The sequence below is a fragment of the Lissotriton vulgaris genome, chromosome 12, assembly GCF_964263255.1.
Source record: "Lissotriton vulgaris chromosome 12, aLisVul1.2, whole genome shotgun sequence".
Classification (NCBI taxonomy): domain Eukaryota; kingdom Metazoa; phylum Chordata; class Amphibia; order Caudata; family Salamandridae; genus Lissotriton; species Lissotriton vulgaris.
The window spans coordinates 357,720,250-357,864,428 of record NC_141700.1 but is presented as its reverse complement, the minus strand read 5'-3'; the positions used below and the strand labels follow the sequence as shown (position 1 = coordinate 357,864,428).

At 45.7% G+C, this 144,179-nt stretch overlaps 1 long non-coding RNA gene across 1 annotated transcript; it reads right to left on the bottom strand.

Moving 5' to 3' along the window:
• Positions 1-63,565: 63,565 nt before the first annotated feature.
• LOC147674056 (uncharacterized) lies at positions 63,566-117,731 on the bottom strand. The gene is made up of 3 exons (XR_015302546.1): positions 117,615-117,731; positions 69,341-69,498; positions 63,566-63,695 (listed from the first exon to the last, which is right to left on the bottom strand). It is a non-coding gene; the product is annotated as an uncharacterized LOC147674056 (long non-coding RNA).
• Between the last annotated feature and the right edge of the window lie 26,448 nt (positions 117,732-144,179).

Here is a 144,179-nt window from a genome sequence, read left to right as displayed (position 1 = left end):
GCCATAAGCTAATATGAGACATGTAGTAATAGTGACATTTTTATCTTAAATTCTAGTAAACCAAAAGAACTTTCCTGGAATGTGCTGTGTTTTGAAACGTCTTGCCCCTTACACCTGGCATGCACACATAACTGTGCCCCGCAGACAGTACGCTGAAGGCACTATTTGTTTAATCCTTTCTAACTAACCCCCTTCCCCCTCCCCACCCCGGGAGAAGGGAACTACAAATATTCTAACTTCTCACCAGCCCTGCCCCCACCCCACCTCAGTGTCCAACACCCTCTCCCGCCCGGAGTGTGCATCTCATGGTGAAATAGCCGCAGGCGTGTCCAGTTGATTGTGTAAAGGTTGCCAGCTACATGCTACGGCTAAGTAAATTACCTATTAAATAAAAGAACTGCTCTTAAACATGTTTATTTTTCTACCACCCTTTCCTCGCCAGGGAGCTGCTTCCAATTCATTTCATCTTCCTGTGCCTTCCCCCACCACCACCTCCCACCCCAGAGTATGCACACATTACTTTTATTTTAGTTGGCAGCATTCCTAACTCCCAATCCTGCACGACACTAATTCTCATCCACCAAGTCTAAAATACATTCTCTATTATAAGCAGCACGTGCTCTCCGTTGCAGTCCTTTCCCCTTGTTGTGCTTTGCGACCTTTTCCGTTTGTCCGGAAATCGCAAATACTGGTTGGTCAAAGATTGTTTACACCATAGGGTCTTTCAAATTATAGACGGCTAGGTCAACTTGGTTAAACATAGTGTACAACACATAGCCTTTCAACTCGATGCCACGCCGCACCTCTGACTGACTCTGCCCCAGCCCCTCCTAACAATGCAAGTGGCATCCACAGTGGCTCATCGCCTACAAAACTCCTCGGGTACCCTCCCAGTGGACAAGAATCGAAGCCAGTACCGCAGGATCCTGGCAGAGAACCCCTCCACTCCTTCCTCTGGCCGGATCCAAGATTTCTAAGATTGAAAAAGGTAAGTATAGAAAAGAAGCTGCCCACGTCCATACCCGCATCTCCCGCCCCCACTCCTCTCTCGCGCTTTCCTTCTTAACCAACCCTCCCTTCACATGCTTGCCTATCCGTGCCCATAACCCCTCCCCCCGACCTAATGTCAATTTTACCATCCAAATTCACCTTCACTTTACCACTATGGCTCTCTTCTCGCTACCCCTCACCCAGCCAATCTCACTGTGTTCACTATGTCTCTCCCCCTCCCCACCCCCCACACACAAACCCTTCCTGCACACATTTAAATCTCCCATTACCCTTGGGAGAAGCCAGCATCCTGCTTGGCTCCGAGCTGGGCAGGCGGCCATAAGCTAATATGAGACATGTAGTAAAAGTGACATTTTTATCTTAAATTCAAGTAAACAAAAAGAACTTTCCTGGAATGTGCTGTGTTTTGAAACCTCTTGCCCCTTACACCTGGCATGCACACATAACTGTGCCCCGCAGACAGTACGCTGAAGGCACTATTTGTTTAATCCTTTCTAACTAACCCCCTTTCCCCTCCCCACCCCGGGAGAAGGGAACTACAAATATTCTAACTTCTCACCAGCCCTGCCCCCATCCCACCACAGTGTCTGCCTGACTAGACATTCTACGAGAAATCTCACCAGCCCCGATGAAAGTCCATCCTAGCCCGACCAATCACCTCAGTTCTGATCGGTAGCATGCAGCAATGCATCACAGGGAACCACAGGCCACCGCCAAGGCCCCACAGCCTTGGACTGCAGTGTTGGCAGACTGATACAATTGAGACCTCACACAGCTCCGTTAATGTATATTTCATAGCGGAAAACAGCAAAACAACAGACATTATACACGGGCTGCACATATGTTCTCAACCTTCAATGGATGCATGGATGGGTAATGGTTGTGTAGGTGGATAATGCAGGTTCAGGGGTGGTTAAATGAATGCACAAATGATTCAATCAGTGATTAACAGGATGGTTTAATGAATACATGGTTGTTGGTGCATGGACGGATACCTGGATTGTTCAAAGGATGTACATGCGTCTACCCAAGTGTCTCAATGCTCAGCTGCAACCCTCCCCCAAGCCCAGATATCTGACTAGACACCGATTCCAAAGCAGCAGTGTAGACAGGTAAGCCTGTAGACAGTGTTGTCTGGAGGGCTGGGCAAGGGGTGGTCCTATGTCGGCCTGCCTTACAGAGGCACCAGCCACTCACCTCTTCAGCTCCTGCCAAACACTTATGCCCTCACTCTACCGCCCTCACTCTACCACTCTACCACCCTCACTCTACCACTCTACCACTCAACCCCCCTCACGCCCTCACTCTACCACCCTCACTCTACCACTCTACCACCCTCACTCTACCACTCTACCGCCCTCACTCTAACAACTTTACCGCCCTCACACCCTCACTCTACCGCACTCACTCTACCACTCTACTGGCTTCACGCCCTCACTCTACCACTTTACCGCCCTATCTCTACCACACTCACTCTACTACTCTACTGGCCTCATGCCCTCACTCTCCCGCCCTCACTCCACCACTCTACCGCCCTAATGCCCTCACTCTACCGCCCTCACTCTACCACCCTCACGCCCTCACTCTACCGCCCTCCCTCTACCACTCTACCGCCCACACTCTCCCACACTACCGCCCTCACTCTACCACTCTACTGCACTCACGCCCTCACTCTACCGCCCTCATTCTACCACTCTACTGCCCTCACTCTACCGCCCTCACTCTACCACTCTACCGCCCTCACTCTACCGCCCTCACTCTACCACTCTTCCGCCCTCACTCTACCGCCCTCACTCTACCACTCTTCCACCCTCACTCTACCACTCTCACTCTACCACTCTACCGCACTCACACCCTCACTCTACTGCCCTCACGCCATCACTCTACTGCCCTCATTCTACCACTTTACCACCCTCACTCTATCGCCCTCTATCTATCTATCTATCGATCTATCTATCTAGTTATCTATCTATCGCCCTCACTCTATCTATCTATCTTGGCGCCTGGAATTGGAGGTTACGCCGGCCTACTTAAGGCGGAACCGAGCCCGGGGTCAGCCTGGTAAAGGTGCCTCGGAGGAGCGGCTGCATAGCGCTGCTAAGGATCGCACGCTCGCGCTCTTGCTGTGAATTTTAATACTCCTGTTTTGTGCTTTTATTTTGCATATAATTTACATTTTACCTTGCTCTTAACTGCGTCGCTTTCTGGCCCCTCACTCCCACGTTAAAAAAACTGACAAAAGCACCGCTACTTTGGCGGGTCCGGTTCTGGGGTGGTGAGGGAGCGCCATATTTGTTCAGGCAGTTGAAGCCAGACGCCGCCATATTGCTGCGGGTCTTGGCGCCTGGAATTGGAGGTTACGCCGGCCTACTTAAGGCGGAACCGAGCCCGGGGTCAGCCTGGTAAAGGTGCCTCGGAGGAGCGGCTGCATAGCGCTGCTAAGGATCGAGCGCTCGCGCTCTTGCTGTGAATTTTAATACTCCTGTTTTGTGCTTTTATTTTGCATATAATTTACATTTTACCTTGCTCTTAACTGCGTCGCTTTCTGGCCCCTCACTCCCACGTTAAAAAAACTGACAAAAGCACCGCTACTTTGGCGGGTCCGGTTCTGGGGTGGTGAGGGAGCGCCATATTTGTTCAGGCAGCTGAAGCCAGACGCCGCCATATTGCTGCGGGTCTTGGCGCCTGGAATTGGAGGTTACGCCGGCCTACTTAAGGCAGAACCGAGCCCGGGGTCAGCCTGGTAAAGGTGCCTCGGAGGAGCGGCTGCATAGCGCTGCTAAGGATCGCGCGCTCGCGCTCTTGCTGTGAATTTTAATACTCCTGTTTTGTGCTTTCATTTTGCATATAATTTCCATTTTACCTTGCTCTTAACTGCGTCGCTTTCTGGCCCCTCACTCCCACGTTAAAAAAACTGACAAAAGCACTGCTACTTTGGCGGGTCCGGTTCTGGGGTGGTGAGGGAGCGCCATATTTGTTCAGGCAGCTGAAGCCAGACGCCGCCATATTGCTGCGGGTCTTGGCGCCTGGAATTGGAGGTTACGCCGGCCTACTTAAAGCAACACCCTTCTCAACGCGCAGCGGTGACGCGCAGGGTGGCGCCTTCACTGCGCCTGAGTCGTGCCAGAGTCCTGCCCGTCTGCGCCCGTCAGCGTTCCGGCAGCGGACGGGTCAGGACGGCTGGCTGGCTCTTATTTCTTTTAGGCACACTATTCTTACTTCCCCAGGTCATGATGCTTTCATACACATCAGAGACTCTTCTAAATGTACGTCCCCCCGTGGGTCGCTGTCACTATGTTTTCCCTGGCAGCCGTGCCTTAACGAAAGGCTGTACAGACTGCGGTTGGCGTCTTTCCAAGCATGAGAAACCGACATTGGTTAGCCAACCTTCTCCAGTCGTCTGTCTTCTTCTTAACACACGTTCTCTGAGTTGTCACGCGCTGGATATCTGGAACCTGCTTTATAACTCTAACGTGTCCTGTCTTTTCCTGACAGAAACCTGACTAAGTGACTCCTCTGCCCCGGATTTGGCCAATGCCATCCCTCCCAACTATTCCATCTTTAGGAGGGATAGATCATCTGGGAGAGGGGGCGGTGTGGCTATTATAGTTAACAAACAGCTGCATTGTTCTGCATTTCCGGTTGACAACATCCAGAACACCGAGGCCCTTGGCTTTACTCTCCACCCTCCCCCTCTCAGGCTTGTACCGGTATTATTATATATAGAGCCCCTGGCCCCTTGGGCTCCTTTTTGGATGAATTACAAGTTGCACTCTCAGTCCCTTGTCTTAAGTCGGAGCACTGCACCCTCCTAGGCGATTTAAATATACACATGGACGATGCCACTAACCCAGACACTATGAAACTAATGGATATAACCACCTCATTAGGACTGCTACCGCTTATTCAAGAACCTACTCATAACAAGGGTCACACTCTGGACCAAGTCTACTCCACCATTCCTATTGGCATCCAAGCACCGCAGCCGGTGTTATGGTCGGATCATTATTTAATTACTTTTTTCCTTTCTAGTGTTCCATCTTCTAGGATTAAACCCACTGCCTCTCCTAAGCGTACTTCTAGACCTTTCCACCTTCTCTCTAATGAGATGCTGCTGCAGGCTATTGACTGTGCACCCTGTACCTTGTCAGGCAACTTAGAAGATGACCTAGCCTATTTTGTCGATTGGCTCACGACGAGACTGTCGATTCTTGCCCCAGAGAAAATAGCTAAGTCCGGAGACAGACGGCCCTCAGCCCCTTGGTTCACTTCTCAGCTCAGGGAAGCTCGCCAAAATTGTAAGAGAGCTGAGAGAGCTTGGAGGAGGGACTATAATCCCTTGGAGAAAGTAAAGTTCAAAAACATGACTAGATCCTACTATAACTTGATGTGGAAAGAGAAAAAATTCTATCTTGAACGTCGCATCGATGAATCCGGAAACACATGTAAGGAAATCTTTCGAATTGTCAAAGACTTTACATCACCGTCCCTAGGCACCCCGACCCAGTCCCATTCAGAATCCTGGCTGTGTGAACTGGCCCTTTACTTTGTTAATAAAATAACGTCCATCCAAGCTTCCCTTGCTGCTTATTCCCAACAAACTGATGTAGACCTACCAGCCGTCCACACCTCCTCAAAACTTGATCTGGCTCCCACTCTCTGGGAATTCCCCCCTTTGAGTCTTGATTCTTCTTTAGACCTCTTGTCTGGGCTGAAGTCGGGCTCACCCCTTGATCCATGTCCAGCCTCATGTCTCAACAAAATAGCTCCAGCTCTAAATGGTCTCATCAATCCTATTCTCAACTCCTCTCTGTCTTCTGGTGTAGTCCCTCGGGCTTGGAAGTGTGCTCTCATTCTTCCACTTCTAAAAAAACCAGCCCTAGATCCTACCGTCCATGCCAACTACAGGCCTATCTCTCCTCCCTGCTCTGGCGAAAGTGGCAGAAAGACACATGCACAGATCTATCTCTAATTTTATCGAGGAGAACCATCTGTTGCACAGTACTCAATCTGGTTTTCATGCTAATTACAGCACGGAGACCGCGTTACTTGAAGTCACAGACGCCATCAGAGAGGTGCTGGATGTTGGAGGAAAGGCCATGTTGGTCACGTTGGACCTGTCGGCGGCGTTCTACACCGTTCCCCATGACACCCTTCTTTTACGACTCTGGGAGTGTGGTCTTCGGGGGACGGTGTGGAACTGGCTCAAATCCGTCCTAGCCGACCGCCGACAAACGATCTGGGCGCCCCCGCACTCCGCCGACATGGCACCTCTGGAGATAGGGGTCCCTCAGGGGTCTATTCTTAGCCCCCTGCTTTTTAACATCTTTTTGGCCCCCCTGGCAGAGGTGGCGGAGTCCCACGATGCTCAGATCGTGTCCTACACCGACGACACCCAACTCTTGTTTACATGTGGCAGGAATGAGGTGTTTAACGGGACTCTTATCAGAAGCTGTCTAGAGGCAGTTTTTGGATGGTTTAGAGGGCAAGGACTGAAATGCAACTCCGATAAGTCGGAGCTGCTTTTCTTTGGCTGTGCCACTGAACCGAATTGGAAATGCTGGTGGCCGCAAGACTTGTTTCCGCCTGTAAATGCGTCCATCAAAGCTAAAAATTTGGGAATCATTGTTGATAGTGACCTAGCTTTTGGACCCCAAATATATTGCCTTTCTGGGAAATGCTTCGGCATCCTTCGGATGCTCAGAAAATTTCTCCCCTTGATATCACTCCATCATAGAAGGGTCATTGTTCAATCACTCATTGGGTCCAGATTAGACTATGCAATGCTCTTTATTTGGGACTCCCAAAATACCTTTTGATGCGTCTTCAAGTAGTTCAAAACTCAGCTGCCCGTGCCATCTACGGGCTCCCTAGACGTACTGGTGCTTCTGATCTGTTAAGAGAATTGCACTGGCTTCCTATAGCTAAGAGAGTCCTTTTCAAAAGTCTGACGCTGACCTTTAAAGCCTTACATGACATTGGCCCCAGTTACACCAGAAAACGCCTTGCTTTTTATAAACCTAATAGAGCTCTAAGGTCTGCCTCCTTGTCCAAAATGGTAGTCCCGACCATCAAACGCGCTAGACTGGGTGGCCGCTCTTTTCGCCACCTGGCTCCTCGCGCTTGGAATGAGCTTCCCCTCTCTCTGAGACAGATCTCTAACCTTATGTCCTTCAGAAAGGCCTTAAAAACCTGGCTATTCACCAACTAGGGCCCCCCGTTTTTCCATATTTTCTGTTATGTTGCTGCCCTCTGCTGACCTCTTCGCCAAAGTGCCGGGACACTCCCTTGGAGTAGCCGTTGCGCTATAGAAGAAATTTTTAACATAACATAACATATCGCCCTCAATCTATCGCCCTCACTCTATCTATCGCCCTCACTCTATCTATCGCCCTCACTCTATCTATCTGTCTATCTATCTCCCTCACTCTGTCTATCTATCTATTGCCCTCACTCTGTCTATCTATCTATCACCCTCACTCTGTCTATCTATCTATCGCTGTCACTCTATTTATCTATCGATCGCCGTCACTCTATTTATCTATCGATCGCTCTCACTCTATCTTTCGCCCTCTATCTATCTATCGCACCACCACAACATCATTCAGGGGCACAACAGCATCACTCAGGGGCACCACAACATCACTATGTGCTACCACAGCATCACTGAACGCCACAGCATCACTCGTCGCCACCACAACATCTCTCCGCGCCACCACAGCATCAATCAGTGCAACCATTCAACAACAACTGGTTCAAATATGTTCTCTAAATGTTTCAAGCTTTATTACAAATGTCACAAAGAGACGTTAATATTTCACTTCTGTTCTTGGATTTTCGTCACAATAAAATACACTGAACATAATCTTCACAAAAGGTATTTACAAAAGTTTAAGCTATTGCCATTGTAAATTACAATAACTTTTATTAAAGTATTAATTATTTAAAAAAATTAAAAGCCATTGTTATTTGCACTATCAATACATCTATGTCACGAAAATACAAAACAGGTTGCATTACAAATGCTATAAGTGTCACATTTGCAAAAGTTAAAAGTATTGGCATTGTAAATGATAAAGCTATTAATTAAGCTATTTTCAAAACCAACACATAAATATAAAATGTGTCATTTCCAAGACCAATAGCTCAAACTTTCCTAATGCGAGACCTATTGCATTGCAAATGCTTGTTTTTTTCTCCCATCACGGTCCATGGGCCCAAAACAATTGCTCAACACATGCTGGCCGTTGCAGGCTGGCTCGTCTGACAGTGCCAGGGTGCCTGCCAGCCTGACAAGCCAGTCCAACACAGACCATGTCCCTTTTCGAGCCTTTATGAAGGTTCATAGTAAACCATCTTTGAATATGTATGGCTAATTGCCATCACTGGCAGGATTGATTTACTCACAGGCACTGCAGAGATCAAAATCCCAATTCCAAAATGGCGTCGAGGCAGGAGGGCTCTCTTTGGGATTACCACCAGCGAAAATCCCTGTCTACCCTGCCATCTCACCCCCATCCTTATCACCCTGCATTACCTCTCTCTTCGGGATCCTTGGCAGGGCTGATAAACATGTTTAACACGTTTTTCTAGAACCAGCTTATTATTGTCCTGGCAAAGCGAGGTGATATCATGAAAAAAGTACTGGCATAATATGGACATACATAATAGATGCACTTTTGAAAGAGGATTTTGATGAATTTATTTATGGAAACAAAGGAGAGAGCGAGAGGCTATTTCAGAACGATTTTGGGGAAGGCATTACATTTTGTCTTTTGTCAATTTAGAGAGTAGTTTGCATAAAAAGCCCAAACTGTTTCATCGTGGCTATAATAGATGTATACATTGTTGCCAGAAGTTATTCACACATTTCAAGCATCTATAAAACTAACATTTAATATTGCAGCAACTTGCTAGCTATAGCAAGCAAAATTATTGTTACCGTTCTACTTTTTTAGATAAATATTTGTCATTTGCAAGATATTTTACAGATAATTTTTAAAGTGCTTGTTAAAGAACTAACAGTGTCTGATTCAGAGATAGAGGCTAACGGAAAATAATTTTGATTCGTGAAGGAAGTGCTGAATATGGAGGCGGTTCCTCCGGTGGAATGTGATCTGTCATGCGATTGATATGGTGGAGGAAATTCCATAGGTGGATTTTGCCCAGATCTAGCACTTTGTTCCAGAGATTGGCACATTACCACCAAACCCAAACTAGGGTCCTAAGTGTTATTAGCAGAGGTGGACTTGTGTGTGGGATTTCAAGAGGTTACTAGAGTTTTTGTGTTATGTGAATTTAATGAGATGTCGTGGATGCCAAATTTCGCCTCATTTTTGCAACAGGTTTGACCAGGAGAGGTATCACCGGTCACATTTTCTCCACTAATCAGCCTCCTGCTAGTATCTTGTGTAATTTTTGAAGGTCTCATGTTCAACTTTAATACGAGATGCTGGCTAGATAATTTTGAGACATTTTGCATCATTGTGCTAAATGTTCAAGAAATGTCCCAATTTTTCTGTAACAAAATTGTGATTTTGCACATACCGCTTGACATGCCTTTGTCTTTGCTAGGCCCAATTAGCTTAGGGAAATAGTTGACAATTCTAACAAGCATGCGCCCCTGAAAGGTTAGTAAGTTTGGAGCACAGTCAGTCACATTGCCTTACATGTATAAGGTACCTTGGGTGTGGTATTGAACATTAACACTCACTTTTTCATATTCAAAATTTAGATCAAAGGCTTTAAATATGACTTTAGCAGTGACATAGCACATTGCTCATGGATGTTCATCAACCACATCCTATTTGTGCCCTATGTGTGTGCCCTTCAACTGGGTATAGTTGACTTGCTTTGAAGGTACGAGGAATGGCTCATACGAAATCATGTCTGCTGCATCAAGGCCTAAATGAAATGCTTGTTTAATGTGTGGGCCTCGCTGCGATGCTTGGCCTACACTGTGGGCCACACTCAGGTGGGTGTTGTAGTCTAGCTCTTGCTGCACATGCCACGTGCTGCTGTTCTGTTTATAGAAAACTCATAAGCAGGATGATACCAACCACTACTACTGGGCCTGTCAACATACCCATTGCTTTAGGGAATGCATGTTTCAACGTGAGACAAACCTGATCAGAGGCGGCTCCTCCGCTATGGCAGAGGAGTGTCGTCCCCTGCCAGCTGCTTTAAAAACGGCAGGAAAGGAAAAATAAAAGGATAATAAGCATGTTTTATTATCACTTAATTTTTCCTTTCCATTTGAGTCTTTGGGGGTGGGGCCAGGAGGTGTGTTGGGCACTGCTATCAGTGCGCATGACGGTTTAGCCGGCCGTTTTAGGCCGGCCAAACCGTCATGTGCACTGAAGCTCTCTCCAATCCCAGCTGTGTTGCTGGATTGGAGAGAGCCGTCTACCTGGGTGCACAAATCTACGGCACTCAGGCCAATCCTCAAGCTGCTCTCATATATGTGAGCAGCTTCAGGATTGGCCACAGGGCAGTCTGGGAACCTGTGTCTGCGGGGAGAGGAGCAGAAGAGTGCAACATGGCTGGCTGCAGGTACGTTTTTTAAAAACATTTTTTTTTATTTTGCTGTCCTGCAACCTACTATGCCCCCCCATTCACCTTACCATTCGTCCACATCACCGGCCACTACTGAAACTGATGTTGTCCTGGTACCAATGGAAACATTATTTGTGACTGCAGTGTTAGGTGTGTAGCACTTACATTCCAAGTTCTATTCATCTATGACAAAGGGCCTGATATAAATCTTGGCAGACAGGGTACTCTGTCACAACGTGGACGGATATCCCTTCTGCCGAATTATAAATCCCATTATATCCTATGGGATTTATATTTAAGGCTGATGGGATATCCATCACCGTTGTGACAGAGTACCCTGTCTGCCAAGATCTAAATTAGCCATTATCAAAAATGGGGTATTCCAATTAGTCGAGGACCTGGGTAATGTGCGTTAGAAGAAACAGTGGTCCTAAACCTCAGTTGATGAACAATGAGAATGAACATATTAGATAAGCAATGAATTAAAATTGCTAGGTAATAATTAAGTCTGTTGCTGTTTGTTGTTTTTTGATTTAATATAGTATTTACTACATTGAGCTGCTGATATACTCTATGCTCTTAGTAATGTTTGGATTGAATAACTAAGTATTGACATAGCAAATTTTCCAACTGAGGTTTAAGATCTAAATTAGGGCCAAATGATGGTTACGTTTAAACAACACTCAAAAGGTTTTGGTCTGCAGATTTAGTAAAGGAGACATGGGGGCATATTAGCAAGAACCTCTTTAAAATTATCGCCATTTTAGCGGCAAGAAACTGCTGCTAAAACGGCGATAATGGGCTTGCTAATATGCGTTATAGAATTCCAATAGAAGTCCAGGTTAGATGTGCAGGACCTATAACCTGAGTTTCTATTGGAATTCTATAACGCATATTAGCAAGCCCATTATCGCCGTTTTAGCGGCAGTTTCCTGCCGCTAAAACAGCAATAATTTTAACAAGGTTCTTGCTAATATGCCCCATGGTTTGGGGAAAGGTCATGTCAATATATTGACACCATGGTCCCTTTTCCAGAGATTGACTTCCATAGTTGTGGCTCTAAATGTGCTGCCAGGATCTCTGTCCCTAAGCAAAACTTGCCCCTTAGTGACATTGTCACTGTAATTGGCGTATCTCGTATAGTTCAGTGGGGTATTTTTGTCAATTTGCTGCATTACAAACTCATCATCATGTGTTGCATTGGGTCCACTCCTCACTTGGAATGGGTGTGGCTTGAATCACATATGTGGAAGCTGAAAAGCATCATTTGTGTATTCTTCTTTATTGCATGTGGAGTACTGCAATGTTCCCATAGCAGTTTCTAAATTGTACATTCAGTGTTGTCTTCTATAGCTCAGAGATAAGCATAACATCATTCAGGGTGCACATTAAATGGCCTATCTCCCTGTTTGCTTGCAGCCACAGAGGGGTGATCTTCCAGTGTTTGAGTTAGATGTTCAGTGAGGAAAGGCTCATGTCCCTAAAACATGGGGGTGGGCTGTGTTCAGTGCTAAGTCCTTGACTGATTCCAAGCGTTGCGATCAGTTTTTGCATTTTTCAAATGACCTCTTGTGCTAAGATTGTCGAGACTATCTCTACTTCTGCGTATTTACTGTAATCATCAGCCACTACCAGGGTGTGTCAGTCATCTCGGAGTCTGGCAAAATAAAATCTGACGTAGGACCACAGCACTTGAGGCATGGCTTTAGAAATGATTGATGCTGGGTGATAAAGAGACCCAGTTCCCTAACATCTTAGGTTGTTTGTGATGGCTTTGTTGACTTGATGATCTAGATTCAGAAATCACACCTTTTTGTCGCAAACACATTTTCATCTTGATGACGCCTGAGGGTCTAGCGCAGAGGTCTTCAATCTGTGGGGCGCGACACCCAGGGGGGTCATGGAGTCCTTGGAAGGGGGTCGCAGATTCTGTCAGGGGCATGCAATTCCTGGCGTTGGGCTGATCGAGGGTGCTCATGGCAGAGGCCCAATTCACACCGTGGTGTGAAAAACATCAAAGGCTCATTAACAAGTAGAAGGTCTTTTAAATATCTGTCAAGTACTCGGGTGTGGCTGTGTGTGTGTCCCTGAAGCGGTTTCAGCTGGGCTCACACACACGAGCTTGGGGAGGGGGGAAAGTGGGTGGGGGTGGGGTCTGGGGGAGCAGGCTGTAGTGTAGCCCTTTGAGTATAATGGATGTTGCGCGCCTGGAGCTGTGGGTCCCGTGACACGTCCCCCCCTACCGCCCCCAGCAGGGAGGCACAGAGATGCCCTCCCATGAGCGGGAAAGAAGGAAGAAGACCAGAGATACAGACCAACCACCCCTCCCCCCATGAGAGAGGCACAGAAAAGGTGGGTGGATGAATGATGGGTGGATGTAAGGATGAAGGATGGATGGATATGTGAAAAGGTGGGTGGATGAATGATGAGTGGATGGATGAAAGGGTGGGTGGATGGATGGATGAAAAGGTGGATGGATTGATGGATGGAAGGATGAAAGGATGGATGGAAGGATGAAAGGGTGGATGGAAGGATGAAAGGGTGGATGGATGGATGGATGAAAGGGTGGATGGATGGAAGGATGGAAGGGTAGATGGATGAAGGATGTATGGATGGATGGATAAAAGGTTGCATGGATGAATGATAGATGGATGGATGTGTAAAAAGATGGGTGGATGAATGGTGGGTGAATGGATGGATGAAAGGGTGGATGGATGAAGGATGAATGTATGGATGGAAGGATGAAATGGTGAATGGGTGAAGGATAGATGGATGAAGGATAGATGTATGGATTTAAGGATGAAAGGGTGGATAGATGAAGGATGGATGGATGAAAGGGTGGATGAATGGATGAAAGGGTGGATGGATGGAAGGATGAAAGGGTGGACGGATGAAGGATGGATAAAGGGTGGATGGATGGATGGATAAAAGGTTGTATGGATAAATGATGCATGGATGGATGTGTGAAAAGGTGGGGGATGAATGATGGGTGGATGGATGATAGGGTGGACGACTAAAGGATGGATGGATGAAAGGATGAAAGGGTGGATGAAGGATGAATGTATGGATGGATAAAAGGTTGCATGGATGAATGATGCATGGATGGATGTGTGAAAAGGTGGGGGGATGAATGATGGGTGGATGGATGGATTAAAGGGTGGATGGATGGATGGATGAAAGGGTGGATTGATGTATGGATGGATAAAAGGTTGCATGGATGAATGATGGATGGATGTGTGAAAAGGTGGGTGGATAAATGATGGGTGGATGGATTGAAGGGTGGATGGGTAAAGGATGGATGGATGAATGGAAGGATGCAAGGGTGGATGGATGAAGGATGGATGTATGGATGGAAGGATGAAAGGGTGAAGGATAGATGGATGAAGGATAGATGTATGGATGTAAGGATAAAAGGGTGGACGGATGAAGGATGGATGGATGGATGAATGGATGAAAAGGTTGATGGATGAAGGATGGATGGATGGGTGGGTGGAAGAAAGGGTGGATGTATGGATGGATGGATAAAAGGTTGCATGGATGAATGATGCATGGATGGATGTGTGAAAAGGTGGGGGGTGAATGATGGGTGGATGGATGAATGAAAGGGTGGGTGGATGGATGTATGGATGAAAGGGTGGATGGATGTATGAATGGGAGGATGAAAGGGTGGATAGATGTATGGATAGATAAAAGGTTGCATGGATGAATGATGGATGGATGTGTGAAAAGGTGGGTCGATGAATGATGGGTGGGTGGGTGGATGGAAGTGTGGATGGATATAGGATGGATGTATGGATGAAAGGATGAAAGGGTGGATGGATGAAGGATGGATGTATGTATGGAAGGATGAAAGGGTGGATGGGTGAAGGATAGATGGATGAAGGATAGATGTATGGATGTAAGGATGAAAGGGTGGATGAATGGATGAAAGGGTGGATGGATGGATGGATGGAAGGATGAAAGGGTGGACGGATGTAGGATGGATGGATGGATGAAAGGGTGGATGGATGTATGGATGGATAAAAGGTTGCATGGATGAATGATGGATGGATGAGTGAAAAGGTGGGTGGATGAATAATGGGTGGATGGATGGAAGGGTGGATGGGTAAAGGATGGATGTAGAAATGGAAGGATAAAAGGGTGGATGGTTGAAGGATGGATGTATGGATGGAAGGATGATGTAAGGATGAAAGGATAGATGGATGTGTGAAAGTGTGGGTGGATTAATGATGGATGGATGTGAGGAGGTCTAACAGGCGCATTTATGGTTGTCAAAAGTTGATGATGAGTTGTACCAGTTTCTAGAAACTTTTCTCGGAAGGGGGTCCTTACGCCTAAAAAGGTTTTAAAAGGGGTCTCGGCATCAAAAAGTTTGAAGACCTCTGGTCTAGCGTGAGCCAGTTTGAGGACCTGTGAAACTAAAATCTGTCAGACAACGAACCAGCTCAACATTAGCAGTTCTTTCTCTGTTACAGATAGATTTTTTTTAATAATTCTTTTTATTGAAACAAGCATCGGTTCATATAGACAATACAGTGGCACCGTAAGTAAATAAACAATGAGCAGGATTACATTACAGCATAAGAAGGGAACATCACGGGGTAGGGGGGCATACGGTTCAAGGCATTCAGGCGGCGTACAGATTTCCCCCGATAGCTATTCCAAGGGCTCCAGATACGTGCCCACTTTTTGGGGACAGATAATTTTTTATGGATGTTGTGGAGTGTCTGTACCAACGTTTTTGCTTCTGGATTTTGAGACTCTTCTAGCATGACAGATTCGCAATTAATTTTCAACTATGGCCTTTTTTTTCAATCACCTGACATTTGTTCACTGATGTACTGCTTGCAGGCTTTTCCAAAGACAGATGACAGGGCTGGAAGTCACTCAAGAGGATGCTGACGTTTTCTGTCTCTGTGGTGTGTGCAGCGTCTTCGTCAGTCACCTGTCAGGGATGGCGCGAGAGGTAATCAACCATGTTTTCTTGCCTTGAATGATAAATGACCTTAACTGTGTGTTCCTGAAATTGCACTGTGCACTTCTCACCGGAGAGGACTTGGATGTTGACTCATGGAACAGAATCCTTAACAGCTTGTGGTCCCTGCACACCTTCCATTTACTTCTGTACAGGTATGTGTGGAAATGACGGCATCCCGACAGAATCACAATTTTTCTTTTTCCGCAAAGCAGTAGTGCTGTTCGGTGGCAGTGGGCTTGCAACTGGCACTTTTAATGCGTGTCCATTGGCCATTGCACTGTTGTTTGATAACTACTGCTGTGTGACCTGTGGGGTGGTGTCAAATTTCAGTGAGCTTAGAAGGGTTGTAGAATTTGATGATAGTGTCCTCAGAGCATCTTTAGTGTTACAAAAACATATTTCTTGTCCCTCCACCCAGAATCGGGTGGCATCAGTCTTCAGGAGATCTCTCACAGTCTTTGTTAGCAAGGGCATGGTAGGTATAAAAAGCATACAGTAAGTCCCCATTCCCAGACAACTGAGGACTGCTGACACATTATGGAGTTTTACGGCTCTTATAATATAGCCTTAGAGCCCCCCGTAGCTGGCTCTAACGGTCATTAAAGGACGGGCCTTTAAAACAGGAGCGGGCTTTAATGACCTGTAGAGCCTGCTACTGAGGGCTCTAAGGCTAATAGAGCTTTCCGCCCCTAGAGGGCAGAATGTTTTAATTTTTCAAAACAAAGGTCTCTTGGAGGCGAGGGTGTATAAATCCCCTCCGACTTCGAGAGGCCTTTGTTCACAGCAACAGCTGTGAAATGAGAAAAGCGTTGGAATGTTGCTCTCCGGGTTTCTACCAGCCACTGGAAGCCTGGATCACTCTATTGTCTTCAATGCAGCGCTCAACCTTCTAATGTTCTAATGTCACTTATGTTCTTGGATGTCCGGTTCTAACTCACTCAATCAGAAACAGACCTCAATCTCTTGTTTCAGGAACTCACTCACTGTGGTGCATGAGTGGCACTTTTCTCAGATCCTGAATAGTAGAGGTTTGAAACAGTCGCAAGGCTGCTCAATGGAGGTAGCATATACCAGTATTCCATCACTCACAATGAGTAAGCCTTGAAGTCCTGGTGGTACCTCACTTATGGAATTCTGAGACACTTCGATGGCATTTGAGATAATGAAAATTAGTTTGTTTGTACCAGTCCATAGTGAAAGTGCTAATGTAGCTGAACTCGGCAGAGGGAATGCAGAACAATGTCATACATTCCTCCCAGTGCAGAGATCTGGGCCTAAATCTATCGGGGCATATTTACGAGTTCTGGCGCATCTCTGCATATCAGCAGAGATACGCCAGAACAAATGCGTCTTGCAAAACTACCCTTACGTCACGGCAGATGCGCCACATTTACAATGCGGTGCGCCGTGGCGCTAGGATAGGCAGATGCGTGACGCATCTCGTGACATAAGGGCGGCGCATCGCTGGAGTCGCGTCGCAAGCGCAACGCAACTCCAGCAATGCTCAGGGCCGCCCAATACTTAACATGCTGCGTCAGTCTTTACGCCTGCTTCAAGCAGGTGTAAGGAATTGACGAAGCAGGGCCGTGGAAGTGCCTGCGTGAAATCTTGTAGATTTCACGCAGGCACGTTTGCGAGGCGCACAGGCACCAGAACTCCCACCCTGCGTGGGAAGGCCCCTATTGTGGCGCTGGGCTTTATAATGTGACGCATCTCCCTAGATGCGTCACGTTGTAAATGCCTTGCAGGGATGCGCCACGTTTACGCCGCTGTTGCGTCACGCAAGGCGGCATAAACGTGGCGCAAGGGGCTTGTAAATCTGCCCGATCATTTTTTTTGCTCCCCAATGCCATTCCAATTTAGACCCAGCCATACGTAAATCAGTCGTGACTGTTGTTCCTATGGGAACAGTCCAGCCCGAACTCCCAGGACAGGTCCCCCCTGGACTGGAAACAAGCATCCTGGGACCGGTTTGGGGGTTTCACCCATGGGAACAGTCCAGCCCGAACATGAATCGGCAACATAACCACCAACTCCCGATTATTAAAAGTGAGACGAGGACACAGTCCTTGTTATGTGTACAAACTGCATATAAATATTACGTGCTCATTCACATGTTGTATAGTTTATAGCAAGTCCTCAAAGGCATGTAAAAGAGTGCCACGGGAGTACTACTTCAGGTACTGCAAAAAGCTTTTGTGAGCAGGACCCAGTGTTTTCCATCCGCAGCCCTTTAATGAATGTCTCTCCGGAGTGCCGCTCTCCTTTCTTCTTTCTCCGACCTTGCGCGCCCTTCTCCCTGCTCCAGTGCCGCGCGCATCGCTCCCCACCTCCGCCGCATCCTGCCCCATCATGAGGAACAACAGTGCGATTAGAAGGCTTTCATCTCCTTTTTATCTGTCGCCATAGCCAAGAGGTAGAACGGAAATCTCGGCTTCCATTCCCTCCAATTTTATGCTCTGCTCCCATCAAAGCTTACTTCTCCGCGACAGCTCCGAATGGACCATTTCTTTTTTCAGTTTTCTTTGCAAAACACTTTTTTACCTCAGTATATAAAACACATAGATTGTACTTTGCAGCACTTAGTCCAGTTGCCGTTTCTTTGCGTCTTGCTCACCAGCACTTTGATCTTCCGCGATCAAAGTCCAATGTGCGCACAGACTCTTTTCTATAAGAATCTGATGGGCTGTGCCACAAAGTCACTGGCTTCCCGACCCTCCCCCCTCATCGGTAATTAATTTCAGGAGTTGCTGCTGGTGCTGCTGGGAAGTTCCAACCTGGCGCACAGCAGTAACCTTTCACAGCGCGGTGGATATGCGCGGAAATAAATGGCCGCCAATAAATAATTCATGCTGTTCACAAATGCTCGTCGCTGGAGTCGGGTTTTGAGAGGCCAGAGGTGTCCTCTTCAGTCTCGCGAATCTCCTGTCTCAATTTGTGTTCAGGAGATTGGAAGGAGAGGTATCTTGGGGCCATTAACAAGCTGAAAATTCACTTAGTGCCTTCTCTCACTCTCTCTCTCTCTCTCTCTCTTTCTATCTGTCTCTCTCTCTTTCTCTAACACTGTTTCTCCACACACACACCATCACACATAAACACACAATTTAAAAAAACAGCTAATGCACTGATATAGTGGGATTAAAACTGAAACATTTCATATCATTAGCACTTTCAGTGGAACAAGTCTAGTTTTATGTAATGATTTATATTAACGTATATTAAGGTATATTCACCCTTCCTAACTATAACTTCCTTCTAACTTTGTGTTTTCTATCATGAATTTTTTGATGATAGGCTACATCCAACTTCTTTGAAAGTATTCCTATCTCTGCAGGACGCGACCTTTGGCTGTGCACAGTGGGGGGTTGGCATTGGGACCTGGTGTTTAGTATAATTTCAATTTTTTTATATGTATGATAATTCAACCAAGCAAAAGCTTTCTAATTTAAGAAGCCGGGCTGCACTCAGGTGAGCTACTCAGGGGTAGCTGGAGAGCTACAGTAGCTCACGAGCTACTGGTTGGAGACCCCGGAGCTCTGTGTCTCACTGCTGCAGGCCGTTTGCGGATGGCCAGGCCCTGCGGACAATCTGCCACAGGCACCTAACTACCACTGTGCATGGCCTTTGAGCGCAGGGGGATCAGTCTAGCGGTTAGCGCTGCACAGCGGGGTTTGGCCACAGGACCTGACCGTAGTTGTTATTACTCAGCATAATGCCAATGTTTGGTGGCACAAATGAGGTGGAATATTGTTAGTAGGACATACTGAGGTTTGGAAAGGATACCAAAGAATGGGACAGGTGCCTGGATGAAATGTTAAAGACTGGAAAAAGAGTGTTGCTCAGCTTCTAGTAAAAAAAAGTCTAACGTCACAGTAGGTACTTGTAGCAATTGAGTATCTAGGCTGTATTTTTTGTACAGCGGTTGTGTAATTCTTAATGAGCCATGGCGCATTAACGAAGAACACTACTGTTCCATATGGGCATGATAAAGTTTTACTCTTAATTGGATTGTATGAATGGGATTAGGAGTGGGTGAGAAAATGAAGGGAAGTCAAGAATAATGTGTGCAATAAACCACCTCTCTGAGCCAGTATGATAAAAGGCTACAGATCTTTATCACAACTGATGCCTATTACTATGGCGTGGGGGCACATTTCCTGCAGCTGAGGGAAACATGAATTCACCCTTGTATTTGGTCCCAGATAATCAAAGGCAACACAATCTCACTGATACAGAAAGGGGGTGTTGGTTGCTCACTGGGCTAAATGGAAGTTCAAGTCGTTTCTGTGGTGAAAATGGTTTAAAGATGTATTGGGCCCCAACATTTTACAATGGCTATACATGAAACAGAGACATAGACATGTTTCTTAGAGAATCTGTTGATTGGTAACCCGGATGGAGAAGCATACTTTTGATGTTGAATCTGATGATGGTAAGAAACATTGCAGATTGCTTACCTTGGTGATCATTCAAAGTCAATGAGGGTTGAATTGCTGTCACAGAGGAGTCTGAACATATGTTTGTGGTGATGAATGCGGCAGTGTCAGAAATAAGGTAGACAAACACTTTCAGAAAGATAGAGGGTTAGATAAGGTCTGTGGGTATATTCCAACAGGTGAGGAGTAAGAAAGAGGTACAGGTAAATACCATAGCGAAGGAAGAACATAGGGTGTAAAATAGAATATTTCTGACAGGAGATGGACTGATCTCTGAAGAAGGAGAAAGTGACACAGTTGTGAAAATTGCAAATGTCAGTCACATGAAAATCATAAAGATCAAACAGTAAAGAGAATTTTAGTATAGACAAGGAGGTGTAGTACATGGTCTGTTTGATTTACAACGGTGACACAGTGTGCAAGGCATCTCAATCTGTGATTGTATCAAATTCATTGTGGTACTTGCAGTATTGTTTCTTACCGGGGCCCTCCTTATGAATGGCAGATTTTGGCTTGAAGCTACTGGAAAGGTGAAATTCCTGATTTCTGACAGTATCCCTGCTTGAAAGTTCAATAATTTTGAGTGTTCTCCTTGGAATGGGGAATAACCACAATGATGCAGGAATACTGAGTCCATTTCATGTGGGTTCCTCGAAGCATTGGATAAAACCAATTTTTTGACAAATTTGGCCTATTCTGAGCATGTGGAAAGTGTCAGTAAAGGGGCCCGTGGGGGTCAGGCAGTTGGGATGTATGGAAGGGGAGTGAGGGTGGAGGTGTACCAGCCTGTAGTAGAATTGATTTCCGATCACCCATTATCACAGGAAGTGTCTTTACTGGATCGCCATCATCTGGATCAATGAATCTTTCATTATCCATCTGCACAGGAAGTGTCATCACTGTTTTCATGCAGTACTGCGTATACAAAGCTCTCATAGAAAACCATTACATCAATATCTCCTCTCACTACACTACAAAAACAAAGCACACAAAACTCAATATATTATATTTGTTTGACTTGGCCCATTTTGCAGGGTCATCCCTAAACTTTTTGCTTTTTTCCCCATCTTATTTCTGACATGGTGTTGGTCGTTTTAGGCCTCTGGTTACTTTAGCACTGCTATCCAGTGTAAAGTGCGTGCGCTCTCTGTGTTATATTTGGTAAGGTTGGCCTGCCCTCCCATAGGAATGCATTGGGGATCCCCTGATCAGTGTGTCAGTGGTAATTCCTTATACCAGAGGAGCAGCGTTGTCGAGTTTAGTATGTTTGGAATTGTAATAATAAATGCTGCGCAATGGGGTGCGCAGATTTATTATGACTATTTTAGAAATACCACTTTCAGAAGTTGGCATTTCTGTGTGCTATGTGTCTGCCTGCCTGATGTGAATTGCATGTCTGGCTTTAGAGTGACAGGGGCTCGGAGGTGTGTGTGGCTCCAGGAGGGGCAGGGTGAGTCAGCACTAGGCTGAATGGAACATCTGCTTTGGGAGTAGTGGGAGGAGTAATCCCCTGACCCTGAATAGATTTGTGCCCAGCCTGTACAAATCTGGCTCCGCCCCCTATGGTGTGTGTTATTACCTAGCCCCCACCTGACAAAGGGGACTTGGAAGAACGTTTTGCCTAGACCTTCTGCTTTTCTTTTTATAGTCCAGAACCTTCAGGACTTTTGCTGCATCTTGCCCCCTGTGAGCGCTTTATTTGAATTTTCCCCAAAGAAGGGGGAGAGTGAGGGATGCGCAGCGCTGAACTGTCATCCTTTTAAGGGAAATCCCGACTTAGGAATTCCCTGTGATGCCTAAGCAGCGGGTGCCCACCCTGCGTTTTCCTTTATTTTCGAGGGTGCCCACCCCTCTTATGCTTTTATTTTAATTGCTTGTGCCCACCCTGCATCTTGGTGAGAATCACTGAAGCGGCCAGAGATCACCGAAACCGGAAGCCAGGCAGCCTTGCCTGACTATGGGTGTGGCAGCTCCCCGTTGAAGTCCCGGTCTCAGAAGGGAGACCGGGCAAAGTGGAGACAAGAGGAGTCCTCGAGGAGTGGGGGCTCTCCTGTTGCCTGCCTCCAGCACCACGAGAAGAGTCTCGGTGCAGATGGGGCCAAGAGCAAAGCAGGCAGAATCATCCTCAGCCCTCCGGTGAGTGGGGGCTCTGTTGTAACCCTGATGGGGGACATGTCGGCGCACATTGTCGGTGTCCACTCTAAGGCGGCTATATTTGTTTTCAGGGCCCCAGTGGGGTCCAAAGGGCACAGTGCCCTTGCCTCCTCCTTGAATTTCTCACAGCTGCCCCGCCCAACAGAGGGCAGCAGCAACAATGGGGGCAGTATTGATTTTAGTTGTGCTAGGCCCTCTTCTGTTTTCACAGCTGCGCAGCACCAGTGCGGGCAGCTGCTACGTTTTGGGCATATTTGTTTTATAGAGTCCCATGTCGGAGTGTCAGGGCACAGTCCGCTGCTGCACGGCAATTAGCGGCAGCTGCAACGTTTAGGCTATTAGTTCTTTGGGGGCATTTTGAGTGAGACAGGAGTGAGACACACTCCTCTGCCCCAGCGCAATTGCACACTTTTGGTTCCTACTGCATTGGACGCCCTGACATTTTGGACATAGGTCATTTGAGCCCTCTGAGGAGGCCAGTGGACCAGGGGGACTGTTAGGTTGATAGGGCACCAGGTCCTAATGTGATTTATGTGGTGCGCAGGAAATGTGATTCATGCACTGTGATTTTTGCACCTTGATTTATGCCTCTAATTTGGTTTATGATTATGAGGTTTTGCATACTGTGGTTATGCTTGTGAGGTTATTTTCTACTGTGATCTATGCCTCTAATGTAATTTCCGATTAGGAGGTTATGGTCAAATATGTTTAGGCTTATGAGGTTGGCGCATAATTTATTTTACACCTAATGTGATGCTAAGTGCATACCATGATTTATGTTGCAGGATATAATGCTGAGTACAGTGTTTGCCAGTAATTACTGGTTGTGTTCTACATTTATTATTTGTTCTACATTTACTATTTTCACTTTGTGATGATTCTGACAGTGGCCCGATTGGCCCTGTCATGAGTATATAATCCCATGTAAATGTCGTCTAGTGCCAGTTGGCACAGTATATTGTGTGATTACTATTCTATTGTGTTTATGATAATAAAAAGGCTATGTTTATATACAACCTTGTTTGGAGTTCCTTTTGTGGTGTGCCTAGTATGTTGCTGCTGTGTGTGTGTTGCACAAACGAGTTACGCATTGCCTCTGAGATAAGCCTGTCTGCTCGTACCAAGCTACCAAGGGGGTTAGCAGGGATTATCTGCAGTGTGTAACTCCCTTGTCCTGACTAGAGGGGTGGTTTCTGCCTGGCTTAGGCGCAAGCCTTACCCAACCAGAAATCCCATTTCTAACAATATTCCGTACACATATATTCCCTTACTATGTATTAATGTTTCTACATATTTATCATTTTAGTCATATTGTACAAGAAAACAAATTCTCTCAAAAGCTTTACTCTCCTACACCTCTATCAATTTATCCACTATCTTCACTCTCTCTCATCCCAAATCCTTTCTACTACTGTGATCTCCATAATAACCCTTTCTAGACTCCTCTTTCCTCTACACCTCCTGGCTCACCCCAAACATCAGCTTACTACTATGATTTCCCAAACCACCCTACTAAATTCTCCCTCATGTTATCTCTCCTTTGACTCATCCCAAACCTAACTTTTCTACTCTGATTCTCTTTCTCCCTAATCCCTTTCTACGGGCTTTTCCCTCCTCTATCTCACCTTTCCTTATCTCAGACCTCAACTTATTACTATGATCTCCCAATGAACACTTCTGATTTTCATCCCTATTCTACCCTCATATGTCCTTCGCTCAAATTAACTTGTACTTCCATATACTAATACTGTACTCGTATGTCCCTATACTAATCTACCACTAATCCTCTTGCGTTTCAGGGAAGGGCGCCACTCATTGAAAAGTGCTTCAATGCCTCATCAGTAGTAGTTAGCGCTATATAAATACAATTACAATTACAACCATTCTCGTCGTTACAAGATTTCCAGGCAAGACCGTCAGCACAAGCCCAGAGGTGGAGCCAACATCCTATTCAAATATACCCTTAGTTGAACTACCTACACAGACACCCTCACCAGCAACATAGAACAATTCATGTTCAAAGGCATGCATCACAGCCAACTCCTCCCTGTGCAAAATCCTTATGTACTGATCACCATATCTCTGCACCAATTTTGCCAGTCACATCATGGTTTTTATCGCTCCCATCATCATCGCCAGTACCTTCTTCCTCTTCAGAGACCTTAACTATCACCTAGAAGATCGAACCAATTCAAACTCCACGACCCTTCTAGAAAACCTTACAACGCTTGGCCTTTCCTAGCACATTACCAAACCCACCTATACCCCTAGATATCTACTGGACCCAATTTTCTTTTACATCAGCAACATCACAGTCAAAAAATCAACTACAATGACCTGGACAGACCATGAACTCATCAGTTTCAGCATACCCGTCAAACACCACCACTGAAACCTACAGACGCAGCTAGTAAAACATCACAGCAGAGGAGTGGGCTTCCACCCTCTCTGCTCATCAGCCAAAGCACACCAGAAACTAGATGAAAACCATCAAGAACTGCAGCAGCTGGATCACTGCTTGTGCTGGCATCCTGGCACCCCTCAAGCACAACCTAATGGCAAGATCCCGACCACAGGCCAGTTGGTACACAGAGGAACTCAGGCTGATAAAACTCCACTGCAAGCAACAGCAGTGCAATGGAGAATAAGAGAAGACACCACAGATAACGCCATCTTCAAATCAGCCCTAAGATGCTACCACTAGCAGATACAGAACACCAAGCACACAGATCTTGCATATTGCTCCATAACTAGCAGAAGTAAGGCAATCTTAACCATCATTAAAGATTTCATGGTGCCTCCTACTGCCTCTAGCAACACCGCCCCCTCAAAAAACCTTTTCAACAAGCTCTTGGAATTCTTCTGCAACAAATCACCTCCATATACAGCATTTTTTACCCTCAACCTGACCCCATCACAGTCACAAATCACTTTCCCATCACAGCTGAAGAATTAAGTATGATCTTGTGGTCTGGCGTCACCACTGTTAAAATTGCTGCACCCATGAAGAACATCCACTGCGGGCCCCATCCCACCCTTGCCTCCACCACACTTTCTCCAAAGGACTCATACCAATCAGTGAAAGACTAACACCCATCCTCGATGCCTCCATTGGCTCATCCACACTCCTGGACACTTGGAAACATGCCCCTGTCATGTCCCTGCTCAAGTACAGATCCATATCCCTCCTATCATACACAGCAAAGGTCTTACAGAAACTTGTCAACTAACGCCTCACCGACCACCTCAACAACCACCAGCACCTTGACACCATGTAGTCAGGATTCTGGCCCAACAATAGTACAAAAACAGCACTCATTGCCACCACAGATGACATCTGCATGATCCTTGACAGAGGAGACAAGGTAGCCCTCATTCTCCTGGACTTCTCTGCAGGATTTGATATGGTTTCACAACTATCCTCATCAGGTGCCTGCACAATATTGGCATCCAAGGTCCTGCTCTCTAGTGGATCTGCTCATTCTTAACTGATAGAACACAAGCTGCCAGCCTTGCACCTTACTCCTCACAATCCCGTAAACTCAACTGTGGAGTGCCTCAAAGTTCATTGCTCAGCCTATCTGCTTCTATGCATACATGATCCATCGGTCCAACGTCATCTGTGCATACGTCGATAGCTTATCCTACTTATAGAACATGCAACTCATACTCTCCCTCTTGAATAACACCCCAACACAAGAAACAAGTTCAACGCCTACATTACCGGAGTCGCTTCCTAGATGAAAGCCAACGGTCTCAAGCACAACGCCAACAAGTCAGAAGTAGTGATCTTTGGCAAAAAAACACATCACCAACTGAGGGCCAGCCAGATTTGTACCTACACCGAGCACCCACAACAGGAACTTCGGAGTAATCATCAACAGCAAATTGGACATAACTGCTCAAGTCAACACTATCACTGCATTCTGCTTACACACTCTGGAGATGCTGAGGAAAATCTTTAAATGGCTCCCAAACAACACTAGAAAACTGACATTTGCACCCTACTCACCAGCAAGTTGGACTACTGGAAAACCCTCTACACCGGGATCACCAAAAAACTCACTAGAAGGCTACAAACCATACAGAACAAAGCAGACAAGCTCATCCTCAACCTCCCATGCAGAACACACATCACATCACACCTCAGGGAGCACCACTGGCTTACTATACACAAACATGCTAATTTCATACCCCTCACAAAAATATTGAATGAACTAGACAGCTTAGGCCAAACCTACCTGAACATTTGCAACTCCTTCGACCAACCACCTGGACATTTTCTGCTCCCCCTGTGGTGCTGCAGGGGTGGGAGGAGCCAAACTGTGCTCCTGTCTACAGCCCCTGTCCCTGCAATTCATTCACTAGGCACAGATCCTCACCTACTGAAACCTTGCCAAGTGCCTCGAGGCCCTGAATTACTGGGCTACTGCGTGGGGACCTTGGAATGAGCAAGTGCAGAATGTGACTTGAATTTAATTGAGTTATAATTAATTTACAACGTTAACTGTTAGTCTTCTTCCTAGGAGATGCCTTTCCATTCTAAATGGGAATGGAGATGTTGCACTGCATGCTTAAGAGCTGTCACAAACATCTGAGCCAAGGTTTACCAGAATCAGGAAAATCTGAGGTTAATCAAGGGATTTAGGGGAAGTGAAAAAGCTCTGGGCAAAAGACAACAGGCCCTATTCCTAAAGGTAAGTTTGCATGTGTAATTGCCTTCAAATGTAGATCTGAACCTGCACATAGGTGTAAATTTCCTCGTGGATGGAGATCACCATTTTCATGTATAGGTTTACATTGAGATGTAGACTTACAAGTCTCCACCCCATCAAACAATGGGTTAGGTTTTTACTACTGAATTTACAATAAAGTTACTAGTAGTAGCTTAGGACCTGTATCTTTTGTTCCACCAGTTTGAGGAGATCTCCTCCACTGGGGTGGACGTGTCTACAAACAGACATACATCATTGTCACCGGGTGGACATCTCCAAATTGAAGTATTGTGGTGGTATACTTATATAGCGCAACCTGTCACCACCAAGGGCATCCTGGCGCTTTGAACACTGATCCAGCAGATTCAGCAACTAGCCTGTCCTAGGGAAGAGGTAGGTTTTCAACGTCTTTCTGAAGGCTAAGAGATCCTCAAGACTCCTTAGGGATATTGGCAAGGAGTTCCAGAGTTTGGCCGCCGCTACTCTGAACGATCGGCCACCCATCCTCACTCTCTGGAAGCGCGGAACTACTAGTAGCCTGGATGAAGAGGAACGTAAAGCTCGGGATGGAAGGTACCAGGCAAACATTCTCCGCAAAGGGATCGGGCCCAGGCCATGGATAGCTCTGAACACAATGCACGCTGCTTTGTAGCGAACGCGTAGATGGACCGGCAGCCAATGGAGTTCCTGTAACGCTGCCGTGGACGAACTGTGGTAGGGGCGGGATAGGGCGAGTTTGGCAGCCAAGTTTTGTACCCTTTGGAGCTTGCCCAGAAGTGTTACCGGGGCTTCCAGAAGTAGTGCGTTACAGTAGTCGAGTCGACTTAGGATGGTGCTCCGCACTACTTCGGGTCTGGCTTGCTCAGGGAGGAGGGGTAAAACCTTGCGCAACATGCGGATAAGCATCATGCACGTTGAGGTGGTCTTATTTACGTGCAGATCCAGCTGCAAGTTGGGCCCAAAAATGACCCCCAGATTACGCGCCGATTGTGTGGCTGACACCGTCTCTGAAAATGACGGGGGCCAAAAATCGTTTGGGAGATCTCTGGGAACTCGGTCGTTGGAGCAATGCAGGACCTCTGTCTTAGTTCCATTGAACTGTAACGAGTTCAAACGGAGCCATTCCGCTGTAGCCTGCATACACCGGTGGAAGGTCTCCAATGGGACTGCATCCTGTCCCTCCAGTGAAAAGACCAGCTGGGTATCATCCGCATAATTAAATGCGGAGATCCCAAATGATTTAATGAGCTGGACTAGAGGGCGGAGGTAAATATTAAAGAGTATAGGGCTGATGGCTGAGCCCTGAGGTACTCCTTGTCCTACTCTCCGCTCCTCTGAGCTGAAGGGAGGGAGCGAAACCCGTTGCTGACGGTTGTCCAGATAGGAGATTAGCCAGTCCCTGGCCTTATCTTTGACCCCGCACTCTTCCAGCCTCGATATCAAGGTAGGATGGCTGACCGTGTCGAACGCGGCCGACATGTCGAGCAGCACCAGAAAGGCTGCCCGACCACTGTCGACTCGCGCCCGCAGGTTGTCTAACACGGTCACTAACGTGGATTCCGTCCCATGAGCTGGGCGAAAACCGAATTGCGTCTCATCCAACCAGGTGTTCCCTTGTGAACAGGGTAGGCTCTGCCCTCCTACCCTTTGACTGCTTTTATATAAGGGAACACATTTCATGATGCAGACTGCCCCACTCAAGAAAAAGAGGACCTTCACTGAAGAGAAGACAGGCATTTAAGTTAATTTTGTGGTTAATCAATACAAAGCAACTACTTTGTCTGTCTTCATACAACCTCACTGGACTAGAGAAGGCAGCCTTGTGGCAGAAAAGGACTTACTCAGTTAATGCTTTGGGGAGGAAGCTGGGAGAGTGTCAGGTTGGGAGGAGGAGCATAAAACGGTTCTCTAGGACTTAGGTGGCAAAGCCTATTCTTGGAGGTATACCTGGACCCCGTCTCTGTCTTACCATCTTCGGCAAATGTGTTCTCTCCACCATACATCTTGGCCTGCTATCTGGCTGTGTATTTCTGAGAAGCCCAATATTGTTATACGGAAGAAATGTATAAACATGTATCCCAACTAGTTGTCACTTAACCGCTTATGTTACTTTTTCCTATCTCCATCCTTCACAAATAGACACGTATAACACACATATCTCTTATACAAAGTTAAACCTGCACTCTTCAAATAGTACACTTTTTCAATTAATCTTCACACATTCTTTCTTTTATGTAGTCCACAGTTACAAGTGCTTTGGTTTCTACAGCTGTGGCAGGAGTAGTTCCATCTACGTCCGAGCAACACACAGGGCCTCTTTCAAAACACATCCATACAACACATACAGGTATGTTATCACATAATATTTCAGGAGAAATCTATGTTTTATTGGTAAGTTTTAGTTACTTGTGAAATATAATGTCTGATAATCACTTCAATGTTTTTGAATTTTGACAAGTAATACAACTGTAATTTACATTGTTAAGCAATGGACATGTGAAAAATATTCTTAAATAGTTCCTTACTCTAGTTTCAAGGTCTAGTGTTGTCCTCCTATCTATCATTTTAGACCACATATAAGCACTGTATCAATATGTGGGCTGGCCACAGACAGCCGACAGATGGTAGAGACTGGTAAGTATACTGCCTGCACTTTTGTGTTTGGTGTAACCATATTTCTCTATATATGTGTAATGATATGTATTTTTGAAACGCATAATGGTCCATCCACTAAGCAAGCTCCATGGCAGTAGCCGGTAAGATACCATTCCAAACAATTAATAAATCCATACATGGATCAACTACTAACTTCATATGATTCATTAAACTATTGCGTGACTAAGTTAAATTGTGCTTTTTTTTTAGAAATCTGTTGTGAAACTAGCCTGGTGGATCATTTAGTATGCATTTTATTGTTTGCATATATAATTTTTCATATTCTTCTTGTTGGTCCTGGAGAAACTGAGCCTGACAGTGATGCTGCACCATTCACAAATTGAAGGATGTTACATCTGGGGGTCTCTAGTAGGCAATGGTATTGACCTTTGTCCAAATAGGGACCCTTACTTCTAAGTCAGGATAAGGGGATTACACTCCTTAATAACCCCTGCTCACCCCCTTGGTAGCTTGGCACGAGCAGACAGGCTTATCTCAGAGGCAGTGTGTTAAGCATTTGTGAATATACACAGTAATATAGTGAAAACACTACAGATGGACACAACACAGGTTTTTATAAAAATAAGTATTCTTTATATAGACTTAAACACAAGACCACAAACGACAGAAATCCACAATACTACACTTAAGATTACTTAAAAGATTATTAAAGTTGCTTAGTACAAGTTGATGATAAATGCGACAAAGTTCTCAACAAAGTACCTGGATGCATAACGCAAAGTAAACAAAAGACTCACAAAAGGGGAGATGCATTGGTTCCGTGATTCGGGGGAGATGATGTGCCGTGCCTCAATGCTTGTGCAGAGTGGGGGAAGCGTTCTGATCCTTACCAGTGCGGAGGTGATGCGTAGATTCTCGGCCTGCGGGCCCACTGCGGTGCGCAAGATGGCACCTTGATGAGATGAGATGCTCCGGTTGCGATGCGAGAAGATGGCGCCCTTGATGTGACAATGCGATGACGATGCGATGACGCCCTGGCAGCCGTGCGACGACTCTGTACTTTGGAGCTGCGACAGGCCCTGCGACACTATTCTCCGGTGATTCGATGGCAAATCTCACTATGGCGTCACGCTTCTCCGGTGATGCGACAGCAGGCAGCTTTGATGAACACACGTTTCCAGGGAGACGCGGCAAAGGCTCGCTTCTTCGGCGATGCAACGATATCAGCTGCAGCTGCGACACGTTTCTTCTCGATGCGTCGCGCTTCTGGCTCCCAGCGGCACGCAAGTGTCTGGAGTTAGAATTCCCAGCAAGAAAATTCAGTGGGGAGCTGGAGGTGAAGTCTTTTGTCTCTGACACTTCAGCAGGAGGCAAGCACAGTTCAAGCCCTTGGAGAATATTCTGTAGATGAAAGTCCTTACAAAGTTCCTTCTCCTTTCCCTTGGCAATGAATCAACCACTGCAGGCCAACCCAGCAAACAGCACACTGGCAGAGGGGCAGTACAACTCCTGCAGCTTCATTGGTTCTTCTCCTTGGCAGAAAGGTTTCTTGTCCAGAAGTGATCTAATTTCTTGTATCAGGTTCCCAATATTTGTACCACAAAATCCTTTGTTCTCTGAAGGCAGATAGGCCTCTGACTAGTCCAGACCAGTTCCTGAGCTCTTTGTTTACATGACTCTCTTCTTCCTTTCACTGTGCAGGGCAGAGACATCGGCCACCCCACAGGAGGTGGAGCCAGCACAGGGGAGGGAAGATGCAGCTCTGGAGCACTCTTTTGACATGATTCCTTCTCTCCTTTCACAGTGCAGGGCAGAGACATCAGACAAGCCACAGGAGGTGGAGCCAGCATTGTAGAGGGAAGGTCCAGATCTATTCAGGTCCCGGGTGCAACTTCTCCCTCCCATCTAGATGCAGATCTCTCTATTCACCACCGGGCTGCCCCAGTCTGTCTCCTGGTTTTCCCCAGCCCTGTCACTCACAAACCCAGACAAGGAATGCACACCCATCAGAGGCAGGCCTGGATAATTAGGCAAGAAAATACTTACTTTCTAAAAGTGGTATTTACAAACACAGAATATTAAAACCAACTTTACTCAAAGATGTATTTCATTATTCTGAGTTCAGGCATATTACATTCGAATTTCTACCATGTTTACTGAGTCAGTTAGGATTAGAAAAATGTAATAATCTAACTGCCCATTCTGGCCTATAGAGAAGAGGTAGCCTTCAATAGTGAAAAACGAAAATGGTTGTACTTAACTATTAGAACATGCTACACACATCAGAGCGTGTCCTACCTAATACTTACAATGCACCTTGCCCTTGGGCGTACCATAGGGGTGTCTAACATGAAGCAAAGGTAAGGTTTAGGGACTGGCAAGTGGGTGCACTTGGCCAAGTCGACATGGCAGTGCTAGACTGCACACAGGCCTTGCAATGGCAGGCCTGAGACACGCTTTACAAGATGTTTCTGTGGGTGATACAACCAGTGCTGTAAGCCCACCAGCAGCATTTGATTTACAAGCCCTGGGCACCCATGGTGCACTGTACTAGGGGCTGACAGATAAGTCAAATAACCCAACCATGGAATAACTAATTAATACATCAATCTAACATAGGGAGTACCTGCACCGTGGCACTGATTAGCAGTGGCACAGTGCCCAAAGCATAAAACCAGCAAAACATATCAAAACAGAGGAGGCAATCCGTCAAAATGGGAGGGAGACTCACGCCAATGATGCCAGGTCTAACAAAGGATGGTAGGCAATACCAGGAGAAAATCCTATACTCCTTTGAGCAGCTATCTTGGCGGCCACCACTGCACAAAAAGAGGAGGACATTGCTGGAGCCACATAAAATCCATAATCAAAAAACACTTCATGGCTGGCCAGCAATCTTCCGCTGAGATCTCTACTGAGGATTGCTAGTGCCCAGTGACCAACTATGTAGCACAGATGCGTGTCCCAGCTACACTGGACTCACCTTCACAGAGCCCTCATCCTATAGACACCTCAGTTGAGTCACTTACATACTCCTTCCATGCAAGTATAAGTATAGCTTTTTCTCAATTATTAAATATTGGGGACAAACCTTGTGAGTACCAGCTCACCTCATTCATCATTCTCCCCACCTCACAACCTCTCTTAAAGGAATTCTTCCTCAGATGTTTGACAAGTAGACCCATTGGAAATCATTGTGAAATGTTACCAAGACATTTTGAAGTCTAGAACCACTCATCTGAAATCCAGGTCTTCAGCAGAAGAGCAGAATTTCAGCCAGTCCCCCAGAGGTTAAGCCTTAGCACAAGTAAGAATAACTGGTGCAAGAGCCAGACCATTAAGGGAAGGAGGGTGTGAGCGAGAGAGAGACGTAGCTCGTTATCAGCTGACGTCGGACTCTTGAAGGTTGAAGGAATAACTGTGTCTGACTCTTCGGGACGTAAGTTCCAGCTTTCATAAGGAAGTGTTCAATCTATGGGTATTTTTCCTAAACGTTAAACAAAATGCAATAAACTATATGCACATAAAGCTTTCACCTCAAATTAAATACAAATAATGGCCTCTTGTTAAAACAACTCTCATGCTTACCTTCTCCTTATGTCTTTTCATTTTTTACTCACTAGTTTCCTTTTTAAATCTCTGAGTCCCTTCTAGTTGCTGCACAGAAGATTGTGTACTCGTTCAAAGGATGATGGAACGTCTCTTTTTATTAGTCTTTAAAATGTTCTGTAAACAGGGAACGTTGCACACAATGGTTTGCAGGGCTGCAAATTCAAATATTGCCTTTGCTTGCTTTGAGATCATTTTGTTTAAAAAGGAGTCACAAAGTGCATGATTGTCAAATTTGTAATGTTGTAGTGCAGTCTAGTAGCTGGGTGTGGGCGGAACTAGGGGGCTAGAGGAAGAGGAGGAGTGGACACAGGAAGAGGGCAGTTAGAGTAGGGACAAGAGACAGGCTGGATGCAACAAAATAAAGCTCCAGTATTCATAAGTAATGGTGTCTGTGGTTATTTGTAGCAGGATGCTACAACTGGCGACGAGGGTGGGATGACCAAGCCCACTGTGTGCAGAGCCCCACAAGAACACCCTGTCCCAAACAGCTTCGAAGAAAACGCTGCCGAGTGGAGCCAGGCTGCCGCCTGAAGGACGAGGCCAGCAGCTGTTGAAACTGCCCCTCCAGAGTCTGCGAGGGAGCCGAGAGGGACCGCAGAAACGAGCGCTGAATCGCTCGACAACCAAGCAGTCAATCGCGTTAAAACGCGTCTCACGCTGGAAGCGTGTGCCCTGGGTGAGTGGCCCGTGTACAGAGATCGGGAGCCCACTCCGACCCTGTGTTGCGCCCAGGAAGGAAGAAGAAGTGCCCCCAGAGCAGCGGACATCGTCCGTGACGTGCTGCCAGCAAGCGCTGTTGAGCGCGCTACAATTTGAGCCCGGGTGCCGTCGGAGGTCGGAAAACCTCAAGCCTGATGCGTGAGGTTTGGCACGCTGCCGGCGAAGAAAAGCGGGAACTTAAAAGTAAGGAGAAATCGGGAGCTCACCCCGATCCTGCCTAATACCCTGGTTACAAGAAGGCGCCTGGGGCACTGCGGAAGCCCCGTGGGTGTGCCCAGAAGCAAGAGCGCTGTTCACGCCAAACGGAAGAAAAGCCCACCCCCGATGCGTGAGACATCGCATGCGCGCCACGAAGTGAAATCGGGAGCTCACCCTGATCGTGTCTGGCTGCTCCGGTGCCCGAGGAGCGTCTGGGGAGGTGCTGAGGGTGAGCTGCATGAAGAAATCGGCTGCCGGTGAGTGCCGAGGGAACGTGTGAGCCTGGAGAGAGCCTGGAGAGTGAATGGCATCAAATCTCGTGGAGGGCGAGATTTCCAAAATGGGGGCCATCTTAGAGTCAGGCTGTTAGAGACATCCCCTTGTGAGGTGGGAAGGTGGCCATCTTGAGGTAAGGCAATGTCAAGAGATCATCAAGGATTGGCAAAAGTGAACAAACAAGCACTGGCAAGAACAAAGAAACAAGCATTGGCAAAAGAAAGTCAACAAGCACTGATACCTGTAAGGTATATGCAAATAAACAAGCATTGGCGAAGACCAAACAAACATTGGCAAAGACAAGCAAGCAAGCATTGGTACATGCAATTAAACAAGCATTGGTGCATGCAAATAAACAAGCATTGGTACATGCAAGTCAAAAAGCCTTGGTATGTGCAAATACACAAGCACTGGTAAATGCAAAGAAATAGGAATGGGTAAGGCAAATAAATAAGCGTGGATAACGGCGCGTGAACAACAATGAACAAGTCTTGGCAACCAAAACAGAATAAGCACATGCAAACACGAGAGTGAATCAACTAACAAGCATGAGCAACCACAAGAGTGACTTAACAAACAAGCATTAACAAAAACAAATGTCAGCACGGGTGGAAACGCGAACATTGCGAACAGTGAGAAACGCAAGCGAATGCGCAGTGGCGAATGTAATGAAGTAACACGTGTTTGTAAAATAAAAGAAGCACAAGCGAACACAAGGACCAAGCAAAGACAACAGCACAATGGAACAAGCATAAGCAAATTCAAGAGACAGACAAAGACGACGCTGAGCACAAACCGAAGAGCACAGAAGGGAGAAGAGCTGCTAGGCAGAACCGCAGAAGACCCAGAGGAGGGCAGTCCTACAGAGGACCCCGGTAAGAGTAGAACCATCCAAGTTCATTCACCGGCGCATACTGTGATGGTTACAAAGACTATCAATTTCTAAGCAAACGACCAGACCAAAGATCTTGACCAGAATCTCCCTTTCTCATGGCGGGAGGAAACGTAGCACAGCGGTTCACTCCATACATTGAAGTAACGCCCCCAGTGGTGCAGACTGATGATTGGATCTCAGATCTCAAACGACAATGGTGGCTGGAAGCATTGGAGGATTTCCTAAAAGCCAATGGTGAGCAAAGAGAAAGAAAATGTCTGGTGCTACTCCTCCGTCTGGTGGGTCCTGGGGGCCGATGCCAAATCAGAACATTTTCCAAAGAAGACTCGGAAATCTATGAACAAGTCCAAGAGGAGCTCTGTGCCCACCTCAATGCACAGGCAGATGTGGATCATGATCACATGGTTTTTAACACAGCACAGCAGGAACCAGGCGAACCGTTGCCAAATTTCATCACTCGGTTGCAAAGCCTGGTACGAGGCTGCCATTTCAACACTTTTACAAATGAGGATGCGGTTCGACTCCGGATAATTGAAGGCTGCGCAAACCCTGACACAAAGCGTAAGATCCTGCAAGGGCATTGGTCGTTAAAGGAGATCATCAAGAAGGCTGAAATTGGAATGCAAATCAAAGCAAGAGACAGATCGAAGGACGTGCACCTGATAGCAAACCATCAAGACACCTGGGAAGCTAGAACTCTGAAAACAAACATAACTGAATGGAGAGAGAGGGAAGACAGACCAGCAAAAAGGCAATGGGAAAGACACAGTGACAAGGAAAGTGACAAGGAGTACTCCGAGTCAGATTACTCAGCGTCCGACTACTCAGAATCAACCAAAGATCACTCAGAGTCAACCATCCAAAAAACAACTCCCAGGAGTTATTCATCCCACAGGAGTCCCTCAAGGAGTCATTCAAAGTATGACACACGCTACTCTGACGAGGAGGGAGCGTCCAGTGGGACAGATTGCACTCCTGGACAAGATGACATTCTGCACAACAAGTGGGGGAGAAAGACAAACCATAGAAGAAGGGGTCGCAACGGTCAACACCGGAAATCGACGCTGGAACATCAGTCGCCAAGGAGTGAAGATGAGTCCGAGGAAACATCTGGCAGGAGAACACACCACCCTCGGATCAGAGATATTAGAGCACCAAACAATCGGGAAGGAGAACCAGATCGCTCAAGACGGACTGGTCCTCCACAACAACAACAAGCAAGAAAAGATCCATGCATCCATGGGCCCCGCGACAACGAAGAAACAGAGCGTAGATGGTTAACCTCAGGCGAGAAGGACGAAGAGGCAAAAGCTTGGGATCAAGCACAAGGAACAAGCACGGAACCATCAAACAACCTCCCAAATGAGACAACATTGAAGATGTTCCAACAAAGACACACGGAGAAGCATTTCAAAGACAATTCCGAGGTGAAAAGCAGCTCGTCACGGACTACCCGGTTCCGAAGACCACCTGTTAAGACATTCTCAAAGGAACACTCACAGAGGGAACTGACGGAGAACACCTCTGATTCAGAAAGCACGTCGGTCCGATCCTTTGAGTTGGCAGAGTCGTGGTCCCGACAACGGCCACTCGCAACATTCTCAAAGGAACATTCTCAGAGGGAAGTGACAGAGAACCCCTCTGATTCAGATAGCATTTCGGTCCGATCCTTTGAGTCGACGGAGTCGTGGTCCCGACAATGGCCATGGCGCCAAGCACCCGAACACATCAGAGAATCAAGGGACACTCTTCCTGTCAAGAGCGACACGTCTCACACCAACGTCAATGCACACTCGATCACTCCACCAGACAACCTGTCATATCAATCACAGGTGCATCATGACACAAATACTACACCGTCACCCCGGATAGGGGCAGCGAGGTTGACTCGAAGGTCCTGGTCCTATAAAAGGAAAACAGACATCGTGGCCATTAGCACCCAAATAAAAATGGACCAACCAGTCGATCTGCAAAGTAAGCCGGACATGTCAGGAGAGACAAGTCATCATCGGATGAGAACGAAACACACAAATACCCAGCCGGTTCCAGGGTTTACCTGTTCTAGGCACGAGAAGGAGTGGGAGAGACAACCCGAGACAGCAAATCAATCTCCAAGCCATACCAAGATGATCTCCACAGTTCATACCCCACCGGCTGGCATCCCAGACTCGAAACAGGAAGACAGTGTTGTTCTTGACCTGACAAGGCAAAAGGAAGTAAAAATACATGCAGACACTCGGAAGGGAACCAGAACAACATCCCCTCGGAAAAGAGGCCGAGCGTCACGTGAGCAAGAGTCACAAAGGAGGACAGACTGCCGATATCAAACTGAGCTCTCCATAGGCGCCTCAGACACTGAAGGTGAGTGGGTCACTCAGAAGTTGAGAAACAAACATCATGAATCTGAACACATGCACATCACACGAGAAGTCGCGCAAGTGCAAAGATGTACTCTCGTAATAAAAGATGCTCTCGTCGAGGAGGCAGAAGGCCACACAACGCAAACTGAGATACGTCCATATATCTCAAGCGAACAGCCCGCGGACTTGTATGGCTGACCCAGGAACTCTAAATATGTTAGACGCTAAGTTCATTTTGTTAACAAGGGGGGAGATGTAATTTTGTAGTGCAGTCTAGTAGCTGGGTGTGGGCGGAGCTAGGGGGCTAGAGGAAGAGGAGGAGTGGACACAGGAAGAGGGCAGTTAGAGTAGGGACAAGAGACAGGCTGGATGCAACAGAATAAAGCTCCAGTATTCATAAGTAATGGTGTCTGTGGTTATTTGTAGCAGGATGCTACAAAATTGTCCTTTGAAAGATCGATTTACTAAATAGTAACTGTTTGCCGCAAAAGGATTTGGAGTTCCATGGAAAGTTCAGCTTGTGCGCCCAGTAAGCAATTTTACAATTGCCCAAAAGTTTTGCATTAGTGCACTAACCTTTTCTTTTTTCTTTGCAGATTTTTCCTTCAGTTCTTTTTTCTCACCGTCTTTTTTTAAGCTTCTGTTTTGTCTTTCTTTTGACTTAGGGATCAGGTTCCAGAATGAGGGAACAAGAAATCTCGCACTGACTGGAAGGAAGAAGCTGCCATTTGGATTCAGGGCGCTGGTTAGACAGGATCAAACAAGAGTTTGCTGGGGATTCTCTGCTTTCTCAAGAAGTCTTGAATCTAAGCAAGACTTGTTAGCTTGGGCGTGGTGTTTATAAGACCACTTTCAAGATGGCTGCTGGTCACATGCTGCATCGAGATTTTGGATGCAGTTTATCTTTGTAAAAGCTATCTCCTATAGGCAGAATGGAGGCCTCTGTTTTAAAGCACCAAACGATATATATGCCTCTTTTTAACAAGGATATATTCGTAATTATGGGCCATATCAATCACAGTAAAATTGTGGGTAGCATGCAGGGCCCTGAATTAGTGGTAGGCATGGTGGGAATGTTCTCCAGGAACCGAGGATTTGGGGTACAAATGTAACAGGCAAAGCGCGTTATGACAGACATGGCAAAGTTGCCCTGTGAATATCATTTGCGAAGGGGTAGAGTGAAGGGCAATATGAATAGACTGAGAGCATGGTGTCAGCGGTTCCCATGTGGGTGAGTCTCCATCGTCATTCCAGGTGTTTGTAGTAGCGTTTGGTGAACAGCAGGTCGTGGATGTGCCAACTTGCTTAAGATCTGGTCCAATAGGTGGTGGTGGTTTTGAGAGGGGCCAAAGTGTCTGTGACATGGGTGATCCAGTAGATGAAGTTGCTGATGGTTCCGGAAAGGTATCCTGGATGCTTCAGGCACTGGGTTTGAAGTTCAGTGGTCCAAGCTTCCTCAGATATTGTGTTTCAGTTGAATTGGGTGACTTTGGTTGGAGCAGTTCTTTGTTGCTGGGTTCAGTGTAGGTGAAATTGGATGAAGGCAGTGGGCTTATCTACTATGATGTCAGAGAAGTTGGTAACATATGGTCTAGGAGATGTCTGTCGGTGGTGTGGCTGTGATCCTTCACTCGTTCGGTCCAAGTGATTTCAGGCTTTATAGGAGGTTACTGGTGTGCGTGTCAATGTGGTCCTTTCAGTGGAAAATGTGGTCACAAAAGAGGAAGAGCTTGGTTTTAGCATGGTGGTAATGATGTCTGCAATGGTGTTTACAAAGTCAGACAGCATATGGCAGTGTTGTGTGCAGCGGGTGTGTGTGTGTGATGAAGGGTTGGGGGATGGGGATAGGAGAGAGTGCTGCGGGTTGCAGGTGAAGTTTCATGCATCATAGGAGTACACCCCATCACTGTTGGTCTGGGAAGCCAGGCTGCTGCTCAGGGAGAGGCGTCCAACATTTCTGTAGCATGTATTTAACCTGCTTATTCTGCAAGGCTTTTATGGGTGTTGTTTAGAAATTCCACATTTGAATCTTGTAAATATTTGCCCGTTTAATTACAGTATTTAGTTGTGTGCATGTTATTTTCCTTTGTACAGAAAACACACTGGCTGGACATTGATTTATTGAGTGTTAATATTATGCATTATTGTGTACTGAGTTTCTAGACCACTGCCAGTGTCCGAGTCAGCCTTGGACTGCTCTGTCTAATTACCATTAGAAACAAGTGCTGAAAGGGGCACTTGGTGCCCAGTTTGAGGGTTTGAGCTTTGGAGGCTGAAGGGCATCGTAGGTGAAAGACCGCACCCCCCTCTCACAGACACAGTTAAGGCTAATAACATCCCTTTGACGTCTACAACCAGATTTCTCAAATACAGTATGGAGAGGTTTTACATTGTGGACTTTTTCACAAATGAAATAGGAAAGGGCTCTACACTAGAAACTCCTTGCCAGACATCCGTCAATTTCACCACGCATCATGGGCCACCGATACTCTTCTCTAACACATTTCTTAGTAACGGTTCTACCCAAATGTCCATTTTGCACAATTCCAACAATATTTTGAAGTAGTTCTAATGGGGGAACCAACCTTTCACCGGACAGTGCTTAATTTGAGCCTGAGGTTTCCGGTGGTATTCAACAGAACTTGATTGTCAACACCGACACTTATCTAATTAAGAGATGAGGACTACCATAGTTTATTCATTCAATATACATTGAAAATGGCTAATTCCTGCCGCTCAAGCTATTCTTATAGCTTTTGAGGCCTGGAATAGTCAGAAATGTCGCACTTGTAGGAGTGTGATATCAGTTCTGTTGGTACTTTCATTGGCAGCACTCAAAGGGGCAATGTGTGGCACAAGCGGCAATGGCCTGCTGATGAGGGCCCTGGCACTTATTTTTTTACAACTTAAGCATTGATCCATGAAACAACAAACCATTGATCTCAGTTAGTTCATTGGTGACCTTCCAACAGGGGTGCATTTCCTCACTCACTGAGCTTTCTCTAAGCTCATTTTGACTAAGTAGTCAAGCACTTTGTATAACACAAGGTCACAAGACAATGCAGACTTCCATTAAACTTAATTTATACACACTGATTTATTAAAAGTCCAAACCAACAATGATACATTTCTCCATGTCATCTGTGAACCCATCACCCTCCTCCTCAACAGGCAACCCGTAAAGGCATTCAACATGTGCATTCTTACCACCAGGGATGTACTCAGTTTTTAGTATTAAATCTTTTTATTGAAAGGTGACAGCACATAACAAAAACCATACTCAGTTTTTAAACTATGTTCAAGCAGTTCTGTAGCCAATCAACCCAGTCTGGATGTTGTCTTCTTCAATTAGGTTCCCTGCAAAATGTCAACAAGAGGTCTGTGGTCAGTTTTGATTACAAAATGCCCTCCTCAAACATAAGCTATAAACCTCTTGGTACTTCACACGTATGCCAACAAGTCTTTCTCAAAAACGGAATATGGATGTTCTGCAGGTCCCAATGTTCATGGTGTAAACATGGGGTCAAAATATATTATAGGCCTTTGCGATGGAGTAACCTCTGCACCACAGTGTAAATCAGGCTGTATGTTCTGCTACCTATTGGGGTAATATACATACACACACACACACACACACACACGCACACACATATATATATTAAACAAATCAAAGGTTAGACAGAAGTTATAGTTAGGTGTTTAAATAAGATAACAACATGTTTAAATAAAGAAAAACACATATTCACCAGTTATTGCTTACTGAGCTAATTATACCTACCACCCCCATCATGCACTGTTTACGACCTCACATATTCCATTGCTCAATACATGTTAAATGACATCACAAATTACATCATTGATGACATCACTGACTACATCATAGTGATACAAAGCATAGGATTACAGCGTGTACATCTAATTAACATACCGAACTATAACATCACTTTAATATTTGTTTTTCTCAGTGAATTTCTGGGGTTTTGTTTTCCATGGAGGCTAAGATCGTATTACCATACCAAATTATAACATCAACTTGTAATATATATATATATATTCCTGCCCGAAACGCGTCGTGCCTTAATATACCTGTACAAGGATAATAAACTTTCCTGTGACACTCGAAATGCTGCGTGGTGGTCCGTGAGTCCTGTGGTTTAAAAACTGTTGCAAGCAGAAACCTACTTATATATATATGTATATATATAATATATATATATATATATATATATATATTACCTACTGGCGATAGCCAGTAGGTATATATAGTTAGGATTTTTTTCCTATGGGATTTTTGAAAATTCTATGTCGAATAACTTTGGCTTATGAGGACAGAATTGGCTGAAATTTTCAGGAAAATGGAACATTTTGTTTCTGAGCAGCCCCTGAAAATTTGGGGGGTTTTCGTCAAGGGGGGGCCGAGAAAAAAGGGGGGTCCCAAAACGTGTTTTTCCCATGCAATTTTCCATAGGGCGGTTGGCCTCACTTTTAGCCTGAACGGCTGAATGGATTTACACCAAACTTGGCAAAATTGTAGGGACTGGTAGCCCGATGTGCCTTTGCTATGTCTCAAGATATAGGCTCCAGTGGTTTTTACGAAAATTAACTTTGAAAAATATAAATTGGGCTACATTGGGCTATATATATGTTGGAGCCCAAATGTAGCCCAATGTAGCCCAATGTAGCCCAATGTAGCCCAAAGATGGCCACCAGAGACAAAAAACCAAATGTAGCCCAAATATCAGCCAGATGTAGCCCAACTATAGCCCAATGACAGATTGTCCCAGAGTGTTCTAAAGAACAACTAGAGTGCTAACAGTCCTACTTATTACAAAGGTATGGCACACCTGAAGCCATCTTGATTGGAATAAAGTGGTAACTCTGAAAACATTTAATTTAAAAAGGAACAAAATGAGGGGGTTCATTTTGCCATAGAAAGTATGATTAGCGAATATATGACGAAATCCCGCATACCATCAGTCCGCAAAAAAAATCCCGCATGTACTATTAGGCCGCAAATTAAAATAACGAAAACTTTTAGAACGAATATGCCTTTAGCATACACTAAACAACTAAACTACCCTAAACCCTAAAACACTACCCCCAGCATGACCCTACACTACACAAACAGTACAACACTACCCTAAACCCTAAAACACTACCCCCAGCATGACCCTACACTACACAAACACTACAACACTACCCTAAACCCTAAAACACTACCCCCAGCATGACCCTACACTACACAAACACTACAACACTACCCTAAACCCTAAAACACTACCCCCAGCATGACCCTACACTACACAAACACTACAACACTACCCTAAACCCTAAAACACTACCCCCAGCATGACCCTACACTACGCAAACACTACAACACTACCCAAAACCCTAAAACACTACACCCCAGCATGACCCTACACTACGCAAACACTACAACACTACCCTAAACCCTAAAACACTACCCCCAGCATGACCCTACACTACGCAAACACTACAACACAACCCTAAACCCTAAAACACTACCCCCAGCATGACCCTACACTACGCAAACACTACAACACAACCCTAAACCCTAAAACACTACCCCCAGCATGACCCTACACTACGCAAACACTACAACACTAACCTAAATCCTAAAACACTACCCCCAGCATGACCCTACACTACGCAAACACTACAACACTACCCAAAACCCTACAACACTACACCCCAGCATGACCCTACACTACGCAAACACTACAACACTACCCTAAACCCTAAAACACTACCCCCAGCATGACCCTACACTACGCAAACACTACAACACTACCCAAAACCCTAAAACACTACACCCCAGCATGACCCTACACTACGCAAACACTACAACACTACCCTAAACCCTAAAACACTACCCCCAGCATGATCCTACACTACGCAAACACTACAACACTACCCTAAACCCTAAAACACTACCCCCAGCATGACCCTACACTACGCAAACACTACAACACTACCCTAAACCCTAAAACACTACCCCCAGCATGACCCTACACTACGCAAACACTACAACACTACCCTAAACCCTAAAACACTACCCCCAGCATGACCCTACACTACGCAAACACTACAACACTACCCTAAACCCTAAAACACTACCCCCAGCATGACCCTACACTACGCAAACACTACAACACTACCCAAAACCCTAAAACACTACCCCCCAGCATGACCCTACACTACGCAAACACTACACTACCCAAAACCCTAAAACACTACCCCCAGCATGACCCTACACTACGCAAACACTACAACACTACCCTAAATCCTAAAACACTACCCCCAGCATGACCCTACACTACGCAAACACTACAACACTACCCAAAACCCTAAAACACTACACCCCAGCATGACCCTACACTACGCAAACACTACAACACTACACTACGCAAACACTACAACACTACCCTAAACCCTAAAACACTACCCCCAGCATGACCCTACACTACGCAAACACTACAACACTACCCAAAACCCTAAAACACTACACCCCAGCATGACCCTACACTACGCAAACACTACAACACTACCCTAAACCCTAAAACACTACCCCCAGCATGACCCTACACTACGCAAACACTACAACACTACCCTAGCAAACACTACAACACTACCCTAAACCCTAAAACACTACCCCCAGCATGACCCTACACTACGCAAACACTACAACACTACCCAAAACCCTAAAACACTACACCCCAGCATGACCCTACACTACGCAAACACTACAACACTACCCTAAACCCTAAAACACTACCCCCAGCATGACCCTACACTACGCAAACACTACAACACTACCCTAAACCCTAAAACACTACCCCCAGCATGACCCTACACTACGCAAACACTACAACACTACCCAAAACCCTAAAACACTACCCTCAGCATGACCCTACACTACGCAAACACTACAACACTACCCAAAACCCTAAAACACTACCCCCAGCATGACCCTACACTACGCAAACACTACAACACTACCCAAACCCCTAAAACACTACCCCCCAGCATGACCCTACACTACGCAAACACTACAACACTACCCAAAACCCTAAAACACTACACCCCAGCATGACCCTACACTACGCAAACACTACAACACTACCCAAAACCCTAAAACACTACCCCCCAGCATGACCCTACACTACGCAAACACTACAACACTACCCAAAACCCTAAAACACTACCCCCAGCATGACCCTACACTACGCAAACACTACAACACTACCCAAAACCCTAAAACACTACACCCAGCATGACCCTACACTACGCAAACACTACAACACTACCCTAAACCCTAAAATACTACACCCCAGCATGACCCTACACTACGCAAACACTACAACACTACCCAAAACCCTAAAACACTACCCCCAGCATGACCCTACACTACGCAAACACTACAACACTATCCTAAACCCTAAAACACTACGCCCAGCATGACCCTACACTACGCAAACACTACAACACTACCCTAAACCCTAAAACACTAGCCCCAGCATGACCCTACACTACGCAAACACTACAACACAACCCTAAACCCTAAAACACTACCCCCAGCATGACCCTACACTACGCAAACACTACAACACTACCCTGAACCCTAAAACACTACCCCCAGCATGACCCTACACTACGCAAACACTACAACACAACCCTAAACCCTAAAACACTACCCCCAGCATGACCCTACACTAAACAACCACCACAACTCTACACTACACTAACACAACACTACACTACACAACACTACACTACACTACACAATCACTAACCCACGAAAAAATTAACACAAACCCACTTACCTCTCTCGTCATCGTGGTTTTCACAACGCAAATGCATTTACCATACATGCCTTTAAAACGTAATTCTTTGTAAAGGCATGCGCGATAAATGCACATGCGTTTTGAAAAAATGCGGGATAATGGTATGCGAGCTCAATGACCTTGCGGGATAATGGTATGCGGACTGAAAGTCTGCGGGATAAAAAATGCGGGAAAATGGCTGCAAACCATGATTAGCAGCAGACTTCCCTGGTGAGCACTAGCTTTACTACAGTGATCTAATGAGCAACTAGAGTGCTAACATTCAGAATTTATGGCAAATGTGTGACACATCTGAATGCCTTCTTGATAGAACCAAAGTAAACAAGCATTGAAAATGCAATAGATCTCGCCCTCGTTTAAGTTAAAGCCATTCTGTTTGTAATGAGGTGGCTTTTTAGCTTTGCTTTTATTAGTGTTTTTAAAACTTTCATGTAAATAACATGCATATGTATGCATATATGTATATGTATGCATGCATTTATATTTATATAGATATGCAGATTACATATGTTTATATATGTATATTACCTACTGGCGATAGCCAGTGGGTATATATAGTTAGGATTTTTTCTCTATGGGATTTCTGAAAATTCTATGTCTAATAACTTTGGCGTTTGTGGACGGAATTGGCTGAAATTTTCAGGAAAATGGCAAATTTTGTTTCTGAGCAGCCACTGAAAATTTGGTGGGGTTTCGTCAAGGGGGGGCCGAGAACAAAGGGGGGTCCCAAAACGCGTTTTTCCCATTCATTTTTCCATAGGGCGGTTGGACTCACTTTTAGCTCGAACGGCTGAATAGATTTACATGAAACTTGGCAAAATTGTAGATATGGTTTGCCCGACGTGCCTTTGCTATGTCTCAATATATGTGCTCCAGTGGATTTTGAGAAATTAACGTTTAAAAAAATATACATATCTGTGACAGCGCTCCGGTTAGCGCCCCGGTTCGCGTACCTGACGCGTAACGGAACTTCGCGAAGCGAATCTGATTGGCTCTCCGGTGTCTGTCAACATTCTAAACAAACCGGAGCGGCCGCCATCTTGTCTCTCGGTACGATCGAGAGACAAGATGTGGTGAAAAACGAAGGGGGAAATGAAGGAAAGGGGGCAAGGTAGACCACTCCTGACCCCCTAGGATTGATGAGGGGGATATTAAAGTGCCCCGCGGGGCAAAAAATTTTGCGATTTTACGCCGTAGAGGCGCGTCCCGGTACGCGAACCGGGCAGCTCACCGGGCAGCTAACCGGGCAGCTAACCGGCAGCGTAGCTGTCAACATTGTAAACAGTCCGGAGCGGCCGCCATCTTGTCTCTCGGTAGGTTCGAGAGACAAGATGTGGTGAAAAAAGAAGGCGGAAATGAAGGAAAGGGGGCAAGGTAAACCCCTCCTGATCCCCTAGGATTTATGAGGGGGATATTAAAGTCCCCCGCGATTTTTCGCGGTAGAGGCGCTTCCCGGTACGCGAACCGGGCAGCTAACCGGCAGCGTAACGGGAGTCCGCCATCTTGTGTTTTTGGAGCGTCCGGTTCGCGTACCGGGTAGCGTCCCGGTAAGCGTAACAAGGGGAAAACCAAGAGAAACAGTAAAAAAAAAATTAAGGGAATAGATTTCCAGCAAACTTGGCAAAATTGTAGGGACTGTTTGTTTGATGTGCCTTTGCAAGGCCTCAAGATATGTGCACGTGTGGATTTTGTCTAATTAAGGTTAAAAAAAATATATATATCTGTAAGCGTGCTCCGGCACGCTTACGTTACGGGTTTTGTTTGCGCTGCAGAACCGATACGTCACGGTTATGCGACGCGTCATGAGGCGTCTCACGTGGCTACGTGATACGTCACGTAATAAAGAATATATTTTACAGCTATAGATATTAGCTTTTAAAAAACCAATGAAATTCACTGAAAAAAACCATAGGTTATAGACCATATATAGTTAGGAATTTGCATTTACAAAACCTTGAAAATTCACTGAAAAAACCATAGGTTAGAGACCATATATAGTTAGCTGGACATTTTATTGACAAAAAACCAATGAAATTCCATATATAGTTAGTTGCACTAACTATATATCGCGCACCCGCAATCCACTGCTGATGATGTCACATATTACATCATTCATGACATGGTCAGTGACATCACTGATGACATCACTGATGACATCTCAAATGACATCACTGATGACATCACTGATGACATCTCAAATGACATCAGTGATGACATCATGACACACCAATACCAGTTACTACATACGCACTCACTGATTCCTACGTCTACACACACATTCACTCATTCACCCATACAACCACTCATACATACAGTCACTCATTATTACACTATCATATGCACTCATACACCTATGCAGACACTCACACACTGCCACTCATCCATGGAGTTACTCACACACCTAGTCAGTCCTGTAAAGAATCAATCACACTTCCATTTCCTCATCTATACAGTTAAACACAGAACACCATACTTCAGTGACATCACTGATGACATCACTGATGACATCTCAAATGACATCACTGATGACATCTCAAATGACATCACTGATGACATCATGACACACCAATACCAGTTACTACATACGCACTCACTGATTCCTACGTCTACACACACATTCACTCATTCACCCATACAATCACTCATACATACAGTCACTCATTATTACAACACTATCATATGCACTCATACACCTAGTCAGTCCTGTGAAGAATCAATCACACTTCGATTTCCTCATCTATACAGTTAAACACAGAACACCATACTTTTCACACATATACTAACACATACTTACTCTCTTATACAATCACTGATACAAGTACACATTGATATGCACAGAGTCACACACCTCCCAGCCAGCCACACACACACTCAGTCTTCCATACATCCACTCATTCTTCAATATGTAAAACATATTTAAACTTTACAAAAACACACAGACACTAGATGATATCATCAGTGATGTCATTTGAGATGTCATCAGTGATGTCATCAGTGATGTCATTTGAGATGTCATCAGTGATGTCATCAGTGATGTCACTGACCATGTCATGAATGATGTAATATGTGACATCATCAGCAGTGGATTGCGGGTGCGCGATATATAGTTAGTGCAACTAACTATATATGGAATTTCATTGGTTTTTTGTCAATAAAATGTCCAGCTAACTATATATGGTCTCTAACCTATGGTTTTTTCAGTGAATTTTCAAGGTTTTGTAAATGCAAATTCCTAACTATATATGGTCTATAACCTATGGTTTTTTTCAGTGAATATATATATATATATATATATATATATATATATATATATATATATATATATATATTACCTACTGGCGGTCGCCAGTAGGTATATATAGTTAGGATTTTTTTGAATAGGGATTTCTGAAAATTCTATGTTGAATAACTTTGGCGTTGATGGACGGCATTGGCTGAAATTTTCAGGAAAATGGCACATTTTGTTTCTGAGTGTCCCCTGAAAGTTTGGGGGGGTTTTGTCAAGCGGGGGCCGAGAAAAAAGGGGGGTCCCAAAACGTGTTTTTAACATTGAGTTTTCCATAGGGCGGTTGGACTCACTTTTAGCTCGAACGGCTGAATGGATTTCTATGAAACTTGGCAAAATTGTAGGGACTGGTACCCCGATGTGCCTTTGCTATGTCTCAAGATACATGCTCCAGTGGTTTTTACGAAAATTAACTTTGAAAAAATGTATATTGGGCTACATTGGGCTATATATATTGGAGCCCAAATGTAGCCCAATGTAGCCCAATGTAGCCCAAAGATGGCCACCAGAGACAAAAAAAACAAATGTAGCCCAAATATCAGCCAGATGTAGCCCAACTATAGCCCAATGACAGAATGTCCCAGAGTGTTCTAAAGAACAACTAGAGCGTTAACAGTCTTACTTTTGACAAAAGTATGGCACACCTGAAGTCATCTTGATTGGAATAAAGTGTTAACACTTAAAACATTTAATTTGCAAAGGAACAAAATGAGGGGGTTCATTTTGCCATAGAAATTATGATTAGTGCTGAAGAAAGAAAAATTAGGGCACATTTTGAGTGACTTCTCAAATCCTCTTATATTTCATTAAAAAAATTCTGATATGCAGTCTCCCCAGATGGCCACCAGAGACAAAAAAGCCCAAATGTAGCCCAAATATCAGCCAGATGTATCCCAACTATAGCCCAATGACAGAATGTCCCAGAGTGTTCTAAAGAACAACTAGAACGCTAACAGTCTTACTTATGACAAAAGTATGGCACACCTGAAGTCATCTTGATTGGAATAAAGTGGTAACACTTAATACATTTAATTTGAAAAGGAACAAAATGAGGGGTTTCATTTTGCCATAGAATTTATATATATATATATATATCACAGCTCCAAACAATCCACGAATCCTTAATTCGTAAAGAAAGCAGCACACTCAGGGGGTAGTTCCACATAGATTTAATGAGGGAACTTACAGCATACAGTATGCTGTAAGTTCCCTCATTAAATCTATGTGGAACTACCCCCTGAGTGTGCTGCTTTCTTTACGAATTAAGGATTCGTGGATTGTTTGGAGCTGTGATATATACAACGGGTACACCCCCGTTTTTGCGTGCACCCGCTCACGAGTGCAACCGGCTGGTGTTTGGAGCATTTGATATATATATATATATATATATATATATATATATATATATATATATATATATTTATATATATATATTCACTGAAAAAACCATAGGTTATAGACCATATATAGTTAGGAATTAGCATTTACAAAACCTTATTTTACTCACACAAAACCATTGAAATTCGCATATATAGTTAGTTGCACTAACTATATATCGCGCACCCGCAATCCACTGCTGATGATGTCACATATTACATCATTCATGACATGGTCAGTGACATCACTGATGACATCTCAAATGACATCACTGATGACATCACTGATGGCATCTCACTCAAATGACATCACTGATGACATCACTGATGACATCTCAAATGACATCACTGATGACATCACTGATGACATCTCATTTGACATTACTGATCACATCACTGATGATATCATTCATGTGATAATACGATGAACCTCTTCAGACTCTAATATAACCTTAGATACACTCAGTGTAAAAAGACACTCACAGACTGTCACTCATCCATGGAGTTACTCACACACCTAGTCAGTCATGCAAAGAATCAATCACACCTCCATTTCCTCAACTATACAGTTATACACACCTTACGTATTCAAACATATACTAACACATATTTACTCTCTTATACAATCCCTGATACAAGTTCAGAATGATCCATACAGCCACTCACACATTCACTGGCTCTTATGCAGTTATTTATATATGTCAACTCTCACATGTACTGTGTTTTACATATGTACTTACTTTGACATGTAGCACTGAGATATCCATTCACTCACCAATACACTCATGCACACAGTCAACCGCCCATACAGCTGTTTCCACATGCACTTTTGAACCCATACATCTAGTGAATCAACTGCTCACACATCTATGCACAGAGTCATACACCTCCCAGCCACCCACACACACACTCAGTCTCCCATACAAATTCTTGGGCAACCAATCAATAACCCATATAGTTACTCATATAGCTACTGATCAACACATGCAGCAGTTTACAGAACAACAGACATAATGATGCACAAATTAAGACAGTTTAGTCACTCACTCATACAGTCAGTCATGCACCTACTAAATCCTTCATCCAGACACTTATACATCCACTCATTCTTCAATATGTAAGACATATTTTAACTTTACAGAAACATACAGTCACTGGATGTTGTCATCAGTGATGTCATCAGTGATGTCATTTGAGATGTCATCAGTGATGTCATCAGTGATGTCACTGACCATGTCATGAATGATGTAATATGTGACATCATCAGCAGTGGATTGGGGGTGCGCGATATATAGTTAGTGCAACTAACTATATATGCGAATTTCAATGGTTTTGTGTGAGTAAAATAAGGTTTTGTAAATGCTAATTCCTAACTATATATGGTCTATAACCTATGTTTTTTTCAGTGAATATATATATATATATATATATATATATATATATATATATATATATATATATATATATATATATATATATATATATATATATATATGTAGGAAAATCTTTTCCGAAGAGAAGAACAGAGGCCACAAGGGAGTTCAGGACAGGAAACAGCTTTATTTCGGGAGGCCCCAGCATCGGCGGATGCATTTCGACAAGTAAGTCTTCTTCAGCGCCATAAGCTGTAAAGATCACATCCCTCATTAGCTCCTCCTGTTTGAATGTCTGCTAGCACCTGTTCTCCTCCCCCTTAAGCGGTCGGCACACCAATAGGAGTCCGCGTTGAATATACCGGACTTCATCTCCCAGCATGCTTTGTGGTGGCATTACCGAGATGGTGGCCTGAGGGAGTGAGTGACATCGTAGGACGGGTGCATGCTTCAGGTGAGTAGGGTGGGTCAGGGCACAATCGAAATGGCGGAGTCCGTTCTGAGTCCCTTCGAACTGCAGCAGCCAGCCACTCAGGTAGATTGATAAGTGGGGGCAGTCGAATGCGAGACTACATGCCCCATTGAGATAAAATATCTCGGTCCAATATCGTCCTCCTGTAGTGAATGGCGGACACCGGAGATACCAGTTCCCTGGTTGAAGAAATGCTGCGAGCAGCAGGGTGCCAAATTGCCTCCGGGTCACTTGATGCTGCAGGGCCGTCTGGGCTGTGCGTCTGGCAAGCACAGAAAATATGTAGGAAAATCTTTTCCGAAGAGAAGAACAGAGGCCACAAGGGGAGTTCAGGACAGGAAACAGCTTTATATCGGGAGGCCCCAGCATCGGCGGATGCATTTCGAGAAGTAAGTCTTCTTCAGCGCCATAAGCTGTAAAGATCACATCCCTCATTAGCTCCTCCTGTTTGAATGTCTGCTAGCACCTGTTCTCCTCCCCCTTAAGCGGTCGGCACACCAATAGGACTCCGCGTTGAACATACCGGACTTCATCTCCCAGCATGCTTTGTGGTGGCATTACCGAGATGGTGGCGTGGGGGAGTGAGTGACATCGTAGAACGGGTGCATGCTTCAGGTGAGTAGGGTGGGTCAGGGCACAATCGAAATGGCGGAGTCCGTTCTGAGTCCCCTCGAACTACAGCAGCCAGCCACTCAGGTAGAATGATAAGTGGGGGCAGTCGAATGCAAGACTACATGCCCCATTGAGATAAAATATCTCGGTCCAATATCGTCCTCCTGTAGTGAATGGCAGACACCGGAGATACCAGTTCCCTGGTTGAAGAAATGCTGCAAGCAGCAGGGTGCCAAATTGCCTCCGGGTCACTTGATGCTGCAGGGCCATCTGGGCTGTGCGTCTGGCAAGCACAGAAAATATGTAGGAAAATCTTTTCCGAAGAGAAGAACAGAGGCCACAAGGGGAGTTCAGGACAGGAAACAGCTTTATTTCGGGAGGCCCCAGCATCGGCGGATGCATTTCGACAAGTAAGTCTTCTTCAGCGCCATAAGCTGTAAAGATCACATCCCTCATTAGCTCCTCCTGTTTGAATGTCTGCTAGCACCTGTTCTCCTCCCCCTTAAGCGGTCGGCACACCAATAGGAGTCCGCGTTGAATATACCGGACTTCATCTCCCAGCATGCTTTGTGGTGGCATTACCGAGATGGTGGCGTGGGGGAGTGAGTGACATCGTAGGACGGGTGCATGCTTCAGGTGAGTAGGGTGGGTCAGGGCACAATCAAAATGGCGGAGTCCGTTCTGAGTCCCCTTGAACTGCAGCAGCCAGCCACCCAGGTAGATTGATAACTGGTATATATATATATATATATATATATATATATATATATATATATATATATATATATATATATATATATATATATATATATATATATCCACCAATTACCCTGAAGCTTTCTGAGATCACACAACAGACGATCCGCCATCCGGCTCTGAAGTTCAGCCTGCTCTCACACTCCGCAAATCTTTAGTTGTGCCGACGCGTTTCAGGGCTTCCATGCTCCTTCATCTTGGGCTGCACAAATGAAAAACGAATGCACGCATTATTTGTATATCCGGTTCCTTTTATTTAATTCAAGCCCCTCAGTGGGTGTTTGCTTAGTTCGCAGTCCATCTGATGCTTATGGGACTTGAAGTCCTTAATGCGCATACACTGCTAACTTTAAGTGAGCTCCATTCTTCATTTGTTAATTTATGCTTCAGTCATTAATACCTTAAGTAGGTCGTTTTGCGCTCGAACAAGCTGTTTGAAAAAGGACCGCTGTGCCAAGGACTCTCACATTGTTGTAGAATCAGGCCTCGCCCCTCTGGAAATCGTGTTTTGCTCCCAGCAGGAGATGGTGCCTCTCAGCACGGCCAGGCTGCCGTGTACCAATAAAATCCACCAATTGCCCTGAAGCTTTCTGAGATCACACAACAGACGATCCGTCATCCGGCTCTGAAGTTCAGCCTGCTCTCACACTCCACAAATCTTTAGTTGTGCCGACGCATTTCAGGGCTTCCATGCCCCTTCATCTTGGGCTGCACAAATGAAAAACGAATGCACGCATTATTTGTATATCCGGTTCCTTTTATTTAATTCAAGCCCCTCAGTGGGCGTTTGCTTAGTGCGCAGTCCATCTGATGCTTATGGGACTTGAAGTCCTTAATGCGCATACACTGCCAACTTTAAGTAAGCTCCATTCTTCATTTGTTAATTCATGCTTCAGTCATTAATACCTTAAGTAGGTCGTTTTGCGCTCGAACAAGCTGTTTGAAAAAGGACTGCTGTGCCAAGGACTCTCACATCGTTGTAGAATCAGGCCTCGCCCCGCTGGAAATCGTGTTTTGCTCCCAGCAGGAGATGGTGCCTGTCAGCACGGCCAGGCTGCCGTGTACCAATAAAATCCACCAATTGCCCTGTCTACGAACTGCTCTACAATTAAGTACACTCCAGTCAAAATGTCATAGTCTCTACGCCAGGTTTATTTTCCCGCGTGCACACTTATTCAGTCAACAAACGTATTTCGGCGTTGCCGCCTTCGTCAGTGTTGTCTGATTGAGACTCACTTTTGCATTTAAATAACGTTTCTTCAAAACATTGTCATGCGATTAAAAATAAACATAAAAAAGGCACTTCAATTACATTCATTGATATGTGGCGGCCATCTTAGAGTGTACGAAATCATTGTGATTATAATCATTTGTCAATATAACAGATCAATCATTATATTTCATGCAATTTCCTCGCATTTACTTTCAATGCATGTGGGTATCCTACTTTTTGTGCAGGATAACCATAATTATTTCGCCCTGAGTGGGCGCTTAGCTTGTTCAAATCACAAGCGCACTTCTCAGCGTTTTACTATTCGGTTCATAGTATTAGGCCTAGTTGGTAGTGCCCGTTGTGTCACATATAGTGTTGTTATGCTGCCCTGGATGGGCTATGTCAGTACAATTGTAATATGTGACAGTGATCATATATAGATGCGGTAAGTATACTAGCATTCTAGCTGCAGAGAACAGGTTAGAAGGTGACACACTCTACTCTGAATCTTCTTACAGTGTGGAGATATTACCCTATGTGTACCCACATTTCCTCTTCGTTATTCAACCCCCCAGGATTCTTTGTTTGAAGCATAATGATGTACCTTGATTCCAAGGTCCTTAGTTTCTTAACCCAGTCTCCCCCTCTCTCTGTTCTTACCAATTGGTCCAGAATGAAAAAGGTTAGCAAATTGCTATTGCTTTTATGCACTTTCTCATAGTGTCGGGCAACAGCGTAGCTCTGATTTTTTGAGTTAATAGCTCTCATGTGTTCCAAAATCCTGAGTTTGGTCTGTTTCGTGGTGCTTCCCATGTACTTTTTGCCACATGGGCATATTAAACAGTACACAGTAAATTACGAGTTACAATTGAGTAGTTTCGAATTCGTCACCTTTTTTGGTCTCCCCGGTACCTCATATTCCTTCACTTTTTGTGAGCTTTTACAGGCCTTACATTTCATACACTGATAGAATCCCAATGCTGGGGCCTTTTTCTTTTTCTTATGTTCATAGTGACTGTTTACTAGATGGTCCCTAAGGGAGTGACTTTTTCGATATGTAACCAGTGGGTAGTCAGGTAAGAGTTTGCCCACCACCCCATCCGATTTCAATATGTTCCAATTTCTACATAAGATTTGGAACATTTCTGGAGATTTGTCAGGGAAGTTAGTAATTAGGCTCACTTTCTTATCCCTTGTTTTTACCCTATCGATAAGGAGTTCATTTCTGGGCCTAGCATCACTTTTCCTTTGCGCCTCATCTAGAACGCCTTTGTAGTCTCCCCTTAGTTCGAATCTCTTCCTGGATTCATTTTTTGCTTTCGTGTATTCTTCCTCAGTGGAACAGTTCCGCTTTATCCGCAGGAACTCTCCCAGTGGGATGTTATTCACAACACTGCGTGGGTGGCAACTCCCTGCGTGCAGGATAGTATTCCCTGCCGTGGGTTTCCTGTACAGGGCCGCCTGGATTTTATTGTCTTGGATGAATACCCTCAGATCCAGATAAAAAACCACATCCCTGCTGATGTGGCCGGTGAACCTGAGGTTCTGTAGATTCTCATTCAAGATCTTGATGTATTCTTCAGCCTCCCTCTGTGTTCCCCGCCACACGATGAAAAGATCATCTATGTAGCGGGTCCACAGGGCTATTTTTTCCACCCATTTCTCATTGGTCCCCGCCCAGGCCACGTGCTCCTCCCACAAGCCTACAAATAAATTTATGTAGCTGGGGGCAAAGCCCGTGCCCATCGCGGTCCCCTGCAGTTGCAAATAAAGTTGTCCTGCAAACAAAAAAATATTGTTTTTCAAACAGAAGTCTGTGAGGGCAATGAGCATATGGTTATGTGTTCTATACTTCAATGACAGTCTTCCCAGAAAGGACTCCATCGCCTTCAGGCCATCCTCGTGCCGTATGGAAGTGTAAAGGCTTGTAATGTCTAATGTTATTAGCAATAAGTCCTTCTCCCATACCACCCCTTCGATGGTCCTTAGAAAGTCTTGGGTGTCCCTCAAGTATGAACTCAGATCTCCTACCAGTGGTGCAATGAAATTGTCAACGTATATTGAGGTTTTCTCCAATAGGCTGTCTATTGCCAACACAATGGGTCGTCCCGGTGGCCAAATTTTACTTTTATGCACTTTCGGTAAGTGATAAAAGGTAGCCAACTGTGGATATTCGCATTTCAAATTCTGCCAAATTTTTATATCCAATATGCCCCTATCTTTCCAATCCAAGATGAGGGCATGAAACCTCGTTATACTGTCTATATATTTTTCTCTCTTTATGGGGGTATAGTGATCAGATTTCTTCAGTTGGGAGAATGCTTCATCCTCATATTGTTGCTTGTACAGAATCACAACATTCCCCCCTTTGTCACTTGGCTTGATTACTATGTTGTCATCATCTTTCAAGCTCTTGATTATATCCCATTCAGGTTTATTGAAGTTTCTTCTTGTACCATAAAATTTCTTTTTTTGTACATTTTTTATCTCTCCGATCACCACCTCCTGGAACATATCAATAGCATCATGTCTGCTCTTAGGGATGAACTTAGATTTCTTAGTCATCTTGCTCTTACATCCCAGTTGGACAATTCCTCCCTCTTCCAGAAATTGTGTGGGGGATATAGCAGGGTCAGTGTCTGAGTCTGTTTCCTCCAATAGACCTCGTGCCGTAATTAACACCTCCATGTCAGTTCCCACTAATGCATCAAAATCGATGCCTTCATCCGTTGTCATGGCAATGTTCTCTTTCGGGTGAAGTTTGTGTATTTTCATTAATTTGATTTTCCTAACAAATTTGTAAAGATCGATTCTCGTTTGTGTGTAGTTGAACGCTGGAGTGGGGCAGAATGTTAGTCCCAATTGCAGTAGGCTTCGTTCTTTCTCAGACAGGGCCCTGTCTGACAGATTGATTATAGTTTTTTCCTCCATACTGTTCAATGTTTCCATATCAGCTAATTCCATCTGCCCCCGTGTTTGCTGCGAGTTACCACCGGGGTGGAACGTCCCGTTTCTGTTTATCTTGCCCCTCCTCGTTTTCCTCTTGTGGCTTCTGGAGGGTGGGTTCGTGCAGCTGGTGTCTGTCGCAGGCCACGTATCAATTCGTATTCCTGAAAAAAAGAAGAAGAGGAGGTGGAGGTGGATGGTTGTTCCTCTCCACCACCATTGTTCTCCTCTCCTAATGCTGTTGCACTTTTCTGTTTCCCTCCCCGTACAGATTCGTCTTCTGATACCTCTGATTCCTCTGTGCTGGGCTGAGACACTGTTTGTGACTGTGTCTTTGCTAGTTGTTGGTTTTTTCGCTGGGCATCAAATTTCTTCGCAAATGTCAGTATTCGACCATTCGCATAGTCCTTCTCATCCCTGATGAACTTTGCTTGCTTTCTCGTTTTAATTACATTCTCATAATCTATGAGTCGCTGTTTCATTTGTTTTTGAATCTTTGTCTTCACTGATTTTTTTCTCGATATCTTTAATTTCTTCCTGTAGTTTTGCCCTATCCTTCCATGCATGTTTTACAAGCATCTTCAGCATTCCATGGGTTACTTTTGTCATATATTCGGACCATTCTTGAAGCAAGTCATTGTTCGGGCTTTCATATGAAGGAACAATAAATATTCTGAGCCCTCTCAGGACTCTCCCGACTTCCAGGTATTTCTGGAGGCTAGTTGCCTCCCACCATTTACGAATTTCTTTCTCGTATGTTTTTTCTAAGGTGACAAATAAATTCTTCAGAGTGCGAGGTATTGTTTTCTCCTGTGCTTTTTCTTTACTCTTTCTGCTCGTTTTCGACACCAAGAGGCTCCCTGCAGCTTCTTCCCTTTCCGTATCTGTAAACATTCTCCAGTGCACACAATATGCTCCACGTCTGGCAACGACTTCCGTTCCTGACCATTCGAAGTTTACCGGGTTTAAAATAAAGGCAGAATCCACTCACCCGTTCCGCGTCCTGCAGCCCTCGTAAGCCTCCTCGGGACTGGTCCGCGTTCTTCCGGTGAGTGGTCCGGCTTCTCTCCCAATGTCTCACAGATGTGCGCGATGCCCTTTTTTCCCACGGCTCGCTTAACATCGCTGGGGCAGACAGTATATTCAATCAAAAACACTTTGCCACCAACTGTCGCTCCTCTTCACCCCGGGTGCCTCCTTACCGCACGGTGGAGTGCGTTACAATATGTACAAACACACAGTTCCCATGTCTACGAACTGCTCCACAATTAAGGACACTCCAGTAAAAATTTCGTAGTCTCTACGCCAGGTTTATATTTCCCGCGTGCACACTTATTCAGTCAACAAACGCGTTTCGGCGTTGCCACCTTCGTCAGTGTTGTCTGATTGAGACTCACTTTTGCATTTAATTAAAGTTTCTTCAAAACATTGTCATGTGATTAAAAACAAACATAAAAAAGGCACTTCAATTACATTCATTGATATGTGGCGGCCATCTTAGAGTGTACGAAATCATTGTGATTATAATCATTTGTCGATATAACAGATCAATCATTATATTTCATGCAATTTCCTCGCATTTACTTTCAACGCATGTGGGTATCCTACTTTTTGTGCAGGATAACCATAAATATTTCGCCCTAAGTGGGCGCTTAGCTTGTTCAAATCACAAGTGCACTTCTCAGCGTTTCACTATTCGGTTCATAGTATTAGGCCTAGTTGGTAGTGCCCGTTGTGTCACCCCCCCGGGGGTGCGTTTGCAGAGTGCTGCAAGTAGGGGGCGTGGCCTCTGGGGCGATGCTGGTCTTTTATTTATTTTTTCTTTTAAGAAGGGGGGCTGTGTTGCCCATCTTTTTTTCTAATTTATTGGCCCTGGGAACCCCATCCCCCAGGGCCTGCACCCGATTTTCTTTTTTTTTATTGGAAGGGGGCCATGTAGCCCCCCTCCAGAAACACCATCTCACGAGGGCATGGCCATTTTTTGAATTAAATATTTATTTGGAGGGGGCTGCCTTGTCCACCTCCTCAGGCCCTTTATGGCCTTTGCTTTACTTTTTAAAAGAAAAATTTGTGGAGGGGGCGACACGTTGCTCCCCTCCTGGGCCACTAATAGCCCCAGGGATCCCATCCCCCGGGGCTGGCCCTCTCCGTTGGGGACCGTGGGGGTGTCCCCAATGCCCTCATGGTCCCGCCGGCTCTCCCCCTCCTGCGGGAGCCGGCATTGCTTTTCCACATGGGGAGCTGCTAAGATGCAGCTCCCTGTGTGGAAAAGCAATTGTCTTTGATTTTTGGAAGAGAGAGCAGGATTCCCTGCTCCCTCTCATCCAAAAACCAAAGCAGTTTGCTATGGCACGGCGGGAGCCGCGAGGCTCCCGCCCTGTCATAGCAAACAGCAGTGTCCCTGGGGTAGGCACCCTGGAACACCGCAGGAGCCGGCCCTGGGGGGGCAGTCCCCAGGGCCCTCGAGGGCTCCAGGAGGGGGGCCCCCCTCCCACCATTTTAAAGCCCCAGGGGTGCGGTCCCTGGGGCTTTGGGGAGGTTCAAGTCCCTCACACAGGTTTTTTTTGGGGCAAATAGAAGCCCGGGTGAGGGTTGGCGGTCTGCGGGGCTGCAGGGGGCCTTTGAGCCCCCCCATCCACTATTTATTATGCGCCGGGGTGGCGGTCTCCAGGGTTGGGGGGCTGAGAGCCCCAGCACATATTTAAGAAAAGCCCTGGGGGTGGAGGTCCCCGGGGCTTTGTGGGGCCTTTGAACCCCCCAACCATTTATGTTTGAAGCCCCAGGGGTGGTGGTCCCTAGGGCTGGCGGGCCCCTCTGGGCCCCCCATTACATTAAACATATTGCCCTCAGGACTTGGCCCACCCAGGGGCTTTAATTAACACCTTTGCTGCGGTGGCTATTCCGCCGCAGCGCTAATGGTCGCGAGGAGGCATGCGGCTGACCTGCGTGGGTAACAGAACCGTTCCGTCATGGCTCGCGGGTGAGCGGTGCTTGTGACGGAACGGTTCCGTCACGGCCCCGCCCGCTTAATGAAATGCACTGCGCAGGCACAAAATCAGCCCCGCGGGCCGTGACGGTACCGTTCCATCATGAGCACAGCCCACTCGAGGGGCGTGACGGAACAGTTCCGTCAATAGCGTCCGAAGGGTTAAACGAAGTGCTGGAGGCCACGCTTCATTCTTTTTTGGGCCAAAATTCGCGCTGGATGCACGCTTCCTGCTTTGGAGTGTTGACAGCCAATTAGCATACAACTCGTGATCGGGAGGGTGCATGAATCCTGTGCGTCCATATATATATATGTGTGTTTTTAATTTTGATTTTCTCAGCAACTACTGAACGGATTTACACCATTTAACAAAAAGGCCTCTTTCTGAACCAAGAACTACCTCTTTGCCAAAGTTGGTGTAATTCCGTTCAGCAGTTCGAGCTGTAGCCGTGTCAATATTTTCCTATAGGAAATTGCATGGGGAAAACACGTTTTGGGACCCCCCTTTTTCTCAGCCCCCGCTTGCTAAATCATCCCGAAACTTTGAGGATAGGAGCGGACCGGAGCACTCCACGAGTTTTGAACATTTTGCAAAGATTCGTCAACCGGCGCCAAAGTTATTGGGATTAGAATGTTCCGGATTTCCTATGAAAAATAGGTCTTAACTATAACTACCTACTGGCAACCGCCAGAAGGTAACATATATATATATATATGTGTGTGTGTATGTATGTGTATGTATGTATGTATATATATATATTTTTTTTTTTTAAACAAAATGTGTGTCAGAAAGTCACCAATTATTAATCATATCTCAAAAGTAATGATGCCAAGTGTGTATGTATTCAAGTCACTAGCAGTGGACGACATGCATTTTAGCAATTACAGCCTCGGTCAATTGCTGAAATATGTTGGGTCCTCTGCTACTAACATGGAATAAATACACCTAGCATCCACCAAGTCATGCGCCCGTCCTTGGCAGACATCCAACACCCACCAATGTAAGAAAGTAAATTATTAATTGGTAAGGATGTGAGTCTATCTCAAGAAATCAGTCCTCCAACTTCCATTTACTGGAAACCAAAAACCCCATTGAAGCACTTGGGGGCATATTAGCAAGTAACTCGTTAAAGTTATCGCCGTTTTAGCGGCAGGAAACTGCTGCTAAAACGGCGATAATGGGCTTGCTAATATGCGTTATGGAATTCCAATAGAAGCCCAGGTTAGATGTGCAGGACATCTAACATGGGCTTCTACTGGAATTCTATAACGCATATTAGCAAGCCCATTATCGCAGTTTTAGCGGCAGTTTCCTGCCGCTAAAACAGCGATAATTTTAACGGAGGTTCTTGCTAATATGCCCCTTGATTCTCTGAGGGTAGCGAGACAGAGCAGTCAGGGTAGGTGGCGTGAGCTAGTAACCCAAGTCACAGACACACAAAATACAATACTCAATAAATCATTGACCAGTGAGTGCTGCTTTTACTCATAAAAAAGTTATTATGCAAACACTGCTTAATATTATACATTCATATATATTTGATTCAGCTATGCAGGCAGGAGGAGCACCCAGCAAATGTTCCTGTTGATCCCCAAGGTGATCGGAGCCTCCTCTCAGAGTTTATATATTTTTTTAACTCCATGCGCCAATCCGTGGTGGTTGGCCCTCCCCAGGAGTTCAAGAACCTATGAAAGCAAAGTGCTGCTCATTCAGTTCCTGGTTGGCCTACCCAGGGAACCGAGCTTCTTGCAGTGATTTCTCTGCGGTTTTGGACACTTTATGCAGTTTTGGACTCTTTGGTGTTCTTTTACTCCTGGTCTACCACTGTAGCTACCAGAAGGGATCTCTTCAGATCTCCTGGACCCTCACAAGGCCCTGGGGATCAGGGTGTGCCCACCCTGTGCTCTTATTGGGTCTTTCATTTTCTCATTTTCTGTAATGGATACCACAACTAATTCTGCATGTTGCGACCGGCCAGTCAGGGTCTGCCCATCCACTTTGAATGGGTCAATCAGAGCCTATCTGAACACCAATTTTCCAGATATACCTAATTTCTTTAAGAGGGTTAATCCCATTCAAGCCCAATTTTAGCCTCTCTTTAGATGATAATTTCTCAAAAACGGATAAACAAATTTACATAAAGTCACAAAAAGCAGGTTTTCTGAATACATTTCTAACTTTTTGCCCAGTTTGATGTAATTCCGTTCAGCAGTTTATTCTTCATCAGAGAGCAAATGTTCCTATTGGAATTAACATTGGAAATAACACTTTTTGGACCCCCTGCTTTTCTTGGCCCTCACTTGACACATCAGTGTGAAACGTTCCATGGAAGAGTCGCAGAGGATGCTTTTTTTTTAGAAAGTTTTGTGTAAGTTCATCAAATGGCAAAAAAGTTATTACTGAAACAAAAAACATTCTTTATATGGAAACTCTGACCTGACTATAACTACACAGTGGTGATCACAACTGCGTAAGGCTGCATAAAGTAAAAAACTAAAAAAATATATATACCTCACTCTATGCCTGAAAGGGTTTTGTTTTGATGTATAAATATATATATATATTGTTCCACATTGCGGGACTTGGTGTACTGTGCCCGAGGTCTCATGGTTGGGATTACAGCGACATTGATCATCGAAGGAACTTTCCCTGTCTGCTTTCTACATCTATGAGTCCCAGCCAATGAGAACACTCAGTGTATTCAAACAGCAGCCCCGCAAAATGATTCACCATGACACATTCAGCACTTACTTACCTGGCACTGATGAGGCACACGCCGAAACGCGTCTGCCAGACCATGTAATAGTGGACATCGCGACGTTGGCAAAAGTGCACCGGTGGCAATAAAATTCAGTTTGGCAACCCGAGCCTGTGTCAGACCTGTTGTAACTGAAAGCAGGATTGGTGATATATATATATATATATATATATATATATATATATATATTTATACATCAAAACAAAACCCTTTCAGGCATAGATCATTTCTGTATCACTCTATGCCTGAAAGGGTTTTGTTTTGATATATATATATATATATATATATATATATATATATATATATATATACATATGACTGGAACTTCGACATTCGGCGCAGACCAACAGGAGGCCAAATAACGAAAACGGACCCAAGTGAGCTGAGTTTAAGCGTCTTTATTTACTTCTGTGCACCTCTCACGATCGCCATGACGCGTTTCGGGCCCTGGAGTCCTTGATCACATGACATGGTCGATTTCCACCCTGTGATTTGTAGTGCTGGACTAGTCACATGGTCCCAAGCCTATAGAGATAAAGGAAATACTTCAGCCTGGACCAGAATACGTAACCAACAATTCTTACATTGCATTTACAGTTTTCAAACCCCATTTGTCATAATTAATATCGACAAACAATCCTTAGACATGTGCAAATTTATGCAATAAATATGTTAAAAACGATATTTACATTTGTGCAAAATTGCTAACATTACTATGTACTATGTACAACCAATCACTGTGGATTGAATATATGCAAACATTTTCTGGCATAGATCATTTCTGTATCACTCTATGCCTGAAAGGGTTTTGTTTTGATGTATAAATATATATATATATATATATATATATATATATATATATATATATATATACATATATGTATATTACGTTTGTTATGTTATGTTGTTATGTTACGCTTATTTCTATAGCATGCGACTCACCCGAAGGCATCTCAGGCCTTGATTAGAAATTTTAGCCTGAGACTAGAGACCAAGAATGTGATTAGAATAGAAAAGCCTTTAGATGTTTCCTAAAAGTGTTGTAAATAGAGATTTTTGGAAGGGGATCAGGCAGCTTATTCTAATATCTTGGAGCCAGATACGAGAATGATTTTCCTCCAGTGCGACTCAGTCTTATACGCAGTACTCGAAAAAGACCATGAGCCCCGGACCTAAGATTTCTGTTCGGTACGTGTTTGACGAGTCTCTTTTGAAGGTATTGAGGACCTCTTCCATTAAGCGCATTATATGTGAGACAACAGATCTTAAAAAACCATCTCTTTCTCACTAATAGCCAATGGAGCTCTCGCAGTAAGGAAGCCGAAGGAGAGCCCACTGGGCGATTCAATACCATCCTGGCCGCAATATTCTGAATCCCCTTCAGTTTGCTTAGCAGGGTCTCTCCTACCCCTGCCAACAAGGCATTGCCATAGTCCAGGCGGCTGATAATCATGGCCTTGACCAGGGTTTTACTGTGGTTTGTGGGCATTAAGGGGAGCATTCTGCGAAGCAGATGCAGGCTATAATAACAAGAGCTAGTCGTGGCGGCAATGTGATCTTTCATAGATAGAGACTGGTCTAGTTTTAGCCCTAAATTTTTAACACATTGCGTTGGGACAGGAGCTACTCCCAATTGGGAGGGCCACCAGTCATCAGACCAACTAGCTGTGGCTTTTCCCATTAGCATTACCTCAGTTTTGCCGGGATTCAGCTGGAGACAGTTATGTGTCATCCAGCTGGGGATCTCAAGCATTCCTCTGGCAAACCGTGCTTTCTCTACTACTATATCCGGACCAACAGAGAACATAAGCTGAGTATCATCAGCATATGAGATGATCTTAAAGCCTAGCTGTTCCACTATCCTTGCTAACGGAGCCATATAAATATTGAGTAGGGTCGGGCTTAGGCAGGAACCCTGAGGTACGCCTCTGTCTAAGCTGATTGAATCTGACCGGTAAGGTCCTAGCATAATTGTTTGTGTTCTGCCAGACATAAAAATCCGCAACCATTTCAAGGCTGTTCCCTGGATGCCACAGGAGTCTAGTCTCTCCACTAGCACTTCGTGTGAGATGGTATCAAATGCTGCGAAGAGATCTAATAATATCAGTATTGTCGATCCCCCTTTATCTCTTTCTTGCCTAAGCGAGTCCGTAACTGCTAAAATAGCAGTCTCGGTACTATAACCCAGTAAAAAAACGGATTGTGATGGATCAAGAATTTCATTTAACTCCAGATATTGACTTAGTTGCTTATTGATTATGCTTTCCAGCAACTTGCCCAGCAGGAGTAGTAGAGAAATCGGGCGATAATTACCGAGTCCACATGGGTCTGCTGTCGGTTTCTTCAAAATAGGACGCACGAATGCTTCCTTCCATGTTCTTGGAATATTCCCAGATTTTATGGATGAATTATACATTTTGAGAATAGCTGGTGCACAGCTGGTAGCTAAGAGAGCCATCGTCTTAGGAGGACAGAGAGCAGTAGGTGAGCCCGATTTTACCGAGGATAGTGCCTTAGAGACTTCCTCATACTCATACTAACGCTTGACCATTCTCTTCATTTATCCAACATGTTTCTGAATACAGAGTTTTGTGATTTCCAGGATGATCTACAGTTATTTTGATCCACAAGTTGATGTTCTCGTTGGGAATGTCACTCGTTGTTTGATGATTTTGTGTTGTTAATTCATGTTTTTAGAATAAAATACTGTTTTTCCACTACTGTTGACTACTAGACTTCATGACCTTGTGCGCCCCCATTTCAGTGACTACAATCTTGGATCTGGAGCACAGAGGTGTCAAGCAACGGCTGGGGTTGGTTGTTCAGGAATTCTACGAATTGGGATGAGCGGGTGGTGCGGATACAGGGGCCCTACGTTGCTTTTGTGGACATGCATCCAAGACGTGTGAGGAAGTTCAATAGGACTGGCTGTGAGACTCTTCCTACTCTCGCAGTTGTTAGTTGGAAGGTACCAGAGGCCAACAGGTGCAGCACAGCCAGCAGCTTTGTCTGCGGAAGGATGTTGATTGTCCGCTGTGATGGTACCATCAGCATGTGGGCAATGTTGCAGTGTGCACCAACTTGAGAATGGGGCGATAATTCTTTCACCACTTTTGCTGCGCTAAAGTGCCAATAACTCGGCGATAAGTCCCCACTGTTGGGTTACAGGGTGACTCTAAACAGGGCCCTTGTGTTTATTTGGACTTTGTTGTAGCTGCAAGCGAATCACAAGAAAAAAGATGAAAAAACAAGAAAAGTGGGCAGGGTACAAACATCCTGACCACCTAGGCCTGCTCAGGGGATCCTACAAAAACCCCCAGGGCCAAAAAATGATTACTATTGTTTTTAAAGCGGCTGGGTGCACGAAGCCCAAAAATGTGTTTTTTTTTTAAACGATGGGGCGTATTCTCAAGGACTTATCGCCTGGTTATTGGCACTTTAGTGCAGCAAAAGTGGCAAAAGAATTATCATCCCATTCTCAACCTGGTGAAAACTGCCGATATCGCCAGTTTTCCAATGAAAGCTTCCACATAAACACATTGCCACAAATGAGAGTGACAACTAACGTTAATGATATGCAGAGTAGGCGTTCCCGTGCAAAATTAACGCGAAAACACCACTTCCCGATATTTTCAACGACCAGCCAAATCTGGGATGCGACCCAAAAACAGGCGATAAGTCATGTTAGCAGTAAGAATTTAACATCTGCCTTTTACTGGTGTAAATCAGGACGACTACCTACAGAATGAAAGTGAGCTCAGCCCAGAGCCACAACTGAAGACCAACACATGTCATAGAGCTACTGAACATGCAGCTCCGACACTCAAGAAGGCCACAACACACACTGCCACCATGCCAGGACCTTCACCTGGACCTCCACCTCCCCTACTACCACCGAGGCAGCGCAGAACAGGACAGCGGACGTTCCCAAAATGGCATGGCCCCTCAGCCACACAATAGCTGATTGTTGGGAGAGGTGGGAACTAAGGGGCAGATTTACAACCCCCGTGCCACTTTTGCGTCACTTTTAACATTGGAAAAGTGACGCAAAAGTGGCGCAAGGAGCTTGTAAATCTGCTCCAAAGTATGTATGAAGGAGGTAAGTCACCCATCAATAACAATGTACACAATGCCAAGTGTAGTGGTGATGTGCTGGACAGGCCTCACTATGCAGAGCACAGACCTCTCGATGTGTACATATACTGCTGGTGCTTGTAGTGTTGTGGACAGTGGACGCAACCATGTTACCTCAGGCAGTGTGGAAGATCTCTGTCATGTAGCTGTGTTGTCCCCCCCTGTAAGCGGAAGTGGAGTGGGCTGGTCCAACGTACACCACTCCAGCATAGGAATGTGAATAAATAGGCCAGGGCTCTGGGCGTGGTTCACTTCTGGGAAGGCCAACACGTCTGCCAGAGCATCGGCCCTCACCTTGCCTTGAGGCCGCCGCCTTGACCGCCAGCCTTCTAGACACAGGCCCCCTGCGAACCAAGCGGCACAGCACTGCAGAGTTATATCTGACAGACTGCTGCCTTCAATGTACACCGCGGACAGCAGGGCTCACAATTCAGATCAAGTTGCGATTACAAATGACGCAGTCCAGTAGGCAACAAACATTGCTACCAGTGCGGCCCGCCCGGAGCACGCATCATTGCAGGCTGCACACACGCTAAATGCTTCTGGTGCCACTAACTGTGCAGCTCAACTCAATGCCACGTAGCTCTGGGCCCTTGCTGACCACAGCCTCCGGCCTAAACTGCGGCCAGCAGGGATCACAATTCAGATCTAGTCGCGATTGCAGATGACGCAGTCCAGTAGGCAACAGACATTGCTACCAGTGCGGCCCTCCCGGACCATGCATCATCGCTGAGTGCTTCAGGTGCCACTAACTCAGTGCACCACAAGTCACTGTAACGTAGCCTTACTGAGGCAGAATTCATAAGGCAAAAGGCTTGATCCTAGTGCGGCACGCCTAGACCAGGCATCATCGCTGTCTGCGCACGCTCTGAGTGCTTCAGGTGCCACTAACTCTGTGCAGCTCAAGTGAACGCACATAGCTGTTGGCCCTTGCTGACCGCTGTGGTCAACAGGCCTGACACTTCAGATTGAGTCGCGATTTCAGATGATGCAGTCTAGTAGGCAACAGACATTGCTACCAGTGCATCCCGCCTGGACCACGCATCATCGCTGGCTGTGCACACGCTGAGTGCTTCCGGTACCACTAACTCTCTGCAGCTCAAGTCAATGCCATATGGCTGTGGGCCCTAGCTGACCACTGCCTCCACCTACACTCCGGTCAGCAGGGCACACAATTCAAGATTAGTGATGATGCACATTGTGTAAGAGAGTATAATCGGTTAAGAAGACCAAATGCTCCCAATCTGTCCAGCTCAAATCAACGCCACATGGCTGTGGGCCCTTGCTGACCGCTGCCTCCGGCCAACACTGCAGTCAGCAGAGCTCACAATTTAAATTCAGTCTTGATTAATTAATTAATTGCACAGTCCAGTAGCCAACAGACATTGCATCCAGTGCGGCCCGCCCGGACGACGCATCATTTCTGGCTGTGCACACACAGAGTGCTTCAGGTGGCACTCACTCTGTGCAGCTCAAGTCACCGTCACATGGCTGTGCGCCATTGCTGACCACTGCCTCCGGCCTACACTGCGGTCATCATGGGTCACAATTAAAATTGAGTCTTGATTCATTAATTGCAGAGTCCAGTAGGCAACAGTCATTGCTCCCAGTGCAGCCCGGACGAACCACGCATTATAGCTGGCTGTGCACACACTGAGTGCTTCAGGTGCCACTACTGTGCAGCTCAACTCAATGCCACGTGCCTGTGGGCCCTTGCTGACTGCTGTATGCGGCCTACACTGTGGTCAGCAGGGCTCAAAATTCAAATTCCGCCTTGATTCATTAATTCCAGAGTCCAGTAGGCAACTAACTATAACGTCCCTGAAACCTACATATTTCAGCAATGTATTCCATACATATTTCATCTTTTGTTCCATACACCTACATTGAGGTTAGCCGGGCTTACAATTCAAATTCAGTCTTGATTTATTAATCACAGAGTGAATTGTACTCTTGTTACAAGGATTTCTGCTCATACACAGAACTGTGCACAGAGACCTAGGACATTAGTCAATTGTGGTGTACCAGAAACTCACCTCAATACCTAGAAAACCCCAACCAGCTAGCATCAGTGTCACATTAGCTCTTCGTCCTATAGCAAAGTAACCAATGATTAGACAACCTAGAACATGCGACTTAGGACCATCTCAGGAATGGTGGGAAGTGAGAACACTCTTTTGTTATACTTTCATACCTGTCAACAACAAGAGTAAAAAAGAGAATGGTAAGGTTAAATTATTTATTTTAACAACGTGATCTCATGCGCAGTATTTTAGTCAACATAAGCAGACATATGATTAAAAATAATGTGGTCAGAATGGTTACAACTCCATAAACTACAAAAGGAGGAATCATATTACAATGATAGTGCAAACAGGTGATATAGCGCCTAGTTTTAACACGCTCCCTATATAGGAACTATGTATTATAAACTAAAGAAGGTCTCTTGAGCTTGTTTTGGGGGACCCCATTACCTTTCCGCTCAGTAAGGATCAGCAAGGCTCTCTGCATCCCTGGAATCTTCCAAGTGTGTTAAATTATGGCAAGTGTGCTATGATAAAGGCGCCAGAATCTTGCTTGGCTCACAGCTGCCAAAATGTTGCATCTAGAATGTGTTACACGGACATGCCAATGAACAGGCTCACATGTTATGATAAACTTGGCGTCTCAGCACTCACTGTACAGACTGGGGGCACAATGTATGTCTAGAGATGTCAAAAAACAAACCTTTTCTCATGTATAGACCTTCATGAAAGCTAACTTGCAAAAACAGCTAAGCAGTGTTGTGTGCAAAAAGCAGCAAAAGGTAAAATGGCGTTGTAGGAAGGTGGCTACCTGACTATGGTTACCCCAGATTTTTTGCCTGTGTTTAGCTGGTTTTCGACTTAGTTGGCCTGGTTCCCTGCTAATCAGGGCCCCAGGCTATCTGCTCTCTCTGTAAAATGGATTCCATGTACCCTAGGTACTTACCACAATTGGAAAATGACTCCTTGTCAGCCCCTGTACCATGCACTATAGGTGCTCAGGGCATAGGTGCTACCAAGGCCTACCAGGGGCTGAAGCATAGCTTTTGCCACCCCTGGTTGGTTCTTAAATTGACACAACTGGCTGATCCCTCAGCTGGGGCAAGTGGGTGTAATCACCCCTTGCTTAGATATAGTATATCTATATCTAAACCTATATCTGGACACATATAAACCTGTGAGTCACTCCTATGGAAGGCCTTATCAATCCTGGAGGCAGAGTGCGTGGTTTAATGTGAGATGGAGCTCTGGCATGAGCTGAGCCTGTTTGCAGCTGTCGGGAACAACTCCCTAAGCTGATCCGGGATAATGCCATACCATATACTATTAAGTGGCTTATAATCCTCGCGGTTATATAGCAACTTTGGTTTGGCTTTATCAAAACATGTCGTGTAAGGTGTCATACAAATTGGAATACTACCCCCTCGCCAGTTCTGGCGACGGGGGTAGCATTCCGCCCTTCTAGAGGGAGAAGACATGTTACTTTACTGAAACACGGTTGATTTTAAAAGAGCCTCAGATCCACAAAATGGATGCTTCTGCCACAGACACGGGTCTGGCCTCCTGCTGCTGACCGAAACTCAGCAGATGGTGGCCTGGACAAAGGGTTTGCTGTCGCAGGGCGGTGTTACACCACCCCAGACAGGAGATAGTGGATTGTAGCAGGGAGGTTTCAAAGAAACCAGACACTGCCTGGTGAGCCCAAGGCTGCCCCTTGCATAATCCGGCCAAACCAGTTCTGGGGCACACCAGCCCCAGTCCCAGCATGACCTGGATCAAAGGAAAGGGGTGTATCCACCCCCTTCCTTGGTCCCACCCATAGGAGGGGACCTAGCAGGTAATCCAGCCCACCAGATTCGAATAAGAGTGGGAGCAGTGCAATGCAACTCAGATTATCCTGAAGAAACATAAGAAACGAAACTCTGGACCCTTCGACATCCTACTCAACGTAGAAGACTGAAGAATCTCCCTTGTGGTCAAGGAGTGACCACCCTGTGCAAACAGGCACCATCCAGCACCTTGACCCTTGCTTTGTTGCAGTTCCCGCCGGAACCCGAGCGACAGAGATCGACAAGATCAAGCTTGCCTGCCTTCCTCCAGCCCGATCCACAGTCCCTGCAGAGCTGAGACCCGTGGAGGCGACCGGAAGCGTGGGGCACGCCATCTTGAAAAGGCCACGAGACGCTGACCGTGCAGCCCACGAGTGACCCTCGAAGCTGTACACCGGGTTTGAGAAGCCACAACCCTGAGCTGCTCTTGCACCGAAGCTCACCCCTCCACACTCGACGAGTGTTGCGTGGGGCCCTTCTACTTGTGTTGGCTCAACGCGTTGGCCCGGTCACTTGCCAGCTGGCTTGTGGCCCCTGTGCCGACGAAAACCTTAAACCAACCTGCTTTTCTGGTTGCTCCAGATTTGCACCAGCTCCTGTGAAAAGGAGCCCCCGCTCTGACCCTCCTGGTCTGAGTGAGAAGCAATCTCCCAGTTCTGCGTGGATTGCTTTTGCTAAGTGCTGTTTGCTCCAATCTTGAAGCCGATGGTGCTGACGGCGAGAGCCTGCGTTGGACAGATCGTGACCTGCTCCTGGACGTCGCAGATGCCCCAGAGCCCACGTGACAGCAGAGAGAAGCCTCTCAACAACCATCTGAATGCGCCCGACATTGCCTGGTTCCGTCCTGGTTCCACCCTGGTCACTGCTGAGTGACCCAGACTCTGTCCCCTCTGCTTTCAGATACTTCTCGACTTCGATCCACCCTTGGATCACACCGGACACTTCTGCTTCCCATCGCCTGCAGCATCTTCAGCTCCAAGCACCAAGAGCCTGCGTGTCAAAACCCGACGCCACTTCGACCCTATGCACCCGCTTCCTGTGGGTGAGGTAACATTGCAACGCCAGTGTGCCCACATTGGTACACACCTCTAGGGTCTGTGTCTTAAGTTTTGTTCCTCTGGGTTCAGCGGAAGTATCTTTAAACTAACTTTGTGTAACTTTTACGCACCATTGACATTGCATTGGTGCAAGCCGCACTTTACGTGCTGCACCCGAATCCCACGGGCTTTTCCCAACTTCAGCATTGCTAGTCCAGACTGCTCCCAGCGATTCCCTAGGCCCTAGGCCTAACCACTGTTTGATTGGTATCTCTTATACCACTTTTTTAATATATGGTTGGAGTGGCCACCCGCCCTCATCCATAATTGTGCTACTTTGTATGTTATACTGTGCTTTTGATTTAACGCTTGTGTCCCTTTGCTCATAAAGAGTACTGGGGATTAATTTAGAAATAAACACATATATTTTTATAATATATACTTGTGTGGTTTCCTTTCATTTGGTATTACAGGATTGTATGTGGTAAAATAGCTCGCTTAACACGACCTCTTAAGTTAAGCCTTTAAGGCTTCTTAGTCCATGCTACCCCTAGGATAGCTTGTCTAACAAGGTTGACTTACAACCAGACACCATAAGGGATTGTTTGGACTGATACAAGGTTGTTCCAGAATTGGAAACATCATATATCAGGCCAACTTCTCACAGGCGTTTAAACTTCTAATAAGCCACACTAACATAACATGCACGCAAAAAAAGGTCCTAAACTATATTATACTCTCCCTTGTCGGGGAATGCACAATAACTGGGGCAAGCTTCATAGAACGCAGAGTTCAACTTCGAATGAGACAGAACCAAGTTCAGGAATTTTGCCAAACTTGAGAATTGGGAGTAAAATAACCAAGTCAGTGAACCTAATCACGGGGGGCCATGGTGTGAAAAAAGACCTCCAACATGTAAGGAATAATGAATACATTAAAAGAAAAAATAATCACAAGTTCAGTACGTGTTTATGAAGCAGAAAAAAAATCTGTACTTCAATCCAACAGCGTATAGGCACCATATGTTGCAACTGCCTCCAATAGGAAGTCGTTATCATCCATGAACATTTCAGCCATCCAATTAAGTAAAGGGAAGGAACATACATGTTCCTCGATTGCATTAGCCTCTAGTACCATCAGAGGACAACTCGGGCTTACTTTAAGATAACTGAGCGCCATAAAGTCATTGGCCGCAGTCCAAATGTTCCAATTGCCTAGAACCCCATGAGCCGCTGCGCAGGCCATAATCCCGGCATTAGAACAATCTAGTTCATGAGCAACTAAGGGACTCATTAGTAGATTAGAATCCAGTTCAGGAGACACGGTGATGCAGAGACAAAAATCCAGGGCCCATTCAAATCCACAATCCAGGCAATGGAAAACAGGTTGCACGCAAGCGAAGAATGAAAACCGGAAAGATAAACCATACGCCAGAGGCAGCGAACCATAGTATTCCAGCATCCGGTTACGAAGGTGGAGCAGCCGGGACAGTTTGTCGTGGGGCACAGTCTGTGAATCCATTTTGTAGAAACAAATTAACAGCAGTATGCCTGCTCCTAAAGCCAGGAGCAAAGGGAAACCGCCAAAGACACTCGAAAAAAATCGTATGAAAAAATGCAGGGATCACACCAAAAATAGTTTGAAATGAGGTCACAAGGCCAGAACATACTACTTTAACAAAAATGTGCTAGGCCAGTGGTCGACGAGGTATTTAAGATTGTGTGAATCAAAGCACCGAAATGGAGGGGCAGGTCTGTGTTTAACAAGGCATTTACCTCAGTACGAGTATTTGCAATGTGAAGGACAAATGTCTCTCGCGCAGATGTAAGGGGGACTTCCTTCTGGGACAAAATAGCTCTTATTCGACTCATCTTGTTGAACTCTGCTTTCAAGGTCGGGATAGAAGGCCAGATGGAAACATCGAGCCTTCCATGTGGAGGAGGAAACAAGACATTCTTACAGCAAACTACACGCTGGGAAACCGTAACGATATAAGGAATACTAGCCTGCATACCACAACAATCCTTATTATTTAATAACAAATAACTACAGTTTACAAGCAATGTGAATGTCAGTGTAATGGCCGTAACTGGAGTGCCCTTTAAAACACAGGCAAGGTCCGGTGCAAGGATATTACAAGAACCGTGTAATTGCAGATTTCTGCACAATAATGACTGATCCGGTGTGGTGGTGCAATCTTTGCCATTCAGATAAACTTCCTTCCCTTCTCTCAAACACCTGTATGTGAATGGAAGATTCCAGACTTCATGAAGATAAGCACCACCCAGGGGCTCAAACCTACCTATTGCATAGTGTTTCACGCAGGATTCAATTTGAAAAGGGGAAAAGGTAGAGTTATCAACTAATGGATGAGCCAAACTGTCAAATTGGATTCCGCTACTGAAAAAGGAAAGGTTCTAACTTTTCAATATGCAACAGTGCAAATGTGACATCCTTCATTGACAGAAATTTCTGTTTTACAGTCAAATTGAAAGGCGGAAATAATAAACTCGTGTTCATGTAATCCCATGGAACTCTGCCATTTTTCAACGTTTGTATGGTCCTGGCAAACTGCATAACAGAACGCAATTGATTTTGCCCATGATACAGTACAGCAACCTCTTCTTGCACAATATCAACCACAGATGATACAATATTATCTAGAGTGTAAATTCGGGAAGAAAGGGTGTTAATGCTATTATCTACAATGGCAAGCACTTTTTCTAAATTGGCGTGATCAATAGCTCTAAGCCTAGAAGCAGCTTCAATTTGCGACAGTTTCCAAACCTCGTTGTAAGCAACATATATCCATCTTTTAGATCTGCCTGCTGCAGGACCTTTAATAAAATCATTTAAGTTGACAGTGTCAGTGAGTTCGGATAAATGAAGCTTAACAGACGCTAAGGATGAATGTCTGAGCCAACTCTGGCACAATTTTCCTACAGAATAGGTGGTGACTGAATGTTGAGTCTAAAAGTGGGGATTAACTCTAACCTCTGTATAGCCAGGATACAGACCCAGAAAACCGTGCTGGCAGGAATCTGCACTTTTTTGCCATAGTAACCAGCCTTCGGGATTAATGCTGGAAACATTAAACGAGGAATTTCTTAACAGGGAAGTACTGGTATGTTTATTCCAATGGGGAAATTACCCAAATCAGGAAATGAAGGAGCATTTAATTTTTTAGAAGTAGCCAATCCAAATCAGGTGGTTTGTGAAATAGTGTAATTCAGAAACACCATATGGTTTGGGATGAGAAATGCACAATGCAAAGTCTCAGTGCCTTGCACTTGCCAACTTTTAGAACCCCAAACAGATTTAAGATCAATAGTATCTTTCCACAGTTCATAGCCCCCAAGAGCAAACTGGTCTATAAAGGACTATGAATACAGTAATTTGGTGTGGGTAAGTCTAACCTTGGAAGAGGACTTCTCAGTCAACTTAAAATAAAATGCATTAGGGTTTGATTGATTAAAATCAGTAAAATAGGAAAACTTTTTCAAAAATGTTTTCGAGCTGCCTCCCACAGGTGCGGGACAATGCTCCCACTGTATGTAGTTAACCATATTCCTAAAAGAATTTGTTTTATGTAGAAAGTGATTGCCAAAATGCTGGTAACAGTACAAATCACCATAATTCGCAGATTCCACATATAAATCTTCAGCATCAAAAGCAACATAGTATTTCAAATCAGAAAATAAAGCTTCTACAGCTTTAACGTCCAATCATCAGAGCAAATATTTTGTTTAACCACATCCCCCATAGAAATACGGAGTACATTGGGATCATTAATAACCTCTGTGGGACCATGGATCTGGAACTTTACAGCCTCCTATACAATCCCATCTAAAACAGGCCAAGCAGTTATATTTACAAATGTCTGGTCCCTCTTCATGATGTGCGAAGAGGAGTGGGGAGCCAAAGTTCCATCAATCATTCTAATTGAAGTTCTTTCTTGAATGTAGTGTCCATTGATAAAACAGAAAAAATACACCACAAATCCTATGGCATGAATAAAAAATATTGCAATAAGCACGAGCCAAATGTAAGTCTAAGGAGGAATCCAAAAATGTTTTTTAAACCAGGTAACAAAAATCAAAACTTTTGAAGTGGACTTTGATGTGGAAGAGCCAGTGTCAAATGAGAAACGGGATTGATTAGCCACACAGGTCCAGGGCCGGACTGGGAACTGAAAGCAGCCCTGGCAAATTTTGCCAGACCAGCCCCCATCAGGCTCGCAGCGAGCCAGCCCCTGTCCGGCGCGTAGCGAGCGAGCGCAGCAAGTAAGCCCGACGGCTAATAGGGGGGTTTGACAGACTAAACTGGTGAATTTTACAGCACATTTTTCAATACATATTCAAATTGTATCAACTTTCAAAGCACAGTAAACAGTAGATGATGACCTTAAAGAACATCAGGTTACCCACCCACTGGGGAGGAGAGGGGAGAAGGAAGGGCGAGAGAGAGATGGAGACAGAAGAAGTGAAAGGGAGAAGTAGAGGGAGAAAAAGAGGAAGAGAATGAGAGGGAGGAACGAGTGGAATGACAGCAAGATGGGGAGTGGGATGGAAAGAGATAGCGAGAGGGAGGGGGAGATAGAGGGAGAGAGAGGAGAGATAGAGAGAGGGAGGGGGAGGGGGAGATAGAGGGAGAGAGGAGAAAGGAGAGAGAGAGGTAAGAGAGAGAGGGAGGTGTAGAGAGAGGGAGAGGGAGAGGGTAGAGAGAAATACAGGTACAGAAAAGAGAGAGAGGGAGGGATAGAGAGAGGGAGAGAGAGAAAAGGATATAGAGAAAGGGATAGGGAGTAAGAGAGATATGGAAATAGAGAGGGAGAGAGGGGATAACGGGAAGGAGAGAGAAGGGGAGAGAGTGAGAGTGATATATAGAGAGCACGTGAGGGAGCGAGAGAGAGGGAGGAAGGGTGGGAGCAAGAGAGGGAAAGAGGGGCGAGAGAAAGAAAGTGGGAGGGAGAGATAGATAAAGAGAGGAGAGATAGAGAGAGGGGTAGTGATAGGGGGAGAGAAATACAGGGATAGAAAGACGCACGAGAAAGAAAGAGCGATAGAGAGAGAGAGAGAAAGAGAGAGAGATAAAGAGCTAGAGAGAGATAAAGAGATAAGAGAGCGAGAGAGAGATCACACTGTTTCCTTTTCTGTCCGCATTTGTCTTTGCTTCTTCCTTTCATCTCTACACCCCGACTGGCTCTGCTTCAGCCACCTATGGGGCAACATGCATGCCAGTCAGAGCACGACTGTGCTACCTGTACCTTCCAATATTGACAGCAGGCAACACTTAAACCAAAAGGTCCATAGTCATAGAGCCGTTTTAAGGTTATGGGCATGAGATAAATGGACATCCACCAAAGTCTGAAATGAAACACAATACACAGTCTGTGCTTATCCCACCACCAGCCAAGGATCCAGCCTTCCTGGACCAAACTTGGACGCTTCTGAGTCAGCATTTCAAAACTTGTTGTAAACTGCAGCAGATCCAAAGGAAGAGACAACTTTTTTTGACATCACGTTTGTCAGCCTCACTTTCCTTTGGTCCTCAAAGTGCAAACAAATGTGTGATCAAACGATTAACTCCAAGGTTTAAACACAACTGGTTTTTAGTCAAAAATAAGTAGATTTCACTGTTAGGAGTGATCACTAAGGCACATGATATGGCAATTTCAATGGACACCATGGGGTCAGATTTGCAGGATGCACCACTGTGTAAAGTTGTACTACAAAGATGGCCTTTCTGGCTCTGCAAGTGATTTGCAACAATAAAGTGTGTCTGCATCTCACTGAATAGTTTCTCAAACTAAGAGCAAAAATAGCTCGGTGCAATCTACAGATATCATGCCCAATCCCTCAAAGTTACAGCAATTGCTGATCACTAATATTAATCCAACCCATGCCTAGGCCGTGATTAAAGTAAGAGAACGAACAAATCAGCCAGCCTGCTGCATTAGCTTAGTTCAGTTCTCCTACTTTAATCATGGCCTGCCGGCCTGGCCGCCCGCACCATGTGCACCAAAGCAAACATTGTAATCATGATAATGATTGATTCATCATCATAATTACAAAGGTTTGATTTATTGCCTGCACCCGCGACGGTCCTGTCATCAGCATGTACACACATAGCTGTGCATATACGGAGGGGATCCGAGCCCCTCAACCTGAGTTGTGCGCTCAGCTCAGCCTCTCACAGGAGTCCTGTGAGAGGCTGAGCTGAGCGCACATCTCAGGCTGAGGGGCCCGGGCCCCCTCCATATATGCACAGCTATGTGTGTACATGATGGCGAGTATTTTCGCCCTTTGCCGCAAACGCATTGAGGAGCGGGGTGTTGCCGCCCAAGACTGCCGGCAGATGATAGATGAGGGAGGCCACGCTGCTGTGTGACATGGCTAAACAACGTTGAGAAATCCAATACCTCTCACAGCCGAGATTGTCTCTATATTTTTCCATCTTAGATACGTTTAGTGAAGATGTAGATAGTATCACTTAAATTGCCAGGTGACAGGTCAGGGGTCAGGTATCATCAAGGGAGGTCGAGGCGGTGGCCTTGTCAAAATTATGATCATTTTGATATCATTAACAGGTTGATGTAGTGACCGTTGAGGTAGCAACACAGCACAGAACTATTGTAGGATGTTGTTTTATAGGTAGTATCTCAACAGTTCTACACAGTAGGCCGTCTTCAGCTGCTGTAAGTCAGATTGGTAGCATGAGCCTCGGCAAGATGGTTTGGCAGGGCACAGATGTATTGAGGGGTTGTATTGTGCGAGTGGATATCAATCTGAGGGTTACTGTTTTGTTTGTCCGCGTTTGTCATTATAAAGCGCTCAGAGGCAAGCACATCCTAAAAACGTCTTCTCCCTAGTTAAATCCTTGGGATTAAGGAGAGCACTTTCAGAACCGAATTGGGGTGATCATGTGACTTGCGGACACCCGGTTACTGTTTCCGGAGCTGAGAACCACCATACTTCATTAGGCTGGGTTACCGTCTGCTTTGTACATGAGCAACCTGTCCACTTTCTGGGTTTCAGACGTGGAAGTATTCACATAGCGCACAGTACTAGATTCGGCCCGTTTCTAAGCGTTTCTGGTTGTGGTATATAACTATATATAATTAATGAAACAAGGCACAGAGGGTAAAGTAAGCTGACCAATAGCACAAAATGCTTGTGAAAATGTGAAGTGTGGAAGCAGCTAACAGAGCGCAAGCGTCCCTGTCCTGCGGTCCACAATTTCGGTGCTAGACCGTACCCTCCTGTCTCGCTGTAGGGAACTCGAGCGTGTCCAGAGATGAGAGAATGTTGAAAATGGGAGTACTCTGTAACTAGTGTGTACACTCCTACTTCAATCTTGGGTCACATCCCACTGTGAAAAAGATAATTATTTATGAAACAAATTTAAAAATATATATTTATATTATTGCAGAAATAAAAGCATGTGCTTTTTCCTACGTAGACAGGCTGTTTGAGTAACACTAAACGCAGCCTTAACGTTCGCACTCCTTAAACATCCTTAATATTGTTTGAATTATTAATTGAATTCTGTTACGTCAGTGTTTAAATCACGGTTCCACTCTGTAAGTAACACTAGTCCATTCCTGTACTGCGGGCATAGACCTCGGCCAATTGTCACATGCTAATTTCACAAGAATCATGGACTGTTACAGCGCACTCGATAACCTGACTGGATTCCCTCTAAGCTAGGCGCTAGATTTTGTTAACCGGCCGAGTCTGCAGAGTGTTTTTCACCTCCGTGGCGTCCAGTTCCAGGCAGTGCTCCGCAGTAGATGTTCCTCCCGTACTTTGGGAAACACCTCTGCAGCCAAGGGCTTGCGCCAGAGCTGGAGTACAGTAAGACGACCAGGGCGGGCCCGGAGATGACAATGGAGGCATAAGCATTGCCTTATCCAGAGAATGTAACTAGCTTATTGAAGAAGCAAGCAGCAAGGGAAAGGCTGAACAAGGCTCTAGCTGACGAGAGGCCTCATGTAACATACAGAGCTGTGCTGTACATATATGGTCAGTGGTAACTTACCACTGAGTGGCCGTATATGCACAGCACAGCTCTGTCTGTTGCACACTTTAGACACATGGTCAGATTAGAATCATTATCTTTATCACCCTCCGGCCAGACCACCACCACTACGCGACGACCCGCCCCCCCCCCCCAACTGTTTGTGTATACATTAAGACAGTCATTCATGAGTCATGAACAGGTCATGATTAATTGATTTGGTGGCATAACCGGGGCCAGGGCAGAAACACTTACTCACTGCTGTTGGTGGTGGCAGGCACAGGGGGGGCTACTTCGGCGAGCTAGCCATTACCAATAATTAAATTATGGCCGGCCGCTCCTGTGACGGTCTCTACTCCTCTCGCTCTCATCACTCATGATGCTGGGGCTGCAACCTGTAGGGCAGACTGTTAATTGTCCAATGCGCAAACGGGAACATCAGCCGCACCATAGAGGCGCGCAGACGCGCCGGAGGAGGAGGCTGGGCATAATTCTGCGCGCTGCGCACAGGCACCTCCTCCTCCACTCCTCCTGAAAAGTTTGTTTAGGTTGTCACCTCACCGGTCAATCAGGCTTGCAGCTGGCGCTACGAGTCACACAACACCTCGTGACTTCTTCTCTCTGAAGTGAGAGTGACTGACGCTGTGATGGTCGCACCGAAAATTGTCCCCCAGACACAAAACCGGCCCCCTGATCCAAAACCGGCCCCCACCCCCCACCCCCTCCAGCCTACTGGGGGATTGCCCGGTGCCCGAAAGCACCAGTCCGGCCCTGCACGGGTCTCCAAATCAGGCATAGACAAGTCAGTGGGGTAAGTATATTCAGTGTCATTAAGAGGATCACCAGCAGGTAGATTAAATAATATATTCGTAAGTGGACTCATTTCAACGACAACATCAGGCCCGATGGCAGGATCCGGGGCAAAAACAGAGTGTCGCACCATTGCTGGACACGAAACCGCAGGCGTCATACTATAGAGAATCGGCCACCCTGTGTGGTTTGACATTGTCAATGGAAATGTACCTGTTCCCCTTTCTCCCAGGAAGAGGTGATAAAATGATTGTCCTTGTACCCTGCACACCAAGGAAGGCAACTGGAGCTCGATTGGAAGGACCAAATTCTTTCTTGTTGTCGATCTTCTCTCGTACCAGTTCTCCAATTTGAGGTAGCCAGCTGACTACCGGAATCTGCAACGCAGCTTCAGACGTGGAGGGCAAGTGTTCCTTGGCAAGACTGTCTCTGGTCTTTTGTAGGTTCTGCAAAACATTAGAATGTTCATCTACGTCAAAGGATGTGGCTCCCGCCGCCATGTCTAGACCATCAAGGTCCAGGACAAACATTTTAATGCCAAAGAGCATTTCGTATTGGGTCCGCCCACCCAGAGACCTTCTAGGGAGATTATTTAGTGCACGTTGAACGCTATTGAGATGGGTAAGCCAGTCTCTGCCAGTACCTAAAACTTTCACTGTCAAGAATTGCTTTAAGTCACGGCTCATTCACTCCACAACACTATTACCCTCAGGCCGGTATGGAGACGAAAATTTGACCTGAACCCCCAATGAAGCCATGGCATCCTTGTACGCCTTAGAGGCGAACGCAGGACCCTGATCCGAATGGAAGGTACCACACGCAAAAATTCCCACAAAGACACGCAAATCCCTTACGACAATTTTAGAATCAGCACTCCTTTGAGGCCTAACCCAGACAAAGTGCGTGCAAGAGTCAACTGCTACTAAGATGTACTTATGCGCAGTATCAGAGGAGAAGTGACGCAGTGATCTGAATAAACACACTCAAGTGGTTTATTAGATATGTACAACTGAGTTTGGGGTGGGCGTATGGCAGAGGAAGGTTTAATTTGCTGACAAACGCCACATTGAAGGACAAAATCACGTGTCTGTTTGTACAAACCCCGCAACCAATATCGTTGCTGGAGAAGAGAAACAGTAGCTGACACACCGGCATGGGCCGAAACCATCCCGGCGTGGGCTGCTGTAATCAAAGCCTGTCTGCTGTCCGCGTTGGGAATCAACCTGTCACCAATGTCGTTAATTCTCATATAAGGAACTTTATCAGGTCTTAAATGATAAGAGTACTTAGAAGGGAAACCCTTAGGGTAATTACCACCCTTCTCTGTTCTCTGTCTGCCAAGATGTCATCATCAATCTTACTTTTGGAACATGTAACCTCTGCCACTGCAAATGTTGCAACTGCTGTCTTCGCAGCCTCGTCCGCAAGACAGTTACCAACAGCATGAACCCCAACACGCTGATGACCCAGAGTATGAATTACAAAAACGAGTGGAAGTCGTTCTTTGAGCTCAGCCACTCAAACCCAGATCATTTTATGTTTTATTGTGCGACCCTTGGAGTCACGATAATCATTTTGAGTCCAGGGGGGCGGAGCTAGTCGAGCAACGGAATGGCGGCACCTTAAGCGAGCTCCTCCGGGAGGCAAGAACTAACATCCACATCCTGCACGCATGACATCGTACTGACCCACCAAAAACGCTGGCACCAACTAGATAACGTGTCTCCTACCTCCGCTGCAAGTTTAAAGGCGCTCGGCTGAGCAGAAGTGCGGAGAACATCTATTCCGGGCCCGAGTGGTACTGGGCCCGACTTCGCACCATCCCACAGCTAACTACCAGGCCGCGACGCACGGCAAGTATGCCGGATCGCGGCTGACCGAATTGCCGGAAGTTCGGAGGTGAAGGAACTCGACCTTCCGTCTGAGGCACAGAGGGACTGGACAGCCCGCGCTGACAGGGCTTATCAGGTACAGTAGCGGGGAAGGGGAGATACTTCCCACGCAAGCGAAATACCGGCTCCGATTAACGGGCAGAATAACGTGATCGGGCTGGCTCTGGCGGTAAGAGCGAGGGGGCTGGGGACACCGTGTTTGGCAGAAAATGTACAGTGAAGAGCACTAACCCGCAAACGCACATTGGCAGGCCCCCGTCAAGTCCCTGAACACTGCCTCTGAAAAAGTGAAAGGACATGACATTTGGGACCTGGAGTCAGGTAGCAACGTGCTGCTGGCTGCGGGAGCAGTGCTCCACGGCTCCCGAGCTCACTTGCAGAGGCAGACTCAGCATTACAGGGCCAACGGCGAGTGGGGCAAGATCCCCAGATCTGCTGCTAATAATAGGGGGATGATACGAGAGCAAGAAGGAGATCGCCTATTGTAGTGCTGAAGAATCCTCTCCACCTGCGCAGGACAACGTGGCGAGAACTAACTAAAGAACGTCCATTTGTGAGCCAGACTGCTGTCCAGGTGAAGGGCATGTGGAGACAGAGAGCGTGGGGATCATCTCTCATGAATAGACACCCATCACAAGGACTCCACCACACCAGGGAGTTGTAAGTGCTAAACGTAGGATACGGCTGAGGACACGCTGCAATATAGACCGGGGGTCAATAGCTATCTATAGCAGTAGACGGTTTATATGGCCTTTAGCATTGCGCTTGAGGATTCGAGATTCTATACTACCACACCGTGCCTCACGATGAGTAAAATAATTGGTCAGCATTAGGCGCAGCACTTGATCTCCTACCTGAAACAACTAGGACCTGCCTACCCTTGCTGCTAAGATGGGGAAGCCAGACAACAACCAACCAAAAATCACGTTTGACTATTCCAGAAAACAGGTGGAACAGTCCGGAGAGGACCAACAACATACCCCACCTACGACGTCTTCGTCTAGTGGGACCTCGACAGACAACATCCAGTCAATGTTCCAAACTATTCAAACTGCGCTGACTAACATAGACGGCAAAATTGACTCTCTCACACACACAGAGGATAGATATGGCTGAACACAGGATCTCAGATGTGGAGGACACTAACAATCAGATTACCGCTAAACAAGCCGGGATAGATAAACAACTAACTGCGCTCTCTGCTAAAGCCGAAGATTTAGGAGCCAGATCCTGAAGGAGCAACGTCCGCCTGATGGGTATTGCGGAAACCACAAATACGGGCCCTGTGGAGAAATATGTGGACCAGCTTCAGATCACGCTAATGGGCAGAGACACTTTTTCAGACGTGTTCCTGATTGAAAGGGTGCACAGATCCCTCGCTCCCAAACCTCCACTGGGCACCAGACCGAGACCCATCATAGCTAAAATGCTGAACTATAAGGACAGAGACGCGGCATTGCGAAAAGCACGTGAATTAGGCCCCCTACGTCATGAGGGTATGGACATTGCGATATATCCGGATTTTACGCAAACTGTGCAGGAAGCACGGACAAAATATGGTCCGGCAAAACAAAAATTTTGGGACCTACAAATCCCCTACGCTATGATATATCCGGCAAGACTTAAGATCACAGATGAGGGAGCCACGAAGATCTTCAATAAACCTAAAGATGTCATGAAGTATCTGCAACAGCGGAAGCCAACAGGAGAGCGCAGGAGATCGCCACGAGATAGACTTGCAGAGCACGAGCCATTGTCCGAAGTGGAATGATGTACCACTGGCTGAGCTGGACATACTGGACTTTTGCTATATGCTCTGGCCTCTCTGGCTCGCCTGAGCCTCCTGAGTCACTAAATAGGTGCTTCGGCGGGCCCTGCCTTCTGGGTCGCTCGAATGAGGGTGGGCTGCCTGTTGATTCATCACAAAACGCAATCTGGTTTGGAATTGGAGGCCGAGATGAAGACACGCCACACAGCTAAGTGACTAATGAAGGGACTGTCTTTATTAAAAGAGACTGGGTTAACTGATAATGCTGTATTGGACTTAAATGTTTTTCATAATTATAAACAGACATATTATGTTGTTGAATAGAGTGTATGGGGTCGGTCGAGGTTGTGGTGCATTGAAGTGATCTTACATGACCTCCCCCTTCACACATTTCAGCGAAGGAATAGAGCTTGGCAGCTCCCGCCCACTCGTGTAAACCACACTTGTTTCATTCTTTGGGGTTTGGTTGATTTATTCGCGGGGAGGGGGGGTGAGGGGATATGGTTGGGTTGAAAGGAATTGTCTTCGTTGTTAAGGGAATGACAGAGTGGGAGGGGGAGGGAAGGGGGGGACCACTAAGAAAACCACCGAGCGGCAGCAGTTGGGTTCATAGTACGTGTTTATGCTTTTCATTTAAGAACCTCATGCTTACATATGCAATCATTATGATTCATAGTTGTGATATATGACGACAGATGTAAGACAGGTTAGAACATTGACTTTAATGTCCTGGAATGTCAGGGGTCTACACAACCCACAAAAAATACGCAAAGTACTCGCCTACCTAGACAGACACAAAATTGATGTAGCATGTCTCCAAGAAACGCATCTTACGCCACATCGAGAAAATAGAGTAGGATATAGATGGCCACAATATCAGTTGGAATCCTCCTACTCAAACTATGCACGGGGAGTGCTGGTACTGATTAAGCGCTCTACTCCGTTTACGCTTATACATGCACTCACCTATGACCAGGGTAGATATGCATTATACGGGGCTCATTTACGGGCACGTATCTTACAATCATATCGATATATGGTCCTAATGTGGATGACCTACTGTTTTTTTAAGACATTTGGACCAAACTCAGCAATATGCAGCCCACGGCTATAATCAGGGGAGGAGACTTTAATACATGCCTAGACCTCACACTGGATAGATCATCGGGTGCTGATAGATGTGGCAGACGAGCAGCCTACTCCCTTTTGGAGGGCATTAAGGACTGGTCCTTAGTGGATGTATAGAGGATGAGACATCCAGAGCACTGGGAGGGAACTTGCACCTCAATTACACATAATACTTGGTCAAGATTAGATTACGGGCTGACTACAAGAGAGGTTAGTACCTGGGTCACGACGGTAGAACACCTGCCTAAAACACTATCGGATCACTCGCCTGTTTGACTGGAGCTGGCTATCCCCATACATACTCCCAAGCAGTTTACGTTTCGACTCCAGCCATCTGCATTAAAAGATCAAGTGTTTCGCAGTGAGCTGCGGCAGGCAATACTGGATTTCTTCCAAACTCATGTGGGCTCGGTAGAAAGCGCTAGGTCCCTGTGGGAGGCGTTTAAGGTTACTATAAGGGGCCATTGTATAAGTAAACATGCGGGGATCCTTAGGGATATACAACAACAATTAGCCATGGTAGAAAGGGAAATCAAGTCACTAGAAGAAGACTACACTAATACTTTAAATGCATCTCTCCTTGCGGATATACGGAGTAAGGTGGACACATATCACAAGTTTGCGGACTCTGAAATAAAATACCTTTCCAAACGATACACGGCCAGAACATATGGCGAAGGGGGTAGACCGGGAAGGGCATTGTCCAACAAGATCAAACCTGCCCATACTACGGCACATATAACGCACATCTCAAATGCACAGGGCACAATGGTTTATGACACCCCCTCCATCTTAGATAACTTTCTGACCTACTACTCTACATTATACACCTCGCAGACAGCAACATCCCCATCGTCCATCCATGAATATCTAGATGATATCGGACTGGCATGGCTCTCCGATACACACAGGGAATACCTCAGTCATCATATAACAGAGGACAAATTTAGGGAGGTGATTAACTCACTACCAAATATTAAAGCCCCGGGGCTAGATGGTCTGCCGGGCGAATTTTACAAAGAATTTAGGGACTTATTGATACCACACTTGGCCCAGATGTACGAGGAAGCATACGAGGAGGGACTTCTTCCATCGACGCTACGCGAGGCGCTGCTAATAGATTTCCCTAAACCGGGCAAGGACCCCCAAAAATGCGAGTCATACCGCCCCCTCTCACTTATAAACATAGACGTCAAAATCCTAACCAAGATAATAGCGACCAGGATACAACCATTATTGGGCTCACTGGTCTTGCCAGATCAAGCGGGCTTTATACCCACTAGATCCACATCGCAGAACATATGTTCTATATTTGCTCTATATCATAGCCTAAACCCGGAACTGCCTGCTGCAGCTGCACTCCTGGATGCGGCAAAGGCCTTCAACTCCTTAGAGTGGGAATTTATGTTCACAGTCTTGACCAGAATGGGATTTCCGCCCCCATTTTTGAAATGGATAGCCTTATTATATAATGAACCAAGTGCTAGGGTGCGTATTAACGGTAATACGTCGCAACCTATTGCGATAAGCCGAGGAATACGACAAGGTTGCCCTTTGTCCCCTATCCTCTTTGCGCTCACTCTAGAGCCACTAGCGTGCAAGATTAGACAAAGACACCCGGAAGCAGCATTACAATTCGGTCTTCGCCCCATAGGGATCTCACTTTATGCAGATGACATGGTGCTTTACACCAGACACCCAGATGTAAACTTGAACCCACTAATAAGGAAATACATTAAATATGAGACATATTCAGGGCTTAGTATAAATTGGGATAAATCAGTGGTGATACCCTTGACCGATGAGATCCCACAGCCCAGTTTAGATTACCCGTTAAAATGGACAACTGACCCCATGAAATATTTGGGTGTCTGGATACACCGTGACCCTGAAGTAGTGCTCAAAGAAAATTATGGAGTGGCCATGACCAAACTAGATGAGTAAATCGAGAAATGGATCAAGCTGCCACTATCACTAGCAGACAGAATTGCCCTTCAGAAAATGGTCATATTACCCCGCTTTTTATATTTATTTTGGAATATCCCGATATGGCTCACACAAGCCTTCTTTGTCAAACTCTGTACAGCATTACAGCGCCTAACATGGGCTGGGAAGCAGCCCAGAGTAGGCTTGAAGACACTCACAAAGCCATACCACCAGGGTGGGTTTGCGGCTCCCGATTTACAGCTGTATTTCTATTGTGCACAGGCCCAAAATGCACACTACTGGACACAACCACACTCTCACATACCACATATAGCGGTGGAAACAGAAAGCGTTCATCCAAAACACTTAATCCAATACATATCGGACCCCATTAGCTGTTACCCTAATGACATTATCTACCCGGTAAAGTGCACATCCAGGGCTTGGCATACTTTGGCGCTGAGAGCGCGGAAGTTACCGCCTTATGCCCCGGCCCTCCCATTGGCACACCACCCCAAAATATTGGTGACGCAGGAAACGAAAATGAGATCGGTGCTAGGGTATATGGGATTTACGTCAATAGGTGCATTGTTTCCGAACAATACCTTTATCTTGTTTCACAGCCCGGCCTTATGCGCACACCAAACGCCATAAAAAATGTTCGCATATTAAAGACTACGTGCAGCAATTAAAGATTTGTATGAATCATTCCCAGCTGCACCTGAACAGCTATGATCCCTACAGTAGCGGTCGGCAGTAGGTGTTTCTATAGGGCGGTGACGTGGGCAGGAGGAGGGGCAGGGTGGGGGGAAATAATGTATGGATTACGGAGTTTTACAGGTAAGTAAACATTTAAATACATAAAACGAATTTCGTTGCGCACACTGCATCACCAAATGTGACGCAGTGCGCGCAACGAAATTCGTTTTATGTATTTAAATGTTTACTTACCTGTAAAACTCCGTAATCCATACATTATTTCCCCCCATCCTGCCCCTCCTCCTGCCCACATCACCGCCCTATAGAAACACCTACTGCCGACCGCTACTGGATCCCTACAGGTACTGCTGACTGCTTCCACAGGCAAAAATATAGTTACACGTTTATACACAACTTCCCAGAACGAACAGACCCTAGGACCTGACCGATCCCTTCAGAGATGGGAAGAGCTTGTAGGGGAGTCCATATCGGAAGACGACTGGAACTATAGCTGCGCACAACTACCCTTACTCACATCAAACTGCAACCTGAAGATCATCCATTTTAAGTTTCTCCACCAAACATATTAAACGCAGTTCAGGTTACACCGTTATGGCCTCAGAGCGGATGATAAATGCCAACGCTTTGCCATGCCTGGGGCTGATTTCCTGCACATGGCGTGGGCATGTCCCGGTCTGTACAACTACTGGCAGGAAGTGACAGCTGCGCTCACACACATGTTGACTGAGCAGATCCCGAATATGCCACTAGTATGCCTACTAGGTATAAATAAACTAAAACTAGCTAAAAGACGAAAGCTGTTAGCAGTGGCACTGCTGCTTGCGAAACGACGAGTAGCCATTAAATGGGGCAGCAAACGACCACCCAGATTCAAAGACTGGATAACTGATTTACTATACTGTAAGGAAACGCTGAGCGCTTATGAGGAGGAACTACCTCAGGCCTCCAGACCTAAAGATTTTTGGCAACCACTGGTAGACTATTTACAACAAAATAATCACGATCTATAGTCAGAAAGCGAATCACGATGCCCTGATGAGAGAGTGATATTGCTTGTCCGTGAGGCCCCATGAGTACAATACCTTAGGTATGACTGCACATTATGCTTTTTGTTGAGAACAAGAGATTTTATATATAAGTTTATTTGTTTGTACTTATTCTTATATAAGGACTACATCAAATGCCAGAAGTCGCTATGTATCTTTACATTATTCACATGTGCTGTACCTGACAAATGTTGTAGGCATGGGTATTCGAATTTGTATAAATATCTATATAATGTAGTGTGTTTACCCTGTACTGCTGCTTGGTGAATAAAAATTAAAAAATAAAAATAAAAAATAAATAATTTTGAGTCCAAAAGGGTAGATTGTCATTGTATGACTGAACACAGTAGTAAGAGTCACTCACAATAAGAGTAGTCACGCTGGGATCAGCGTACTCCAATGCAAGCATCAGAGCACGAAGTTCTGCCAACTGGGCGGTACAGTCCCCTAATGTCTCTGTATGCACGATATCGGACTTGAATTCACCATCCACCATAGTACCAACCACAATTGAGCAGGACGAAGAATACGCATGTTTTGAACCAGTCGCAGCTTGTGCATTTCCATCAGTGTATATGATACAGCCGAAATCCTCAAGTCGGCGCATAGTCAGAGGAGCAGGATGAACAAATTCCTACTGCAAGTACTCTTGAGTCTACAATGAGGATATCAAAAATGAACGTGACATCCGGGGATATCAAGGATGTGGACCACTGTATCCACCGAGGGTGCAAAGCCTTCAAATTCAGTACACTCGCTTTCGTCACTGCCTCTAAGGCAGGATATGGAGTAACAACCAAAATGCGTTTTTCCTGCGACAGTGCACATTCCTTAAGAATCGCCATTTGCACTGCTGTCAAAACTTTTTCCACAGTGGAAAACCGCAACTCAGCCGAAGTGTACAAGTGTGACTTGTAAGCGATAGGGACTGTGTTACCCTCATTAAAAGTGAGGTACGTGAAACCCACCGCCCCTGTCACGATTCTTATCACCAGGTTGGTGTGGTTATCATGAGTCAACAAGAATTTAGATTCAAGAAGATAAGCCTGCAAAGATTGCAAGATGGCTGAATGTTCTAGCAGCCAGCACAATTTGGAAAAAGTAGGTTCTATCAACGCATAAAGTGGCTTGATAAGCTGGGCATATTCCGGAATGTGGGTATGACCGAAATTCAAAAAGCCCAGTAAAGATTGGAGCTTTTTCAGTGTTGTGGGAGCTTGCAAAAGTGTGCATTTCTCCAGGAAGTGAGGAGCCAAACTTTGACCTTCATTGTTGAGCTCGTCGTAGCCCAGAAACAACACTGTGTACTCTGCAATGTGCGATTTTGCAAGGTTAAATTTATAGCCTATGTCCGCAAAATGGCAAATTATGCGTCTATACGGGATAGATGCGGCCATAATTCATTGTCTGTGAGATAAATTTCATCCACATACGAACATGCATCTGCGTCGAGCCTCTCCAGGAGAAAGACAATGCGGGCGGCAAATACACCTGCTCTATTCTTGTAGCCCATGGCCAAGCGAAGGAATTGGCGCTGTTTGCCACCACTTGTAAAAGCCGTCCATTGACTACTAAGAGAGGACAGATTGTGGGCAAAAAAAACATTGGATATGTCAAGTGCGGTTTTGAACCTTTTACGCACCAGACTATCCACAAGAGCAGAACTGTGAGTATTCTGCACCGTGCACGTACGACAATGTGAGTTTAAGTGTTGGTAATCCAATACCAAACGGTACGAGCCATCTGGCTTGGTCACAGTAAAAAGTGGGTTATTCATCGGAGACACAGATGTTTCAATTACACCTTGATATTCCATTGTTCAAGGATTTCAGCAACGGAGGCTTTAGCTTCACGTCGCGTGGGGTATTGGTGTTGAGGCTATGGCATCAACCGCAAAGGAATCTCATGTCGAGGGGAAAATTTGTCCCATCCACGGTGAGTACGGTACAACGCCGGTGCAAGCGCCTTAGCCCAATCTTCTGCAAACTGCAGAGCCTGCTCCTTCGGCACTGTGTGCGTGAAAGCAGGGAGGATCACCTCCTCCCCTTGCGGAGCAGCTAAGACAAAGGGTGGGGGCCAGTCGACGTCAGCCAACAAAATATCATAGGTAGTTGTTAGATTTTCCCAAATAAACCTTTCATAGTACGTTCTATGTCTCCTTCAATTACAAGGACAATTTCATAGAGTCTGTCAGGGGGAGCCACTCTAGTGTCAGCAGTCTCAACTATAACGAAGGTATCAGTCGCTGTCACTTTCAGTAGTGGACGCAGCGCCTCTCGAATGTTGGTAATCTCTGCTGCGCTGTCCACAAGCGTCATTGGCCATGTCATATTCCGCAGCTGCGTTCTCACTATCTGTGGAATTCTCGCTGTTACTGCAGCAACTTTCTTCTTCTGAAACTGGGGTCTTGGACGCAGTCTTGTCCTGCTTGCCTTTTCCATCAGCCTTGCGAGGCTGCTCACAGCTCTGTTGGGCACCTCGACCTCTGCCGCCACCTCTTCCACCGGTGGTTGCAACCGATGTTTCCTGCAAAGAGCGAGGAGAACGTTGTTCAGGAACCTGAAATTTATCAGGTGACTTAATAGTACTGCGGTCGCGCAACTCATATGTACGCTCAGCAGGGACAGGTGTAGGTGAAGTGGGACAAGACCCCTGTTTCTGTTGCTTCCCCTGTTTTTTGTTCTTACTCAAATTTTGTTTCTGAACCTTTGGGAGGTCATCCTTATCAGATGACGCTTGTTGAGTTTGCTGCTGTTTTTCTTTCTTAGTGAAAGGCGTAACACCAAACTATTACGGCCAACGGTCTTATAAGCCTCCGTAATAATTTTCGGTAACTGACGAGGTTTGTCTGCGTCGGGGACATCGCGCAAAGCATTAAGACCTGGAAACTTACTGCATCCCCCTTGACATTAGCAAGGATGAGATCGCGTACCATGTCAAACGCTCCCACGAGTCGCATTCCCAACTCCATAGCCGCCACTAGTCCGTGTTAATTCTGAACACGCTTGATCACAGAGGGCAGGACAGTCATTGACAGGGTGCCAAAGCACCCAGTATAGACTGTCGCAAAAATCACACCCCAAGTTGTACATTCATTTACGTCTGGCACTAAGTCTTTCTGCAAACTAACTGTGAGGATCCTGTTTTTTTCCACAGGACTAGTAATTGGGAATACTTCTTCCAGTTGGTTGAATTTCTCGGCAAGCTAAACAGACATCTCCTCTTTTTCCTGGGGATGCTTGCCCATGACTGCATTAACCATGACGGGACTGGGGGGAGGAGCTACGCTGGCAAACAAGATGGCTACTTAGGCTCCCGGCTCCGCCGACCTCCGTATCCCGCCACAAGATCCTGTACATTATCCTGATTTTACGCCTAGCCTCTGTGTGAATGAACTGTTCCGCACTCCGGTGGTGAAATCCGGAAACTTTTATCAGCTGGTTTGACAAACTTACATCGAGTTGAAGATTGTGGCCTACTCCAGCGGGGAAGCTGGGGCCTCGAGTACTTGCACAGCCAGGCTGCAGTGCAACAACATCGGCCGGGAGACCCAGGCAGGGTCTGGTCAATCTGAGTGGAGGATTCTTTTATGCCCGAATCTGGCGGCGATCGTTTCCATCGCTCAGCATTGATAGAGGAGTGACTTTGCTTGCCGTTGACTGTGGGTTGGGGTCCCTGTCCCGCAGACCCGGTATTGATCTCCGCCGGGGTTCGGTGGGTCGGGGTCCTGACCTGCGGCGTTAAACGGGGTGACCGCGGCAGCAGATAAAGACTGGTCACCCTCCACATCTGCCCGTTCGTGATCCTGTTTGTCCCCCCCGGTGATGCCAGATTCGCCGGGGAGGTGATTGTGATTGGTGTCGGGCATGAGACTATGGATCGAGCGGTGCTTGAGCCATCGCTGAGATCAATATTAGCAGAGATTTGGGCGTTTCATTGGCATGTGGATGTCTTATTGAACAAATTGGACACAAGGCTATCTGGAATGCTGCTTGTGGAACCGGACCCTGCCTCACTGTTGGAACAGCAATCTGCAGCCATTCAAGCCGCTGCCATGTTGACTCCATGCGAGGACCCCGTGAGGAAGCAGGTATTGGAACCATCGGAGGGTGCCCTGGAGGACGGTGTTCCCGAGGTCGTGAGTGTACCGCCGAACCTTCCATCACCATTGACTTTGGAGGTATCGAAAGGCGTTCCCCTCCCGGAGACTTTTGTTGTTGACTTTTCCTTCATCTTGTTGTTGTCTTCTCCCTTTTTGGTGAATTTACTATTCCGTGGCAAGATACATTGGGACTGTCCATCTAGGAGAGAGAATTTTTCTGCGTCTGAAGTTCTCGTGGACTCACCGTCTACGAGTTGTAACGGATTGGTTCTTGATGACTTCCTTCTCCTCTATGACTATTTTGTGTGCATTTGGGTCTCTCTGGGGGGGTTTGTGTACCGGTTCGGAAGGGTCAAGGGTAAGATCAATTAGATCGGGATGGTTTGGAGTGGCTTTTAGGGGTGTTCGACCTGCAACTGTTTGATTTACGAGGCTGGGCGGTGTATCACAGTGCCCCCTAATTTCTTCAATAAGGGTTGTCATACATTGGTCTTTTTGCGATAGGGGGCGTCTGTCTCTGGCGGGGGAACTAAGGGGGCTGGGAGCCCATACGGATATGCCCTCCTCCATTCTTTTTCCTACTTTTAGGGTTTTAGTTATTTGGGGTGACAGGTACGCTGCTAGTGGGGTTAGGCAGGCCCTGAGAACTGGCGCTTAGGTGGAACGTATATTGTATTGTTGTTTACACCCGTTCATAGGCTTTGGCGCCAGCGTACCTAATTATAGCTGTTCCTATGTGCATATCCTATCTCTTGACCTGTCCCCCGTATTCTTCTGTTTGATTGTATGGCACCTGATCCGTTTACTTAGATAACATAAAATGAAACCTCTGTCTCATCCTGTGACCTAGTTGTGTGTTCTAATACAAGTCAAGTCAAAATTTGTATAGCGCACTACTCACCCATAGGGTCTCAAGGCGCTTGAGGGAGAGGGGTTCTCTACTTATCAAATAGCCAGGTTTTGAGTTGTTTTCTGAAGGAGAGGTGGTTCTGTGTAAGGCGGAGGTGGGTGGGGAGAGAATTCCAGGTTTTGGCCGCTAAGTAGGAGAAAGATCTTCTTTCCATGGTCGCTCTTCGGATGCGTGGAATCGTGGCGAGGGCTTGATTGGACGATCATAGTTGGCGGGTGGTGGTGTAAAAGGTCAGGCGCGTGTTGAGGTATTAGGGTCCTAGGTCGTAGAGGGCTTTGTGTGCATGGGTGAGGAGACGGAACGTTATTCTCTTGTTGACGGGAAGCCAGTGAAGGTCTCTCAAGTGACCGGATATGTGATTGTGGCGGGGTATGTCTAGGATGAGTCGGGCAGTGGCGTTCTGAATGCGTTGGAACTTTTCTGTAATTTGGCTGTGGTTCCGGCGTAGAGGGTGTTTCCGTAGTCCAGTCGGCTTGTGACCAGTGCCTGGGTGACCGTCTTTCTTGTTTTGGTGGGGATCCATCGGAAGATCTTTCTGAGCATACGTAATATGTTAAAGCATGATGATGAGATGGCGTTAACGTCTTTGGTCATCGAGAGGGAGGAGTCTAGAAATAATCCAAGGTTGCGAGCATGGTCCGTTGGTTTGGGTGCGCTGCCCAGGGCCGGTGCCCACCATGAGTTGTACCATGCAGAGGGGGATGATCCTAGGATGAGGACTTCCGTTTTGTCTGAATTCAGTTTTAAGCGGCTGTTCTTCATCCATTCGGCTACGTTTTTCATCCCTTCGTGTAGGTTGGTTTTGGCGGTGTTTGGGTCTTTGGTGAGGGAGAGGATCAGCTGTGTGTCTTCAGCGTAGGAGATGATGTTGAGGTTGTGCTGGTGTGCAATGGATGCGAGGGGACTCATGTAGACATTGAATAGAGTGGGACTGAGCGATGATCATTGTGGTACGCCGCAGATGACTTCGGTGGCCTCTGATCTGAAAGGGGGAGGCGGACTCTATGAGTTCTTCCGGCGAGGAACGAGATGATCCTCCAGTCCAATGCTTTTCCTTGTATCCCCGCGTTGCTGAGGCGTTGTATAAGGGTGCTGAGACATACCGTGTCAAATGCTGCGGAGAGGTCCAGGAGGAAACTGTGGGGCGCGACCCCAAGGGGGGCCGTGGAGCGATGCAAAGGGGGTCGCGCCTTCACAGTGTCACTTCTGCCCTGGCCTCCAGGGCTTCAGCCCCCCCTCTCCCATCCTGTGTCTCAGCCCAGGCTGCTGCAGTGCAGCTCGCGCTCCTGGGGCCTCGCTGGGCAGTGTCTGGAGTCTTATCTCCGGCCCGAGTTTTTCACAGGTCTTTAAAGACCATTAGCATATTTACATGCCTTTGTTAACTGATTACCAAAGCTTAGTTTTTTATGGCTCCAGTACCCCCTGGGCCCCCACTCTGCCTATTCCTTACATTTGTATGTTTACACCTACTGCTGTAGTGTGAGAATACATTTAATGAAAAGTTAATGATCCTGCAGAGACCTGCTCTTGACACTAAATTGAGTTATAAAAAAAAAGTATGTATTAATTAGTGATGTGACTTTTTTGTCTTTATTTTCTTTAATTATTGGTCATGGATCATTGAGGCATCCCTAGAACACAAGTAAAAGTGTTTTCTATTTATATTTGCTGTTCTAAGTATTCACAGATAAGTGCAAAAAATACAGCTGTAGGTGACTGCTTATTTCTGGGCCATCAAAATAATGAGCTGGTAACCCTAATCATTAGACTGGAAGTTTGTTGCAGGATCAGCACATTATTTATTTCCTCCACCCTCGAACCCTGATTAATGCCATCATAGCAATAGTTTAACTTATATCTGAAACCCTACGCTTCCAGTTTCTGGGAATGCACCCTGCTTTCAAACTACTCACTTCTCATTCTCGCCTTCACTTTCACGTTCACCCTGCACTCCCAGCGATTACAATGCACTCACACTGATCACCATGCACTCATAGCGATCACAATGCACTCACACTGATCACAATGCACTCACACTGATCACCATGCACTCACACTATTCACCCGCTCACCCTGCACTCACACTGATCACCATGCACTCACACTATTCACCCGCTCACCCTGCACTCACACTGATCACCATGCACTCACACTGATCACCATGCACTCACAACATTCACCCGCTCACCCTGCTCTCACAGTGATCACTCTGCACTAAAAATTCACTTGCATTGTTCACTCTGTACCTCACCCTGCAGTCACACGAGCACACTTCTCACCCTGCACTCATGTGACACTCCACTCACATGTCCCCCCTTACTGCTCAATCTGTAGCTCACTCAAACAAGGCCATCACTAACCATGCACTAATTCGTCCGCACTCTGCACTTAGAGCCGCACCCAAATTCACATGGTCATCTCACTCACCCTGCAGTCACTCCTTTTACCATACTCTCACACTATTGCATTGCTCACCGTGCAGTCACATGGGCACTCTTGTCACCCACACATTGCAGAAGGTTAAAGTGCCTGGTACAAAGAAGATGTACCATGCACATCACAGAACTGAGTGTGAGTAAACTATGAGTAGTGCTATAAAAAAATGAAATGTTTGTCCGACAGGTGCTATCGAGAGATGAGTTGTTGGTGAGTGGTAGTGAGGGATTTCATGGAGAAGGTGGAAAGACTGTTGCACTGTGTGCGACCAGTGCTTGGACAAGCCCTGGCTGGGAGTGTTAACCCCCCCCCCCCCCTCCCTCCCCCCGAAGTTCGGGTCTAGTGGATCCCCTGCTTTTGCCTATTATTTCATTTGTAGTGTGCTACTGTTACCAAAAGGTGTCCTGGGGCTAATAACCATCTGCCTGCAATGTGAGAGAGGGATCCAGGGTTGGGAGAGAAGAGAAGAGAGGGATGGAAGGAAGGGGGTGAGAGGAAAGGGGCATGGGTAAACTGCTTAACTCTGCACAAGACCACCACGGTTTGAATGCACCCTTGCTGCTCCCGGCCATGGCCAGGTGAGCTTCTAATGTGGCAGCGCGTATTCCTGCGGATTGGGAGGCCCTTCACAGAGGTTGACTAGACATCTTTCTGATGTTAATTGCTGTATTTTGGTTATAAACTGGTACTGATGGGGTGAAATCTTTCCTCAGTATTACTGTGTTTAAAAACATTCTAAATAATAAAGCAATGCTAACCCAAAATACGCAGCATCACAGAACATTATTTAAATTTTCTACTCACACAATTTAGTGAAGCCTGTCGCATAATTTGGTCCTCACCTTCCTCATAACCTAGAGATTTAGAAATTTTTGTCAGGAGGGGGTCCTTACGCTTGAAAATGTTGACAGGGGGGTATCGGCATCCAAATGTTTGAAGACCTCTGCTCTAAAGAAACGAGGTATTCCTGCAAGTGATTCCATACAGCCACACGACCGTGTGCTGGATATCAACCGCAGCCATATCGAAACAGTAATAAGAGAAGTACAATGCAATAAAATAAGGCACAACTGTAACCCATGTAACTATAAGTAGGTTTTATCCGTCACAATTGTTAACCGGAAACAATAGTGAGGGGGTCGTAGACTGATATAAGCACTACTCAAGTGTCTCACAATGGGGGCGTGGTTTGGACGCCGATCGGGATGGCGGCGTGAGCTTGCAGCTCCGCGCAGGGTCCCGCTATTTCTCCTGAAAACCGAGCCTGGGGCGACCCCTGGTCGGCGCAACTTGTCTGCGAAGTGTTGGGGAACCACTGGTGAACGAAAGAGCCCTCTTCGGGGCCCGTTAGTCCCACGGAGACCTAGTCAGACGACGTCCGAGGTGTTGCCCGGAGTGTGAGGAAAATGGCGGCGGCGAGGGTCGATGATCTCTGAACCGAAACTGAGCGGATTTGGCATCGGCTTTCGGGGTGGCCCGCCTGTACGAGATCGGAGTTGCAGGATCTGCTGGCACGGACCTGGGGAGTGGGGGAGATTAGTGGTCACCGTTGGACTGGATCACTGGGGGCCGCGCTCATCTCTACTTTCCCCCCCTCCCCCCTCCACCCCGGACCTGGCGACAATGGGAAGGCTGGAGCTAGAATTTTTGATTCCTGGAGCGACGGGCGTTGCAGAGGCTTTCTGTCACGCTCGCTGGTGGGGCGCGCGTCCCCTGGACGGAGATTATCGGGACCTGGTGAGGTCCGGCCTGCCCGTGTAGCTGCGACAGAGACACCTAAGATGGCGGCTGAGAGTGGAGCGGCCACCACGGGGCAGAGCCGGGAGGATCCGACCGCGCTATCCCAGGTTGGCGAGGCCTCCCCGCCGATGATGGATCAGGAGCAGAGACTGAATCGGCGCCTGGATGCTATTCTGGATGCTATCACCTCGACCAAGGAGGCATTGCAGCTGGACATTGCGCAGGTCGCCACGGGGCTGGGGCTCCTGAGAGCGGATCACGCTAAGTTGGCGGACAAGGTTAAGGACCATGAACAGCTGTTGCTGGACCTGAAACCGGCGGTGGTGACTGCGGAGCACAAGATAACGGATATTTTGGCCCGGCTGGATTCACTGGAGCGGCGAGCGGAAGATGCTGAAAGCCGCAATAGGCAGAACAACGTGCGGGTCGTTGGCCTGCCGGAAAGAATTGAGGGAGGATGCAGTGGCCTACATGGAGGAATGGTTCCGGACAGTGGTGGCACCGGAGGGTCTCACCCCCTTCTTTACATTGGAGCGGGCAAACAGGGTGCCTGCTCGACCGCCGGCGCTTGGCCGCCCCCCCGACCGATGGTGGTGAAGCTCCTTCATTACAAGGATCGGGACCTCCTCATACAGAAAGCTCGGGCCTCGGGCCCATATGAGGTGGAGAACAGCCGGGTCACGATCTTCCCGGACTATACTCAGGCAGTCCAGAAGAATAGGGCATCCTTTTTGGCGGTGAAAAAGGAGCTGCGGGAGGAATGCATTCAATATTCCTTGCTCTTCCCGGCCAAGCTACGGATAATCCTGGATGGGACTACTCATTTTTTTCAAACTCCGGATGAAGTGTGGCTGTGGCTGGAATCATACCGAGCTGGCACTGACAGGAATAGCAAGAGTCAACGTGCGAAGCCTAACCCGCCCAAGGTCCGGAAATCACAGAGGATTCGCTCCCGCACTAAGCTTCAACGAGAGAAACGAGAGGCCCAAATGGCAGCGGACAAGAAAGGGGCGCTGGCAGCGACGGTGGCCATTACGAGGTCACAGCGGGAGAGTGACTTGGCGGCAACGGACTCTGGAGAAGATGGTGGCAGGACTGGAGAGGAATTGTCGGAGGCGGAGAGCTTGAAGGGGCCGGTGGTCACCCCCCAAACGTCTGATGAGATTTTTCATGGCTGATTCTACTAAGGGACTTGGGACACTGTGTCTGGTAGGGTGGCATCCTGTTGGCGCTGGGTGGGTCGCCTGGTATGGTGCAGCATCAGATCTGCGGGATGGAAGGCGCGGGGCACTGGCTCCGCCTGCCCGGGGTCGGCGGTAACTCACCCCCTCAGGGCCCTTAAGGCCTTCTGTGGTGGCGACCACAGGTTAGTCGGATGTGTGTGCTGTTTGAGGTTTGGATCGGGGCTCACACTGGGTTTGTAGGCTCTGTCCTGGGGAGTGGGGTTTGGGGTATTTTTCTATTGGTTTGTTTGGGGGGGGCAACCGCTGTGATGTGGGCATGGAAGGACTATACCTGAACTGGATTGCTCAATGTTGGTATGGGGACGTTACCTAGCTTGAAATGCCTAACGTGGAATGTCCGAGGACTGCGAACTATGGTCAAACGTCATAAAGTGCATGCTTATTTGGTGCGACGGGGGGTTCAGGTTGCCATGTTGCAGGAGACTCATCTCACGAAACAGGAATGCATTGCACTACAGAAGAGGTGGCGGGTCAGGTCTTTGGCACTACTTACTCCGCGTTTGCTAGAGGGGTACTGATATAGGTGCGGGCGGGGATACCGTTCCAGGTGCTGAATCAAGTGGTGGATCCTGAGGGCAGATATGTGGCGGTGGAGGGGAGGTTGTATGGCCGGGATGTGGTATTCAGCTGCATTTACGCCCCAAATGTTGCTCAGGCCCGCTTCTTTGATGGTCTATCTGGATCCTTGGCCTCTTTCTTAGCGGGGCCTCTGATACTGGGGGGGGACTTTAACTCGATCACAGATGTGGCCTTGGATAGATCCCACCCGCCACTCGTTGATTCCCCTGTACGTAAGTTAGCCGCACATAGGAAGGATTGGCAGGAAAGGTGGGGATTGCTGGATGTGTGGCGGGAACAGCACCGGGATAGTAGGGACTATTCATTTTTTTCAGCCCTCCACGCCTTGCATGTGAGGATAGATTCGGTATTGTGCAGCGGGTCCTTAGCCCCATTGGTCTCCCATACGGAGTATCTGGCCAGGACCATATCGGATCACAATCCTTTGCTGATGCATATCCAATGGCAGAGAGCACGCTCCGCGATACCAACATGGCGGCTCCGGCCCGACACCGTGGAGGACTCGGTGTTCGGTGACGCAGTCCAGCGGGGCATAGATCAGTATTTTGGCGAGAATGAGGGGACAGCTTCCTGTAGGTCCACTGAATGGGACGCTATGAAAGTGGTGGTGAGAGGAGTATGCTTGGGGCGGTTCTCGAATGCTCGAACATCGGTGCTGAGTGCGCTTGCCAGTGCGGAGGAGAAATTGAGGGATTTGGAGCGGCGTAGGCTGAACCGGCCGGATCTACAGACCCGGCTGCTGGAAGCCAAAGAGGTGGTGGCCACCGAAACCGAACGGTTACGGAGCTATGACTATAGACAATATGCCATTAGAGCTCATGATGAGAGGGATAAGGTGGGCACGTTACTGGCTAGACTCGCTAATCCTGAACTCAGAGGCTGCCCGGTCTTGAGCATCAAAAATGATCTGGGGGAGGCGGTCTACTCCCAAACGGCGGTACTGGAGTGCTTTAGGGCCTACTATGCTGAGTTGTACGAGAGTCAGGTAGGAGTGGGGGCGTCCGAAATAGCGGAATATTTGGAGTCAGTGCAGCTTCCGGTGCCTGATGATGACGGTGCGAAGGACTTGGGGGGACCTGCCACGCTGGCCGAGATTTGGGCGGCCATTAAACACATGGCGAGGAATAAGACACCCGGGGTGGATGGCCTGCCCATAGAATTCTACCAGAAGTATGCTGATAGCTTGGCGCCCAGATTAATGGTGGTGTATGAGGAGGCTCACAGGCTAGGGAATTTGCCCGGATCGTTGAGGGAGGCATTGATAGTGCCGTTGTTGAAGCCCGGCAGGGAAGCGACTGATGTGAGGTCTTACAGGCCCCTGTCCATGCTGACGGTGGACTATAAGATACTAAGCCTGATCTTGGCCGCCAGGTTGGCCCCACACATGACCAGCCTGGTGCACAGGGACCAAGCGGGGTTTATCCCCACGAGGAGTACGGCATTAAATATTCGCCGTCTGATAGGCATACTGGATGGCACGGTGGAAACGGACGGCACCCAGGCGGTGCTGTCTGTGGACATTGAGAAGGTTTTCGATAGTTTGGAATGGGTGTATTTGGATGAAGTCCTAGTAAAGTTCGGCATAGGTGAAGGGTTTCGCAAATGGACGAAGGTGTTATACTCCTCGGCGACGGCGCGAGTACGACTGGGCAATCTGGTATCAGCGGCTTATCCTGTTGGTAGGGGGACGAGACAGGGGTGTTCCCTTTCTCCTCTCCTGTTTGCACTGGCGATGGAACCACTAGCGGCACGAGCCAGGTCGGGAGATATGTACGCAGGGATTGCGAGAGGTGGCCAGCTGCACTACATATCATTGTACGCGGATGATTTACTACTATATATGGAGGATACGGACCGGGCTCTGGAAGGAGCGATGGAGATGCTGTCTGAGTTTGGCCGGTTTTCGGGCCTCAGGGTTAATTGGACAAAGACGTGTGTCTTCCCGCTTCGAGCGACCACGCCCTGCCCCGCACGTGATATAGGGGTGGTCTGGGAGCCATCTTGTCTTACTTATCTGGGAGTCCGTGTTTACCACGAGGTAGCGGACTTATTAGAGGGCAATATTGGGCGGTGTGTACGGGCCCTGAGAGGTTGCATGTCTTTTTGGGCGTCCCTCCCCCTGTCGGTGTTGGGTAGGGTGGCTCTGTTGAAGATGGTGGCGCTTCCGCGGCTCTTGTACTATTTTCGCACGCTGCCCATTTGGATTCCCCAGAGGGTCTTCAGGGATCTGCGGATGATGATCATTGACTTCCTATGGGAGCACGGCCGCCCTAGAGTGGCACTTAACACGCTGCTCCGTCCTAAGCTTGAGGGGGGATGGCCGTCCCGGACTTTGAGTTGTATTATTTAGCCACGCAGCTTCAGGTTCTCACACAGCATGTGGCTAGGGTGTTTAGAGGACCGGAATGTGATCGAGAGCAAGGGATACAGCGCCATGTCTTGGCCTATATCATTATGCAGCAGAAACTGGACTTGTGAGGCCTTACTATGGAGGAGCGGACGCTCAGGTTGTGTAGGCAGAGGCGCCTGAGAAGGGCGAAGGCGGCCCGGCCGTATGCCCCGGAGATACCGATAGGCATGCTGACTGCGCTCCCGCATGGGGGCGACTGGGCACCATTGGCGGAGTGGGAGGAGCTGGGACTGCAAGTGGTAGGGGACTTGTACGTTGATGGAACGTTGGTACCCTTCCGCACACTACAAGAACAGTTTGGGCTGCCGGAAGGGAGCTTCCTCCTGCACGCGGCTGTGGTGGCGGCCATGCAGAAGCATTGGAGAGAGGGGCTCATCGAACCGGGCACGACTATGGCTTGCCAGTATGTAGTGATGGCCGCCGGCACCTTTAAAGCGGTGACCTGCCTCCATAGTAGGATGTTGCTTGAGGGGTTGGAACCGCTCTTGGGCCTGAAAGCGAAATGGGAGGTGAGCGTAGGCAGGCCCATTCCGGACACGGTGTGGGGTCATATCCTTAAGCGTACGTGGAAGGGCACAAGGAACGTGCGCTTTCAGCAGGTGCACTTTTATGTCTTACATAGGGCCTATTTGATGCCGGAGAAAATCAAACGATACTTTCAGGTACAGGAGGCGCGGTGTCCGAGATGCATGGCGTTGGAGGCAGATCTGGATCATCTGTTATGGGGCTGCCCGAAACTGGAGGATTACTGGGTGGAGGTTGGAGAACTCCTCAATGCAGTGACCGATAGGGAGGTGGAGTTTGATATGGTGGCGTGCTTGTTGCTCTGGTTCCCACATACAAAAAACACTAAGGTGACAAGCAAATTTATAGACCTGGGGCTGATATTGGCGCAAAGGGAGATCACCTGGCACTGGAAGTCCAGGGAGGGGCCGTCGGTGAGGAGGTGGATGAATGAATTGCTAAGGTGGTCTGAATACGAGAGTGTGCTCCGTATGAGACAAGCAGTCAAGCTGGACAACGAAAAGAGCCTGGAATCAGCACGGGCGTGGGAACTGATAGTGCAAGCCCTGCATGACTCCCTGGTGGACGATGAGGATTGAATGGTTGAGACATGAGGACACTGCGAGGCTTGCGAGGGTGGAGGTACAAATAGATCTGTAGCGGAACCCATACCGGAGTTAGGGGCACGGCACACATCATTAGCGGTTGCAGGGGGGGAGGGCGCAGGTGTTGTACTAGGGCTGTTGAGGGGAGGGTTATACACCGGGATCCAGGTTGGGAACAGAGGAACTACTGGCCCGTGAACGCCTCTACGGTTGTGGAGCATATACAGATAGCGGTGCAGGGACGGGGGCGCATGGCTCTATCGCGACAGGACCCCACAGGGTCTGGGGGGCGGGATCGCAGTATCATCACTAGACGGGGCTGTTAGCTTGTGTTGGACGGTGTTGGGGCTGAGTTAGGGGTTTGTGGGGTAAAATGCAGATACATGAACGGTTTTCGACCATTGTCCCTCAGGGATGCGCACTGTGATGTCTTACTGGCAATCTAGAACGTTATGCCGCCCGGCCCCCGGGATACGGGCTGAATGGCTGTGTATACACTATGTTATTCGAACTATGTGGGGGGACACCATGAGTGTGCTGGTTGATTTATTGTATGCAATGGTTTATAATTCTGCAATAAAAACAAAAAGTGTCTCACAATAAGACCTCACCCATTGGCGGCGCCATGGTGCAAGGATTTCTGCTCATACACAGAACTGTGCACAGAGACCTAGGACATTAGTGAATTGCGGTGTACCAGAAACTCACATCAGTACCTAGAAAACTCCAACCAGCTAGCATCAGTGTCACATTAGCTCATCGTTCTCTAGCAAAGTAACCAATGATTAGACAACCTAGAACATGTGACTTAGGACCATCTCAGAAATGGTGGGAAGTGAGAACACTCTTTTGTTATACTCTCATACCAGTCCACACCAGGAGTAAAAAAGAGACACAGTAAGGTTAAAATATTTATTTTAACGACGTGATCTCATGCGCAGTATTTTAGTCAACATAAGCAGAAATATAATTAAAAATAATATGGTCAGCATGGTTACAACTCCATAAAATACAAAAGGAGGAATCATATTACAATGATAGTGCAAACAGGTGATATAGTGCTTAGTTTTAACACCCACCCTATATAGGAACTATGTATTATAAACTAAAGAAGGTCTCTTGAGCTTGTTTTGGGGACCTCATTACCTTTCCACTCAATAAGTGTAAAATACATCTGGATTAGCAAGGCTCTCTGCATCTCTGGAGTGTGTGAAAATATGGCAAGTGTGCTATGTTAAAGGCGCCAGAATCTTGCTTGGCTCGCAGCTGCTAAAATGTTGTGTCTAGAATGTGTTAGACAGACATGCCGATAAACAGGCTCACATGTTATGATAGCCTTGGCAGCTCAGCACTCACTGTACAGTCTGGGGACACGATGTATGTCTAGAGATGATGAAAAACAAACCTTTTCTCATGTATAGACCTTCGTGAAAGCTAACTTGCAAAAACAGCTAAGCAGTGTTGTGTGCAAAAAGCAGCAAAAGGTAAAATGGCGTTTAAACTTCTAATAAGCCACGCTAACATAACATGCACGTAAAAAGAGGCCCTAAACCATACTGCACTCTATGTCCTCGGATTTTGTCAAGAAGAAGTGACAAAAAGCATTCCTCGATATCTGTGCTGACTACTGCCTCCCATCTACACTGCGGACAGCAGGGCTCACAATTCAGATTGAGTCATGATTGGAGATGACACAGTCCAGCAGGCAACAGACAATGCTCCCAGTGCGGCCCGTCCGAACCACGTATTATCACTGGCTGCACACACACTGAGCGCCAATGTTGCCACTAACTCAGTGCACCACAAGTCAACACCACGTGGTTGAGGGCCCTTGCTGACCGCTGCCTCCGGCCTACACTGCAGTCAGCAGGTCTCACACATATCCAATCCAATCCTGTCCTGCAAGGATATGCCATCATCGCTGGCTGTGCACTTGCTGAGCTTCAGGTGCCACTAACTCTGTGCATCACAACTCATGGACCCTTTATAATTGACTTTCGTGCTGTAGACACTGGACGCAACGATGTCACCTCAGGCAGCAAGAATATCCAGAAGGGACATTAACAATTTCTTCACATGAGCATGCTCATCTCTGGTGCTCCTACCTCAGTGCACCACAAGTCATGGACCCTTTACAATACAATCTTTTGTGTGTGATTTAAAATCTGGTGCCCCTACTTTAGTGCACCACAAGTCGGGGACCCTTAATGATTGAATCTCTGTGTGTGATCCGATGATCACTGTTGTAGTTGTTGCCAGCACCAACCTTTCCCTGAGGGCTGGCTTACACTAACCCCATACGCATCCACCACAGACGTCACTGGACATGTGACCCTGTTAATAAAAAGGGGCCGAGAGCATGTGCCTGTAGCCAGTTCCACTATCTATCTAACTGTGTCTGTGTGTTCATTATGTGTGCATGATGGCCCTGGGCCCTACCACATTACATTTTACTGTTGACTGCGCACGCAACCATGTTACCTTTGGCAGTGGGGAAGACCTCTGCTAAGCAACTTTGTCTGGGTCATTCTATGAGTACATGGGTAGAGACTGGATGATTAGAGTACTGCAAGGAGAGTGTATGGTAAATTTATAAGTGCTTGGGGATTGGCGGAGTGATTCAATAAGTACATATGTTGGCGGAATCTAACCCCTGAGCACAAACTTGGCTCTAATTGGCTGCCAACCAGCAGCAACCTCGGTGGAGCATCAGAATTGCAAACAAAGCCTCAGGAGAGCCAACGCTACACACGGTTCCTGAGGCTCCCACCTTCTTTGTTACGGGATCCCGACAGCCTTTGCTCTAGTACCCTGGGTTCCCGCCCACTAAAATCTGGGCCACTGGCTAGCTGGAATACCGCACAGATGCCTGGAAAACCGAGTCCAGGAGCTTGGAATTCTCATTGTGGAATACTGCATTCTCAATCAGTGGATACCCTCCCAAGTCGTTAATCTCTGTATCAAGGAATTCTGACTGTTGGATCCCTGGATCCCCTTCTACTGAAACCCCTAAAGTGAGCTGCAGGGTCCTTGGAGCACCGGTAATAAAAGGGCCAAAATCCTGTCTGGAAGATTCCTGTCCTGTCAATGATGCAGCCCCACAGCTGGATCATTGACATACGGCGGATAGAATCCTCGGAATTCTGTGAGCGTAAGCGGAGTGGGCAAAGCCGACGTACGCCAGTCAGGGGCGCAACTAGAGGCAAATTTCGGGAGAGGCTGATAAAAATTTCGGGTGGGGCTAATTCATCCAGTCATAGGCAGAGTGGAGATGCAGGGGCTTTAAGAAGGGTTGAAAACACAACAAAGCCTCATTTACATGTAAATGGTCTTTTAAAGACCTGTGAAGTACTCGGGTGCCGCGCTGAGAGCCGCGCACCTAGCGTGTTCAAATTAGGAGGCCACGCTGAAAGCCATACACCTAGCACGTTCACACTATGGGGTCGCGCAGAGAGCTGCGCACCCAGCGCGTTCACACTAGGGGGCCGTGCTGAGCACCACGTTAGGATCGCCACTCCAAACTTTTCTAAAAAAACCTGTCCACTTCCATTAATTTATATTTGCCCCGAGGACCTCATCACCTGGGGCATGCCCAATTCTTTAATGTTTTTATTAATAATTAGGAAGGGGGGGCCGTGTGGTCCCCCTTCCTTTGTCCACTTCTGGCCCCGGGGAACCCATTCCCCGGGTCCTGGCCTCTTCATTCGGAACTGTGGGGGGAGCCCCAATGCCCCCACGGTCCCACGGTCCCACCGGCTCCCCGCCTCCTGCGGGAACCGGCATTGCTTTTGGGCAAGGGGAGCTGCTAACATGCAGCTCCCCTTGCACAAAAGCAATCCTGCTTTGCTTCATTGAAGCGAGAGCAGGGTTTGCTATGACAGGGCGGGAGTCTTACTCCACCCTGCCATAGCATACAGCAATCTCCCAGGGGTGGGTACCCCGGGACAGTGCATGAGCCGGCCCTCGGGGGTAATGATCCCCAGGGCCCTCAAGGGCTCCAGGAGGGGGGCCGCACAGCCCCCTCCCTCTATTTTCAAAGCTCTGGGGAGGTGGTGGTCCCCAGGGCTTCAGGGGGCCCATGAGGAGCCTTTGCATATTTAATTAAAGCCCCAGGGGTAACGGTCCCCGGGGCTTAGAAGAGCCTCGGAGGCCTCCCACTATTTACAAAACAAGCCCCGGGGAGGTGGCAGTCCACTGGGCTGCAGAAGGGCCGTGTGCCCTCCTGCACCTAATTTACATAGCCCCGGGAGGTGGCGGTTCCCGGGGCTGCGGGGGCCCCGCAGGCCCCCACAATATAATTATAGGATTGCCCCCAGGACCTGGCCCACCCTTTGGCTCATTTAAATGAAGTGGGGGAGCCCCCCGCTTCATTTTTATTTATCCGGATTCGCGCACCCAGTGCGCATTCGGATATTTTAATAAAAAATTAAAAGTTGGGGGGGCCTGGGGGTCCTTGCGGGACCACCCTGAGCTGGCCTAGGGGGTCAGGGTGTTTCTGCCCTGCCCCTCTTTTCTTCTTTTTAATCTTTTTTCTATTTTTTTCTTGTGACTTGGTTCTACGGAGTCACAAGATGGCTGCCAACACTTCCTGGTTTGGAGTGCTGGCAGCCAATCACCTTGAAGCTTGTGGTCTGGAGGGTGCGCAAACCCACCGCTGCTGCAGATATCAAAACTTTTTTTTTTTTAATTTCTAAGCAACTACTGAAAGGATTTACACCATTAAAAAAAAAAGTTGCTTTCTGAACCAAGCGCTACCTTTTTACCAAATTTGGTATAATCCTGTTCAGCAGCTCGGGCTGTAGCCTTGGTTAAAGTTTCAAATGGGAAATTGATTTTCAGACTTTTATTTTTGAATTTCTCAACAACTACTGAACGGATTTACACCATTTAAAAAAAGGTCGCTTTCTGATCTAAGTGCTACCTTTTTGCCAAATTTGGTGTAAGTCCATTTAGCAGTTTGGGCTTCGGCCTGTAATAAAATTTCCTATGGATAGTAACATGGAGAAAACACTATTTTGGACCCCCCTTTTTTCTCCGCCCCCACTTGACAAATCACACCCAAACTTTCAGGATATGAGTTAACCTTGATAGACGTTTTGTTTGGAGAATTTCATGAAGATTCTTCAAACAATACCAAAGTTATTAGCAAATCAAAAAACGCTTTCCCAATGGAAACTAGGTTCTAACTACAACTACCTACTGGCGACCGCATGGAATCCAGTGCTATAAAAACCCATAGTTCACAGGAAACTTTGACATATGGAATATATTTCATGGTTCTCTGTGAAATACTATTTTCATCATTATAATACCACCCCCCAGACCACTCTTCAAAACTTTAATATTTTCAGAGCTACTAAGATAATGGCATGGAGGACCAAATTATGCAACAAAGATATGTAAATTATATTGCAAAACGCAAATTATTCTGTACTTTCTCTACCAGCATTATTTTTATCGAGGTACCGTGTACAATATCATCTTTTGTTGTCTTCTCGACGTTCTGGTGACATTTACAAAACCAATCAGCCTTTTTCCCTATGATTTATGTTGTCAGCAGAATCCCCTGATCTCAGCGTAGGTCCATATTACTTAACTATCCCTTATTTATTAATTGCTGTTAACTCTGTCAAGTGCAAAGCCACACAAAATAACCCCACAATGATAAAGAAATATTACCATGCTGGATTAGATTCTTACATTTTGCCATTACCATGAATGTATGAATTCCCTGCCAGTTAGTTAGCATTGCAAGCTGGACGAGGTAAAGAATGGATTGCTCCTGCGGGACATCCTACTGGTGGGGTACCCCAAGCTTGCATCAGTGAGTCCGGCCTCACCTTTTTCCCTCTTAGGGCATCAAAAGACGGTGAAAGATAATTAGTGCAGTTTTTGCCACAGCAACTCTTTCCTTAGATCCCACTTTCCAGACTCTGCACTGGGCTCCATCTTGTTGGTAAGATGTAACTCCTCTAAGGACAATTATGGTCCTGTTCAGATTCTTCGAGCTCATACATGTGTCCCATCAGTAAGAAGATAGAGTGTGTACTATTTCCGTCAGTTGGATCCACTGTAGTTGACATCTTGGCGCATTTAGCTACTTGGATTATTTATTCTGCCTGGTCTTGGTCCAAGTGACCTGCATGGACCTCTTTCTTTCCCCCACTAAAGTAGGGGTGCTGATTATGCTTGGAGGCTTACCACATTTTTGCCTGATGATGGGGAGTACTGGGGCCCTGAATAAAACTTCCTTTCTGGATTCTTAAATTCCAGAAACTCACCCTATGGCACACTCGATCTCTTGAATAGGGTCTTCAAGATGACCCTCTTTGGGGGGACTAGGCGATCCTGGTTTTCTTTTCTTTGCACCTGGCTTCAAATTAACCCTACACCCTGTGCATTGCATGATCTAGTCCTTTCCTTCAGTACAACCTTTATATTTTTTATATCATCTTTCTTCTGAAGAAAGAAATTCAGCAGAACATTTGGTTTTCCTTAAATTGCAAGCTTAGTTGAATTTGGGATTGCGATGGCCACTTTTGTTGTGACATTTGTCATGGCCAGAGTTAACTTGTACCAGTAACAGCATCAGGCCTGAATCACAGAAATGTTGTTGTGTCTGACTCTTGTACTACACTTAACTCTATTGCCGAAATCAAGGATGGAGTACTGCTGGCTTACTCCTGGGTCCTGAGTCCAAAAGATTTTGCTATGAATATGCGTGATTTAATCTTCCACAACTAATCCTGGCTTACTCCCTCCTGGAATTCAGGAGTAAGTCAAGAGTACTACAAGATTGACAGCAACATATTTGTGAATTGTATACTCAAATTTCAGGAGCGCTACAAATTAATACATTTGGTTTTCTCCTACCTAAATTCCCAGTCTGAAAAATACCATCTTGACTGCTTTTCTACAGGTAAAAAAAAATATTTTTCTGGGCTGCCAATATCACGAATGCATCGTTAATTGGAAAACCCCCTCTAGTAGGGCTGGGAAAGAGAAACTACATCACCTACTTTCAAGAGATAGACTAACAAAGCGTAACTCCTTCCCTATAGGGCATGTTTTCAATAAAATACAACTTTCTCCAAGGATTAAGAAAACATTTCTCGTCTACAGGTCATATGTGTCAGAGCGGGCTGCCTGGACTCCAAAATCTTGACATGTACATAACTCGACACTAAAATTTCAGTTTCAAATCATATCGGAATGTATTGAATTTGAACGAACAAAATAGCAATATGGGGTACATCAGTTGCTATTTTGACCACAACCAACAGAGACGTTTTAAGGCATGGGCAGGGTGAGCTCTGGCCAAGGGCCCCAGCCTTTTTGGGACCACCTGATGGACCCAGCTCTGTTCTGCAGAGTCTTGCCCTGATGACCTTGAATATTTTTTAAACAGATTGTTTTAAATACTATTTGGCTTGAATTTATTTTCATGTGAGTAATGTGTAAGAGTCTATTACAGACATTTTTCAGAGAAATGTGTTTACTTTTTACACAACATCCATAGAAACGTTTCTTTTAGTTCAAAACAGGACCTTACATACGAGAAATGTGGGGGTGTCACCGAGAGTATTTCCAGTAATATTAGTGAGCTGCTACTGTTACAATATATATTTGTTTAATTCACTCTCCCTGAACTTTAGATGTAAACACATTTAGAATATGGATCAGTGTGCCTGTGCTCTGTCAGTGTCTTGGTCGAAGAGGGCATGAAAGAGTTGATATTGGACCAGGAATTGAAAGCTGTTCTGAACAGGGACCCGAAAAATACGTTTGGCCCGGGGCCCCCCAAATCCTTAAGATGTCCCTGACAGCCAAACGTATTTGCAAAGTGAATCGCAGCCCCGATATTTAAGTTGGTAATATATCGTATGTGGACGTTTCAGTAGATGTCGACATTATGATCGTGATCTCTCTGAGCAGCTGCAGGCGTTGTACGGCCTGCAGATTGGTGAGTGTTTAGTCTATGCTCTGTTGTGTTTTTTTGTCTGATTGTACAAATATCCCCGAATACAATTTCAATCCAAAAGCGAATGAAGCGAGGCGCCTTTGACCTATTTTACTCAAACGGGATGATGGCCGGGACTTGTCCTTGTTAATGTGGCGTGTTTTTTTGCCTGTGGCGCAAAGCTGAAACTGCAACTCCGCAGCTGGAAAAAAAACTGTTTATCATCAGCAATTGAAAAAAAAATCTATCGGGGTGGGGGGAGGAAAATCCACCCGTAGAACAGGGACCTGCCATTTGATAAGCAGGTCAGTATCCGCAATGTGTTAAAGCCGCGCGCCATCTGCATCAGCGCGGGATTAATAGCAAGACAAAAGAGATCACGCGCAGTAATCCATGGTTTTTACAGCATCAGAAATAGGATATAAAAAGATAAGGATTATTGAATGGCTGGAGGTATGGCCGCCCTGCTCCCTGTTTGTGATTCAGAGCACCGCTCAAGATCCAAGGTCCTGTGACTTCAAGTTCCTTTAGTGATTTTATTGTGCAGAAGGTCCTTGTTTTCCCACCCCCGCGGCGCTGCTTTTATACTTCTGTATCTCATTAGCATTCCTAATCGCCCTTCTGTGTCATTGCGCCTTCCGAGCATTTGTGCTCGAATCCGTAAAGCCTCGCGCTAACTTCGGGAAAGCCCGGGGGCACCACGGGTCAGATCTGCAAAATATAAAATTATTATGAAATTATCTGCTGAAGAGTGTCAGCCCTCTGTTCCTCTTCAGAAATGGAAAGCAGCCGCAGCTGCACCGTTGATCCACACAAGGGATTAGCTGTTACTTTTGTGTATGAGATAGATAGATAGATAGATAGATAGATAGATAGATAGATAGATAGATAGATAGATAGATAGATAGATAGATAGATAGATAGATAGATAGATAGATAGATAGATAGATAGATAGATAGATAGATAGATAGATTTTTGCCGAAACGCGTCGGCGGGACACTATTAGCACGGAGCACTTTTGTGAGAATGAAATAGAAAAATAATAAAAAGGTAGTGGATCTTACTGATCAGTGCTGTTGTCGCTTCATGGTGAATGTAAGCGGCTGAAGGAAAAATAGGAATTGAATATATATATATATATATATATATATATATATATATATATATATATATATATATATATATATATATATATATATATATATATATATATATAAATATATATAGATATATATGTATATGTATATATATGTGTGTATATATATATATATATATACACACACATACATACATGAATATATATTTCGTGTATACACATATATATTTTTTTTCCAGAAGGGTCAGATATGTTGTAACACGTCTGCTGCCGGAGAAGGAGATGGAGATGGATTGTGAGGCACAGCTTAGAATTTGGCTTTGATTAACGGCTCAAGTTATAAGCATAGCGAGGGGGCTTTAACAGTGGTCAATGATGCATAGCAGCCTAGTTTCCATGGTCCATGCGTGATGTGCTACTCCGCTTCAGGTTTTTTCCTTTGAATTCTGGAATTCTGGGACTTGTAGTCGTGTTTTATTGGAGTAAACAAGACTACAAGTCACACACACAAAATATCTGGACTGGAGGGAGCAGCACAACACACATGGACGTGGGCATCTTGGCAGGGCTGATGATGTGGCAAACTCCAGAGGGCTGCAGTAGGTTCAGACCTCAGTAGCAAACTCAGATGGCTGTTGACAGGCAAGAGCACACCTCTACACTGGGACCAATCTTCACTGCCTGCCAGAAGAGGGTTGTTCCTCATTCAATGCATGCTCTTCATCCTCACAGGCTGAACATAGCTAGAAGAGGGTTATTCTAGATTCACTGCATGGTGAAATCCCTTCACTGGCTGCCAGCAGCCTGAAGAATGCAATTCACAATCATGTGCATAGTGATCGCCTTCATTGGCTGCCTGGAGCCTGAAGAGTTCAATTCCCAATAGCGATGCATAGTGACCACCCTTCACTCGTTGCAAGCAGTCACACAGTTCACGATAATGTGCATATGATGATCCTTTACTGGCTGTCAGCAGCCTTCAGAGTATAAATTAACGATAATCAATCAATCAGGGTTTTTTTTAAAGCGCGCTACTCACCCGTGAGGGTCTCAAGGAGATAATGTATATGGTGGTCGCCCTTCACGAGCTTCCCGTAGCTTGGATACTGCGATTCATGATAATGTGCATAATGGTCGTCCTTCACTGACTGCCATCAGCTTGAAGCGTGGAACTCATGATAATGTGCCTAGTGATCACCTTTCACTGGCTGCCAGCAGCACGGAGAGTTTGTTTTGTTGCGATAATGTGCATGGCGATCGCCCTTCTCTGGATACCAGCAGCCTTAATAGTGGGATTCACCATAATGTGCATAGTGATCACCCTTTGTGGGGTGCCCACAGGTTGAAGAGTGTGATTCATGATATTGTGCTTAATGACTGCCCTTCAGCGGCTATCAGGCTGCCAGTGTTCTGAAGTGTGTTCACAATAATGTGCATAGTGAACGTGCTTCGCTGGCTGACACAGCGATTACACTTCACTAGCTACCAGGACAGTGCAGTTCCAGGTAGTGAGTACAGTAATGCCTTTGGTGTTCGCTGAAGAGTCATCTCTGTGCTCAATATGCACCAGATCAGTACATGTCTAGGGGAGATGGTGCTCCCAATTCTATGATTAATTATCATTTTCACTGCCTTCCATCCTCCAGAAGAGTACACATCCAAAATCTGTGCAATCTAATCAGTCTTTGCTGGCTGCACAAAGCCAGAAGAGGACATTAAATATTCTACGCCTATTGATTACCTTTCACTGGCATCCAGAAAAGTAGAATTCCAGATTCTGTGCATAATGACGGCAGGTTGCCAAGAGCCAGAGTAATGGAATTCTAGGTTCTAAAAATACTGAGCTTTTGTCATTGGGTGCAAGAATACAGCAATTCCAGATTTCATGCTATAAGATGCCATTCATTAGCTGAAAGCAGAAGGAAGTCAACAATTTAAACTTCTGTGGCTATTGATCACGCTTGGTTGACAATGAGCAGCCAGTGTCGTGCAATTCAAGGTTCTCTTCCCAGTGATCCCTCTTCACCCACTGCCAACATCCAGGAAAGTGCAATTTCACATGATATGAAGCATGATCACTATTGATCAGCTGTCACACTCTAGAAGAGACTCATTCCCAATTCTGATTATTTTAATAAGCCAGAGAAGCTGCTACTATCTTGTCCTCCGTTCCCTACATCAGAGCTTGCTCACTATACCCACACAGGAAACCTTTACGTATGTAGATGACAAACTTCTGTCATTCTGTGCCGAGTGCGTGAAAGGGTAAATCATTCACTTTCACAATCTGAACCATTTCTGGTCACCAAGGTGGTTGAGACCATGTCAAAGACTATTTCTTAGATCACTAATTTGCAGTGTTGAACAGATGGATGAGACATATAAGTGTAGCACACTGAAGCCACTCACTTGTAAGTCAGTGTAATATTACATTTGGTCATTGAACTTCAAAATGCTGAGAAAGAAGAAATCAGCTTCATGAACTTCTGTAATGTACATCCACTATATATAATACGCTTTTGCTGTTCTTTAATTGCAATTTCCTTAAAGTGCAATAAAGCAGCAGCAAGTGGTGCGAGAACTGCCAGCATCCCTTAATAAATTCCTAACACATTAAACATAGTGTTGGTATTTTTTTATATGAGAGGAGGCTTTTGAAGCATTACACCCTACAAATAACTGATAATAAAGTGACTTCTATAGCACATTTAATGTAAAAAGCAACGGATCAAACATAATCATATTTGAATAACTCAACTTCTCCCAATCCGGATCCTGTATCAACCACGGCAATGAGACAGCCCTCATCGCGGCTACCGATGACATCCAAGCCCTACTCAACTGAAGAGAGACTGTGGCTCTGATCTCCTAGAAATCTTAGGAAATTTTTCCTTTTGTCCGATATGTTACTTTATGCACCTATAATCAATTAGAGTGCACTGAACCAGTATTTACAACCAATGATATTCTGAAATCAACATAAAAAAACATGAATAATAGTGTTTGCTATTACCATTTTGAATTTTTTTTTTAATAGGAAACAGTATTATCCATGTTTTATTTATCACAGTGTTTGTCTTTGCAGGTAAGTCTTTTTCAATTGATAGCAATTCATTTTACATATATGTTTATAACACAAATGTGTCTATATATCTAAGTATCTTTATGTATATATACATACATATGTGGCTAAATATTTACATAAATACCTACATGTATTTAATGAGAATGAAAGGTGAATTTAAAATATTTAAAAATGAATAGCTTTTTGTTAATTTGTTATAACAAATTAAGTAATATATTTAATATTTCAATATAATAATAACTTACTAATAAAAATGAATGTACATTTTTGGTAAATTATATATTAGGTCATTAAAAATGTAATAGATAATAAAAAGTACAGAACAATCTCAACTTTAAAAATATATATATTTATAGAAGATATAAGATAATAAAAAATGTATTTGTTTGGGGCTTGTGGTAAGAGAATTTTATTTTTCAAGCATATATAGTCTACAGGATTAGTAGGGATTTTTAGGGTTCAGGGTCAGTAGTCTATATGGTCAGTAAGGTTTTTTTTTTAATTGAGGGATGGGTAGTGTAGGGTTTTTTTAGGGTTCAGTGCTGAGTAATGTGTTAGTGCAATAAAAATAATTTAGGGTTCATGGGTTAATACACTTTCTCCAGCGTCCAATGATATCAGGAAGATTATCAAACGGCACTGGCCTATCCTCAACACAGGTACCTTGAACCTGGAAAAACCCAGATTTGCCTTCCAGAGGTCAAAGAATATTAAAGACATCTTGATTCATACAAGACCCAAAAAAGTGGATGCGATCAGACAAACCACCTTGTGGCAACTACCGCCTGTTAGGGGACACTATCCTTGTGGATCCTGCAGTGCGTGCCCTTTCACATCTATACATAAGACGATCCCCTTGACTGACACCTTCACATGGGAACTAGGGGGGCACACCAATGGCAATATTTCATATTGCATATATCTGTTGACATGCCCATGTGAACTGCAATATGTGGGCATGACCACTTGCCCCATAAAAACCAGCATCTCAGAACATAGGAGCAACTTCCGTTGCAAGAAAATTAACACCAAAATTTGCAGACACTATGTGGAACGGAACCACACGGCTGACTCAATCTCTTGGCTGATTCTAGAAACAACCTCAGACAAATCCAAACAGAATCTATTCCTTAAAGAACAGAAGTGGATACACCGATTGCCACAGACAGCCAAGGGCTGAATGAAGATATGCCATGGAGTGCACTGTAAACACACACACTTCTTTGCTCTAACTCCTATCCTGTTAGCCACTCCCACAATATGTTTAACATTGCGAATCCAGTACCGAAGTGGACTTTTTGGTATGAATGTGGCTACTGCAGACATCATGAACAACTACATAGCATTCATCATCCGTCGTAACAGTTAGAGTCATGTTACCACACACTGTACCAGTTCAGCAGACAGTGTAGGTTGATTCCCCTCCCTATACCACATACCTCCGGTAATAGAAGGCAGCATATGAATATTCGTGTTGTCCTCCTTCCTTTTCTTCCTGATATGGTATGAGAGATCCAACACAGTAGATTCCTCCACCTCTGAGCACTCTATGCCAAACGAATATAGGGTTTTTTAATTCATTATGGCAGTCTTACTTGGGTAACTGTGGCTTGTTCCTTACCAAGGAAGTTAACTTCCGATATGTGAACTCAATAGTAATCACCCCATCTTCCTAGACCCCTCTTACTCGAAAACACCACCAACCACGGGTGCATTATGTTTTGGGCGGTCACTAAATGCTACATCTATTAATCATACAACACTGGTTGTGTATTGTCAACACTAAGTATTAAATGATAAGTACGAGACATACACTTTTTTGTAGTACCCTACACAATAATATGCCTTTTTTCACCACACAGTAGCTTGTTTAATAGAGTATGGGTGACTCTCCCGCACTCTGACACCATTCCCCAGGCATCTACCGATGAAACTTACTCCACTTACTCATGGCCGCCCTGTCTGCATTGGTAGTCACATGACCTACCATTGACAGGCGTTTCCGGCTAATGAGCCCAGCTACGCCCATTCCGCTACTTTAACACAGACGCCGCCTCGGTTTCTCACTATCCGGACCCGGCAGCGATGGGTAGGCTCCAAATACAGACACAGGCTGAATGAAGTAAGTGGAACGTCTGGGCATATTAAGGTCGAGACTTTCTTTCTCAATCACGAGACTTAAGGGGTTTCCTGCCGGACCCTGAACTTGTTCTTCCTAAGAACGGGGCTCTCGGGGACTCTATCGGACCCCTATTCTTTATGTAGTGCGGGCTGATCACTGACCATGTAGGACTGTTTTAGGCCGTCCAAGGTCATAGGCACAATTTCTGTGCTCGATATAGTTGATTTAAACAGTTAGGCAGACTTTTCTATTCGTTCCCGTCCTCACCTCATGGCACATATACAGTAATGGGCATCGAATTGACCCGGTCTTTATATTCAGCCGGTTGTCTCTAATACCAGATAGACTTCATGTTTGATTGTTTATCCACCGGGCAATGCTTAGATTACAACGGGCACAATATCGAGTCAGATACATTCGAATGCAGACTATGTACATCTTCTTAAGCCTTCACATCCTGCAACTGCATTGAAGACAGTGGGGACTCGGTTGAGACTATACAGATAAAAACAATCACTAACACACACAGTGGTGACTTATTAAATCGACCATCCACTACTTAATATATTTAGATTTAATAGAGGCTTCTACGTAGACCGGGCCCTTTAATCCCCATGACTGGTAACCTTACTGGCCGACTGTTGTTCATTAAGAATGCCATACAGATTCCCATATTCTGGCGCAACCTTGAGGCTCTCTAATACCTTTATACCTCTCCTCAGCCTGATTTACTATGGTTTCTCCCCTGATGTCAGACCTGCCGGGTACTGTTGACACCTGTTAACTTTAGCTAGTAGGTGAGTAATTGCTTCTACTCATTTAGTTACCTTACCAGATATGAATGCGGCTGCATATAATTGGTTTTATTGTTTTTAAGATATCCAACTGTGGATTTGTCACTTTGGTTTTAACCACATACTAGTCACACCCTTCACTAGTATGTCACATTATCACTGCGTGCTCACGGTCACTGCAGGGACTGCATTTTGTCACTCACCTGTGGTAACGGTCTCTTTTGTCTCCCAATTTAGGCAAGAGCAGGTGTTAAACAGGTAGTACAACTTGTGTGCTTTTTGTATACTGACACTTTCCATAGGTCATGTTACTGTAGATAGTAGATTTGAATTATTTTAGGTACTGAAGAATCGCATGTCAATGAACTTTAAGCGAGAAATATGTTGACCATACTTTTCACCCTTTAGTACTGTCCCGCTCTTGGAAACTTAAATTCCAGCGAGTACAGACTAATCCTGATTTTAATTGCGGCCGAGGACCACCAGAATAAAATTGTTTTCCGGTACCTTGTGCCTCATTTTATCCCCACCCACACTGTCTACCTTGTTCTGGCCCCTCACCCACACTACACCCATAGGCAGTTGGATAAAAAGATCTCCGATAAAGAGCCCCTCTTTGAGGTGTGCCCGTTGGGTGTTGCACCGCCTACCCAACGAGGAGCATTGCCTGTGATGAAGCATGACACTCGCAAGGGTGTGTGAGGCCATTATATCCAACACAATGGATACCCAGGGTTAGCTCTCCAATGAGCACTACCCCTTATACCTTAGTGACCGTCCCTTTCTTCTTCTTTTAGGAACAGCCCAGCCTCCTTTTGTTGTCCTTACTCTCAGGGCTACGACTGTGGCTGGACCTTCCACTCATCCTCCTTGAGTGGTTATCTCAGCCCTGTTGGATCATAATTGATCCTTTCCTTCCCCTCCTTTTGTCATATTAATACACTCAACACACATACAAATACATCAATCAATTAGAAGCAGTTTCAGTGTAAATCAGAACATGGTTCTATTGTTTACCACAACACCTAAAAGTTCAAAAGGTTGCTAAAAAGAGATCTTGGTTATTTTGTGCCTGTGACGAAACCCTTAGTACCAAATTTAAAAAAATGACCCCTTCACAGTAAGCATAACGTTATTTTAAAACTCCCAGATCTCAAGGGGCTCCTGTGGGACTCGGAAAAAGAAGTAAGGGCCCCACTTGAAGTGACAGAGCCCTTTGTCATTGGTTCTTTAGGCTCCACTTCAGCATCTTGGGACCTAAGAGACACAAAGAAAATCAAAGGAGCATCTGATTGGCCACTTAAGGATCACTAATCAAAAAATAAGCCCACAAACGTAAGACTCAGCCTCAAATGAACACCACTACTAAATTGGGGTTTAAGGGTTAAAGTGTTTAAGAGAAGCAGTTTGGTGTAAATACAATCATAGTCCATCATGGTCTCAGACAAATATACACACACAAAAATACCGAGCACACCATCCATCAGTAGTATCACTGGTGATTTATCAGAAGATGCCAACACTATTGTTATTCCATCTATTTCTGCAGCATTGCTGAGGCATGAATCAGAGGTGTGGCAATTTGTCAAACTTCCAGCTGGCCAAATAAAATAGGTGGGCAGGAGGTTATGTTCACTTTGTGCAACCAGGTGCTACATGGAGGAAAAGCTGAACAATATTCCATGGGAAGCAGTGCGATGTGGAAGAACCTAACGGCTATGCATCCCAACAACATAGCTCATGTAGACATACAAAGAGTTGACTGACTGAAGAGCAACTGATTGCTCCAGAGGAAGTGCTGCATCAACAACAGAAGGAAAGTGCCGCAATGCTACACAACATTTTCAAGTGGATGCAGCTGAACACCAGACGAACAGTCACCCAGGCTCATATTCCAAATAGACTTCATTACGGAAACGCCCTCTTCATTGGACTCCCAGACAATGTCCTACGCTGAATCCAAACCACCCAGAGCGCCGCAGCCAGACTCATACTGAACATCCAGCACAATAAACACATCTCTCCACACCTCAACAATCTTCACTGGCTCTCAATCAAGGACAGATGTAAGTTCAAGCTACTCACCTACTCCAACAAATCTCTCCACAACACCGGTCCCGCTTACCTCAACCACCACCTCAACTTCTACCAACCCTTCGGACACCTTCAATCTGCATCCCAAGCAAGCACACACTTCCCCTGCATCAAGAAGACCAGAAGTGGAGAACGCTTCTTTTCATACCGTACAGCCAAGACCTGAAACAACCACCAAACCACCTCAGAACCTCCATCTCCCTCATGGGCTTCTAAATGAACCTCAAGACATGTCTCTTCCAGATGAAACAGCATGATTTGCCTCCCTCAGGCCTGCCCTACTCAGCACCTGGATACCCTCATGCCATTCTCTACAAATCCACATAGCATAACGTTACATAACAATGATGAGAAGATGCAGCATTTTTCAATGCGGTGCACAGCCTTTGACCATGCATGGCATGTGGTTAGGCAACCAACCCCCTTCCACACATGGTCTTTGGCCATGCACAGTGTAGGGTTGGGCCAGACCCTTCACTCAACCTCGAGTGGGTGCCCAACACTCCATGAAGAATGTTCATGTTGTGGCCAGCGCTCACTTCAAAAAGCACCCTCTGCTAATCAGAAGGTTTGAATTTTGAAATCGAGCCCAAATCCTGTTATAGCTGTAGATTTTTAACCTTAACTTCTCAAAAACTGCTGAACAGATTTACGCCAAATCATAAAAATAATGTTTTCTGAGTAAATATCTAGCTTTCTGCCACATTTGGTTTTAAATCTGTTTAGCCATTTTAGCTGCAGCTTTGTCTAAATTTCCCCGGAAAACTGCATTTTGGGATCCCCAATCAATCTTCATGAAACTTTCCCAAAAAAGTTAATTCACCTCACCATCATCCTGGAAAGTTTCGGGGTGTACATCAAGTGGGGGCTGTGAAAGAAGGGGGGTCCCAAAACACAATTTCCCAGAGCAAATTTCATAAGAATTACTGAACAACGCTACAACCAAAACAGCTGACAAAATCATATCAAATCAGGCAGAAAGTTACATATTTATCCAGAAAGCATGCTTTTTGTGGTTGTTGGTTTTGTGTGAATCCATCCATCAGTAGTTTTTGAGAAATTAAGGAAAAAATGTAGAGATATCTGGACAGTTGGTTTCATGGATTTTCTGTGGGAGTCAGGCAGATATGTAACTGCAAATAATAGAGCAATCGGATAGCCCGAAGGGTCTTTTTTCCTATCAACCACCTTGCTTCTGTGGGAGTGAGCGGTTCCTGTGAGTCCTGCAGGCTGGCTGCAGCATGAAGAGAAATGTTGTGTCGCCATTACAGAACAGGGAGACTCAGTGCCTGTGTTCAGAAAATGAAGAAAAAAAATAATAAGGGGTCAGGGTAGAGGTACCTGACCCTATGAATGACCGGTTGCCGCAATCCTGCAATTTCAAAGTTTTAGGTAAGTACAGCATCAAAAAGTACAAAGTGCCACAGTGGTCATTTGATCGTGCTACACCACACCACTGGAGTCAAGCTATCCTGGCTCATGACGGCTGATAGCCAGAAACTGGTCCTAGGATGCTTGATTCCGGTCCAGGTAAGACATGGCTTGGCAGTTCGGGATGGACTGTTTCCATGAGGCACAGGGTCAAGGCTGATTTGCGTATGGCCATGTCTGAACTGGGGTGGTGTGGAGTGCAAAAAACGAAGGATTTAGGCCCAGATCTCTGTACTGGGGTGAATGTATGACATTGTTCTGCATTCTGTCCATCAACTGTTGTCTTTGCATTTGTCACCAGAGTGGGACGGGTACGCTCAGACGTGAGTCCCATGCTCTCCACACCATTGGAGTCAAGCGATCCTGGCTGACGACAGCTGATAGCCAGAAACCGGTCCGAGGATGCTTGATTCCGGTCCATATGCAAATCAGTCTGACCCTGTGCCTCATGCCATGCCAGCCCGAACTGCCAAGCCATGTCTTCCGTGGACCGGAAACAAGCATCCTGGGACATGATTTTCCATTTTGATATATATAAATCATAAACAAACATAGATAACATGCAAAATGTTTTGCGAAATACATTACACACATGAAAAATGATAAATTCAAAAGACATGCACGACAATTGTGGCTCAGGTTCTGTACATAATTCAAATTAAATCCAAACCTAGCGCCCCTGACTACTATCTTATCAGATTATGTTATAAATAGTTCTCAGAGGCAATGGGTATATATATATATATATATATATATATATATATATTTTCACAACCAGCACAGGCATGCAAAATCTCCTTGCCAGAAACGACACCGCAGTTCCAAGCTGTCAAGTAACTTTTTATTCAATACATTTCCAGGCTATGACGCGTTTCAGCAGGATCCCCTGCCTTGTTCACATACCGAGCCTCAATACATTCTTTGGTTTTACACCTACTATCGTGATCACATGGTGACAGACATAAACACCATACTTCAAAATACGTCAGTTTCATTTTCGTAATACAAATACAGGTGTTTCACAATTGTTACATTAACAATTTTTAAATTCACTATTTTTATATTTTTATTAAAAAATTTACTTTTTAAATTTGTTTACATTTCTTTCACTCTCATATTTTTCTTGTTTTCTATTTTCTGTTTATAAATTTTAATTTATGTAAATCAGAGAGTTACCAGTTTGTTACAACTCCCTACCATTGGACCCACGTATGCTTGAATATTCTTTGCTACACATCTACTTATAGCCCCTTGAGTGTATAATTCTATTGAATTAGCTTTTGCACGCATTGCTGGTGTGTGAGTTTTTTTTGGGAGGAAAATATGCCTCATTTTCACAACACCAATGCATTTCAATGAGTCATTTGAATCAAGGTCAGGAACAGGACCCAAGACGGCAAGTACCGGATATTTAATTCAGGAATCACTGAGAGGAACTTATACCATTAAAGTGCAAGTGCTAATATTACAGATTCATTGTATAAAGTGCAAGTGCTAAATATCATTAATGACCACGCCACACACGCAACCTGGGGATCATCCTCAACTCCACCCTCTCCATGTCCAAGCAGGTCAACGTCGTCTCCTCCTCCTGCTTCAATACCCTCCGAATGCTCCGCAGGATCTTCAAGTGGATCCCCACTGAAACGAGAAGAACAGTCACCCAGGCTCTCGTCACCAGCAGGCTGGACTACGGAAACACCCTCTACACAGGAACATCAACCAAGCTCCTGAGACGGCTGCAACGCATCCAGAACGCCTCGGCACAACTGATCCTCGACATCCACCGGCGCAGCCACATCACACCCCACCTGAGAGACCGATACTGGCTCTCAGTCAACAATAGGATAACCTTCAAGCTCCTCATCCACGCACACAAGGCCCTCCACAACGCCGGCCCAGCGTACCTCAACAGACGACTCAGCTTCTACACCCCTACCCGCAAGCTCCGCTCCGCTGGTCTCGACCTCACCACAGTCCCCCGCATCCGAAGGACAACCGCCGCCGGCAGATCCTTCTCCCACCTCGCCGCCAAGACCTGGAACACCCGCCTCACCAACCTACAGCAGACCCAAGATCTACTGGCCTTCAGAAGACTTCTCAAAACCAGGCTCTTCAATCAGTAGCAACACCCCCCACCAGCGCCTTGAGACCCTCACAGGTTTGTAGCGTGCTTAACAAATGTCCTGATTGATTGAATTTTAAAACGCTGATAGCGGGTTTAAAGGTCTGGAGAATGGATCATTGGATTATTAGTTACTGTCTGCTAATAAGGCTCAACCTTTTCATACCCTCATTGGGATATACCAGTATGGGATTTCATATACAAGGTTGTGAAATTCCATAGCCCACAATAAGTTCTCGTTTAGAGCCATCTATATATTCGTGAGTGTTGGCACTGCACCCTATATAGTACTTGGGCCTCTAATTATCTCCGATATCTGTAATCTTTTCTTGCTTTTATCTACTTTTAAAATTAGCAAAAATGTGCTGGTGCATCAGTGCATGTTGCTTTTATAAAGTACAAATGCATCACTCAAAGATATTCCTAAGATAGCGGCATCAGCTTCCCTGGAAAGTTCCCTTTTGGGTATTATGGTGCCTAATATTGATATCAAATACAGATACAATATAAAGAAAGCACTTGTTAAAATAACAGCACAAAGTGTATATATATTTTGTGTCATATATATAATTATTAATTCAATAATGTGTTGTTTTAATGTGAATAATTAACTTAATATGAAAAAATGAATTCAACTTTAAACCTTCAATTAAAAAAACCAAATAATTTAAATTAATTGAAAACATAACTTAAAAAAAATCCCACATATTAAATCAGAAATAAACATGCTAGGGAGGTTTTGATTGTGTTTAAAGTAGTGTTTACAAATTAAATTGAAACACTTTAATTCATATATTCATTTTTAATACACATAATTTGATAAATTAATGTACTTTAACATTTTATTGTATTCATTCTAGATTAGTAATACATATTTGAAATGACTTAGCATTTATATTATACATTGAAATATGTTTTATATTTTTTAAAGAATAATGACCTTGTTTAATTGTCGCATAGGGAGATCCCCACCTACATGTGCAAAGTTACTAGTAATGACTTTACACTCATAATGCCTGCTATATAATACTCAATTCCCTAATTTGAGGGGGTTGAAATATGTAAGCCTACATTTAAGTGTAATTCTATACTCAGAAATGGTGAATATCAAAAAGGTATATATCCATACAAGGTGTAGTAGCAAATAAACACAAGAGTAGTGATTCACTTGTATATGTAATGCTGTTTTTCTTTTTTAGGGCAGACCACATGCAACGGGAAGCTAATTAGTAAGCCCTAACTGCCTGGAGGTCAAAGGACCAAATGTCAAGAGACCACAATTAAAATTGGAGGAGCAGAGCAAAAAGATGGCTATCCTAAGTGGCTGATGATGCACAGTAATATTGTTGTAATCAAATCTAGGCCCCTAGTGTAATTTTCCAGATTCATGCCATTATATAGGTATACTTTATCATATCCTTATATAGGCATAGAAATCACTACCCTATTTGGTCTAAACCATACAGCCCAAATACGCGTGGCTACTTCCACTAGGTTCCGAGAATTAACAACGATTTCTTGGAAAAACCCGCCTTCAGCAGCTAGGAACTTCCCCCTGCTTGAATTTATTTTAAGTTCTCCAAGAACTCCTGGCGTTTTCCAAGAATTTAGCTTTTGAGTGACGATATTAAGTCCAAACATGCGTCAAACTCGGCACCTTCAAAGTATAAGTATGCCCAGGTTTGCCCAGTCAAACACACAGTGGTTTGGAGCAGATCGACTATCTACTTGCCCGACGCCCTGCAGCAGCAAGTGCCGAAGGAAGCCGACCCTCCAGCTGACGCACTGAGAGAGACACTGTCTTTTTTCTTGCTGAGAAATCCAGCTCCAGTGTTTACGGCTTACCCTTGCGGGTATCTAGGAAATCGAGTCCTGAGAGAGAGATACAAGACCTCCTTTATTCTAAAACCAAGGTACAGAGCTGATTAGACCTCTTAGAGAATTCTTGGAATAGATTCCTGGCAGAGAACTACTAAACTTAGGGTACTCCTCACTTACTTCTTCCCTAGTACTAGACTCAGGTTAGGTAAACCATGGTAGGCATATTTTAGAAGCACCAGTTGAGTACTTTTAGTCATTATTTATTACTGAATGTATTTTATACGTTTTATGCACTTTTATGGCTTAGAAACCATATCATGCTTTTACAGTACTACTTTATAATACTGTTTGTATTATATGCCTTGTACTTTATAACCAGTATTACGATTGTAGCAGTTCATTTCCAATGCTTGAGAAAGAAGACTGTTCAATAAATATTTATTATTGAAAACGCCTGTCTCTCTATTTCTCTGCATTTCTGGTGAAACGAAGCATGCACAATTGACTGAGTAAAATAGCTATCTATTGTTTCCGCGACTCTAGAGATTTGATTTCTTATTCTTGGGAAACAAAGTTGTCATGTTTATGTAGTTGTCAGAAACTAATCCCTTCTTGTGAATTCGAGAAAGTTTCTAGTGACCTCTGAGCTAGCTGGCACTCACTATTAAGTTTAATATATTCGGTAGAGGCCTAGTAGACCTCAGTCCTACGTCTAAACTCCAGTATATATTATTCCAATGCTCAGAGCTTATTGGGAATATAGGAACTACACTACATTATATGACATTCTCACTCCTGATTGCTGTGAAGTCTCATTCTCTTCATGTTTGTGGTAAGTGCTCTTCCATATGTAATCCAGTGCTTTTGGAACAGAGAGAAAAGTGATAATTGAGAATGTATAAAATGATAACTGTCAATCACAGCCCTCTCTAGTGGATTAGGAAATATCTCAGCCAAGAATCGTGTGAAAGTTGTCCTCAGCTCTTAGAGGAGGAGGCTGAGAGAACAATATATCAGATCTTTCTCTGTGGTCACTTTTCTCTCCATTTGAAGATAAGTGAAATGCAAAATATGAGGCACTGAAACACAACATAGGGTAGGAGTAAGAGGGGGCAAACACCTACAAGAGAGGAAGCAAGTCTCTAAAATGAGACATCTGCCTGTTATTAAACTGCCCTTAAATTCTCAGATTGATAAGTGACAGCGAGGTAGCAGTTTTGCACCAATCTCTTAATAATGTAGAAAAAAGACAAAGCTGTTGTGGACATGTGTCAACTGCCTTCCCTGTAAAGAACATGACTCGTGCACTGGCTTACATCCTGCAGGCATACTAGGATACATTTGCTCAGAACATTCGCCCACATGTAAACATTGACCAAAATTGGTGTTCCAGGTCTTAGAAGTCAATTGTTGAGTGATGTTGGTGTTGCCTTTAACATATGATTTCGCCATAATAAGCCAGGCCTTCTGCCTTTGTCATACCATTTCTTATAAACACAAATGTCTTGATAATTGACTTGACACTATGACCAATCATGGCCTGCGGTATTGAACATAAGCTTTCCTATAGGGCAAACATTGCAATACAAGCACTCTTTTTCATTGCAAGTACACACCTTCTGCCCCATCAAGAGCTTGTAGAGAGAAAGATCAATATACAGTAGTGCTCCTTAAAGCTCGTTCTTGGCAATCACATATGGTTTGGCAATAGCTGTGCTGTAAGGCCAGACTTAAAAACATTATTTGATACAAGAATTTACAAACATACTGGAGAAAGACTGCTTAACTTGTGCTGGTGGTTGAAGGTACAGGGCACCAACACAGTCAAGGGAGAGAATATCAAAAGTGGGGCAAAAAAGAAGAAAAAGTTAAGAAAACAATGACAAATGGAAGAAAAAGCAGTGATGAAACAGAAGTTACAAGATTAGATGAAGTACCAGTATGTGTAGGATGGTGGAAAAAAGAGGCATGAGGTGGAATGGAAACTTAGCAGCATTGGCATTACCCAAGCCGAGCATTTGGCAATTCCGGTGACCAGCTACTAAGAACAAAATCTGGCCTACGCATTTTATCGCACAAATTAAACACATGCAGATCTACATTTTCTGCTATTGATATACCTGCAGTTTGTGCATTGTTTCATCTGCCACTGATTTTGCACTATTGGATGTTGACACCGTTTGTAGTGGTGACCCAATTGGGTTATTAGTTGTGGTGGATCTGTGTCCTTCAGAAGTAATAAGTCTGCCATTGTCTTTTTAATGGGACCCAAGTATCACACTGTGGCACTTGACTCTCAGGGTGGTTAAGCAGAGCAAACCAAGGCCTACTCAAGGGGGGTGATATGCGCTAGTAGTCTGCATTTGCTGGCACGCAGTAACAACACAAAATAAATTATTGTCTGGTCAGTGCTTTTTCTTTGAAAAAGGAAAAGTGCTTTCCTTTTTTTACAGAGTTTTATATAGCACAAACTTGACCCGAAGTATCAGAGCGCTATACATGAGCACCAGTTGCTTTACAGACAGACACCTTCATTTTTAGTTGGACGCAGGGAGATTAAGGGCCAGATGCATCAAGCATCCATTTTACGATTCCTAAATAGCGATTTTTTGCGAATTGCTATTTAGAAAGCGCAAAATTGAATATATGTACAAAATCGCTATTTCTTAGCGATTCCTTATTATTCTTTATTTGCGAATTTGCATTTTACGAATTCGCAAATAAAGAATAATTTGCAATGCATTCCTATGGGCCAGGAGGCCCATAGGAATGATAGTGCAATAATTCTCAAATTGCGATTTCGCAATTAGCTAATCGCAATTTGAGAATTATTTCAAGGTTGCAGGGGTGTCTCAAAGACACCCTGCTGCACCCCTGAAATTTACATGTGTGTGCATGTGGCACACATACATGACCTATGGGCATGTATGTGTGTCACATGCCACCCTCACAAATGCCAAATAGGGCAATTTTTAAAAGAAATCGCAAATTACCACCAACTACAAGTTGGTGGTAATTTGCGATTTCTTAACACAAATTCGCAATTCCAAATAGTTACATACATATCATTTAAGGAATCGCAAAAATTGCGATTCCTCAAATGCTATGGCAAAATAAGGAATCGCAATTTTTTCCGATTCCTTAAATTGCGATTATTTGATACATAGCAAATCATGCTAAAAGGCCGTTTGCGAGTCGCAAAGGCCGAAATTCTGTGAATTTCGTCCTTTGCGAGTCGCAAAAGCCTTGATACATCTGGCCCTAAGTGATTTGCCCAGAATCACAGGATGTTGAGCGTCCCTGCCAAGACTCGAACCCTGTTCCCCAGCTTCAAGGTCGACCGCTCTAGCCATAAGGCCACCTCCTATCCCCAATTATCACATACACACTATTATATGCTACACATTAATTTACAAATATATGTATCAGGTAGATTGAAAAACATTTGGTGACACCTTTATGTCACATGTGACCCCTATTGTGTCATTATCCCCAATCATAATATCACCCACCAATGCCAGATGCAACATCCTAATTAAAAGTAGTGTAATTATTTAGAAAGCAGGCCTACTGGCTTTGCAGATGGGTCATCATGTCAATATGTAAGGAAAGCCTATTGGCCTTGTCAAGTGGTCACCACATTAAAATATAAGACAGACCTATTGGTTTTGCTAAGGAATCACCATTGATAACCAATAAAGTCACTAAACCTATTTAAATGTAATCCAGTCAGAAATACTTTATTCGGTTCATAACAAAAACCACAAAAGTATACAAAGTCCCAAAGAAAAGAAGGGCCGAGGTACCAAATTACAATATGGTTAACAGACAGCAAAAAAATATATAAAAAAGATAAAAACTGTACAGAATATATACCAAATTCATGTGCAAATTTAAAAAGCATACACAGATCATCCAATTTACTTAAAATTCATTATTTACAAACTCTAAAAATAGACCATGCAAGACTATTATCTAAGACTAACTAGTTTTTTCCTTAGTCTCATGGCTATGGTTAAAAATGTAGCAACATTAATGATTTCCCAAGTATTGGACAGTAGTTGAAGATACAATAGGGCAGGTTTCACTTGTCTAAACCCTTTATCCTTTAGTAGGGGTAAGATGAATTTTTTCCGGATGTTCGTAAAATAACCACAAAAGAACATAAAGTGAGCAGTGTCCATTATCGAAAATCCATCACAAGTACACAATTCTAATTCTGATACCTTGGTCCAACATGGGCGCCCAGAAAGGAGGAGATGGAATTTATTCAGCCTAAACTTGGTTAGTAGATATCTGTGATTAGCATTATTAACAACCTTCAGATATGGTTCTAGGTGATGGTCTGTTGTTACAACTAACTGATGGGCTCTCACGGTTTACTTAGTCAACTCATGGCCTTCTCTATCAATCCCTTTATGCAGCCTGAATGCGGTCTTGACCCATTTCATGTCACCCTTAACCAGTTTGGACGGCTCATAAAATAATTCTGGGCGGCCTAGTGAGGCTGCAAGTTTTTTGACATATTTTAGCCATGGAATGGATTCCCAATGTTCTAAAGTGAGACAGTCCCTCAGGATCTCATGGTTCACCTCCAATTCTGGATTCATCCAAACCGCAATCCACTTTAATAGGGGTGCGATGGCAATCCGGTCTTCTAGATATTCCACCCCACATTCTTGATGCACTGTGAAACCTGAGGTCGATTGTGGTACTGATAAAACGTATCCTCTGCCACCTGTAACAAGTAAGCGTTCTTAAAACCCCAGAGATCTGCATCATACATGGCTATGGAAACACATTTGGCGGCATAAACCTTTAACACTGCCTGTAACGGTTTTACCCCATATTTTCGGGAAAAACACAAATCTGCAAAAATGGACCGGACAAAAGCATTTCTTTTGTCAGACAATTGGGGAAGCCAGGTGGAACTTTCATCAAAAACCACCCCCAGATATGGGAATCTAGTTACCCTCGATAACTTATTCCCATTACAGTGGAGTGTCATCAGCTTCCTGTGCCTTCCCTTTGTACCCACAGCCATGACATGAGATTTGGTATAATTAACGCTAAGATCCAAGGAGGACATAAACTCATAAAATGAATTTAAAAGACTTTGTAGCCCTACTGACGTGCGCGCTAAAAGAGCGGCATCATCCGCATATAATAATGCGGAAATGGGGAACTTGCCTGCCCTCGGGATATCCTTGCAAGCTGCTCCTAACACAATGGCCAACTTGTTGATGTATAAGGTAAATAATAGGGGGGCTAAAATACAGCCTTGCCTGGCCCCGTTGGTAATACCTATCTTGCCCGTACAATTCCCCTTACGATCATATCTCACTGTGGCTGTGAGGTCCCTATGGAGATCGCCTAAAAAATATACTATGTTTTCATCGATACCCATCTTTAGGAGCAAACCCCATAGCTTGGACCTGTTCACTCGGTCAAAGGCTGAGGACAGGTCCATACATGCTATATACAAGCAGCCTTGCTTCGCTATGGTATACTTCCCAATCAGCAATTGGAGGTTGAGGCTTTGATCTATCGTACTGCGCCCCTTTCTGAACCCATACTATAATGCTGACAGAGAGTTCGTTTCCTCAAGCCAATCAGTTAATTTACAAAGAACCACTCTGCCTAGGACCTTCACTGCAGAATCTATAAGGGAAATTGGGCGGTAATTACCCGGGTCACCTCTGTTACCTTTTTTAAACATAGGTACAATGACCGATTGCGACCAGGTCGTTGGGATACCGAATTTACAAATTCTATTAAATACATTAGATAAGACTTTAGACCATATTGCTATATTGGATTTAAAAAGATCGGCTGGTACGCCATCAGGGCCAGGGGCCTTATTGCTTGTCATTTTACTGATGGCTTCAGCCACCTCACCCTCATTCACCACTAAAGTATATGGATGACTGTTCGACGAAGTTGAAACATCAACCCCTGTAGTCACCTGTTCGTAAACTGACTTAAAATGGGTGAGCCACTTGTCTTCCTGAATGCCATAGTCTAGGACATTGTTGCTTGAGTCTACAAAGTAAGGTTGATAGACCACTGCCCAGAATTTGGCACTATTTTTTATCACATCTATGGAGGTCAATTCTGCCCATGCATCTTCCCTGATCTCTCGTCTCCTCTGTTCTACTGCTGCCTTATCTGCTTTCCTTAAGAGGGCCACACGTTGTCTGTCGACTGGCTTGCATTTCAGAGCCTCCTTCGTTTACGATTGGCTACAGAACAGTTATGGTCAAACCAGCCGACTGTCCCCGAATCTTTAACTTTACCAGAATGCATAACCTGGTGACAGACCTTTTGATATGCCTCCACTACCTCTTTGTCCCCAGCTTCCTCATCCATACATATACGCAACTCCTCCCCTCTAATATTGGAGAGGTTACTTAAGAAGTCCTCAGGGACAATTTTACACCATTTGATCCTACGTGCCTGGTCTGTTGCCCGAATATCTTGTTTATCAACCCTGTTCAATGAGCTCTCAGATGTGCTAAGGACACCTCTAACACGTAGAAAGACAGGGTTATGATCGCTAAAATGAGACCAGACAGGAAAATAGCCTGCTATGTTACTCCCCAGGGTTAAACTTATAAAGATAAAATCTATAGTTGACCCGCTGCCATTTCCCTTAAAAGTTGGTATATCCACCTCATCCCCCGTGGGTAACATTAAACCATTTTCAGCCAAGATGTTTTCTAATAGGATCCCCTGATCCGTATGCTCAAAATGGATATCACCTTGTTCAATGGGGGCAGATAGATCAGTGAACAAACATTTATCTGGGCATCCATGAATATTAAAGTCCCCCAGTAATATTATAAAGCATTGAGACTCAGTCAATTCCTTATATTCTGCTAAGAAGGAATTTAACACTGTCAGGTTGCTGGTTGAGGTGGCTCTATCAAAAGAGTTATAACAATTTACAATTAAAACATTATATGCCCCTTTGCAGGCAATTTGGACTGCCAGACAGTAGGGGGAACCTGTGGCAATCACCATATGTGTTCCAAGAATATTAGCTGCCACTAGAGTAACCAACCCCCCCTAGCTCTTCCTCTAGTGGTAGTAACTGCTGGGAGAGAGTAGGTGATATAGCCATCCAAAGTAAGTATATTCTTTGTGTCCCAGGTCTCCTGTAGGCCAATGATGTCTGCAGTACCTATAAATTCCCTCCAAATAGGATCATCAACTTTGTTCCTTAGCCCAGCAATATTCCAAGTTACCACCTTTATGTCTCTGTTGCCTCTGGTGGCTTCCCTACCAACCAATTGACTATTAATACTAATTAATAAATCCCTGCCCTCACCAAGCTCCTGAGCAACTGGAGCTGATACCCTGGTATCCACATTAGGGACCCCAATCTCCGGGGCCACTTTTGCAGTTTAAACGGGTATGATCCCGTTTCCTTTAGCATTTCCTGACACTATGCTCACCAGTTGTCAATCCACCCAACCTAAGTAGGACAGGCAGTCATACTTGTTTGCCATTGGGATATTGCAGAGATAATCTAATACATGGGGAGCTTGGGTATAATTATTTGAGTGACCAATAATCATAGTTACCCCTAAAACTATCTGCATGGTGTCTATTGCCATAGTTATGCCTTCCTCCTCTTCTCTGAACTAGATTCCACCCCTCCTTCCCGCCCCCAGCCCAACTATAGGGATTCATGTCCCTAGGCACCTCTTGCCTCCTCCCTCCCCTGTGATGATTGGGGTCCTTTAGCCAACTCCATCTATTGTCCCGTTGCTCAATAGGCATATAAAAATAGGACAAAGGCCTGGCCGTGACTAAGATACCATTATTTCGAGGATTCCCCCAGCAAATATATTCCACAATTCGGGAATCTTCAAAAGTCACTACTATACAGTCCCCCTGTATTCTTTTCCTGCTATGTCCCACCCAAGGCGTTCTCTCAACCATTAAGATATTGCCACAAAAATTTGAAGGTAGGGGATAGTTATTAGCTAGCCAGTGGCATACCTTATTTTTAAGCGCCTGGAAAGTTTCTGAATTTGGAGGGGCTAGTTCCGTAACCCCTGTCAAAATGATCACATAGGGACAGGCATCCGGCGGTAGGTGAATATTTCGCTGTGTCATGATTTTTTCAAGGGGGGCTGAGCCGGGCTTTGGGGTAAAGGTAACAGGTCCTTTTGGATTGTATGTAAATGTATGTAAATGTATTTGAGCTTATATAGCGCACAGCTAACCACAAAGGGTTTCCCGGCGCTTGCTTAGGGAACCCGTCCTGGTATTCCCCTGTGAGATAACCCCGGCAGGGTATCCACAAGGTGAAAGCCAGGCATCCCGCCACGAGGGGCCGTTGTGGAGATTAAGCAAGCTATTGCCCAGAGTCGCAGAGTGTGAACCCATGAGTTGAGAAGGTACCGGAGCGAGAATTATCGAGTCCGTGGAATTTTTTTAACCCAAGACCCGCTGAAGCGGGGAATTGAACCCTGGTCCAGGGCCGATCTCAGCTTCCGGGTCTGCCGCCTCTAACCCCTGAGCCACACTTCTTACCTTGGTCCGTGGGCTTATTTAATATAGGGGTTTGAGTACTCTCTTTAATACTCACAGGGTTAGGGAGATTTGGCAACGGATTCTTGGGTGTCTTATTTTTAACCACTACTGAGCTTTTACTCGCAGGCCGGGGTTTGCTAGCTAGAGCGGTTGCATGAGTTGCCCTATTGGCATAAAGGCTATCCTGAAACCTTATGTCCTTGTGTATATCATGAAGCATTTTTTCAATACCATGAAGCCTAGCTTCTAAGGGAGCGAGTAGTGTTTTAAAATTTTTTGTTATAGTGCAGCCTATGGGCTCGTCCTCCCCATCAGTAACTCCTATTCTGTAGACTCCCGACCTGTCGGCTATGGTGCTGTCTTCAGGATATCGGCCAGGGGGTTATCCAGCATGGTATCGTCAAGGATGTTCAAGGGTAATCTTGCGATCTCTGATTGAGCTACTTCCTCCCCAGTTTTCTGCCCAACAGATTCCCTACTGGGTTCCCTCACCTCTTCTATTCTACCCCTCTCATTAGAATCAATACTGGTGTTCCCGGCTGTTATTGCACTAACTTTCTTAGCTCCAGGGATGTTGGTATTGGGATGCTTACGTTTAGGAATGGCCCCCTCCCGCTTCCCCCTCTTCTGGTCATTTGAGGTCGATACCTGGAAGTCTACCTGAAGATCTACCAAGTTAGACTGCAATCTAGTCCCTGTGAGGTTGTAAGCCTGGGCCTGCGGATTAAGGAGTAATGAGTCTCGTAAGCCAGGCTGAACGCAGTAAAAATTATGAACATCAACAAGAGTCTGCAGAGGGTTAGGTATGCATAACGAGGTATCAGGGGTGCGCACAGAACCAATGCGACCCAAAGACGATCTTTTGGTTAATGCGAGTTCCTGGGAAACCCTTCTTTCCATGAGTACGATACCTTGATCGATAAAGGAATTGGTACGCACAACAAAGTCATCTAATGTGCCGGTCAACTTTTTACCACCCGCCGCCACCATACTTCTAGTTTTGCGGCACTCCATCCTCCTCAACGAGAACAGAGAGAGGAAACAGAGTGAACCACGAACACTAGACTCACGTAGGATGTACAGATGAGTGGCAGGTGATCAGCTAAATGGGCCCCAACAACTAATATAAGAGGAAAGGCAGCCAAAGTACGCTTACGAATCAATTCTGTGCTCCACAATCTCGGGTAAACAACCAAGATCTTTGGCCCAGTCCAGTCTCTTCCGGCCTCTGACGGCCATAGATGGCCCCGCCCTTGTGCCGGGCTTCTCCCGGGACGCTCCCGCGCAGCGGGGAGACTGTCCTATTGAAATAAGAGAGTTGGTTGGTGGGGGCGGGGCAAGCAGGAAGAGCAGCCCAGGTGTCTCGGGTTATGCTCACAGGGACTCGTGGGAGATGAAGTCCCTGGTTCTACCGCTCGCAGTCCTGCTGCAGCACTACGCACCCCACAGCAGCAGTCTCCAAGATCCCAACACCTCCTTTGGTGCAGAGTCCACAGGCAGCGCACACAGCGAAGCGGGACCCGCGAAGCGGGTTCCGCGAGATGCAGCGCTGGAAGAGGGCACACAAGCAGCCACAAGGGACCAAGGTTCGGCGTCCCGACAGGTATGCAGATTCAGAGTCCCATAGGGGTTTAGGAAGCAAAGATTTTTATCGTCGTTGGTGGGGGCGGGGCAAGCAGGGAGAGCGGCCCAGGTGTCTCGGGTTATGCTCACAGGGACTCCTGGGAGATGAAGTCCCTGGTATTACCGCTCGCAGCCCTACTGCAGCACTACGCACGCCACAGCAGCAGTCTCCAAGATCCCAACCCCTCCTTTGGTGCAAAGTCCACGGGCAGCGCACACAGCGAAGCGGGACCCGCGAAGCGGGTTCCGCGAGATGCAGCGTTGGAAGAGGGCACACAAGCAGCAACAAGGGACCAAGGTTCGGCGTCCCGACAGGTATGCAGATTCATTAATAAAATAATTGCACTGTACCTCAATAATCTTTGTTAAATACTTTGAATCAATCATTGAATACCAAAATAATGTGTCAGAATCATGTATTTTCACATTCACAGCATCCAAAATGCAGCTATAGGACCAGCTCCTATGTATCCAGCTCTGTGAGTGCTTTAAATAATGATAAACATTTCAGTGAATTATGTACTCAATGGGCCCTCAGATTTAGAACAACTTTACAAATGTCACTGAGGGGACCGCTGTAGCTCTACCATTGTTTCAGGCCCCAGGGTTGGATGCTCCATGTGCCCTCCTCCCCAAAGTAAATAATTAAATTCATGGCGACACTCGGGTACCGGCCCATGCTGGCGTAATTTAGAAAGCAGCGTGCCGTTTTTCTACAAGCATGTTTAAATGGGCATCTTCAAAGGTGCATAACTCGGGCACTGTTGGTAAACATTTCTTGATTTTGATTCTAGTGGTGAGCTCCAGCCACTGGGAGCATTCTCAGCAGGCCTTTTGGCCTCTAAAAGAGCGCACTTTGCGGGCAGCTAGTGTCACCGGCTCTCTGTGCCAGTCGTCTCCTCTGCTTTGCTTTCCTCAGGCCCTGTGGCCTTCTGACTGTCTGGAGGGCATCTAGGGACCAGTGGAGTCCAGGTATTCCTCAACAGGCCCTCGAGAGGCATAAGGAGGCCAGGGCCAATGTCCTTGTAGCAACCAATCTTGCTCTGTGTTTCGGCTGCACACAGAGTGCTTAGTCCATCAGGGACAATTAGGTGGCTTCTCCTTACAGATGTCCATGGTTTTGCTGTCTTTACCTTCCAGGGTCTTGCTCTTCCTTGTGCAGGAGTTTTTAAATGTAGATAGAAAGTTCTAGATACCAGGCACCCTTGGCTAATCCTAGAATGCCACATCATCCCTCCACCCCTGTCCCAACCCTCCTGCACATGGCTGAAGCTTCACAGGGGAGTTTAAATATGAGAGCCCCCAAATAAATACATTCTTGGCTTGGTAGTTGGGTCTGGGGGCCCTGAATCGGGTCTGCTATATCTGTGTTAGTTTTTCTTAGCACCCTGATTTTACTAAGAGGTTTTATCTTGCTCATTTTTTGGCTCGGTAACTTAAATATATTAAGGTCCACATTTACAAAGATTTTGTGTCAGGATTGCATCACTGTTTTGATGCAGCCCTACACTAAATCCTTTTTGGCATTTACAAAGATCCACACCAGTTTTTTCTCATATTGTAGGGGCAATTTTTTCTTTTCTTACTGTCCCTTTCCACCAGGATTTACCTGTTCTAAAGTCACACCCAGAGAGTCCATTCAAGATGTATCCTAAAATGAAGCCTATTTAGTGTGTTTGATAGTTTGGTGCAACACTCACAACCAGTTGTGAAAGATGGACAATGCAATGCTTAAGTGCAGCTCGGTTACAGTGTGTTAAACTGCTTCATTTATTCAGACTGGCAACACAAAGCGGATCTGTTGTCAGATTAATAAAATTTGCAGCTGGGGCTCTGGGCTGGTGGCAGAGAAATTAGTTCTGAGCAATTAACCCACATATCTAATCAATGGTGAGAATCAGTTGGGGTAAACTGAATGGTGTAGCAGACCGAAAAGTTAACAGATTCTTGTGGCACAATGGTAAATGGTAAGTACCGCAATGCGTGACAAATTCTCAGCAGGAATTGGGTTTGCAATTATACTAGTCTCTGGACTGGAAATCTGTTATAACATGAAGGCAGTGCCAAATATTACAATAATTCAAAGTCCTTGGCAAAATTATAGCAAAAATGGTCCTTAGCCTAAAAGAGAAAACCTGCACTCAGTTGTTAGCCCTAAGGAATACAAATTCCAGTAGTGAAAATTCATAAAAATATTGCAATAAAATATATCCTGATCCCAAAGACTGGATGACACTGACAAAGATTCTTTTTTTTTTTAAACTTTATTTTTGGAAGTTTTAGCAACAATACATCATCAAAGAGTGAAATTCACATATACATATTGTAACCCACATTTGCAATTTATAGTGCATGCACACCATCAGGGGTCCGGCCATACATTTGTTAGTTATTATAATACCGTACCAACATCAGACAGTCCCACACTGTACATGGCATTAGTCCACATTGCATCACAGGTGATTTGTATTGACAATACATTTCTATAAAGGGAGAACATCTACAAGTTAGCATACAAGAATAAACTTGCCTCTTTTACTCAAGCCCAGGCTACATATATCATCAGAGCAGTTTGTACAATGCATGTCCGCATATGAACATATCCCATCCCCTGACACGGGAATTCCCTCACCTCTCAGTGCATCATTTCGGATCTACGATCCTTGTAGTCTGTACTCGTCTGTGTGCAGAAGGAGTATCTCCGGGGAGATCCTCAGGCGACCTCATCAGGAGTCCCCACCTCCCCAGTATCACCATTCTCTCGTGATAAGTAACATTGCAAAGGGGCCCAGACCTCTTTGGGTCGTGAGCTAATTGGTAATAATTCCGATTATATATGCAATTGTTCTTGGCAATAAGTAAGGTCTTGCAACCAGTCCTTAAATTTGGGGGCCCTGCCTCTCCCCCATCGACATGCAACTCTCCTTTTAGCCACCAAGAGGGCTAGCACTATAAATTTGCGGTGTGCTGCCTGTATTGGCTCCACATATCCCAATAGAGCCAGTATCGGGGAGGGGTCTATCGCTGTATTAATCATGTTGGACAGTGCTGCCATCACTTGGCTCCAGTAGAGCTGAGCTTCATCGCACACCCATGCTAGATGTAAAAAGTCAGCCCCTGGGGCGCGGCATCTGTCACAGTTGTCAGTAGTGCGAAGCTGAAATCTACACATACGGGCTGGAGTGTAATACAGTCGGTGTAAGAATTTGTAATGTATAATTCTGTATCTGCTGCTAGAACAAATGCGCTCTGTTTGCTGAAGACAAAACGCCCACTGCCCGTCCGTGAGTGGCGTCACCAGTTCTTGGTCCCATCCTATTCTAGCCGCTAATGTTGGGGTGTCTATTTGTGTGTGTACTGATCTGTATATTGTCGACACCAGTTTGCTAGGGGTGTCATTTTGAAGTATGTGCTGCAGAGGAGCAAAAGTCGGAGGTTCATGAGGGAAGTCAGGGGTAAGTACCTTAATTCCCTGACGCAACCTAATATACAGAAAGACATCTAGTGGAGAAGGCTGTATGCCCTCATATAAATGTTCCATGGAACGAAATGTTCCATTAAGGTATAGGTAGCCCCATGTCGTAACGTGTATTTTGTGGATCAGCTTGCGAAAACCTGTTTACTGCAATAAGGGCAAACTTGGGTGGTACGCGAGTGGCAAGAGCGGAGCATAGAGCATTTCAGTCTCTAATCTAGCAGCTAGTCTAGTCCACGCGGTTACTGTGCTCATCACCGTCATGGGTGTCTTGTCTCTACCTGGCACCAAGGCGTATAATGCGCCCTCTATGGGGACTGGATGGGCCAGCCAGTGCTCTACCGCCAGTTGGGGCATGTACCGAGGTTGATGCACCCAAAAGTTAGCATAGTGAGCTTGAGCAGCCGGGTAATACAATTCAAAGTCTGGCACACCGAACCCGCCTTGATTGTACGGCAGAACCAGGATGTCCCACTTTAGACGAGGCGATTTCCCGCCCCATGCCAATCTGATGAGTTCCGTTCTAAGTTGCTGATAGAAAAACCTGCCGGGGTAAAAGGGAATGTTTAGAAACAGGTATAGCAATTGGGGGAGGATCACCATTTTAATCAAGGATGTCCTACCTGCCATCGAAAGGGGCAAGGTGATCCATCTCGTAACGCTATCAGTAATGCGAGTCATCGTAGTGCCATAGTTAGCTCTGAGCAGTTCATCACAATCCTTCACCTACGTGGATACCCAAGTATTTGACGTCTCCCTCGCACCAAGTGATGGGGTAATCCAGCCCAAATTGCCTCGTGGAGGCCGTGAGCGGGAATATGCAAGACTTACTCCAATTTATGTGAACTCCAGAGAGTCTACCAAATCGTATGAACTCCCTGAGAATGGGGTTCAAATTTTCGCTAGGATTGCGCACGTATAGTGTAATATCATCCGCATACATGGATATTAGTATTTGTCTCTGAAAGCATCTCAATGCGCTGTCATTGTGGTGCTTGCAAACAAAACAGGTGATGGACCGAATGTGGATCAATGTCGCACATTCACCCCAGTCCAAAGATCTTGGCCCAAATCCATTGTTTTTTTGCACTCCACACCACCCTGGGTTAGACAATGGCGATATGCAAATCAGCTCTGACCCTGTGCCCCATGGGAACAGTCCAGTCCGAACTACTAGCTAGCTTGACTCCAATGGTGTGGACGATGGATTTGGGCCCAGATCTTTCGACTGGGTTGAATGTGTGACATTGATCCACATTCGGTCCATCACCTGTTTTGTTTGCAATTGCCGCCATAAGTGCGCTGGGGATGCTCAGACGTGGGTCCCAGGCACTCCACACCACTTGGAGTCAAGCTAGCCGGGCTGATGAGAGGTGTTACCTCGAAACCGGTCCGGTCCTTGGATGCTTGATTCCGTTCTGGGAAGGACATGGCTTTTGTAGTTCGGACTGGACTGTTCCCATGGGGCACAGGGTCAGAGCTGATTTGCATATCGCCATTGTCTAACCCAGGGTGGTGTGGAGTGCAAAAAAACGATGGATTTGGGCCCAGATCTTTGGACTGGGTTGAATGTGTGACATTGATCCACATTCGGTCCATCACCTGTTTTGTTTGCAATTGCCGCCATAAGTGCGCTGGGGATGCTCAGACGTGGGTCCCAGGCACTCCACACCACTTGGAGTCAAGCTAGCCGGGCTGATGAGAGGTGTTACCTCGAAATCGGTCCGGTCCTCGGATGCTTGATTCCGTTCTGGGAAGGACATGGCTTTTGTAGTTCGGACTGGACTGTTCCCATGGGGCACAGGGTCAGAGCTGATTTGCATATCGCCATTGTCTAACCCAGGGTGGTGTGGAGTGCAAAAAAACGATGGATTTGGGCCCAGATCTTTGGACTGGGTTGAATGTGTGACATTGATCCACATTCGGTCCATCACCTGTTTTGTTTGCAATTGCCGCCATAAGTGCGCTGGGGATGCTCAGACGTGAGTCCCAGGCACTCCACACCACTTGGAGTCAAGCTAGCCGGGCTGATGAGAGGTGTTACCTCGAAACCGGTCCGGTCCTCGGATGCTTGATTCCGTTCTGGGAAGGACATGGCTTTTGTAGTTCGGACTGGACTGTTCCCATGGGGCACAGGGTCAGAGCTGATTTGCATATCGCCATTGTCTAACCCAGGGTGGTGTGGAGTGCAAAAAAACGATGGATTTGGGCCCAGATCTTTGGACTGGGTTGAATGTGTGACATTGATCCACATTCGGTCCATCACCTGTTTTGTTTGCAATTGCCGCCATAAGTGCGCTGGGGATGCTCAGACGTGGGTCCCAGGCACTCCACACCACTTGGAGTCAAGCTAGCCGGGCTGATGAGAGGTGTTACCTCGAAACCGGTCCGGTCCTCGGATGCTTGATTCCGTTCTGGGAAGGACATGGCTTTTGTAGTTCGGACTGGACTGTTCCCATGGGGCACAGGGTCAGAGCTGATTTGCATATCGCCATTGTCTAACCCAGGGTGGTGTGGAGTGCAAAAAAACGATGGATTTGGGCCCAGATCTTTGGACTGGGTTGAATGTGTGACATTGATCCACATTCGGTCCATCACCTGTTTTGTTTGTCATTGTGGTGCTGTCACAATTTGCCGCAAGGGGCTCCGTAGCTATTGCAAACAGCAACGGTGACAGCGGGCAACCCTGTCTCGTGCCCCTGGTGATGGGGAATTCAGGGGAAAGTTTGGCATTAATCAGCACCTTGGCTACCGGACTCTCATATAGTAGCTTAATCCATGAAATAAAGATGATCGGAAAGCCCATGCGCTCCAAAACTCGGAACACATAGTCCCACTCCAGAGAATCAAAGCCTTGGTGGCATCGAGGAAAACGGCAGCCATCGGTAGTTCTTCATGCACCGAGTTCAGGACTGAGAAGAAAGTACGCAAGTTATGTGATGTCGCCCTGCCAGGTACAAAACCCGACTGGTCGGGCAATATTAGGGTAGGGAGCAGGAGGCCTATACGAGTAGCAATTAGTTTGGCTAGTATTTTCACATCACAATTTAGCAAGGAAAGGGGCCGGTATGAATCACATTTATTCGCCGGCTTCCCAGGTTTCAAAAGGGATGTGATAAGCACCACACCATGGAGGGCCGCAAATGGCCCACCTCAAGGGCATCTTCATAGACTTCTCGTAACTCTGGAGCCAAAAATTCTATGAACGTTTTTATAAAATTCAATAGGAATCCCGTCTGGTCCCGCTGCCTTTCCTGACCTCATATGCATGATCACTTCACGCACCTCATCCAGCTCGAAAGGGACACTCAAAAATGCCCTCTGTGCATCACTAAGCCAACCGAGGGAAACATCAGCCAGATACTCTTGTAGGCGAAGGTCACCAGTCCTAGTGGACATGTACAGTGTGCTATAGTGCATCACAAAAGAGTTAAGGATTTGTGCGGTGTCTCTAAACACCTCTCCTTCTGAATTCTCGAGTTCCAGTATAACATTAGGTGCTCATGTCAATCTCATCATCGCAGCTAAGGCCTTCCCTGGCCTTTCTCCTTCGCCATAACGGCGAGCAACCCAATATTTGCCCCTAAATTTCGATTCCCTAGCAGCTTCATCCATGTACTCAGAAAGTCTCTCACGTATACTCGAGAGGGTGGCATCATCGGGATGTGTAGCCAAAGACGCCTCAAGGTTTTTTAGTTCTAACTCTAGTGTCGTCAACTGTGCCACAATGTTCTTTAAAACCCCGGATCCCTTAGCGATACAGAACCCCCTCAGAGTCACCTTGATTGCGTCCCAAATCGTTTCAACGTCTTTAACAGAGTCCTTATTCCGCTTGAAAAAATCTAAACATTCATCGCGGAGCTCTTCCTGAAATGCAGCGTCCAGCAGCATCGTAGGTTGTAGACGCCAGGCAGTTGTCGGGGGCCTAGATCTGTCGAGCGTAGAGTGATTTTCACCGGAGAGTGATCAGAGTAT